Here is a 130151-nt window from a genome sequence, read left to right on the forward strand (position 1 = left end):
AATACAGCGTATAAGATGGGAGCATGCGCAGCAGGTGTACGAGCTTACGAGGACTGCCAACACAAGGTAGCTCTAGGCAGCTTAAACGATAGATGTTTATTTTCTCACAGTTCTGGCAGTAAAGTCCAAGATCAAAGTGTCATCGGGGTTGGCTTCCTTTGAGACCTCTCTCCTTGGCTTGTAGATGATGGCCTTCCTCCTATGTCTTCATATGGTCTTCTCTCGGTCTGGGTGATCCCTATGTCCCAATCGCCTTTTATTTTCTTTTTTTTGAGAGGGAAAGAGAGAGAAACATTGGTTGGTTGCCTCCTGTATATACTTAGACTGGCAACCTTTTGGTGTATGGGACCACACTTAATAAGCTGAGCACTAGGCCAGGGCCTACTCTCCTGTCCTTATAAGGACACCAGTCACATTGGAGTAGGGCCCATCCCTATGACCTCATTTTACCTTAATGCTCTTTTTAAAGGCCCTACCTTCAAATACAGTCATATTCTGACGTACTAAGGTTTAGAGTTTCAACATATGGATTTTGGTGGGACACATTTCAGTCCTTATCAGGGGACACAAAAGCTATTAAATAAGGCATACAGAAAATGTTTGGGAAGGTGAAAATGAAAGTATTCAACTTCACATTCAAGATTTGTGCATAAGAAATAAAATTAAGTGGAGTTCAAATAATGATAGTTCTGCACTGAAGGCCTGTTCATATTTTTAAAATTAGTTACATAGGGACATGAGCAAACTGGAATTTTTATTAAGCTCTAACAATGATATAATGAAGTAAGCACTGGTATAAAAATAATAAGCACCATGCTTTAAAGTGCATCAATATTTATAAATGTGTGCGGCAACAATCACAGCAATAAAAAACGGTAAGCTATAAAAAATTATTTCTTGAGGTCAAGGACAATTATAGAAACACACACTAACCCATCTGGCTAAAATTGGAAAAGGTAATATGAAGCTCAAAAGCACTTCTGGGGAAAAATGTGTAAATTCACAACTCGTTGTTATAAGAGGATGAGAGATCTTGTAGTGACAAGCCTTTAAAGATAAATATTTTCATATTTAGGTTAAGAGTAATTTGGACACATAGCATGAGGAAGTAGTAGAAACACTGTTTAGAAGTGATGTAATGAATCTAATAGTTTCTTAGTAAACACCCAGTTGGAGTAGACTGGTGGCCATTCCTTCCCCTGCTACTGTTCCCACCACCCAAAGGCCAACCCAAACACATACAAATTAGGAATCTATAAGCATCTGTAGTATCCGCAGAAAACAGATCAGGAGAGAAGGGCAACAAACAGAAGTCAATACTCAGTAAATTGTTTTATCCTTTGAAGATACTTTAATCTTACAGTTACTGATTAATTAAAAAACACAGTTGTTTTCAGCATTTCCTAGCTACAGTAGTGCATAGGAAATTCCATTCGAAACAAAGAAGTGAAGAAATAACAATACACCTTAACATTTTACATTGATAGGTTACAGGTTACAAGGTGCTTTCACATACATTATTTCATTTGATTCTTACACTAAGCAGAAAAAAAACAATCAGTAGGAAAGAAAAAATGATTTTTTCTTCAAGCTTATAATGAGTATTTCAGGCCAATGGGCAATCAATACATGAACATATCAAAAACATGATAGTGATACCCACAAGCCACAATATCTTTTTTTGTATAGGTTGACAGTTTGATATCAATTGGATATTTGGCATCAGTGAAGGAGGGAATCTGAATAGACACGAGGTTCTCAATATCAATAGACATGATATTCAAAGAGCTGTAAGAGATAAGAAGAAAGACGCCTGAAAAGATCACCTTAATGTCAGATTAATGTCAAACCATGCTATCCCTTCAAAATGTCCTAAGACGAATCTTACCACCTGTGAAAGTTAGAAGGGACCTTAGAAACTGCCTAATAGAACTCTTACATTTTAGAGATAAGAGAACTGAGGCCAAGGTCATGCTGATAGTGACAGACCGGGCCTGAAACTCAGATGTCATGACTTCCAGTCTAGGACTCACATGCCATCTTCTTATTCGTTACCGAATTAAAGCATAATTTCTTCTGTTTCAAATAATGTAATTTGAGGTTAAATACTGATTCATGCCACTTACTTCTTATTCAAATTTTTATATTGTTTTTGGCTAAATTGTGGCAGAAACTGAGAATTTTGTATAATTTTAAGATATTCTAATTCAGTGTACTTGATTGGTTGGAAATAGACTCCCTTGATATATTTAAAAGTTTGCTCATGTCCTTTAAATAGAGAGTAAAATGTAATGGCTAAATAGCTCTCAAACCAATAATGTATTGCCTATGGGTCAACTACCCAGATAGATTCTACAGCGAGTTGTGTTGGACAATACCAATTTCATTAAAAAAAAATATTTTTAGAATTCATAGAAATTTTTTGAATTATTGAAAACTAAAATGTAATAATCAAATTGTCATCCCCATGATTTATTAAAATAATTTTACAATAATATACAACAAAGCTACCAGAGAATTTGTAGCATCCATATAGAATACAATGATCAGCATGTTCTTGGGCCTAAATGAAATACAAAAACACTAATTAAAATATTTTATACAAACGATGTTTTATAAGTTTATTAACATGATGATATATTTTTGTTACAGCAAACTTGCTACAGCAAAGTAGTTCATATTTTTCTTGCACATTTTATATATAGGTGGACAGAAAGCTGAAATCAGGATCAGCCTGTAAATGACATAACCATGCAGAAACACTTGACAACCAAAAGATGTACAGACTGAGCCAGAGAACACCTCAGACAGGCTTTCCCAGTGCCTACAAAGGTCTCACAAGGGGGTGGCAGAGATGAAAAGAAGCAGAGTCAGTGACCTACCTGCACCGATAATGAAGCAAATAGAATGCTTATATACATTACGATCCGTTTGACTGAAAACAACTCTTATATGCACGTAAATTGATCACAAAAAATGAGCACAGTTTATTTTCAGCTATTTGGGTGTGTTGTTTTATGATAGGTCACTGACAGAGAGAAAACCAGATGGGAAATTTTAAAAGCAAACGAAAAAGCTATTTAAAAAACTGAGTTAAGCCATGAATTCTCAACAAACACTAAACTAAATGTGCAAAAGTGCTTGAAATTTCCACATGACCACAACATTGTTAAGTCGGTTGGCAAAAGAGTATATAAAAAAACTAAACTCCAACGCTAAAACTGTACCTGCATGATCACACATTCTCTTTACTGAAAGAAAACAGGCTGGAAATTATTACATATCTGAAAACATCACAACTCAAAATTAAAATACAATGGTTTCCATTTTATAAAGTTTGACCCTTTCCTCCTTGATGAAGCAGAGGATAAAAGCCAAAGTTGCCACAGTGCCTCTACTTCAGGCTGATAAATATAGTACACCAGAATAATACCCTGGACAACTTCCTTTCTTCTTCACTGTGGCAAAACATAGCAAAGCAAAAACAAATGAAAAACCGCATTTAAATAAAAGTGTGTCTATAGTGTTTACAAAAATTAAGCCATTTGTTTGATTTAGCAAAGTATCTGTTCCCATTAACGTCCTTTTTAGCTTCTTTTCCTTTAAAATTGTTTACAATGAGGACTTCTTTGAAAAACTCAAAGTTCTGTCACTTTCATTAGTCATGTTCTATTAAAATACTGGCTAAAACCCTTACGGAAGGGACAAGGTTTAGAAGTCCTAAAACTCTTCTCTAATACTACAGAAACGCTGATACCAAGGGAGAGAATCTGGGTGTCGATAATCCATGTCACTGGTTTTGCCTGTGAATGAGACACCTGTCACACTACACAGGCTGGACACTTAAGGGGAGGATGATAAAAAAGAGGTGAGGGGAAATAGATCTATAGGATTCCATATTTCTGGGTCTAGCTACTCTATATTAGTCTATCAAAATTTATTGCCAGAACAGTGCGTTTTAAGAAAGTTACTGTTTTAATTTGTACACATTTCCTTGGTGATAAAACATTCTGTCTTCAAAAATTGTCAAGAGCTCTGGCAAAACTGAGTCCGAGCTACTCAAAGTAAAATAATTATTGGACAGTATATGCTCGAGCCAGTGACCAACAAAAATACTGACAAGAACTACTAAAAGCAACACTTATCCTTCCCTTCCAAAATCACATAGCCATAACACTGCCCATTTGAAACACCGACAAAATAAAATGGAGCACTGTTTGGAGAAGGACTAATGAAAAGGAAAAGAGGAAAAATGGGTGTGTGTGTGTGTGGGGGGGGGTGGTGGGGGAGGAGAAAGACAAACCAAAGAGAAGCAGGAAAGTGTCTAGTTCTGTGTTATGGCACAGACAATGCTTGCTTAGCGGTGCCTGGTTACATAGGAGGACGCGGAGTGCACACACGGATGATGGCAATAAAGACCTCACTTAGTCGCTGGAATGAAGGAACTAGGTAACTGCTTCAACAAGGACGGTCTCAGCTCCACCTTTTCTCCCAACAGAGTGCAAAGACTGAGCGTGAGCTCTGCTGTCATCTCGTTGCTCATCTTTAAAATTCACTAAATTCTTTTCCACATTTTTCTGTTATAGAGACACGGATATCTTCTTCTTCATAGTCATCAAAGTTGCTGGTATCTCCAGAGCCTCTGAACTTTGGTATGAATGGCGCTTCAACCTACAATTGAGAGAGAGAGAAAGGAAAATAAGTGTGATATTGTAATTTATAATAAGAAATATAGTGGGTCTTCATCTTGATTTGTGACAGGGTTCCTAAAACCCTTGGAAATTCCAAAGTACAGAGAGTGGAAAAGGCATCTTTTGTTACATTAATGAGGTGACTCTAGGAAAGTCCCAGGGTTACCTAAGGATGGGGGCTGGTTGCCAAGGGAACCAACCAAGTGATCAGAGTGGTGATTTTCAACCAGGGAGCCACATGAATTTTTAAAACATGCAATACCTGACTATTTAATCAGGGGCACTGACCTCTTTTCCCTTAGATTGTCAAATAAAAAATGACAACAGCCAACACACTAGCCGTCAGGTGTGAATGACTGCCTTGAACCATAAATACATAGGTCGTATAATAGAGTTGCATCTTATGGGACACATTATATGATAAGGTTGCATCTGATTGGTTAATTATTGGTACCAGAAGTCCTTATATACAAGTATAGGCACCTGATTTTTTTTTTAATATATTTTTTATTGATTTTTTACAGAGAGGAAGGGAGAGAGATAGAGAGTTAGAAACATCGATGAGAGAGAAACATCGATCAGCTGCCTCCTGCACATCTCCTACTGGGGATATGCCCACAACCCAGGTACATGCCCTTGACCGGAATCAAACCCGGGACCCTTCAGTCCGCAGGCCGACGCTCTATCCACTGAGCCAAACCGGTTTCGGCAGGCACCTGATTTTTTTTAAAAGTCACTTTGGAGCAAAAAGGGTAGGTAACTACTATTTTTTTGGTAAATCAATCAAAATTATACCTATTTTTTTTGGTCAGATCAGCACACAATATATTTTTGGGTGTGCCCCAGAATTTTAGTAATTAGTTTATGTATGCCTTGAGATGAAAAAGTTTGAAAATCGCTGGATTAGGGGACTGGAACCTTCAGACCTCCAGGGGAGGGTGAAGATTGAGCTCAATCACCAAAGGCCCATGATGTAATCAATCATGCCTAGGAAATGAAGCCTCCATAAAACCCCAAAGGACGGGGCTGGAGAACTGGGTTGTTGAACACGTGGGGATTTGGGGGCAGTGGCACCCTGGGAGAGAGCAGGAGCTCCGAGCCCTTCCCATGTACCTTGCCCCTATGTACCTTTTCCATCTGGTGGTTCCTGAGTCATATCCTTTTATAATAAACTGGTAAGGTAGTAAGTAAAGTTTCTCAGTTTTGTGAGCTGCTCTAGCAAATGAATCAATCCCCAAGAGCTGGTTAGTCAGACGTACTGGTGATGAGCTGGACTTGAGATTAGTGGCTGAAATAGGAGGGCGGGGGGTTAGTTTTCCAGCACTGAGCCCTTACCAGTGGGATCTGACGCTATCTCCAGGTTGATAGTGTAAGAACTGAGTTAATTGCTTGTTGGTGTGGAAAAACACACACATTTCGGAATAACAGGAAAAACAAATGCTTGCCAGTTTCCAAACACTAAGGAAATAGATTCCCACTTAATACATGATGGTATCTTTAAATGCCTGTAAGTCCCTAAATGATAACAGCATTAGAAAAAAAAGCAAACAGTAGGTTTGCTATAATCTCAACATTTTCATTCAAGGAATAGTACAGGCCAACACACACTTTTAGAGACTTCTAAGATCACTAACTGGTGGCATCAAGTGCTGGCACTGAAGGTTATAGAACTCTCGTTTTTCTTTTATCAGTTCCTTATTTCTAAAGACTTTCTTTTCCATCCTCTTTTCCTTAATTTCTTTCTCCTGAAGTTACAGGCTAACTCTTAGACTTACTTTTAATCTCCTTCCTTTTTAAGTCCCCAAGGTTATTTTGTTTAAAATATCTGGCTATCAAAACTTTCTGAAAGTTGGGAAAAATAAATTTCTTTTAAAATGACAGAATTGTTAAATTCTGAACATTTTTCTCCTTAGACCCTAAGACTGTCTTTCCATTATTTAAATTGTGGTCTTTATAAAGATTATGTGATATACTGAAGATGTTTGAGGAAAAGATTTTAAATGCTGAGCTGAAAATATAATACAATTTACACAGCATTTATAGTGTTTACAAATAATCATACATATGGCTATATCATTTCTTCCTCAATACAACACTTAGAGAGAGGCAGGGCAGGTATCCGACAGATTATGAAACAAAAATTTGGCCAAATTCGCATGACTAATAAGTGGCTAAAGAAATCTCAAATTCATGCTTCTCTACTACTAGCCTAGAGTCCTTTCTAATAGCTACACCTGTGTTCTCCAAAGTATTTTGATTTATCTGACTTTTAATAAAACATAGAGCATATGCCACAAATATATGTATATTTGTTTAATTATAAATTACTTACATGCATGACTCTACTACTATAAGACATACATACAAATAAGACATTTTAAATAAGGTGAAAATAAGTAGGATTGGAACATCTAATATCATCTCTTTGCTTGCCAGCTGGTTGCCTTGCATGTCCTGCTTTGGGGAATGGATGCTATTTGCACCAGGCATAGGAGGAGCTAAGGAGACCATCGCCTTACGTCTGGTCAGGAAGCAATTTGGGATCACACCTATTGATACAATCATTTCTAGAGAATGATTGTACAGTTCGAGTTACCAAACTACTTCCTGGTTACTGGTCTTTCTGCTAGATTCTTTTAGCTATTTATGAACACTCTGTCAGAGAGTAAAAAATATAATACTATTAAGTTAACTACTATTTTTGTACTGCTGTGCATAGTTATAATTGAGAAAATATTAAAACAAAGAGCTATGTTAAAATACTGGATCATTTTTATTTGTAAATTATCCTGGGATCCCCAAATCCATTTTTTTTATAATCAAGATTTGCTGTCAATCCATTTGCCCAGTACTATAACCTGTTTGTTCTAGTGTATTACTTTTTTTGAAAAAATATATTTTTTATTGATTTCAGAGAGGAAGGAAGAGGGAGAGAGAGATAGAAACATCAATGATGAAAGAGAATCATTGATTGGCTGCCTCCTGAATGCCTCCTACTGGGGATCGAGCCCGCAACCCAGGCATGTGTCCTTGACTGGAATTGAACCTGAGACCCTTCAGTTAGAAAGCTGACATTCTATCCACTGAGCCACAAGAGCTAGGGCTAGTGTATTACTTTTTGGCAGATAAGCTATGTACTACCTGGGATAAGGCACGCCCTTTGGAAAACACATAAACTCTAAATGAGCAGTAGCAGTTCAGTTCTATACCATTTTAAAAATAATTTTTAAAAATACAATAATGATATGCATAGCTTAGCAAATGTTCGCTAAGCAACAGCAGAAATTTTTATATCTAACTATAAATATGAAAAGATTATGAATATGCCATAATCTTTAAAATAAGAATAAAATGACGAACCTCAAGCAAATTTAATGAATATATCTATATGTAGCATTAACAATAAATATAAGAATAAAGATAATATAAACAGTGATAATTACAAAGGGACATGATTAATTTTATTTAAAAATATACATTTCTAAAACTGACTCAAGAAAAGGCAAAAAATTGAAGACACTAATATCTAAAGAATTAGTTTGTTAAAACTTCCAAGGAATAAATACAAGATAATTTCTATGTTCCTTAAGTTTCCTAAAGAATAAAAAACAGAAAATTTCCAAACTCATTTTATGAATTCATGTAAGCTCAACTCCAGAAAAATAAAAGCTATAGGTCAATAAAACCTATGACTATGGAAGTGAAAATCCTAAATAAAATTTTAGCATACTGATTTCAGGCAGATATTGAAATAATCCCCCATGAATAAATGATGTTCACTCCAGGAACATGAGGATATCTCACCAATACACTTCATCACAGTTATATGTCAAAGATAAAATACAGTATACTAGGTAGGAATGAAGGATATATCCTGAACTTGATCAAGAATACTTATGCAATACCAATAGCTAATTTTGTATTTGATGATTGTAAAACAGGAAAGGCACTCCCATTCCAAAGAGGAACAAGACAAGTAGCTTAACAGCACTGCTGATTTAAAATATTATTCCAGATATTCTAGCATATTACTTTTGGAAATAAAAGTATAAATATTGAAAAGGAAGAGGCAAATGATACCTCTGCACCTGTCAATAAAGTCACTGCATCACTGAAAAAGTTATGGAAATCAATAACAGAATTTAGCAAGGTGGCCAATTACAATAAAAACAAGAAATCATATATTTCCCCTACAATCTATCCTATATAATAAAAGCCTCCTTGTGTGATGTCATCACAAGATGGCCGCCACAAGATGGCCGCCCGTACTGTGGAGGCAGGGTCCAGTGGCCGCTCTGCGTGGTGCAGAGGAGGCTGGTCCTGGCGTCTCCGCCGCTTCACGCAGAGGAGGGGGTTCCGATGGAGGAGGTGGGTCATGGCAGGGGAGGGCAGTTGTGGGAGATCAGGCCAGCAGGGGAGGGCCATTGGGGGGCAATTGGGCTGGCAAGGGATGGCCGTTGGGGGCGATTGGGCCAGCAGGGGAGGGCAGTTGTGGGAGATCAGGCCAGCAGGGGAGGGCAGTTGTGGGTAATCAGGCCAGAAGGGGAGGGCCATTGGGGGGCAATTGGGCTGGCAAGGGATGGCCGTTGGGGGCGATTGGGCCAGCAGGGGAGGGCAGTTGTGGGAGATCAGGCCAGCAGGGGAGGGCAGTTGTGGGTAATCAGGCCAGAAGGGGAGGGCCATTGGGGGGCAATTGGGCTGGCAAGGGATGGCCATTGGGGGCGATTGGGCCAGCAGGGGAGGGCAGTTATGGGTGATCGGGTTGGCAGGGGAGCAGTTAGGCGTCAATCAGGCCAGCAGGGGAGCGATTAGGGGGCAATCAGACTGTCAGGCAGAGTGGTTGGGGAAATGAGGCAAGCAGGCAGGAGAGAAATTGTGAGAGGGATGTCCCAGATTGGAGAGCGTTCAGGCCAGGTTGAGGGAAACCCCCCCCCCCCGCCCCCGGGCATGAATTTCATGCACTGGGCCTCTAGTCTACACTAATAAAAGAGAAACATGCAAATTAACCATCACCCCGCCACTCCGCCACACCCACAAGCCATGCCCACCAGCTAAGCAGGAGCGAGTATGCAAATTAACCCAACTAATATGGCGGCAGCCACGGAGCTGGAGTGAGCAGGAGGCTTGGATTACCCCTGGCGATGGAGGAAGCCAAGCTTCCCGCCTGCCCTGGCCGGCCCTGGGCTCTGCTCAAGGCTACAAAGTATCAATTACAGAAGATAAATAAAGCCCAGATACCTGCTTCCAGCCTGCCCTGGCCTCCGCTCAAGGAGGCGCTGAAAAAAGAAAAAGAAAAAAAGGAGAGGCTGGGAGCTTGGGTCGCCCAGGGGACATGGCCAGCCTGAAAATGGCCATCAGCCCCTCACCAGACTGACCAGGCACCCCAGTGGGGACCCCCACTGTGAAGTGGGTGTGGCCAGCCTGAAAATGGCCCTCAGCCATTCACCCAGGCTGGCCAGGCACCCCAGTAGGGACTGCCACCCTGAAGGGGGGTGTGGCCAGCCTGAAAACTTCCCTCAGCTCCTCACCCAGGCTGGCCACACCACCATGTGGTGAGGGTCCCTGTTGGGGTACCCTCTCCCGCCTCCTCAGCAGCGCTAAGGATGTCCAACTGCAGCTTAGGCCTGCTCCCCACTGGCAAGTGGACATTCTCCAAGGGCTCCTGGGCTGCCAGAGGGATGTCTGACTGCCAGCTTAGGCCCAATCCTCCAGGGAGCAGGCCTAAGCCAGCAGGTGGACATCCCCCGAGGGGTCCCAGACTGAGAGAGGGCACAGGCCGGGCTGAGGGACCCACCTGAGTGCACAAATTTTTGTGCACCAGGCCTCTAGTCTACACTAATAAAAGAAAAAGATGCTAATTGACTGTACCTTCGCTACACCCTAAGCCATGCCCACCAGCCAATTAGAGCGACTATATACAAATTAACCCAACCAAGACGGCAGCCGGCAGCCATGGAGCTGGAGCAAGCAGGAGGCTTGGTTGCCTGGGCGATGGAGGAAGCCAAGCTTCCCACCAGCCCTGAGCCGGCTGAGGCCTCCACTCATGGCAACAAAGTTTCAATTATAGAAGACAAATAAATCCAAGATATCTGCTTCCAGCCAGCCTCAATTGGGAGCTTGGGTGGCTGGGGGTTGTGGCCAGCCTGCAAACAGCCATCAGCCCCTCACCCAAGCTGGCCACATCCTCATGGGGTGAGGGTCCCCGCTGGGGGGCTTAGCCAGCCTGAAAACAGCCCTCAGCCCCTCACCCAGACTGGCCAGTCACCCCAGCAGGACCCTCCTCCCAGAAGGGGCTATGCCCAGCCTGCAAACGGCCCTCAGTCCTTCACCCAGGATGGCCCAGCACCCTAGTGGGGACCCCCACACTGTAGGGGCTGTGGCCAGCCTACAAACAGCCATCAGCCCCTCACCCAGGCACTCCTATATAATAAAAGGGTAATATGCAAATTGACCCTAACAGCAGAAAGACTGGGAATGACTGGTCACTATGACACACACTGACCACCAGGGGGCAGATGCTCAATGCAGGAGCTGCCCCCTGGTGGTGAGTGCGCTCCCACAGGGGGAGCTATGCTCAGCCACAAGCCAGGCTGATGGCTGCCAGCACAGTGGTGGTGGTGGGAGCCTCTCCCACCTCAGCAGCGCTAAGGATGTCTGAATGCAGCTTAGGCCTGCTCCCCACTGGCAAGTGGACATCCCCCGAGGGCTCCCGGGCTGCCATAGGGATGTCTGACTGCCAGCTTAGGCCCAATCCCCTGGGGAGCGGTCCTAAGCCAGCAGGTGGTCATCCCCCGAGGGGTCCCAGACTGCGAGAGGGCACAGGCTGGGCTGAGGGACCCCCACAAGTGCACAAATTTTCGTGCACCTGGCCTCTACTATATAAAAGCCTAAGCAACCATCCAACCATTCGACCATCCGACCGGTAGCTATGATGCACACTGACCATCAAGGGGCAGACGCTAAATGCAGGAGCTGCTAAGCTGCAGAGACTTGGAACCAGAGAGGAGGGAGCCCAATTCCGGGGTGCGAGAACCGCTCTCTCGCAATCTGGGACCCCTTGGTGGATGTCAGAGAGCTGGTTTCAGCCCGATCCCCACAGGCCAGGCCGAAGGAACCTACCGGTGCATGAATCTGAGCAACAGGCCTCTAGTCTACTATAATGGGAAAGCGAATACATTCATAATAGCAGGGGGGATAAAGGGTAACTAACGGAGACTTGACTTAGGGTGGTGAACACACAATACAGAGTATAGAAGATGTGTGTGGAATTGTGCACCTGAAACATATATAATTTTATTAACAGTGTCACCCCAATAAATTCAATAAAAAGGGGGGAACAGAAAATATTTCTATTACATATAACTTAAACATCAGCTTTAAAAAAGCTTTTAAATTGAAGAAGGGAAAGACTCACCTTCCTCTGGTAAATAGCAATCCAATCTGTTGTGGCAAACCACTTGTGAGTCTTGATGTCACTCACACCATTCTTCAGATTTCCAAACCGTTTCGTCAAATCCACCTGCAGCAGGTTCCGTAGAAGGTCCTTCAGGTCTGAACTGAAGTGCGATGGGAATCGAACCTGCACAAACATACCGTGGGATCAAATACACATCCCAAGACTCATGCTATTTCTCTTTGGATTTCAGAAAGTTTTTTCAAAAGATGATAGGTCATTATATGAACAAAAAATATGTGGTGATAACCTTCAAATACTTTTAACTACACATTTCAGTCCCCATAGTAGTCTTAGAGAAAAGAATTATTTGGGTGAATGAAATTATGCTTTCAGGCTCCTGTTTCAGTCATGAAGCCTCTTCAAGAACATAACTCCCCACCCCATCCAGAAGAACATGTATGACATATAGAACTTTTCCAGCAGCGTCAGAAGGTTTCCCATCTCTTGGATCCCATGTTACGAAGTTCTGTCTTAGAGTCATACAAATTTAAACTTGTAACTTAAATAGAAAAAGCAGAATATAAAGATATAAGTATGTGCATTTTGAAAGAGATGATAAAAAAAGAAGTCTAAAAATGATTATAAAAACCCACACTTCCGTTCACAGCACAGGAAACCGTTTTCCATGTATTTATTAGTGGGTGAGTTTTTAACATAATTCTGCTATTATGCAACAGTATAAAAATGATTTGGATTGGTTTACAAGCATTTCTTACTTCCCAAATTATTAAGATTTTACAATGAGTTGACTGACCTCCAGCCTTAAAACAAAACAACAAAAAACACCTAAAATAACAGAAGATGTTATTATATATTTGGCAATCAATAAAATAAAGTATTAGTCCTAGGAGACCTAGGGCTATTTTTGTTTTTGTTTTAACGAATTCTTCTCCTCTCTCTACTCCAACATAACTCCCAGTTCTCACCCTCTTATTAATATGTGTACTAAAAAACTAAAAGGTGATATTAGAAGGAATAGCTACATCTACATCTTTTACTCTTTTCTTTCATTACTGCCTCTTCTCCACTATCCTTTTCAACTTGTCCTCTTTCCCATCACACATGCAGGTATGTATGTGCAAATATCTATGCATGTCTGTGTGTGCTCACCTGCACTTTCATTCTAATCTCCGTTCTCTATTATGCATGCCAAGCCTTGGTCTCATTTCATATTCCCACGCCCCACAAAATACATACTCTATTTTCTGGATTATCATGGCAATGACTTCCAACTGACTATAGACCTCTGTAGAAAATGCTTTAAAGAGTTAACAGATCCATTTCTGAACTCCTTACATTCTTAATTTAGTTCTCTACAAGTACCACTATCACCTTATAACTTGCAAAGTGACTCATCACATTACCTCAGTTAATTTCCACAATGCATTCAATCAACTATACTGTAGTATTTGTGGATGTCTGTCTTTCATAGAGTAGGAGTTTCTAGAGGGAAGAAACTGGGCCATTTTTGTGTTTTGATTCTCAGAACTCATTAGATCATTTCAAATAATGTAGTTCATTGATTTTACAATTACTTATTGAGTATCTGCTATGTACCAGGCACTATTCTACCTGCTGGATATACAGCAGTGAGCAAAAATAAAGTCTCCAATTTCATGAGACTTACATCCTAGTTAGATAAGACATACTCAGTGGATATGGCATTAACTCTAGAGATGGAGAAATTAAGATTCAGAGATATTACATAACTTAACAAATCATCAGACTATAAAGTGGCTGAGCTGGGATTAGGCATCTAGTCTTATAATTCCTAACCTCATACATTCTGCTCTTTACACTGTCTTCAAACATACTGTATATAACTCCCATTTTCAAAAATCTCAACATACTTAATATATATTCTTATGTTCTCAAAATAGAAGTTAAGTCATGAGCATGCACAGCTCAATTCTATGGCAATGCCAGATTCATAACCAGTCTTCTGACTGCTACTCTCATGCCAAATGTTTCCCAAAGAGTGGTCATAGGACACACTTCTATTGGAATCAATTGGGAAAGAAGATAAAAAATGCAGATTCCTGGGGCTTACTTCAAATGATGGGGGGCTTTAAGCCTGGAACTTTGAGCTTCTATCTCGAAGCGACTCATATGTACAGACATGGAAATTTGAGGAGCACTATTTGCAACTCTATGGACTTCTTTATGCAGAAATTTTATTTTTTCTGCCAGTGACAGATAAAATTTTTAAAATGTAAATAATAAACTAACATTATCACCATACCAGAGAAAAACTAAATAATATTTGAGCCAAGTAACCGAAGACTATTCAAAGGTTGCATAGCTAGTAAATAACCATGATTTGGAGGTCAACTTATACAAATTAACAACCAGAAACTTCATTTTTTAAAAGTCCGAATTAACACAGATAATAAGTTTTATGTTAAAAAAAAAAAAGGGCATGTGAATTACCACCTTCCTTAGATTTTACTTTTCACACAATGGCTTATTACAAGTTAGGCACTGTGTTAAACAGTTTATATGCACTGGTTCATGAAATCCAAAACGTAGCACTGAAGTAAGTTCCGGTATTATTATTTTAAAGGTGATGTAGTTGAGAGCTAAAAAGATTAAGTAATTTGCCCAATACTGCAGAGCTAATATCTGGTAAAGCTGTAATTTCAAGCCAGGTACTCTGACTCTAGCATATATACTTTTAATTAGTCTATACTATTTCCATGACTCTATAACCTGGTGATAGTTATTGTCAGTAACTTTATAAAAGACTGAAATTTTCATCTTAAAAATATTTGCTATACATTTCTTTATCCTAGTTGGAAAAAAACTAGAGCATATGGGTATTCAAAAGGCACGCTACTTAAAAAATAACACAATTTATCTATATATGGTGGATATATTCTTTGTTTAGATTCCAAAGAAATAACTTATTTGAAGTAAAGCTATCTTTGTTGATGAATAGTTTGCATGAACTGTTCAATGTAATGTGTCAGTTATTCTCTCCGTTATGGTGTTCAGAATGGTGGACAGTATGCACTACATATAAATTATCTTCTGAATTCAGGTAATATGCAATGCAATGCATGAAGAATATATACACCTAAATAAAGTAGTAGTTCTTTATTTTGGAATGCAGATAAAATGATGGTCTTGAATTGGTTAATGTGTGTGTGCATCTGTTTAATCTTCAGAACCGTGACTTTCAAATGGGGAGTGGCAGTGGGGGGTGGTAATGGTAGATAACAGAATCATTTAGGAACCTTTTCAAGTTGTAGACACACCCTCCTCACCTCCATATCACACCCTCCTGCTCCCCAGAGTTTCTGATCAGTAGCCCACACTCTCATAGTAAGCCACGTTAATGATGAGAATCTGTCATAGCCTTAAAGCACACCGAGGGAGAAATAATGAGAATCCTTGTGAAAGAATCTTCCCCAGGATTGTTTTAAAATGTAATAAAAAATCCAGTTTCTTTTTGACGGAACATACACCCATGTTGATTCATCAAAGTGAAATTAGCAAAACAAAACAAACCCAAACAAAAACTCGCAAAACAAAACAGAAAATAACTTAAAGTTATGTTTTAATTGCAAAACCTTTATAGCATAGGGTGGGGTAAAAGTAGGTTTACAGTTGTTCGTATGGAAAATAATACAATAAACGGTGCTTTGCACACTCACAATTGTAAACCTACATTTTGCCACACCTGGAAACACTAAAGGTTTCTATAATGGGAAGAATGACTCATTTTTCCTTCAAAACTGTATCAGGAATGGCATTATTTCTATCACTATTATCAGTTATAACTGCTGTAGAAAGTGTAATCAGAATCTGGAATATCAGAGCTAGAGCGAGCTCAGTTTAATTTAGTCTAACCTTTGTTTTAAAGATAAGGAACCTCAGCTCCAGTGAAGCTACCAACTCAGTTTCACTGTTGGGAAAATAACTTAATCCTCCCGACTCTTCCATCTTCCTGCCAGGCCGTGCTAGGGCAAATAACGTGGAAGCAGCTGTAAAGAGCCAGATATGGAGAAGGGACAGTCTAGACCCATTAAACCATTAGATCTAAGAGATAAGATTATTGGAAACTGGCATTATTTAACATGAAAGAAGTATTTGTGCAATATAAACTTTTTAGAGTGTTTATTTGGTCTTTCCCCCCTAATATTTCCTATTTATGATTCTCCCCCCCACCCCACCCAACGTTCAGAGACCAAGTTACTTCTGAATTTCCTCATGGTATATTCTGTAGAACAAATATATTTCTATAGTGAAGTATAGGCAAACAAAATACATGGTGTGTATCAAAATTGTCTGTGATCATTTAAAAACACAATTGTGCAGAATACACAGAAGACCAAGTAAGTCAGTGTCCCTGACAGTGGGCATCTACTCATGAAAGCTTCTTGGAGGCAGGGACCACGCTGATTTGCTGTATCCAGCACTGGTATGGCATATATGACGAGCTCAAGAAATATTTCATGAATGCATATATTCAAATTTGACAAATACCAATTAGACACCTTGAATGGGCTGGGCACTGCTGTACTTTGTATATGGTGGCAAACAAAATAAGACAAAGATTCCTGTCTTCACAGAGTTTACATTCTTGTGAGGAAGACAGATAACTTAGTGATGAGGGATACTTTAAAAATGTTGTCATCATATCACCCCTCACAAAACCTTGCATTGCAAGGTCTTTATTTTTTATTCTGAAGAAAATGGAGAATAATTGCAAGGTTCTGGGCAGAATAACAGGATCTGATTCAATATTTTTAAAGACTCACTCTAGTGACTCAGAAGATAGCAGTGTCAGTGGAGGTGGTAAGAAGTGATTGAATTCTGCATATTTTCTAAAGATAGAGCCAAAATGGTTTTGCTGTGCATTGGTGAGGTCTCCAGGGTGATTTGGCCTGAGTAACTGAAAGGATGATGTTGTCATCAACTGAGATGGGAAAGGTGGTGGGAGAAATGCATTAGCTAAGAAAACAAAAATCCGTCAGTTTTAGAGAGGTTGAATTTGAGATGTTTATTAGGCATGGAGATCTCAGGTGGGAAGTTGAATACAAGAGTCTGTAACTCATGAGTCAGGTATGGACTAAAAAAATGAATTTAGAAATTGTTAGCTGGCATTCAAAGTCATGAAGGGGTATGAAGAAAGAAGAAAAGAGGACTAAGCCAAGGAGAATGAGAAGGAAAGATCAGTAATGCAAGAATACAACTAAGATGTGAAGAGTCACTACAGCCAAGTGAAGGAATAATGAAGCACTGCTCTTGAGTCTATTTCTTGCTTTGCCACAAAGTTCCTTTTGTCTTTGGGCAATTCTGAGTCTTGATTTACCTACATACAGGATGAGGGAGTTAAGCAAAATAAAACTAAACATTCTTGTCATCTCAGAAATTTACCAAACGATTTATTTAGTAGAAAGAATACCTGGCTTCCAACCACAACTCCAGTTACATAATATGCTCTATGCTTTGGAGAAAACCCCTTTACCTTTCTGAGTCTCAGTTAACTCTTCCATAAAATGATGAAAGTATATTTCATCTGACAGGTATGAAAAGAAACCAAATAACTTTTATGAAACTGCTTTGCATCATGTCTAGTATCCTGCAGGCACTAATTCAATACATTTTTCATTTTTTTTAAAAAAATATATTTTATTGATTTTTTCACAGAGAGGAAGGGAGATAGAGAATCAGAAACATCAATGAGAGAGAAACATCGATCAGCTGCCTCCTGCACATCCCCCACTGGGGATGTGCCCACAACCCAGGCACACGCCCTTGACCGGAATTGAACCTGGGACCCTTGAGTCTGCAGGCCGACGCTCTATCCACTGAGCCAAACCAGCTTCGACACATTTTTCATTTTTTTAACCTTTCCATTAAGATAACATTTAATGATCTGGAGCTGAATTTTTGAACCAAAGAAGGAACCTGGAGGACAACAATATTTATCATTATGTTTCTAGACAACCAAGGACAGTCTGTGCTCTAAGAATTATCTGGAAGGTGCAGGAAGTCCCTCCTTTCTTCTTGTCTCATGCTTCACCTGTTACTTTACAGAACACTTTCTTTTTTTCTTCTGTACTTAACATTTGATAGAGTGAGAGAGAAAACAGATAATTGTAACCGTTTTGTAAGGACAACATTGTGAATATAGCTGACATCCTAAACAACTGTCAAACTACATTATGTAATATGCTAAACCAACTTTGAAAATCAGTCCGAATTGAGCAAACTCAACGGAATATTTGTTCTGTTTTCAGCACCCATTATAAAGTCTTGTATATTTTGGTTTCAGGAATGACTATTATTTCCTAAAATTTAACAGGAAGTTACATCCAAAAAGCCAATCAGTTCACGTTGTTACTGTATCCACACTGGGTGGTTTAAACTAAATTCACTAACTGGTTTACTGACTGTTTTTTCTTTTAGAAATAAAATAAGGTCAAAATCAAATTTGTCTACATTCAGCTCAATCACAGAAATTACAAAGCTTATCTTTGAAGAAGAAGGGAAAATTTTACTGCTGTTCTTCAGGAACTGACAAAAGATCACTTAACTAGTTCATTATCCTTTATACATTCGGATAAAATTTTCTGGGCCAAAATGACCCAAAAGCGTTTGCACACAGCTCACAACAATAATCTGTTAACTTCTGTCCACAAATATGTTGGAATAAATTTAAAGATATTATCTCTTATAAATTAAGTACAGTCCTTAGAAATCTATAATCCCAATAAAGAATTTATGTAGCAAAAATTAGCATGTCTAATCATTTTTAAAAGGCATAACAACTTTTCATATATTAGGCTTTCCACAGATGTGGTGCCAGGTTCCACACTGCCTCGTAGGGCCAGGGGAAACTTTAATCAACCTGGATCCTATCTATAAACAGAAAGATCTAGGACAATGAAAAACACTTATTAATATTGATTCCAAAACTGTGGGCTCTCTGATCTGTCCTCTTACCTATGCAGAAACAGTGGTAGACAAAACAAACCCGGGTATCACCCACCCCATCCTCACTCCCTCCCCTGCCCAACAAGTTGCAAGCATTTGCCCATAGGCCCACTAGAGTAAAGGGCTGTCAAAGCAGGTATTAACAAGGATTTTCAATGATCTCAGAAAGGAGTTAAAAATGTCCCTGGGTTTTATGCAAATAGAAAAGAATGCTTTTGTATTTTATGAAAATGACTTCTGAGTAGTCTAAGTGTCTTTAACTATAGCCACAGTCAAGTAGAAAATGGCCTTTAATTTCCCCAAAAGCACATGTATACCTTCACCTTTTTCACACATCCCCCAACACCCCTCCCCATCTGGCAACCATCAAAATGTTTTCTGTTTCTATGAGTCTGCTTCTGTTCTGCTTATTCTTTTATTTTGTGTTTTAGATTCCACACATAAGTGAAAGCATATAGCGTTTATCTTTTTCTGTCTAACGTATTTCATTCAGCACAAAACCCTTTAGGAACACCCATGTTGTTGCAGATGTTAAGATTTCATTCTTTTTTATGGCTGAGTCATATTCCGTATATATTGGAATTTCTGTTGCCTTCATATCTTGGCTATTGTAAATAATGCTGCAATGAACCTATGAATGTGTATGTCTTTTGGGTTTCTTTGGATAAATACCCAGAGGTGGAATTTCTGGGTCCTTTTTTGTCTCTTGTTATAGCCTCTATTTTAAAGTCTATTTTTGTATAAGTATTGCTATCCCAGATTTTTGTTCGTTTCTATTTCATGAAGTTTCTTTTTCCATCCCTATACTTTTCAGTCTGTGTGTATCTTTCAACCTTAAGTGAGTCTCTTGGAGACAGCCTATGTAAGGGTCTTGTTATCCATTCAGCCACTGTAGTCTTTTGATTGGAGCATTTAATCTATTTGCATTTAAAGTAATTATTAACAGATATGTATTTATTGCTATTTTACTACTTATATTATTGATCTTTTCTTCTTCTTAAAGAAGACCCTTTAACAGGGGGAGAGGACTCTTTTAAAAATATATACTTTTATTGATTTCAGAGAGGAAGGGAGAGGGAGAGAAAGATAGAAACATTAATGATGCTAGAGAATCATTGATTGGTTGCCTCCTGCACGCCTCCTACTGGGGACCAAGCCCACAACCAGGGCATGTGCCCTGGCCTGGAATCGAACAGGGGACCTCCAGGTGCAGGGACCGACGCTCAACCACTGAGCCACACTGGTGGGGTGGAGAGCCGCTGCCCGGTTTCCTCTGGACTTTCCCCATGGGCCTTTTCCCTTTGCTGCTCTTGCTTTGTACTTTTCTTTGGAAGGCACCTTACAATGAAGGTGTGCGTTGTAACGTAAGGTATCGGTTCCTTGATTATCACTGTATGCTGAATTCTTTGAGTCCACCCAGTGAATCTCCTAACCTGGGAATGGTCTTAGAGACTCTGGACACACGAGGAATAGCCATTTGGCTGATAGTCAAGTTTCCTTCATGTGAATGTGAATTTTCCTCCAGAAAAAAATTAACTAACTCTTTGATCATTCTCTATATGCATCTGTTTACAACTTTATTTTTTATACAGTGTTTCCTTATACATTTTTGGTGCTCATTAAAAATGGAATAATATCTACTTAATATATAATGAAGTTAACAACTTTTATTAAATTACATAAGTCAAGGGCTCTAAAGTTATGGTTTCCCTAATGGCTGTTCCTTGACTGACTTATTTGCAAGTATTATTTTTGAACACAATATTAAGTTTCATATTTCCAAGAATAATGCAGCCAGATAGAGTTGCTATGGAAACCATAACTGATTCTTGTCATAAAGTATATGCTACTGAGCACGAAATTTAAAGACTGCAGAAACTCAGCACATATATTGTTAGGATGAGGCACAAAATGCAGGAATTATAAGACTTTTCTGTTCATGTGCATTTTAAAACTTGAACCTTAATGTTGCATGAATAATTTGACATTCAAATACCTCCTCTTTTGTTTTTTTTTTAAAGGCAAATATGTGTAGGAGAGAATCTCACAAGTTGATTGATCATCTTTCTGTATATTTAAAAATACCAGTTTGAGTTACAATATTGTAATAGAGACAGTACCTAACAATCTAATGTTCAAATATATGTACGTTAGTGAATTAATCACTTCATTAAATACAGTTTATTTTAACTTGTATAGGCCACTGATATCTATAATCTTTATAACCTGGTTTCAGAATGGAAAATATAATCAACATAAAATGTTGCTGCATAAAATAATAATATACATTTTTAAAAATTAGAAAAATTCTGGATGCAAGTATATTTTTAAGTGACATATTGCATCATCAAAACCATTAAAACATTGTATCTACAAATATAGCATTTACAAATAAAAGGCCATAATTGGATTTAAAAAATATATATTTTTATTTATTTCAGAGAGGAAGGGAGAGGGAGAGAGAGAGAGAGAAACATCAATGATTAGAGAGAATCATTGATTGGCTGCCTCCTGCATGCCCCCTACTGGGGATCGAGCCCACAACCCAGGCATGTATGTGCCCTTGACTGGAACCAAACCCAGGGATAACACTTTTGCATTATGGAGAGAGGTACATCTACTTTGGATTTCAGTGTTGAAACAGATGGTTTTATTGGGGAGTGATGAAGATGATTTTATATTCACATAATGCAGATCCTAGAGATCACTTAATGGCTATATTCTGCTTTCAGGAGTTCTATTTTAATTGAGGAAAGAGACCAAGGAATAAAAATAACCTTATAATATCCAATATGGGGAGAGACAATCTGGCATCTTCAGTCAAAAGCAAAACACCCTATCATATTTCTAAATAAATGAAGAAAAAAATAAAATATTGTCATATGACAAACTTTTATGTTGCTACTCTTCTAAGGCGATTAGGATGTAAACTGTTATGATTTTTAGAATATATGCAGATTTAAAGTTTAAGCTAATATTGAATCCTAAATGTTAAAATATGATATGAAATAAAAACATATTCATGAACAGCTGAAAAAAATGTTATGCAGTATAGAATGACTGGCAAACCAAGGCCAAGTCATACAGATGAAGATATATTTGTTTTCACTAAAACAATTTTTCAAAGTAAATGAAATTTACTTGTGACAGCATCCTTGTCGGATAGTTTTATTCCTTTTAGGAAGTTAAGCATAAATAAAAGCAATATAGTGAAGATTCAGGAACTTTGTAATTACCAGCAATTAAATTATGTGGAATTATTATAGTTCTGCATTCTTAGTCTTGGGATTGGCAAAATATGCTTCTTCCATTCAGTGATTTTTAAGTATCTTAGTTCTCGCATCATTCTTCAGATGACCTTTGGTTTTTATTCTCTCTTGGGAGTTTGCATAATTACTTTTCAAATTCTTAAAAAACAAATCACTTCCTCCTCTATGAATTTTTTTTGATGTTTTCTTTTGTTCATTTCAAAGGCTCTTTTACTGTGACTTTAACATTCTGCTTAGTGGAAACAATTACAAACATAAGAAATGTGAAGTCTAGAGTGCTACCAAAGTAACAAGGGCAGCACCGATACTTCATGACTTCAAATACTTCCCTCTGCCTTTCTGTAAAATTTTCACTGCCCATCTTTAGTTTATTTATCTGTAAAAGGTATTTCTTTCTCACAAAAATTTCCCCATAAAGTACATTTAAATATAACTGAAAAATCTTTTGGCCCCAGTACACTGCATATGCACTATGAGATAAATTTGGGTCTTGGTAAAAAAATTAAATTACTAGGTTATGGACATCTAGGTTGCCTTCTTAACACTGCAACTTTTAAGTGAATTTTACGTTCATTGATGCTGACTGCCAGCTTTCATACTAAATGTAGAGTGTGAACCTGGCTGGGCTACAAAGAAATATAGACTCTTCCTCTACCTCCTTCTAGATTCTTTAGGTTTATTAGGTCAATCTCTGTCTTAAAAGGTCACACAGTACAAAGAAGTCAACTACATCACATCTCAGGGTGATGTCATGTCAAGATTAATGCCCTATTCCTGGTCATATTCTAAATGGGGCTATGTAATCTAAAAAACAAAACAAAACAAAAATCCCCACAGATAAACAGAACATACTATGTGTAAAAATAGCAAAAGAGAAAAATAAAAAAATCCCTTTCCATAAACTTTATTGTAAATATAGAAGGCCTTCTTCTGGGGATTTTAAGTTACTCTTTCTTTGCTATATAGTAGAAAGACTCAGGCTCATCTCTATTAAAATTGACTGTAATATCTTTTAAAAAGGCCTGCAGTATGAGCCAAGGCAAGAGCGAATGACTAACTCTAAACAAATACTTTGGAAACAAAACTAGGGATTATAAATGTAAAAAAAAAAAATAAGATTTATGGAGTAATTACAAAATGTAAAATACTATGACAATAAATCTACTGATGGTCAAGAAAAATTAGTTTTTTCCATTTTTGCTAAAGATAAATGACAATTATAATCACAATGAACATGAATAATTATTTACATAAATTCTATGAATTTCTATGTTAAGAATATCTATTTTATATTTACTCTCAATTTTGTGGTGTATGACGTAATTCAAACAAGAAGTCTTTCCTGAAAAAGCAAGAGCATATTTTTTTTTTAAAATATATTTTATTGATTTTTAACAGAGAGGAAGGGAGAGAGATAGAGAGTTAGAAACATCGATGAGAGAGAAACATCGATCAGCTGCCTCCTGCACATCTCCTACCGGGGATGTGCCCGCAACCCAGGTACATGCCCTTGACCGGAATTGAACCTGGGACCTTTCAGTCTGCAGGCCGACGCTCCATCCACTGAGCCAAACCGGTTTCGGCTAGAGCATATTTTTAAAAAGCCCCTGAAACATCTCTCCACGGACACAGCACATGAAATGACTAACCATTTTTATTTATTTGAAGGAATACTCAGGATTAGGGCTATGATGCTGTGTTTTGCAAGTGATAAAATTACTAAAACTAGAAAATGTTTTATTATTTTGCTAATGTATTTATCAAAATGCCCTTTTTTCTTAAGAGACTTTGATAATTTAACATTTATGCTATTATCTTTAATGAATGCTAGATACAAGGGCAGCAACTCTGAACATTTCCATAGTTTTTGAAGTTAGGGATAATATGATATCAAATGGCTTCAATCTATAAAGCTTAAAATTCATGTACAGAAATAATGAATAACAGAGGAATAATAAAATGTATTTCTTACCTTTCCAGAAACAATCTTTTCATAAATCTGAATTGGTTGATCTGCAAAGAATGGGGGGTAGCCAGCTGCCATTTCATAGATTAACACCCCTAATGCCCACCAATCCACTGCCTTATTGTAGCCCTAAGAGAAATGAACACCAAATGTCAATTAGTATACACTCTGCAGAGAATGAAGTCATTGATGACTTCAAAATGACCTTCAAGCATGGGACATTTTTTTTCAAAAGCAGTTACTGAGTTATTCAGGATAGAATAAAAAAACGAAAAAAACTTATCAGGTCAGGTTTAAATTAAATATAGGAAACTTTCTAAATATTGAAATTGGATATTAGAAAATATTATTAAGTCTTCTTTCTAAAATCATTAAGAATATTACGGACAATAAAATATTCCCTATTCACTTGCAATACTGTAATTGTTGCGCAACAATAGGAAGGGAGTAGGACCAAATTACCCCTTGAAGTCCACTTTAGGCCTATGATCTTTTGAACCAGGTTTTCTAGAGAATGCTAGGAATGTCAAAAGTTTTGAAGCAAAATAGTAGATATTGCATTTCACAATAAGTAATGGAGTTGACTTCAGAATATGCTTATCGTTGGATTTTAGGAGAGTAAGTATACTAAGGAAAGTCTCATTCACTTCACAAGATCTTATTGTAGCTAAACACTTAATTTGGAACCCAATAAATATAAATGTTTAAGTAAACTTTATTGACTGTATTGCTTCTCATCTCTAAAAGGTATACAGAAAAGATAATTCATAGGGTGTTAGAGGACTGACTGTATCTAATGAAAGGAAACAACATATATAACAAGTGCCTTGAGTGTGCACAGCACATATCCTGAAAGGGCGCTGTGAACCAAATATACAATGCTAAGGTTATTTGTACATGGGTTGTTTATTCATTTTACATTTACTAAAATTAAGATATAGAAGTATTTACGAAGTTCAAATATTAGCATGTTTACATAACGTTTGTTATCAACAATGATGAGTGTCAACTGGCACAAAAGATTATGAAAGAATAACCTGATCATAGAGAGGAATGAGCTGAGTTCTTGCTAGATCTTTGGTTAAGTGTATCCTCTAATTATCTTCACCACTCCCCACATTTCAACCTTTTCTCAAAATTTTAGCTTTCCAAACTATTTAGTTTTCAAATTATGAGCTAAAATATAATACTATAAATAGAGATTTTTTTTCTTTTCATTTTTGTTCTGCTTCTGCATGTTTTTTAAAAGGGAGAGACTAGTATAATTGGAATAGCACTTTGTTTTGCTAATAGAAATAGGCATTAACTTTGTTTAACTCTTTTAATTTAACTCACTAATGCAGTCATTCATTACAATATTTTTATTATAATGAAAGCATGTATGTTGAACAAGATTCTTTTACTAAACTTTGATTTCTATGTTGTAGATTGTGTGCTAATGTTCATAATAAATGTGCCATGTTTTTAATGCCTTAGATATAGAGAATGAAAACAAATCAATAAGAAAAACTAAATTACAATAAATAGGCAAAGGACATGAAATAATAATTCATATACACACAAAGAAATACCAAATGGCTATAAGTATTAAAACAAATCTAATAAAAACATGAGGCTTAAAATATTATTTATTGCCTATTAAATTAGTAATGATTTAAAAAATAAGAATACACAATGCTGGAGAGAGTGTGGTGAAATAGGCACTCTCATATACAGCTGGCAAATGTTACCATCTTTTTGGAAAGCACTTTGGCAATATGTATCAAGAGGCTCAGGAATTTATCCTAAAAAACCATTTAAAATGCAGAAAAGCAATATACAAAGACCATTATCTCAGTTATTTATAAGAGGAAAAAAATGAAAAAGGAAACAACTTGAATATTCACTGATAGAAGAATGGTGAAATATTTCGTGGTTACATTTGCAAATAGCCATTAGAATGATACTTATCATTCAAGTGAAAAAAAGCTGAATACAAAATTATACATTCACTATATCTCAACTACGATAACATGCATTAAAAATTATATAAAAGTGTTTTTTTAAGGCTGCCTCTGGTGGAGAGATTATAGGTTTTTTTTAATTGTTTCTTTACATATTTATGTATTTTCTGAATTTTGTGCAGTGAACATTTATTACTTTTACAATATATATACATTTTAAAAGTTTTGGCACTTATTCTGTCATCGTATTACAGGATGGGGCAAAAGTAGATTTACAGTTGTGAGTACATGAAACAGAGTTTATTCCTGTATTATTATTATTTATTACTTATTATATTATTTTCCATATGAACACAACTGTAAACCTACTTTTGTCATACTCTGTATTTGTTAAGTATAGTTAAAAAAGAAATGAGTTAATAGCAATGATATTTTGATTATAAAAAACTAAAAGATCAAGTGCGAAAGATGCATATATGCCTAACCAATGGACACAGAAAATAGTGCTGTAGGCCTGGGGTAGGGGGCTGGGGTGCGGGGGTTGGAGGGGGAGAGACAGGGTGTCAATGCAGGGGAAAGGGGGACATTTGTAATACTTTAAACAATAAAGATAATTTAAAAAAAATAAAGTGTGAAAGATAATGAGAGAAAGCTAAAATAAATCTTTTTTATTCTAACACGACTATAGGTTAGCCATTCAATTATTCAGGGGTAGGTATTCAGTTTCTAAATATTGAGTATGTGGCTTATCCCTTCCTCTTTTCTTGTTCCTATTTGTGCCCAGTTATTGTTAATTTCTCCTTTCTAGCTTTCTCCACCAAAGAATGGCAGTGGAAAAGGGAAGTTAAACCGTTCTTTCAGATATGAGTACACGTTTCTCTCACCACATTTTCACTGTTTGGAGAAGTAGAACTGTCTTCAATAAGACTGTAATTATTCAATTGCTATGATATTTCTATGCTTAAACTGAAATTAAAACACAATGAGCGTACATTTCTTGTAAGTGGAAAAGTTGAAACAAAGAACTGATGACTAGCGCATATCATCTTTAGATCTGCCTCTTGTAACTGCTCTCCTGTGACTGGGAATGATTATGGAAAAGCTATGCTTCCAGCTTCAAAACATGGATCTAGAGGTCAGATTTATTAACACTGTTTCCATTAGATTCAGAGTTAAAATGGACAGTTTATGGGATTAGAGTTAGACTCTATTTTTTTTAGTAATTATGCCCAAATAGATTTAAATTTATAATTTAGATTAAATAAAAGTATAACATTAGGACTCAGGGGTCCTCAAACTTTTTAAACAGGGGGCCAGTTCACTGTCCCTCAGACCGTTGGAGGGCCGGACTATAGTTTAAAAAAAACTATGAACAGATTCCTATGCACACTGCACATATCTTATTTTGAAGTAAAAAAACAAAACGGGAACAAATACAATATTTGTATTTGCATGTGGCCCGCGGGCCGTAGTTTGAGGGCCCCTGCATTAGGTCAATAAACTGTTTTCATAAAAGTCCACACTGATGCATGCCTTCTGTCTCTACGTCTTGCATAATGACAGTGTAAGCATACCTTGCTGAGGATTATTTCTGGAGCCAAGTATTCTGGAGTGCCACACAATGTCCAAGTTCTGCCTTTAACTCTTTTGGCAAACCCAAAGTCTGTGACCTACAGAAGGAAAAAAAGCACAAAACTGTGAACATTATTACTTCACAATAAATGTATTTGTTGTACTGAAGTTGAAAGTTTAAAATCAGGGTGAAAAACAGAACCAGGTAAAACAAATTAATTAAATGGAACTGAGGCTAATCTATGAGGGCCACTATTTAGCGAATATAGTTGAAACAACCCAATGCTGAATAACATTTCCCATCTCTAACCAAGGAGCAAATGAACAACAACAACAACAACAACAAAAGTCTAATAAAAATGAAGGAGTGCTAGAAGTGTCCCTTAACTCCAATATGTCCTTTGCCATTAATTATCTCATCAGAAGTGCAGCAGCATCCCTGAGGAGACCTGGTAAGTGTGTAAAAAGGGACGCTCCCAATCCATCGATAGCAGAAACGGGAAGAAAACACTGTCACCAGTCCAGATTTGGCAGCTGCACTGTAGTATAAAAAGCATGGACGCTGGGGACAGACTGGATTCAATTCTGATTCCACCTGTGTGACCTTGCTCTGCCTTAGTTTCATCAGCCTTAAAATGAGGATAACAACCCTATTTGCACTTCATGGCATTATCAAAATTAAAAGAGAGGATACAGCCCTGCTGGTGTGGCTCAGCGGTTTAGCATCGACCCAGGAACCAAGAGGTCATGGTTCGTTTCCCAGTCAGGGCACATGCCCGGGTTATGGGCTCAATCTCCAGGAGGAGGCAGTGGATCGATGATGTTCTCTCTCATCAATATTTCTCTTTCTCTATCCCTCTCCCTTCTTCTATCTCTAAAACTCAATAAAAAAATAAAATAAAATAAAAAAACACACAAAAAACAATGATTCTCTAAAAAAAAAAAGAGAGAGACGATACATAAAAAAACATTTGGAATAATGCATGGCACTAAATGAGTGCTCACAAATTTAGCTATTACTAATTCTTTATGCAGGAGTCTGTGCTCAGTTCACAACCACAGATTACAGGAGATATAAACACAGTCTATCCTTGAGGGGACTGTTTGTTCTCTGTAATAGCACCAGAACCATAAGCTCTGTTTACGATATTGGGGAAAAGTTATAGTCTTCTCAAAGAAAAAAACATTCCAATATTGGCAGTTGTCAAATACATACAACTTGTCACCTAGTATTATCTCAAAGACATTATATATAGTATGTTCAGTTCATACCTGGATATAACCTTGGTGGTCAATTAGGAGATTTTCAGGTTTTAGATCTCGGTAGATGAGGTCCAGTGAGTGGAGGTACTCAAACGTTAGCACTATCTGAGCTGCATAGAACCGGGCATGGGGCTCACTACAAAGAAACAAAACATTGGATTTCTGTAAAATGGGTTAACACATAGTAATCAGTAGATTACACAAAAAATTAATATGGAGTTGAGATATATTGGGAGTAAAATGTATTTTTTTAAAACTGTGTAAATAATCTTGTTAATTTCCAAATATTTAGTAAGTCTCTAAATTGTCTTCAAATAATGCTTTGATATGATTAGTGACAATCATACATTGAAGAAAAATCTAACTTTCAAATTGTCATCACATGTTAAATTATTATTGGCTATCGTAGAAGATATTGATGTTTTTGTAATTATGTCTGACCTTAAGGATGACTGAAAAGCAAATGTGCCAATTAGATCGTCTGTCAAGGTCATCGCCACTGTTGATGGGTTCCATTTACATTTCTCATACATTTCATGTGCTTAAAGATTTTTGCTACATAGGAGAGTTCTTTACTTGAAATCATCTGCTGATCATTGCCATTTTTACCTAATCTGTTCTTATTACAAAATGATATATGCTCATTATAGAAAAAAATATAATATTAATGAAAAGCAAGACATCCATAATCCTATCCAGAAACCATAGATAAAATCCTGGAGTCTGAATTTCCAATCTTCTATGTATGTTTACACAGACACATAACCACAGGTATAAGCTGTATATTTGTGTAAATATGTACAATTCTTACAGACATAGATGAGATCAACTGATAGATCAATGTGACTACTCTGATGCCACATTCTGAGTATTATTCCAAAAAGATGTACTGACTTTTTAGTCTGAGTTTCTATTTCATCACCTAATGTATACACTGAATTCTGCTAATCTGCCTGACAAATTGCAATGACTTTCAGATTTGTGTCCTCAGTGAACAACGTTAACTAGGAATAGAATTTCCCTCAAGACCATTGGCATGAATTTGATCTAGTAGGACCAGAAATATAGATTAATTTCAAAAAAGGATTACGTATGCTGCTCTTTTTGCTTATCACTATATTTTCTAGGTAGTAGCCTCATACACATCAGGTGCTCAGTAAATATTTGTTGAATGAATAAATATGTAAAGAAAAATACATGTTGGGGGCAATAATTTATAACACCCTTCCAGTTTCAGCCCCATCTCATCAACACTGTCACAATCAACATATGTTGTATGATAAGGAATGAAATCCAAGTTTATCATCGTGTTTTTATGAACCTAATTACCATCATAAGTCCTGTTTGAACTCACACTTATATGTTAGTTACACCAATATATAATGTACTGAAAGAAGCTGGACCTATTCTTGGTTTCAGTTTCATTCTATTAGTGATTACTAATGAACAGTAGTAGCTTACAAACTATTACACACAGTAAAGATAGCAACCTAAAACTTATTTAAATAATTGTGTAGCCTTTATTTGTAATAACCTAATGAGGTACAGTACATATATATTATATATGTATTTTTAAACCTTAACATAGTAACAACATTAAGGAGAATTAAATTTGTGCAAAACTAACTCTCATAATTACATCACCGTGTTATCATCTTTTCTATATATTGCCTTTTTTTTTATCTTTATCCTTACACAAACCTCTTCCCTAGAATTGTGTAATATTTGTTCAATAAATACTGATATGTTTAAATTCAATTAATGTTTGCATTTCTGGAAATTATAATAATAGATTTCAAAGAATACTTACTAATGGTAAAATATTTACATTGGTATCACAGTAGTGCTTTTATTTGATTTTTAAAAGTCAGTATGTGGCCTCTTAGTAATATTGCCATGTAATTCTCCATACAGATAAAATATTACTAAATTGAATGAAATAAATTTTTACATTGATCATCACTTAAAAATTTGTGTTTTTTTTTTTTTTTTTTTTTTTTAAAACACACACAGCAAGATTTAAGGAGAGTAAAGTATTAGTTACCTGAACCTGCCAATTCTTCTTAGATGTGAAAACATTTCACCCCCAGGGACATATTCCATAACCATATATAAATTAGAATTATCCTATAAACAAATAGGAAGGATAAATAAAGCAAAATATTTTAAGGTAGCACCATGTTCAATTAGAAAAAGACACATAAAAGAAACCCACCTGGTGGATTACTAACATTGGGAACTAAAGATTAAATAAAAAATGTTCTAACTTTTCTCCCTTGGGGTACTCATATTTCCCCCCTAGTATTCTTCTACAATTTATTCTAGGATTTTTGCTGTTCTTGCTCTTGAAGGGAACACTTAACTTTTAAACAATTAAACAGCACAGTAATAACTTAATGTTATAGTGTATGCAGAGGAATAACTAGTGCAGAAAACAATTTGCAAAAGTTAGTAAGAACATTTACATTTATGTACTACATTAGGTCAGAGAAATTAAGGATTTTTAACATCATCAGGAATTCACAGGTCTTTATTTTACTTAAAGAATAAAGGAGGAAAAAGATTAAAATGCTTCATATGAATCAATGTTGCAGAGAGGTGCCAAGTATCAGTCTAAGGAACTGAAAATCTGCCAACTTAAAGAACAAATCTTTTGAAAGTTTGAGACACTAGAGCGGAGGGTCAAAGTCTGTTCTAACTCATATGAATGAAAAGACTAGAGCACAAATTACTAAATGAAAAAAGATGGTGAGATTGTGGCAGAAAAGGCTCTGGAGAAAAACAAGATATGTAGGTGTGCTGATTTGCCTCATTAAAATATCACTATGGATTTTGGTAAATTGAAATTTTTATTTTATACTACAGCCTCATGAAAAATTACACATTTTCCTTAACAAATTCCACAGGGAGAACCAAATCTTTTTTAAAAAACAAAACAAAACTCCATGTTTACCACCTAGTTTAGAATCCTATTATAGCTTTATATTTTTAAAAATTATGAGATGATAATATTTTATTTGGATATTAATGAAGTTTACCTTAAAAGAATACTCCAGTCGAACAAGAAAAGGAAAATTTACTGCCTGTAATATTCTTTTCTCATTCAAAGTATGCTCTATTTGCTTCAGTTTAACAACCTGTAATTGAGAGATAAATATATTACATGCATTTAAATGAAATTTAAGTTACTATAATTTTATAAAAAGAAAAGGAAATAAATGTTTTTCATAAATAATGAACTTGGATAAAACAAAATCACTAGAGTTGGACAAGGATGATAGTAATAATTACCAATGAGGTTTACTAGGTTTAAATCCTTACTGAGGATTTAAAACTTGGTCTTAAAATGGCAAACTATGATTTTCAGTAAAGAAGCAAGAGCTAAGAAGAATTAGAATTATAATACCTGAATAAATACAAGAACAAGTCCTGAAAATCCAATTTGCACAGCTATAAAAGAGGATACATACTAAATATTGGCAACAACAACAAAAAAAGTCTATGTCTTTTTTAAAAAAAATATATTTTATTGATTTTTTACAGAGAGGAAGGGAGAGAGATAGAGAGTTAGAAACATCGATGAGAGAGAAACATCGATCAGCCGCCTCCTGCACATCTCCTACTGGGGATTTGCCCGCAACCCAAGTACATGCCCTTGACCGGAATCGAACCTAGGACCTTTCAGTCCGTAGGCCGATGCTCTATCCACTGAGCCAAACCAGTTTCGGCAAAAAAAAGTCTATGTCTTTATAGCAAATAGATCATTTAGAATTAATCAAGCTTTCTCTGGGTTGTCTACTCAATCATGTACATAGCAGAGGACAGCAACTTATCCTAGCATCAAGAAGACTGATTCTACCCTACCTGTAATCTATTTTTAATTTAAGAAAAGGTATCTTTAGGGAGATAGAAATAATTATTTTGCATGTGTGTAAATCATGTGTGATAGAGGCTTATGTGGGATAATAATAGAATTTAAGAAGTTGAACATGGAAAGAAAGGCAATTAAAAAAAGAAACCCTCATGCACTGCTGGTGGGAATGCAGACTGGTGCAGCCATTGTGGAGAACAGTATGGAGTTTCCTTAAAAAACTAAAAATGGAACTCCCATTTGACCCAGTGATCCCACTTCTAGAAATATATCCCAAGAAACTAGAAACACCAATCAGAAAGGATATATGCACCCCTATGTTCATAGCAGCACAATTCACCATAGCTAAGATTTGGAAACAGCCTAAGTGCCCATCAGTAGATGAATGGATTAAAAAACTGTGGTACATCTACACAGTGGAATACTATGCTGCTGTAAAAAAGGAGTTCTTACCATTTGCAAGAGCATGGATGGAACTGGAGAGCATTATACTAAGCAAAATAAGCCAGTCAGAGAAAGATAGATATCACATGATCTCACTCATTTGTGGAATATCATGAACAATATAAACTGATAAACAAAAACAGATCCAGAGACAGAGAAGCATCGATCAGACTGTCAAACCTCAGAGTGAAGGTAGGGGAGGGTGGGGGTGAGAGGGAGAGATCAACCAAAGGACTTATATGCAAGCATATAAGCCTAACCAATGGACACAGACACCAGGGGGGTGAGGGCATGAGTGGGGGGATGGGGGGAAATGTGGGGATAAGGACACATATGTAATAACTTAATCAATAAAGAAATTTAAAATAAGAAAGGCAATTAAAGCTATCACCCAGTAATTAGTATATACAATTATAGTATAAAAATAATTAACTAAGAGCCAGAAGATTTGTGTCTAATCTAGGTCTGCTATTCAACCAGTTTTGTGACTTTGGAAATGTTACTTTAATTCTTAGAATATCAGGTTTTTTAAAAATCTGTAACATGAAGTGGTTGGATCACCACTGTCAACATTCTAACTAGTTACAGAACCAATCAGTCCATTTTATCACGATAAACTATTTAACACTACCTGGATAAGTAGTATTGCTTTGTGCTTACTATTTTTTAATATACTATTTTTCTTTTGCAATTTCAGGTTCACAGTAGAACTGAGTGGAGGGTACAGAGACTTCCCATATACCTCCTTCCTCCACACATGCATAGCCTCCCATGATCAACACTCCCCACCAGAATGGTAAACCTATTACACTCAGTGAACCTACAATGATGCATAGTAGTTTACATTAGGGTTCACCCTTGGCATTCTACATCTATGGATGTGGACAAATGTATAGTGACAGGTCTCCACCATTATAATATCAAACAGAGTAGTTTCACTGCCCTAAAAACCCTCTGTACGCCATCTACTCATCCTTCCCTCCCCACTAACCCTTGGCAACCACTGATCTTTTTATTGTCTCCAGAAAGTCATCTAGTTGGAATCATACAGTATGCAGCCTTTCAGATTGGCTCCTTTCACTAAGTTATATGCATTTCAGTTTCCTCCATGTCTTTTCACGGCTTGACAGTTCATTTCCTTTTAGCGCTGAATAATACTCCATTGCCTGAGTGTACCACAGTGTTTACTTTTGCATATTATGATATAGCAGGTTTTTTAGTTAGGCACAGACAATGTGCTGCCTTATGAAATAGGTAATAAAATCTGCAACAGAGAGGCTTTCTGAATTACAGTCCTAAGTCAACTATGCATATATGGGGCATAACAATTAAATAGACACAAAGACGAGAGAGTGTTTGCCTTCATGCTGCATAAAATCTGTCTGGAAGTAGGATGCATGAATACGTGAATAACAATACAGAACTGCCAAGTGAGAGTTATGTATAGTGTTCAGAAGGGAAAATATACAAAGGTAAGTCAGTCTGAGTGTTAGTCCACTGGGCTAGAGCTTAGGACAGTACCTCTCAAACTTTGGTAATGAAGTATCCCTAAAAGGTAGAGAAAAATTAACAAGTACCCCTAGGGGTTTTATCCATGTTTTATTTCAAAATTCATATATCATGTTTACTTCCTAATATTTCTGGTGGTTTAAATACATATATTTAAAAGCATTAAAAATGATGAACTGTCAGCGATTTTTTTTTTTAGCCAAGCACTTGAGGAGTTTTTAATAAGGAAGATAGGTCATATATCATCACGTACTCCCTTACCCGACCCAGCATGGCACCATATACTTCTGTGGGTCCGGTTTCCATCAGAGAACTAGACTCTAGAGGACACGTGGGGGAACAGTGTGCAGTAAGACTGGAATGGAGTTAGGGAGAACATTATGAAGGCTTTGAAAGTAGGCTGCAGAGTTCTGACTTCATGTAATGAACATTAGGAAGCCTTCTGAGTGAGATGATATGATACGATAAGAAATATTTGTTGACAATGCAGAAGGTCAATTAGTAGAAGGTGAAAACTGATACTGTGGAAGTTAAGACGTTATTGTGAAAGTCCAGGTACTATGAGTGAGGGACCAAGTCGGTGGTGGTAGAAGAGATTTCAGGGAAAAGAAATGCCTTCGAAAGGAAAAATTAACATGGAGTGTAAGAAAAGAAATCAGACAAACCCAGGTCAACTTCTTGGTTCCTCTCACTAGCTGTCTGACTTTGAAAAGATTACTTAAACAGAGAGGTTCTTGGCTTAAAGGGGAGATGAATGTTACACAATGCTGTGAAGATTCACTGATATAATAAATGTAAAGTGACTTGTAAAGCTTGACAGATAATACGGAATAAAGAAATGGGATTTCCTTAACCCATTGTACGCCATAAGCGTCTATAGACGTAAGCGGTGGACCTTCCCCACACGCCACGTGCATCTATAGCCGCAAACCTCGCGTATCAACTCTGATCGCCCAATTTTAAAATCAGACTTGTTAGTGACATCCCTGGGTTTGTAAAGAAAAGTATGGTAACTTAAATTCGTAAATATTCCAGCACGTATGGAAGAAATGGGGATGGTTTCCATTTAGGATGAGTGGCAGTTAACTGGTTAATTTCTGTGCTGATTTATTCCCCTCACCTCATATACCCTAAGATAGGAGAAGCCAAAAAGAATTAATTGAAAGACCTGAGACTTTATGAACAAAAAAGGTTATTATTTTGTTACTTAGTTTTAGAAAATTAAAGTAAATAAACTTGAAGAAAATCAGAATATAAAGTCTTTGTCCTAAGTCTGAATAGATCCAGAACAATGCCATAGAGCAACGGTTTTCAACCTCTCATGGCACACATAAACTAATTACTAAAATTCTGCGGCACACTAAAGAATATTTTTTGCCGATTTGACAAAAAATGTATAATTCTGAATCATTCACACTGGACAGCTATTGTTGTGTTGGCTGTGGTCATTATTTTATTTGACAATCTAAGGGAAAAGAGGTCAGCGCCCCTGACTAAAGAGTCAGGCACTGCACGTTTTAAAAATACGTGCAGCATGCACACCAGTTGAAAACCGCTGCTGCAGAGAAATGACTTAAAATGGCAGCTATTCTTCTGGGAAATACTCTCTCACCATGATTTATTCACAAAGTAGCTTTCTCAGTAACTCACTTGACAAGTTACTGTCTTACAAAATGTTTTACAGTGTAAAAATACGTTTTGTAATCCTTTTAATACTTTATGACTAAAGCACATCTTGTTAATTCCTTACGGAAGGTAACATAAAATATTAGGGGCTATACAGATAATAACATTTTAATGACAGATTTAATAAAAATACAAATTCGAAGCATTTTGTTGTTGTTGTGCTACCAACACAAGCATACAAATCACGTGCCCTCTCTGAGACCCAATTACGTCATCTAGAAAGTTAGGGGGAGCACTAGCTGCTCTCTAAGAGCTCCGTGTTCGGATTACACAAATTAGAGCACAGCGCCCAAGGATGAGCTGAAGCTTGGATGAGGGTGCACAGGGCGAGTGTACAGAACACGACACAGAGAAGGAATCATCCAAAGATTGGTAGACAGAAGGAAAAAAATAAACAGAAAAAGGCACATTAAAAAAAAAAGGAGGTCAAAGAGGCAGGAACATAATTAGAAGAGAAAGGGGATCCAGAAATCCAACGTCAAGACAGTTTCAAGGGAGTGGTCAACACGGTTGTTGTCACATAAGACAAGCAAAAAGAGTCCGCTGGACTTGGTGATTCGGACACTGGATTGGTGACCCGTGGCGGAGCCATTTTAGTGGAGTAGCACGAGGTAAGAGAGAAACCAGGAGGCAGCTAAATCATTGTGAGTTACAGAATTAACAGGAAGTGAGTTAGGGAGAGAGTGATTAAACTATTTTTTTCAAGAAGCATGGTTAGAAAAATTATGTGAAAAGGAAGTAGACAAAGATGCACAATCCTGCGTGTGTGTGTGTGTGTGTGTGGGCGGGGGGGGGGGGGGTGTATTTAATTATACAGAGAGACTCAATAAGCCTTTACTCCTTTCATGTTAGAGGTTAGCTTTGTTTTTTGATTTAAAGCAGAGATTGGATCAGAACCACAGACCAGTCTAGCGCTGTGCTGTCCAAAATGGTAGCCACTAGTCACATGTGGTTTTTTAACACTGGAAATGTGGTCACCTGAATGGAGATGTATTGTAAATGTAAAATATACACCAGAAATTGAAGACTGGTATGCCTCAAATATCTCAGTAATTTTTATATTAATTACGTATTGCAGTGATAATGTCATGGATACATTGCACTAAACAGAATCTATTATTAACATTAATTTCAACTATTGCTTTTTACTTTTTTAAAATGAAGCTACTAGAAAATTTTCTTATCTATATATTTCAGTAAGCCAAAATGTGATTACTAAGAAAATAGAAGCTTAATATTTAAAGCATGAAGAATTCAGATATCCTGATTATTTATATATACCAATACGTGATAAACACTTAAAAATTACTTTAAATTTTTAACTGAGATACAATTGACATAAGATGATATTAGTTTCAAGTGTAATGATTTGATTTTTAATAGTATGTAGGTTTTCAAGTTTTTACTGCTTTAATTGACATTTTTAATTAAGCAAACTCAATCATCTTAAACAAGAGGGCTTCTACTGTCAATTAAAATGTCATAAAATAAAATCACTAAATTTCTGTTACCTCAATCTAAGGATCAAATAATTTATTCCTGTATTTTTCCACAAGGCAGAATATAGTAGAGAAGCCTGTTCTTTACATGTTAAATTCAATATTTTGTTAGTAAACATACACATGCCTATTATGTATAAATAGTTATTTAAATAATGTTTCCCTATATACTAAAACTATAACTATGGTATCATACAGTCATAATAATAAGAATGACAACTAAATGCAACAATAAGATTCTTTGAAGGTGCCAATATTTAAGTCATTATATTGCACCTATTTAATAATGTAGCTTATAAAACTGAAGTTTACCCTTCAAGTAAATGACGACGCAAACACTAACCTTCTGCTTATCTAGGATCTTCATGGCATAATACTGCTCCGTGGCTTTGTGTTTCACCAGCATGACTCTTCCAAAGGAACCTGTTCCAAGGGTTTTTTTCCTTTCAAAATCCTCCAGCCCGGCATTATTCTACATATGCATAAAAAATAAAATAAGCTTTAAATTTAGAAATTCTCATAAGAATACGATGGCAATAGATTTAGTGATAATCAAAATAGATAATTTATTAACCATCCATTTAAAAATAACATGAAAGGCTACTGAAATTCCAAGTTATTGGTTCTATTTTTTCTTTTAAATAAAAAACTATTTAATATTTGAGAATTATATTGCAAAACAAAGCATAATAGTAATGGGAGGAAATAAGAGCTTCAGCGGAAATATTAAAGGCTATATTCCAATATATATTATTAGTATTGGACTTCTAACAAATTAGTTTCATATTTTAATAATTACAAACTGACCAGAGGTACACTGACCAAGACAATCATGAAAGCCACAGCCTTAGTGCACTTGCAAATAACTGCAATGACTAGATAAGCCGAGGGATCAGAGTCCTCTCACTAGAGTTACCTCTAAAGAAAGCACCATTTAATAACTTCATTTCTATCTTTACCGGAGCTTACAGAACTAGGGAATAACAGTGTGAGAGATTCTAATAGCTTTCTCTCTGATGTTATAATGACCCAGGATTACCTAAAACAGCAACAATAGGAAAGAAGAGTTCCTCATGCCCACAAAGATAACCAAGAGTCAGAGTCCCAGAACAATATAATCGGCCTCTTTTTCTCCTTGAATGGATGCTTTGTTACAAGCAAACATCTTTGTTTGGCTTTGACTATAGCATAGAAGCAAAGAATTGGAAGCATCAATCTATTGAATTTGTTGCTGTCACAACAAAATGAAAATTACTAGGAACAAATTATTTGCTAAATAGCAATAAGTAGTAATTGCTGACCCATTTTTTAATAGGTTTTCATTACAAAGATCTCCATGAAAATCTTAGAAAAATTATTTCCAGCCTGTACAGTGTTGAGCTTGAGAAAGTTGAGATGAAATAGGATTCTTGTATAAGCAACTGAATCCACTGTAGCTGGATTTTGTCTCCACTGAAAACCATATTTTCATTTTGAATTTATAATGATTTTAAATTGCCATGAGATTCTATGTCAATGCAAAGAATAAGTCCTTCCTATTCTGACTGAATTACTTAAATTTATGAATTAACTAGAGGACTAATGCACGAAATTCGTGCAAGGGGCTTGGTCCTCGCAGCTGCAGCAGCTTGCCTTGGCCCTCACAGCCCCGGCTTCATCCAGAAGGTATTCTGGAAGGTTGTTCGGCTATCCAGTCTAAATAGCATATTATATTTTTATTATTATAGATATTTAATGTTTTGTTTTACCAACATAGATGGATTGAAATGTTTAATATTAGCTCCCAACTAAACAATGAAAATAGACTTCATTAATAGACCACAGAACATCTCTTTTTGTTAGTCATTGCTTTTTATATAAAAATGCCATTTTCTTCACCTCCTTAATGTTTCATGTTAGATAATGTCTAACTTTCACCAGAGGGATTATGTTTTAAATTATAGGTCATGCTCTAAATCTTGATAATGATGGCATCTTCATAAAACATAACATTTATTTAATATTAAATATTTTTTAGTGAAAAACTTGAAAATATTTTTTTGTGCTAAGATAAAGGTTTTCAAAATTTAATCTACTATTAAAGTTCATTACTTATTTCATACCTTCAAGAGAGATTTTTTGACAAGTATAGATGACTTTTTATATAGTTTTAGATCTCAGTTAAAATCTACAGTACTTAGATTATATAAAATTTACTCCATCGAAATGTTTATGAAAGAATCCTTGTGTTTGGTATGTTATCAATAGCCAAATGTTTGGGATTAATAATTTGAAACTGTACAATAGGGTCCCTATTGTTGTAATTAATAAAAATAATAAATATGGTAGTATAGGCATAAATCAAAATTACTATATTCAAAAATATCAAGAGTTTGTAGTAGCTTAAAATTAGTATCAAAATTTATAATCAGGTAATATACTGAAAATTAGTTCCTTTTCCAATTTAAGTATACATAAAATTATTAATAAATCAGAACAATATTATGACAAAAATTCCCACATTAACCTTACATTTATTAATGCTATGTGAAAATTAAGATTTCTGGAAGCAGTAAATTATTTAGGCAAGAATCATGATTTTACTTAATAGAGAATTTTTAAATCATAGAAAAATTGAAATATTCCTTACCTGAGCAGGATTTTCCCATTTTTTTAAAAAGTCTTCTTTGGCTTTAGCTAGAAACTCTTTCACTAAAAAATTAGAAAAAAAATATTTTAAAAAATTTGTCTTGTAATAATTTCCATATTATATATAAATATCCGTGCTTTAAAAATACACACGTCAACTATGGTCACCATAAAACATGTATTTACAACATGATATACTAGAGAGCTATTCTGTTTCTCTAAATAAGAAACATTTTCTCAAATTTCTAAAAATCTCTAATATCTTGCTATATGGAGATCACTTTGATAATTTCAAATCTAATAATAAAAATCCTGTTCCTGAAGACATACCCAGAAGTAATGTAAAAAGGTTGGGACAATCTAGAACAAAATACTAGTAAATAAACCAGCAGTGATAGTTTAAAGGCCTTTATACATCAGAACTGAAAACATCTGGAGAATTGAAACTTGTTGATTTGTGGAGTTTCAAATGTAATCGATTTTGACAAAGGGCTATTTTCAGGTATTGGAATTTATGTTATTAGATTTGTTTTTTCTCTACCACAGACTAACACTTAAAAAAAGAATACCCACAAAGACTTAAAACAAAACAGAACAAACCACCACAAACAACCAAAAAAACCCAAAGAGCTTAAAAATCTCTTTCTAACTTTGGAGCAAAACTAAATGTCTGAACGACTAATTTCAAATGTACATGAAGTAAAGCAATTCAAAACAAGATGCTTATATAGTGATTAATAGCCACATTATTGTATAGAGCTGTGGTTTGAAGTTTTAGATTTGGTATATGACACATCATTTAAAAAGATTCCTCGTTTTCATTATCTTTCCACAAAGTTACTAGCAATGATGTCTGTTTACAACCAACTTCATGTGTTTAAAAATAAATAATAGAAAAAAATTCCAGAGAGGTAAAGTGGCATACACAATATGCATTCTTGTTCCTAGTTATGTATGCAAGCAAAACCTGACTATACAAGAAAAAATTATTTTAGTCTTTTGTTCAGAAAGCTTCCAATATTTCTCTGATACATGAATCTATAAAGGAGAAAATAGCAGAAAAAAGTATTTAAATAATGTTCAAATAGTAAAAGGCTATGCAAACTGAACAAAGAGTGGCACCCTGGCATTTATTTCAGACACACTACAGTGCTGATGAGATAGTGGTGGGTGATGATGATGATAATGAAAAGGCAGAATTGAGAGGCTCACAACTTCTTGAATAAGATAAGCCAATAATGCAGTAGTATTAAAATAAGGCACTTTAAGGTACACACTGTTATTGCCCCTTATCCCCAGCGTAGTACCTTTCCCAAAACGCTGCTACCAACCAAAAAGGCTATTGGCATTCTAAACCTTTTGAGATTTCAAAATGGGAAAACAGGGACCGAAAGCAGACATTATTTTACTAGTTTATATAAACTGTCATTTGTGTTTTGCTGTTAAAACACTTTCAAAATACCTATTTTAGAAAGCTTGAGAAAAATAATTTTTAAAATTAGAATTTTCTCATTGTATGAAAATCTCACCCACCAAAACAATGAATCAAACAAACTGAATGTAATTATGCAAATTGATCTAATTTCCCCCCCACCAAGGGGGTGGAAAATTACATTTTCTTTGAGTTTAGGATGGTTGGAGTCATCCTAATTCTAAAAGTTAATGTACTAGTTACACCTGGTTTTATAAGTAAGATTTGCGTGGGGGGGGGGGGGGGGAGGGCGCGGATGGAGCAGACATATCTGCACATGGCACTGACTTGGCAATGACAGCTATAAAATAAAGAAATAACATAATTTATTGCTAAATGCAACTGTAGCTCGTAAGAAACAACTTGTGATTCCCCAAAATATAACTGATTATTTTCTTGAAAAATATTTTTAGTTATCTTCTATTTATAGAACTTGCACATCAAGTTTCAGTACAAGCTCTCTAGATGCCTGCCTGAGTGTAGATAGTTGGAAGACAAGGAAGAGAATCAGAGTAAGGAAAAAACAATCCCTCGCATCCTGTTCCAGCTTCTGCTAAGTGGACCTGGAGTTAAGGAAACCTAACTGGTCAAAGGAAAAGCAAAGCAGTATTGGCCAAAGGTGGTAAATTGAAAGAAAATTTCCTTCTCCCTGCTCGGTGAATGAGCTAGAGGAAAAACTTCTGCTGCCACTTTATTTTATTCACTAAGAGGGTATTCAGGAAATTCTTTGACATATTCCTAGTGTACTGTTAAGTAGTACTCCAGAAAGTGAATAATAGTTTTCATAAAAGTCTTAAAGTCATCAGGAATGGGTAAGAATCAAAGATATTAAATTTGGGGAATTATTTCAATAAATAGATTCCCTTTTAGAGTAAAGGATAAGCACTAACTATAAAGCCAGTAAAGAGTTCCATGAGGAAAACTCGGTTCCTGAAGCACTGTTGGTCAAATAAGTATATACATAAACACATGAAATCTCTAGTTTACATGTGCATTATTTACACACAAAGATGAACACAGTTAACTCTTTATAAAAATATCAGTAAACCAAACTACACATCTTATAAATACAGACACCAAACATAAAGTATTTCACAACATGCCGGATTATGGGATTATGAAAAACGCTAACACACTAGGCAGCCGAGAACCACATGTATTGGCTTGAATTTTATTCTTTTTAGACAGTGGTGAATTTAAATTTCTAAATGCTTTTCTCTGGTTAGTTTTAAAATTTATATCCACTGATATAAGGTAGTGACAGCTAATTAATAGATTAAATGGTGGAAGAGACAGCCCAATTCAAACCCCACAGCAGAGGTCCCTATAAAGCATTAACGTTCTAATGTTTTGGGTTTCTTGTTTCTAATATATAATCTATGCCTACATTTTACCATTTAAACCTCTGTGATATCCTGAATCAGACAACCAGCTTTGGAGCTTGGTGCATCTGAATGAAGATGTTGGCTCTAATACTTTTCAGCTACACGATCATGGGTACCTATCTACAAAGCATCGAACAATGATTAGGGAGAAAATATCTCGAGAAAGGATCTTTCTGCAAATATATTTTGTCCCATACTGATGGATAATGTAGCAAACTAGGTCCGTACTACAAACATAAGAAGGACTACTCTCCACATATTAACTTGATTTCTTCTCAGAAGTGTACATTTCAATTATATTTATTTTCCAAATAAACGTATTTTCTCCCCAGTTTGTGTTATTTCAAGAGTCTATCACATTGCATTCTGAAGAAATCAGCCTACCAAAGGAATCTTTCTGTCGCTCAGGACTGGTGTGTAGGAATGTTACCCACATTCGCGAGATGAAGCAACTAGAAACGAAGTGGCAGTTTTTATGCATTTCCACACGAGCATGAGCACGCTACATTCTGACCACCCTCAAAACATCTCTGAATATGCTCATACATAGGACACAGTATAAAAATTAGGTTACAAAGTTCATTTTAAACATTAGGAAATTTATTAAAAATTCAAGTACTGCATATCTTTATTGCATGATATTCAGATACATGACATTCATGTATATTCTTATACAATGAATAAGAGTGCTTTATTAATTACGCTTAGTAAACTTATTAGGTGTTTTGGGGTTCTGTGCTAAAGAAACTACATTACTGCTTATATAAAAAGAGCATGTTGCTAGTTATAGTATGCCATTCTTCAGTGCTTAGAAGAGATGTTTTATAAGAAGAGTTTAAAAATTACTATACAGATTACAACCACGCCAGATGTTGAGTTCTCCAGTCTCTTTGTAATAAGATAAATGCCACCTGCACCTTTACACCTCTTTATAATAAAAGCACGGCATTATTTAAATTATATAATGGATGTCAGAAAAATAGAAGGAACACAAACAGAAAACAGAACAAAATAGAATATAAACTTTCTAGGATAAATACCCAATTAAATGCCAGCTGTTTTTTTACTCAAAATTTATAACTTATAACTGTACATTCTTTCAAAAACCATTCATAACCTAAGTTATCTAATTTAAGTGGTGTGTATTAATCTGTATTCTGCGACACTGTCAACTCCCACTGCTACACAGTGCTGTATTTGTTGTTTCTGAAATACCACTAAAAAACTGCAATATAAATCATTTCTATAGATAAAACAACATAAAGCTAAATAAACCGTTTCCTACATCAACTGAAATGTTTTATTAACTCAATATGCTTTATAAAAATATAACTTTATGAGGAGCATAACATCTTGTAAACAAACATGTAAAAAGCTCTAAAGGTAACTTTATTATTATTATTATTAAAAAGTATTTAGTTGCCTACCAGATACTTCTGGAGAGGAGCAAGCTTGTATCCAAAAAAATAAATTAAACAATGATTAAATGACACACATAAAAACAACACAGTAGCACGAAATCATCTATACACATTTTCCCAGAATATTATTATACAGAAATAAAACAATAATGTAGGAACTCAATTATTTGGCTGAATACATTCAGATAGGACATTTTCAAAATAAATGGTAAAGAAGTAAAACCAATAATTACTGTTTAGTGCCCAAATCAATACTATTCTAACTACTAGCAAAACCTTTAACTCCTCATGGTAATGATGCTAATAATATTAAGTAACATATATCAAGATACATATCCTCTAACTATTGCAATACCATCTCTGGACTTTTGCTATTTATTCAAAACTTTACTGAGGAAAGATACTCTGAAATTTAACACTTTAACTCCCTTCTGAAAGGCATTAGTGTCATTCAGGCATTTTACTTCTTTGGTGCTGGTTTAACAATCTTTTCAGCAACATGTATTGAGCACTGATTAGTGGTGCCAGAAACTGAGCTAGACTCTGGGAACACTAAAAATAATAAATACATCTCCATTATTTAAGGAGACGAGAAGCTGATGGGGAGATAGAACCATTATACTGGAATGTGACAAGGACAACTAAGAAAATTCTAAGATTCTATATGCAAACTTGAAAGAGGAAATTCCTGGGTAGTAAAGGAAAGGCAAAATAGAGGACACAGCATTTGTGCTAAATCCTGAAGGACAGTTTCTTTGGCACCTGAGTTGACGAAGAAGACATTCCAGGCTGGGATGCTCTTGTATAAAAGGCTTGGAGGAAGAAGCATGGTTTATCCAGTAAATGGCAACCGACGTGTAATAGGTGCAGCCCAGGGTGTAAGGCTACAGCGGCAGTGGGAGGTGAAGTGTGTAGGCAAGCAGGTGTCCAATCATGGAGGTAATTGTTTGCCATGGTGATGCTTGTCAATGTGTGGGAAGGACCTGGAGTAAATGGAGTTATTCATAGTCGCTAGGCTCTATTTCTTCTGGGAAACAGGAGGCAAGATCACTTGCTAAGGAATAAGGGAGCCAGAATAAGGAGGGATAACTGGGGAGTAGAGACCTGAATATTTTAAACCTTGATGACTATCTACCAGTATGTAGTGAATAAAGGAGGGGGCTATTGCTGTAAATTTTTCTATTAAGGAAAGAGCAAGTGTTAGGTATTAAAGCAATTATATTTCTTAATAGTATGTTTTTTGTAATCATAGTTTAAAGTTTTTACTGAACAGATTATAATTCATGGGCTCTCTAATCACTTTATAATTAAATTATTTCATCCTTTACTTATCAGAAAGCACAGAACAGGATGGAAGCTGAGATAAATTACCTATAAAAATACCAAGTTCTATCAACAGAGAACAGTACAATCCCTTCCAAAACCTCTGCACAGTGAAATCATTTGTTTTCTGTACCCCTACTTCAAACACCCACCTCTTTAGAGTTCTGTATTTGTTATTTCTAAGAATACCCTCCCACACGCATGCTACAATACAAATATTTTCAGTAAACTAAATATAAAACATTCTAGTTGTCACAACATTCCTCATAAAAAACAAACATATAGCAATCAAAGTAACAGAATTATTCTGTAAAAGGTGGTTTCCTACCAGAGGCTTCTGATGATTTGCGTGCTTGATCGAAAAGAATAAATTAAACAGATAAATATCACATCCAATAACAGGCCCAAAAGAAGTTATCCATCCATATATGTCCATTAGTATATTTACACATAGAAATAGAATGGAAAATACCTGAGCATACAAATTCAAAAGTGTTTTATATAAGTATTACAACACATTCCTTGTATGTATATATATTAGTATGTTTGTATATACATATATATGTATATATTTTTTAACCAACAAAACCCAATTCTAGAAATGTGTTAATGAATTATCATATGCTACCTCTTTAATCTGAAGAGTAATTCTATTCACTTTGCTGAAGGGGCACTTTATTTGCTCCACCATATTCAAACATGTTCACTTAAAGCAAATTCACTGTAGCCTTAAAAATGATATTGGGTACAAAGACCTTTAATTGCTGTAAATGAATTTGTGCAGTCAAGTGGATGGGACCATGCCCACTTTTGCAGTTGAAGATATCAAGAAGTCCTGCACCAAACCACACATAAATGCTTGGAAATGTAACAGGCAATAAAAGCTACAATTCCTATTTTGACGTTTCTCTTACTTTACTTTCCTCTTCTTATGCTCTTTTTAATTGATTCTCTATCAAATCTTATTTACAAGTGAAGAATATAACTGACTTTCAGTAAAAAAATATAAAAACTTTTGGTGAAACATCTATTTAAATGATCAAATTTTAAAAAGAAACCACATTAACCTGACTAGTGTCTACAAGGACAGATGGATATACTAGGAATCCACAATGTCCTATGCACAACTAATCACATGTACTTGCTCTCTCTCCCAACTCGCTCTCTATTAGAGATGCTGTGGGTTTTTTAGGCCATCCAAGCCACGTTTGATTGGAGATGTTCCCTATAGGATTTTGTAATAAAAACTTAAACTAAAAAGACAGTCATAAAATTAATGACCCAGGCAATCTTTGAAATTTTCTTTGAAATGCACTTTACTTCCATAATTGTTCACTGTGGCTTTTTCTCAGAGGATTATCACATGTGCTAAAGATTTTCCCTTTGGTTCTAAATTCAAATATTCTGTCTTGTTGGCAGGCTGTATAGAACTAGGAGTGGATCCCGACATGATAGGGTATTTACATTTTCCACTGAACTAGATGGCAATTGCCACCATATCCTTGATGCTCCATATCCTCAAAACATGTCAGACTCTCTAATGTTTGCTAATCTAATGGGTGTTAAATCATAGCTTTTTGTTAAAGATTAGGTAAATATCTTTTTTTAAAGTTTTCTTTTTAAAATAGATTTTTATTCATTTCAGAGAAGAAGGGAGAGAGAGAGAGAGAGAGATTGAAACATCAATGATGAGAATCATTGATTGGCTGCCTCCTGCACGCACCCTCCTGGGATCTAGCCTGCAACCCAGGCATGTGCTCTGACCAGGAAACAAACCATGACCTCTTGGATCATAGGTTGAGGCTCAACCACTGAGCCACACTGTCTGGGAGTAAATATCTTTTAGAATCTTTTTTGTTTTGAAATCTTACCCAAGGATATTTTTTTCCATTCATATTTTTTAGAGAGAGTTGAGGGGAGGGAAAAGGGGGGAGAGAGAAAGAGAAACATTGATATGAGAGAGACACATTGACTGGCGTCTCCATACGACCAAGGTCAGGGATTGGGCCTGCACCCAAGGAATCTGATAGCCTTCAGTTCATGGGCCAATGCTCTAACCCAGCGGTTCTCAACCTGTGGGTCGCGACCCCTTTGGGGGTCGAACGACCCTTTCACAGGGGTCGCCTAAGACCATCGGAAAACACATATATAATTACATATTGTTATTGTGATTAATCACAATGCTTTAATTATGTTCAATTTGTAACAATGAAAATACATCCTGCATATCAGATATTTACATTACGATTCATAACAGTAGCAAAATTACAGTTATGAAGTAGCAACGAAAATAATTTTATGGTTGGGGGTCACCACAACATGAGGAACTGTATTAAAGGGTCGCGGCATTAGGAAGGTTGAGAACCACTGCTTTAACCACTGAGAAAAAACGGCCAGGTATAGAATCTTATAATTTTCCCTTAAAAGTCTTATTATTCTTTTAGTGGATTTATGATTTATTCGTAGGTTCTTAGAGCTTTGGTTGATATTGTAAAAGGGGGATTTTAAAAAAATTACTGTTTCTGTTTGTTGCTGATGTATAGTACACTGTTGATTTTATATATTGATCTTATGTCTGATAATGCTATCAGATTATTAATTATAAAATAACATTCATAAATTCTCTTTAATTTTCTAATTAGACAATCACATATCACTTGTAAGTAATGACAATTTTGTTCCCTCCTGTCTTTTTCTTGTCTTAATGTACAGGTTATGGCTATCACTACAGAAACAGACAATGAGCGTTCTTTTCCTATTTCTAAATTCAGAGAAAATGTTTCTAATGTTCTTTTTCCACACTTTACTTGTAAAGCTATATTAGAGTCAAATAAATTTAAGAATATCTTCTTGTTTTCAATTTTTTGGAAGATTTTGTACAAGATTGAAATTTTTGTTCTTTGGATATTTCCCAGAATTTGATTGAAAAACAGTCCAGTCCTGATTTTAATAAGCCTGAGTAAGGCTTTTAACTGATTACATCTTAAATGGGTGTAATTCTAATCAGTTATTTTAAGTCTTTTCCATGAATTGATCGTTGGTTCTCATGTATCTTTATTTCCTATTACACTGATTTTTGCTAATGCCTTTATTAAATAGTTTTCTTCTTTTGATTAACCACACTGTGCTTTTTACTCTTTGTTTACTTGAATATTTACATTGCATCATGAATATCTTTCTCCTTTAAAATTTTTCACTCAAAAAAAATTTTGGCTCTACATTCATTTTAGCTGCACCCTAAAAGTTTTGATGCATAGTTGAATTTTAAATTTATATTGAGTTAATTCTTGGCCTGTGAGTTATTTGAACTTTTAAAATTCAGAGATATAATATTTGTGTGTTTATTTGATTAATTAGTCTTTTATTATTCATTAAACTTAATTACTTTATGATCAGATACCATAGCCTATATATCTATTCTGTAAAATATTTTTAATACATTTTTTAGTTGTACTATCAATTTTGTAAGTGTTCAATATATTTCTGTGTATTCTCCAATTACTGGATGAGAATTCTCTCTACATATATCTATAAATCTTATAGTTATAATTTCTTCCTCTAAATGGGTCCATTTGTGTTATATATTTTGAATCTCTGTTAAGAGGTGCATACAATTTTTTCTCTTAATTTATATTTCTTTTTTATGTGATTATTCATTTTAAAGGGTAAGCTGTTTGTTAACAGTTCTACTCTCTGATATTCCTGAGAGGGTCCGATCTTGTTGAATCTGCTGAATATAATTTGTGTGTGTGTGTGTGTGTGTGTGTGTGTGTGTGTGTGTTGATTTGGGATTGTGAACTCAAAGTCCAGGGGGTCTTCCCCCCCACCCCCAAATATATCTTTATTGATTTCATAGAGGAAGGGAGAAGGAAAAAGAGACAGAAATATCAAGGATGAAAGAGAATCACTGATCAGTTGCCTCCTGCACGTCCCACACTGGGGATGGAGCCCACAACCCGGGCAGGTGCCCTACCAGGAATCGAACCGTGATCTCCTGGTTCATAGGTCAACGCTCAACCACTGAGCCACGCTGGCCGGGCTCCTGGGGGGCTTTTATCTGAGAACCTGCAGGGCTTGACTAGAAGATGTTTTGTATTAGCTTCTGCCTGGCATCCAGTGAATGTTACTAGCCTGGGACTCTTGTAATAACGTATTTTATCTCAGCAATTTTCAACTGCTGTTGTGTGTGTGCTGTAAGAATTTTTAAATCATGCAATACATGACTATTTATTAGTAGTTAGGGGCAACAACCTCTTTTCCTTTAGATTGTCAAATTAAAAAATGGCCATAGCCAATACAACAATAGCCACCTGGTGTGAATGAATCAAAATTATACCTTTTTTTCTTTTTGTCAGATCAGCAAAAAATATTTTTTGGTGTGCTGAAGATTGTAATAATTAGTTTAAGTGTACCACTGGATGAAAAAGGTTGAAAAATCACTGCTTTATATTATTGGCAATTCTGGACCACACAATTAATACAGATTAAAACCCTAAATCTACTGGAGGAGAGGCAATTGATCCCAAACTCTCAGGGCAGGCATCCCACACACATGAATGCACACCCCGCCCCTGTCCTTTGGAAGCCAAGCCAAGAAATACAAGCTTCCTCATTTTCTTCCAGGGTCAGCAGAGAGGTTTAATTTCTAATCTATTCTCCTACTGAGGCTGTAATCCTTTGAGGATCCTAGCTTTATATAGGGGTCTAAGAAATCCCACGTCGCATGGAGCAAAGAAGTTGTTCTCTGTCTTTGTGAGGCCATCTAACACCAAAGCCCTTTGGTTACCAAGGTACGAAAATCTCCTTGGAGCAGTCAGGTATGCTCCCTCTTACAGTTCTGGTTTCCACCTACATTTCACTTTTTGCACACTGGGGTTTTTTATTATATTCTTGTAAATTCGAGTATTCATTTAGAGCAGTGGTTCTCAACCTTGGCTGCACATTAGAATCACCTGGGAATCTATTTAAAATCCTGATTTCTGGGCCTCATCCTCCGGAAATACTGTTTCTTTGTTACTAATGTTGTGGCCTCACCCCATAGCAAAGAAACAGAATTTCCGGAGGATGAGGCCTAGAAATCAGGATTTTGAAAAGATTCCCAGGTGATTCTAATGTGCAGCCAAAGTTGAGAACCACTGATTCAGAGGGATGCTTGCTAGATTTTATTAAGCATTTCTAGGTGCTGTTGGATCTATTAATCTTTGCTCTAGAAGGATTTTCTAATTATCAAGTCTCCAATTTTTGGATTTCTTTTTCTGTATAAGAGAAACTTTGTGTGAAGTATACGAGGCAAAGAGACTTGAGAGTTTGTGACATTCATTTTTTTTATTCTTGAAGTTCAAAACTTCCATCAGGATATATTTAGCTGTTGGGTTTTTGCTATTAATCTTTGTCAAAACTCAATGAGTTCTTTCAATCTGCAAATGTAGGTTTTTCTTCAACTAAGAAGTTTCCCTAATCATATACATATGGTTTATCATTGCTTCTGTTTTATTAGTCAATACCTGTTCTTTGGGAATGCTATTCACTCAATTTGTAGAGTTTCCTATTTTTATCCAACTTGACTTTCACCTCAAAAATTCTATCCTGTCCATTTCCCCTACATTCTGGTAGGTTTTGTCAAGCTAGTTCTTCACATCATACATTTCCTTTCCTGCAGTGATTATTTCAATCTTTGCTGCCTCTAATGCAGCTTTAGACGGGTTCATTTTGTTATAACCTTACTTTGTATCATTATTGCTTCTTTTCTATTCCTGCCTCCTAACCAGCTCTCTTTTCATTCTAGTTACTTGTGTTATATTCCATGTTCACTTAAAAATTTCAAGAATTCAACACAGATGCTAGCTATAATTTCTTATTTTTAAATCCCCCCACCCCCAATATTTTCTAAACATAACTTCAGTCTCTTCCTACGAAGGCTGTGACGCACAATCTCTTTTCATAGGCTCCATGTTGTTGCTTTTCTTGTTTATTCATTCATAAAAATGAGAAGCCTTTCAGAACGTTCAAATGTCCCCCAAGTAAGGTGGATCCTCTCATCTCCTATTCAGGTGTGTCAGAAGCAACTTCTCACATCTGCTAGTTGATACATATTTACATTATCAGTTAAATAATCCAGTGACTTTCCAAAGTGGGGATGAAGGCAGGACTATAGGGTTTCTTACTAGGGGTGACATCCACCACACTTCACAGAAGAGCCCTGTCACATCTGGAAGAAGAAAAGCCACTTTTTCCAAATGGAATAGGTAACGAATTTTTGGTTGTCCCACTATAACTGTTTTACATGAAAGTAATCAGTATATTGGACCTGCCACTTATCTCCCTAACAGTCTTTCTTATAAGCCTCATCCCTCCCAGTTCATGAGGTGAAACTACTATTTATTTCTTTTCCATGAAACAAGCTACTCAAAGTAAAACTGCTAGTTAAACTTTGGTGTCTGCGCGTCAATCTGATACTGTACACTCCGTTTCAGTTTCCTTCCTTAATTTCAGAACTGATGCACTGTTTGCCCCATTTTTGTGTTCTTTCATAGTCAATAAAGATCTAGACAGGGGAATTAATTAAGTGCCTGTGCTCAAGTCTATAATTTTCTGTAAGTCATAAAGGTCAATGCCTTCTTTGGAGATTTGTTTTAACTACAGGTGGACCAATCAGAGTTTTCATTTGGAATGTTGCTATAATGATGATATGTATGTTATGATAAGTATATGAACCAAAAAAAATTTAAATGGCTGATATTTTTATTGATAATGATAAGAATTGTTCAAATATGTAAAACTTGGTAATTTTTAGTCACTCATCTCTTCTACGAGAATGTATGAGTTCATCACTGTGCTTGGGGCTTTGGGGTAACTACTGGAAATACACCGATGAGTATGGCACTCTTAAGAAGTTCAAAGGTTGGAGATTAGAAACTGACATGCTAATATATGATTTCATTACAATATAAAGAATTATTACAGTTTATAAGCTTACTTTGGGAGTGCAGGGGTATCACCTAACTCTATAAAGTCGATGACAGAGGCACTAAAAAGCACATGTGGTTTTTAGAATTTTTATGATATGATATAAATATAGAAAGGTAGCAAGAAATAATATGTGATGGAGTGTAGTATGACCAGATCAGAATTTTATGAGATGCAAATAAAGCCAGTTTAATTTTTATCTGAGAGACAACAGGAGTAACTAAAAGTTTCATGTTGGGTTAAAAAATGGCAGCAGGGAAAATGGTCGGAAGGGCTATAAAACTAAAGGCTGAGAGACAGTGAAGTAGTTCCTGCAGTAGAATTGAAAGGCACAGAATCCTGATCTGAAAGCATGCCCAGTGTCAGTGAGACTAGAGAAAGTGGATTTCCAAGCCCATTTCTGATGTAGATTCAGTAGAAATTAATGACCGTGTGCATGTTTGGGGGGAAAGAAACAAGGTAGGAATGACTATCAGGCTCCTGTTTTAAGCTCCTGCATAGACAGTGGGATCATTAAGAAACATCAGAATCAATGAAAAGGGAGCGGATTTGGGATAAAGAGAATTCAGCTTTGAATTCAATGTTCAGGTAACGAATGAAAATGTGAGTATGGATGAAATCATTCAGAGAGACCGTAGCATTAAAAGAGGGACAAAGATAGAGTCCTAAGAAAACTAACACTTCGTAGGCAGGAAGGGGAAAAGGGATAGCTTTTTAAATAAAAAAGAGTACCACATGTACACAAGTACCACCTGTACAGCTCTAGACTTAGCATTTGCTTATTTCTACAAAGAAAACTACATTCCATTTGTAATTTTTCACATTTTGAAATAGCTAAACATTTATCCACTTATAACATGAGTAAAAATTGAACAATCCTGGAAAAATCAGAATGTCTATTTGTGATTGCTCTGATTCCTGTAGTATCATTCCATGGCTATATGATCAAGTCTATCAAACATTATCTGACTAATCGATAGCTTTCTTGAAGGAGAACTAAAGTAGCAAAGAAGCAGCAACAATTTTCTTCAGCTAAAACCAACACTTTCAATTATAAAACCTCTACAACACCACAGTGGTTATCTAAAGATTCTGTTATATTCTGAACTTTCAAAGAGAAAACACACATTGGCTGGATTCGGAGAAATCTAATGTTTTAAGTATGAAAACCAAGTATATTCAGTTTTGATATCCATAGAAAGCCTAAGGAATGTTAACATGTTGATTTTATAATATTAGCCCAAATTTAAAACACTAGACCAGAATTATCTAGCTACTAACAGGAAAATAACAGAATAACAATTCTTAATATTTTGCATGTAAAATTTTCCTTTAATGTCTAATATCATTCCATAAACAAATGCATAACAGTGAGGATGCAGTTTATGTTATATTATAGCAGGATAAAAATATTTATAGGCAATAATGTGGTAATCTTCAGTTATGGAAGAAAGGTCCATCTATTTTGACTTATATCATCATACAGCAAAAATTTTACTCTCTCGGTTCTAAATTCCAATTCCAAATATTTCAAGTGTAAATTATAGACTGTTTTAAGAAAAACCATATAACACTGCCTTTAAAAAATAGGATTCAAAGGTTAACTTATAAATATCCTCTTTTTTTTAGTGAATACAAAAGATACTAATGAATTCTGCTCTAAGCAAGTATTTCTCACACTAACAACAGGATATCTATTTTTAGCTGCAGGTTTGGCTTAAAGTGAATGGCGTTCACTCTATGATAAACTGTAGTATATACTATAGTATATTTTCTCAAAAACCATTTTTAGAATATTTAAAAATATGCCATATTATAAAAACAAAATGAAAACAATTATCACAAGAGTACTTATTCTAACAAATTATTTTCCCCAAAACCTTATTTCTGAAAAATTTTAACAAAGCTTCCAAAACCAAAATGTACCTACTTGTTTCATCATTAAATCTCTGTTCCTCAATGAACTATACAAAAAAGCAACCAATAAGTCAATAAAATGTTAACAACATTTTATTCAAGATTAGTATTTTTTATGTAATTAAAAAGGAGCTAACCAAAAATATTAGAATGACATCGCTAATAAAAAGAAAGTTTATCTTCAGATCAGATACAAAAACATTCCTCTTATGATGGTAGGTCTTGTCACTCACTAATTTATAACACAATAGCAACAGTACCTAATAAATATAACAAATTGAAACTAAACCAATCTAGGAACTGATTATTTACATTGACTATTAACAGCATTCATTTTTACAGTTCTTAATGGATTTTATAGCAAATTAGTATAATGCCTAAATGTAAAAGCATCGCAGAAATTTTAATTCACTGTAGCTCTGGCTTTACAACTGCTCCTTTAAAATACACGTTTCCTCTTATAATTAAATGTTTTTTAAAAAATACATAGCTGCAGAGTCTCAGAGAGCATACTTACCACTCATGATGAAAACCAACCTTTCCAAAACATATTGCTCAAAACAACAATCCAGCAGCAAAGGGAGCTATGCTAATCTCTAGAGGTGGGAGCCGATGGTGTAAACACACACGCTGGAACATGCAGCACACACAGAAAAGGAAAAGAGCTGCCTATTGTTTTAGAAAGAAAAGCCCCTAGAAGCGAAGCATCACTGCACAGCACGAGATAGATACCACTAGCAAACATCAAATTAATGCCAAAGATGCGTCCAACTAGATTTCATTTCTTCCCAGCTAGTTCTCCTAGCCTCTTTCATATACCACTAGAACAACTCAAAATGGCAGGGAGAAATATTCGAACCAGGATGTATAAGATGTTCTCAATTATATCAGCATGAGTTGTTACCACGGCAACATTAGACCAGAATTATCGGTTCACATGTAACCAAGGAGTCGCTTTCCTAAAGCTTTAATCAACCGAGACAAATACAATACTGTTTTATTTTAGAGCCATATGATTTTCAAATTACCACGTTTCTTAGATTTAAGCACGTATTTACCCTTCTTACATGTTTCAAAGATATAAAAGAAAACCCTGCTGTTTTCTTCAAATACTCACACAATCCCATGTTGAACCTGGCAAGGAACAAACAGCAGAATGATTGCACCTAAACGCCTTTCAATCACACCAGCTCTTACTGCTGGCTGCAGACCTCGCTGATATTAAAATGCTGTGTGCAATTGCTAGTGACTATTGGCGATGAATCTCATTGCCCAGATCGCGGATAGCTTTCATTTTTCATGAGCCACAGAGCTATACTGCAGCACAAATGTGAACCATTTAAACATTCTGTATGACGGATAAGACAAAATATGATTCTTTATATATCTTTATTTGTAAAGGAGATCAGGAAATAACTTGTTTGTAAACTTCTATTAAATTCAACATTACAGTGTCAGATGCCACTTAGGTGCTTTTCAAAAAGAGGGGGATGCACACTAAAGTTACTGGCAACCACTGCTGAAGTGTACGATTCCTTACATCAAACAGGATTACGATGACAGATTGTACAGCAAGGTGGACAGACTGGAGAGAATGGTCAACAGACTTTTCTGACGCCCAGAGACCCAAAGTTTGTACCAACATGGTACCAATGATCCACAGAATGGTGCCGTAAGTGGAACTTCAGCAAGTGAACCTGCCATTTTAAAAGTCGCCAGGTGAGACAGGAGTTCCAGTGATGGGGGAATAAGTAACTCAGCAAGTCTTATCCCCAAGAAGCAACTATGAAACTGGACAAAATTGTCAAAAACAACTTCGTGGCTCTGAAAATTCAGCAATCACAAGCAAACTGAGAAGCTTTTATTCATGAAAAACTGCTGGAGTCTGCGTGAGAACAGTGGGACTCTCGGGGGGTCTTGCTTGGTGCTGCCCCTGTTCCCCCACAGCTCAGTTAGTACACCAGTTCTGTCTGTCAGGGTGGGGGTGGCCATGACAACGAGCCGCTTTGCCACCAGAGAGGGCTGCCTTGATTTGAAGGGGAGGCCAAAACCCCCAAACAAGTGATGTTATTTAAAAAAAAAAAAAAGCAAATTATAGGAAAAGAACAGAGAAGTGTCCAGCTTTGGTAATCTGAAGTGTGGCCTTGGTAGGGGTAAGCAGCAGACTAGTGGTCTAGCAGGAAATTTAAAGGAAACTGGACACTAGAGAGACAGAGGGCCTAGAGAATCTCCGCATACACCTGGCTGACTAGGAAGCTATCCCACTGGGGAGACCCACGTGGGCCCAGCAGAAAGTTGAAACTGGTACAGACTTTAACATGTCCTGAACCCCGAATTGTTCCCCCACCCACAAACCACTCCATCAGCACAGACAGGCTCAAAGTGTGCGAGTACAACGTTTGATCAATCACTGACTAACAACAAAGTTATGCAGACACAGGGTAAACCCTAGCAGAGAAATCAGCAGGCAGACACCATGGGAGATGCAGTCTATAGACTAAAACAAAACATAAATAAAAACACCCTTCAGGGAAGAAAAAAATAATCAGAATCCAGAGCTGCTACAAAAATATTATTTTTTTAAAGTCTATATTTTGACACAAACATTCTATAATCCATAATGAGGAAAAACACAGTCAATAGAAAATGTCTCTGAATGGGCTCACATATAGGATTTAGCAAACAAAATACTTCAAGACAACTATTTAAATGTGTCAAAAGAATAAAAGAAAATTGTGCCTAGAGAATTAAAGCAAAATATGATGTCAATGGTACAACAAATAAATATTTAATATAGAAAGAAAAATAATTTAGGACAAAAAATACAGACTTGGAAAATACAATAACCAAATTTTAAAACTTACTACACAGACCCAACAGCAGATTTGAGAAGGGCAAAAGACTAAATCAGTGAACTTGAAGATACATCAATAGAAACCATCCAGTCTGAAGAATACAGAGAACAAATGACAGAAGAAAAATGAAAAGAGCTTCAGGTTACCAACAAATACATAATGGGAATCATAGAAGGAGAGGATCGAGACAAAGGTGAAAGAAACCACATTTAAAGAAGTAATGGCTGAAATGCCCGAGTTTGATGGAAAATATTAACCTGCAAGAAGTTTAAGTAACAGCAAGTAGGATAAACAGAAAGAGTTGCATTCCTGCACACATCATATCCAAATAATTGAAAGACAAAGACAGAGAACAATTTGAAAGAGGAAAAGGAGTAATCGAGTACAGAGAAAAAGCAACACAATTAATCATGACTTTAACAGAAATAAAAGAGACCGGAAGGCAATGGAATGATACATTCAAGGTGCTGAAAGAAAACAGAAACGAACTAGTTTACAATTCTCCATCTGGAAACACTAGCCTCTGAAAACTAAGGAAAAAATACAGAATTCCAAGATAAACAACTCAACAATTTCTGTTGCAAGCAGAAATACTTAAGGGAGTCCTTCAAGCTAAAAGAAAATGACAAGACACTAGCCAAAGGGGATATAGCTGACATCAAATTCATGGGTAGGCAAAAGTAGGTCTACATTTGTAATACACAATAATACACTAATTAATAAATAATAACAAAAGAATAAACTCTGTATTTTGCATGCTTAACCATAAACCTACTCCCCGCCCACCCCCCCAGCTCCCGTATAATGGTGAAAGATAGGATCTTTTCCCTAAAGACTGGGAAAAAGGCAGGATATCTGCACTCACGACTTTTAAGCAACTTTGTACTGGAGGTCCTAGTCAGTGCAATGAGGTTACATAAAAAAAAAAAAAAAAAAAAAAGATATTGAAGGCATAAAGACTGATAAAAAAAAAAGAAATAAAACTTTATTTGTGTACAACATGAGCCTATATGTGGAAAATTCTATGGAATGTACAAAGGAACTACTAGAGCTAATAAGTAACTTTATCAATATCATAGGGTATAAGATCAACATACAAGAATCAATAACATCTCAATATATTAGGAACAAATAATCCAAAAGTGAAATTAAGAAACAACTTCATTCACAATAGTATTAACAGGAATTTTAAGTAATACTTAGGAATCAATTTAACAAGACTTGTTCCCTAAAAATAGAAAACACTAAATAGAAATTAAAGAACATTCAAATAAATAGAGAGGCATTTTATGTTTATGTAATATTGTTAATATGGCAATTCTCCACATATTATCTAATTTCAATATAATCTCTATTAAAATCCTAGTAAGCTTTCCTTCAGAAACTGACAAGTTGATGCTAAAATTTATATGGAAATGAAAAGGGCTAGTGTAGCCAAAACAACTTTGGAAAAGAACAAAGTTGGAGACGACAATAATTGATTTTAAAACTTATTTTAAAGTTACAGTAATCAAGACAGTGTATTACTGGCATAAAGATAGACATATATAGATCCCTGGGATAAAACTTAGAATTCAGCAGTGAACCCTTACATTTATGGCCAATTGATTTCTGACAAAGGTGCCAAGACAATTCAATAGAAAAAGGAAAGTCTTTTCAACAAACGGTGCAGTAAAAATCAGATATACATAAGAGGGGAAAAAGATCTTCACTCCATACCTCACATTATATTCACAAAATTTAATTCAAATGAAGGATTTCTAGATGAAATTGTAGAATAAAAATCTTTATTACCTTGGTTTTAAACAAAGATTTCTTAAGATTTAGCACCAAAGGTGCAATCCATAAAAACAGAAAGATCAGTTGGACTTCATTAAAATTACAATCTTTTGCTCTTCAAGGACATCACTTAAGAAAATGAGACAAGTCACAGACTATAAAAAAAAAATTACAAATTATGTATTTGGCAGATAATTTGTGTTCAGAATATATAAAGAACTTTTAAGACTTGATAATAAGACAAAAAAAAAATCACTCAATTCTGAAAGTGGGCAAAATATTTGAAAATACATTTCTCCAAAGTAAATACAGGAATAGCTTATAAGAACATGAAAAATATGCTCATCATCAATCATTACAAAATACAAAATGAAAACCACAATGAAATATGAGAATAACTATACACACACCTGAATAGCTATAATAAAAAATACTGATGGTAACAAGGATCTGAAGAATCTGTAACCTTAGCAACAGGAATGTAAAATGGTAAATCCATTTAGGGAAAAAACAAAACTGAAAGTTAAAAAGATAAACATAATTTACCATATGACCCAGCAATTTTACTCCTAGACTAGAGGACCATGCACGAAATAAATTCATACATGGGGGTGGGGGGATGTCCTGCAGCCCGGCCTGCACCCTCTAGGAATCCAGGACCCCTCGGGGGATGCCCTACTGCCGGTTTAGGCCTGATCCCGCACATCCCTCCCGCAATCCGGGACTGCTGGCTCCTAACCACTTGCCTGCCTGCCTGCCGGATCGCCCCTAACCACTCTGCATGCCTGCCTGATTGCCCCCAACCACCTCTGCCTGCCTGATTGCCCCCAACCACCTCTGCCTGCCTGCTTGATTGCCCACAACCACCTCTGCCTGCCTGATCTCCCCTAACCACTCTGCCTGCCTGCCTGACCACCCCTAACCACTTGCCTGCCTGCCTGATCTCCCCTAACCACTCTGCCAGCCTGCCTGATCAGCCCTAACTGCTCGACTGCCTGCCTGATTGCCCCTAACAGCCTCTGCTTCAGCCCCTGCCACAGAGGCTTAATATGGAATGATGTCTGGAGGGTTGTTCGGCTGTCTGGTCTAATTAACATATTACACTTTTATTATTATAGATAACTACTACTGAAGAGTTATGAAAGCACATGTACATCCAGGCTTGTATACAAATGTTTATAGCAACATTATCCAAATAACCCCAAACTAGAAACAATCCTAATGTTCATCAATTGCTAAGTTGATAAACAGAAGATGTTATATCCAAACAGCATAGTACAATCCAGCAATAAAAAGGAACCAACTATTGATGTGTTCTATAACATGGGTGAATCTCAAAGGGCAATTCTAAGTAAAAGGAGGCAGAAACAATGGATTGTATATTGCCTAATTCCATTTATACAAAGTATCCAGAAAAGGAAATCTGTAGGAACAGAAAACCAACCAGAGTTTGTCTGAGACTGAAATGAAAGTGGGAATTGATTGCAAGACTACAAAATAAATTTGGGGGTGATGAAAAATGTTCCAAAACTGAATTATGGTACTGCACAACTCTATCAATTTATTGTAATTGTACAATAAATCAGTAATTGTACAATTTATCAGTAATTGTACACTTATAATGAGTGAGTTTTATGGTATGTAAATTATACTTCTATTTAAAGAACGTTATCAAGTGCTTCTCTATGTAAGTGGAGCAGTTGGCTTGAAGCAGATCTTTGCTGTGGGAAGAATAACTTCAGTGGACAACTTAATTATGTAAATGTAAGGTTGCTAGGCATCCATTACCTTGGGGGAATTAGGTAACAAAATCTTCTGAAGCTTGGTCAAGGATGTTCCTTCTCAATACCCCGTGGTATTGAGATCAGATCCACAGCCTGCTTTTCCAGACAATATCTTATTATATCTTCAAGTAAATCCTAAATTTTCATATTTTCACATATTTATGTATCGTCCTATATAATAAAAGCCTAATATGCAAATTGTCCCCTCCACCAGGATTTTGACAGGGAGTTCTACTGCTTGCTATGACGTAGACTGACCACCAGAGGGTGGTGCGGAACACAGCGCTGGCAGCAGACAGCAATGGAGGTGCCGCTGGCCCCAATGGGCCCCAACAGGAGTGGGACTACAGTGGGATGGTGGAGCAGGTGAAAAGGCGGCACCAGGCCAAGGTGGGTGTGAGCGGGGGCCCAATCGTCCTGCCAGTCACCCCGCTGACGGTGACCAGCGGCAGTGGCAGAGGTGCCTGACCCTGATCCATCAATCCGTAGGTGGATGGTGGAACAGGTGAGGGGGCAGTGCCAGGCAAGGGCAGGGCTAAGGGGCTGTGAGGCTGGGGGAGTGAGCTGGGGCCCAATCTCCACAGGACACCCCGAGGGACCTCACGCATGCACAAATTCATGCACCAGGCCTATAGTATATAATAATAAAAGTATAAATATGCTAATTAGACCAGATGACCTTCTGGACGTCATTCCTTCTGAATAAAGTCGCAGCAGGTGGGGGCTGCGGCGGTGGCAGCAGGGGAGCCGGGGCCAAGGCCCTTGCATGAATTTCGTGCATCGGGCTTCTAGTTGTCTTATAATAAAATAACCTTTTCCCCCTTTGAGACTGAAAATTTAATTCATTCTGTAAAAGGAAAATTCTATTCATTCTTCAGTATTCTCTAAGGCCCCATCTTCTCTTTAGTGTTAATTTCTTCTTACATTAAACGCCCACAGCAAGCTACTTATACACTTTTAAGCAACCATTTCACTATGCCTTGAATTGTTGTTTTGTGTTTGCTTTTCCTACTCTTGTTTTTGAGGGTAAAAACTGGATCATTTTCTTCCCAGACTTGTTTATAGACTGATGTAGTAAATACTCAAAATTTGAGTTTGCCAAATGAATAAAAACTGACTATTATATCCATAAGCTTATGGAATAGTTGCAGGTGGAAAAAATAGATAAAAAGGTAATGTGGAAGGCCTTCTAGCTTAGAAGTTAAAATGATACAGATTCAATGGACTAAGAAATAAGCATGGAAGTGAATTGTCTTAAAGACTGTGAGCTTTGGAGAGGTAAAACTGACTCATAAAATGTTCTGCTACAACCATTTTAGCTATCTGATTCTACCTGAAGAATTGTATATAAAATTGTTCATTTGTTCAATACAGTATTTATTTATTTACTAGAGGCCCGGTGCATGGATTTGTGCACATTGAAAGGAAATTAATTAGAAGAAATATTTTAATATCACCATTTGCCCTTTCTCTATAATAGAAGTTTCAACCAAATTCACGATCAACAATGACAGATCGAAACACATGCATGTGATTGATGCCAGTGAGAGCTTTATATGTATCGCACATGCATGAGTCAATGCTTATTTATTTACTTATTTTCAAATATCTTTATTGGTTTCAGAGAGGAAGGGAGAGGGGGAGAGAGAGAAACATCAATGATGAGAGAGAATCATTGATTGGCTGCCTCCACAATGGGGGTTGAGCCTATAACCTGGGCATGTGCCTCAACCAGGAATCGAACCGTGACCTAATGACTCATAGGTCAATGCTCAACCACTGAGCCACGCCTGCCTGGCTGAACATTTATTTTTAAATTGCCAGTGCGTGTCATATGTACCAGTCAGTTGGATGGTCAGTCACTTAGCCTTTTATATAGATTTATTTATTTATTTATTTATTTATTTAACTTAAATTCTTTATTGTTTAAAGTATTACATATGTCTGCTTTTCCCCACATTGATCTCTCCCCAGGTACTCCCAACCCCCAGCACATGCCTTCACCCCCCGACTGTCTGTGTCCATTGGTTATGCTTATATGCATGCATATAAGTCCTTCAGTTGATCTCTTATCCCCTTCCCTCTCCCCTGCCTTCCCTCTGAGGTTTGACAGTCTGTTTGATATTTCTCTGTCTCTGGATCTATTTTTGTTCATTAGTTTATGTTGTTCATTATATTCTACATATGAGTGCGCTCATATGATATTTATCTTTCTCTGACTGGCTTATTTTGCTTAGCATAATGCTCTCCAGGTCCATCCATGCTGCTGCAAATAGTAATAGTTCTTTCTTTTTTACAGCAGTGTAGTATTCCATCATGTAGATGTACCACAGTTTTCTAATCCACTAAGTGCTGATGGGCACTTAGGCTGTTTCCAAATCTTAGCTATTGTAAATTGTGCCGCTTTGAACACGGGGAAGCATATATCCTTTCTGATTGGTGTTTCTGATTGCTTGGGATATATTCCTAGAAGTGGGATTACTGGGTCAAATGGCAGTTCCATTTTCAATTTTTTGAGGAAACTCCATAATGTTTCCACAGTGGCTACACCAGTCTGCATTCCCACCAGCAGTGCAAGAGGGTTCCTTTTTCTCCACATCCTCACCAGCACTTGTCATTTGTTAATCAGATACATGCAAAAAACTGAAATTAGACCACCAACTTACACTATACACAACAATAAACTCAAAATGCATAAAGGACTTAAATGTGAGATGAGAAAACATAAAAATCTTACAAGAATCCATAGGCAGCAAAATATCAGACATATGTTGTAGCAATATCTCTACAAAAAAAGCTCCTAGGACAATGGAGACCTAGGATAAAATAAACAAATGGGACTACATAAAAATAAAAAGCTTCTGCACCACAAAAGAAACCATCAACAAAACAACAAGAGAGCCCATTGCATGGGAGAATATATTTGCCAATGTTACTTTTGATAAGGGCTTAATCTCCAAAATTTACCGGGAACTCACACAACTTAACAAAAGGAAGATAAACAATCCAATCAAAAAGTGGGCAAAGGTCCTAAATAGACATGTTTAGAAAATGGACATACAGAAGGCTGAGAGTCATATGAAAACATGCTCAGTCACTAATCATCCGAGAGATGCAAATCAAATGACAATGAGGTACCATCTCACACCTGTCAGAATGGCTATCAATACAGTATTTAAATCTAAGATTCACTAGTATGGACTTGTCTCTGCCAGAAAAACAGGCTGCCAATTCACAGGAAAGGATAGGTAACGTATTTGACGATATTCACCTATTCAGTTCTTAAAATGTTGTAATTGCATAGTCATTAAGTGTATAAAGTCCAATATTTAAAATGTGCAAAACTTCTTCAAATTCATCACTATATAACTTAATACACCATTTACAATCTATTTTGAAGGAATTATTAAAAGTTAACTATAATAAATCTGCTAGAAAGAGAACTCAATGAATGTTAATATTCCTATTCATTTTGAGTCACAATGAAAAGCAGAATTCCTCCATGTTTTTCTTTTGAACTTCATGTACTTATATGTGCATGGAATCAGCTGTTAAATATTTATGTTATCAAATAGGAACTCCTGTTATTTAATTTAGTAGTAAAGGATGAAACATATGTAAGCCACCTGGAAACCACTATATGGCCTTTATTCTGCATTTCTTTCTATACTTAATGTCACTGAAGAAGAAAGTTGGATTAAAACTTGCTATATTTCAAACATGTCTAAATTGGTAATTAATCTTTACTCCATAGTTTATGAACCTACTTTTTAAAAAATTACTTGTAGCTTCTGTGCTTAGTTGATTTCTTAAAATAGCACCTTTGGAACAATCACATTCCAAGTATTTATTATCGAAAGATATTACATTCCTTTTTCTTGTCAAACAAGTCCTGCAAGTAAGCTGCTTTGACTAGCTTTGAAGAATGTGGTTTGTATAAAATCTTCATATAGTCGAAACTCCTTCTATAACTTATTCTATAGATGAATAAAATTTTGTGTTTTCGCCACAAAAATAAACCTTGGAATTCTGCACTGAAAGGATTCCTCTGTTTCTGTTGCAACAGAGTTTTCTCCTCCAAAACAGATTCTATAATCAGTGGTTCTCAACCTGTGGGTCGCGACCCCTTTGGTGGTCGAACGACCCTTTCACAGGGGGGTCGCCTAAGACCATCCTGCATATCAGATATTTACATTATGATTCATAACAGTAGCAACATTACAGTTATGAAGTAGCAACGAAAATAATTTTATGGTTGGGGTCACAACATGAGGAACTGTATTAAAAGGGCCAGAAGGTTGAGAACCACTGCATAATAGGAAACAAGAGCTGTAAGCTCACTATGCTCATTATTACATAGATAAAATTATTGTGTATATTTGATATTTTGGGGATATGAAAGACGGAAGAGTTAAAGAATACTTGATTAATGAACACTCAGTTACTATTTTAGTATTTCCTATATCATGCCTATCATTTGAAGGTTACAAGGTTCTCCTAATTTTACTTGTACATAATCCTATTTTTTACTTTGTGACATTGCAATAAAAGAAGATAACAGCATTTTATTAGTGTGTTTTCTAAAAAAAAAAATCAAAAATCATGGTTCATGATATTATCTTCCACAGCTTGTGTCTCAAAAGGCCCCATACACTTTTAAAATGGTGAAAGTATAGTTCAAACATAACCTTTAGTCATTACAAACCCATGACACTCATTCAAGATATTTATTAAATACCCACTATTTTGAGGGACAGGTATTAGTGAAACAAAAACAAGTTTAGTATTGTATTCATTCCTCATTGAACTTTTAATTAAAAGATCTTTGAAATGCATAAAAAAGATTTCCAAAAGGCTTTAAGTCTAAGAGAAGGCAATTTAACAGAAGAGAGCAAAGAATGAGTAATAAACTTTTGTTGCATGGGAAATTTTAATAATATACTATTATTTCAATATTCAATAGTTCATTAACTTGAAGATATTTGAAATTTTCATCTATTAACTTGCTATGAAGTAAAAATTAATTATAAGTAATGAAAACCTTTAGAGTAAAAAAAACATTGTACAAATTCTTTACTTTCTTCCTCAAATATCATAATGGTAAAAAAAGTTCAGATGGAGTAAAAAAAAAAAAAAATAACTCAATAAGCTTCTATAGAACTATAAAGGTACTGTATAAACCAGGGAGTAACTTTTGTAAACCAGTCTTGTTTCTGTTAAAAATGAGTTTTTTCCCCCTTAGCTGCTATGGAATATATAAACAAAACGAGGCAAAACCTATGCTTTTTGATGATCAAACAAACATACCACAAAGGCAAGAGCACTAACGGTAAGTCTACTGTTCCTTTAACCAGAGTGACAAAAATACCTTGGGGAGGACTCACAGCGTAGTGCGGAGTGGAATACTGGTGTTGTTCATGTGTGAGATACATCTCTTAAAGTTCATGTCACCAAATATGGTTACATATCACTCCTTTAGCAGAGCAAGCAATAAATCCAAACATTTTTAACATGCCTGGGAAGAATGTGATGCATGCATAAACAACTCCCCCCTTTAACCATAATTATAAGTAACATAAAATATAATTATGAATGCTTTTGGTTTTTAAGATGTTATAAATATAAGAAAGATTTCACATAGATTAATCATACATACTATGCTTTGATATTAGAAATCCTACTTGCAAAACTAAAGTAACTTCCACACATGTGTTTAAAAACAAAAGTTGGCAAATAAACGAGAAATTTAATTAAAAATTCAAGAATCTTCTGTGTCCTTTCAAATTTTAAGGCTTATACAGCCAAGAAATTTAAAAAAATGAACTATTCCTTGTTTCTAAAATTTAGACATTTCACTTTTATATAAGAACAACAACAACAACAACAAAAGCAAAACAGCCGGAAGCATACACTAGAAATGATGTAAACATTCTGTAGAGGTTTCCCACTGGTATCCAAAAGTTGTAGATAAAACAAATAATGAACTACATGGTTCGGCTCAACTTCTAATCGAGTTTTTGTGGAACTCTTTCAACTTCAACTCGCAAAATGTCCTTGTGCAAATCATAAAAAGACAAACAAAACATAGCTCTTTATGTTTGATTCTAAAACTCCAGTTAGCATTTTAGCTTCTAGTTATAATGTATTATTTAAAAACAAAACTTACTTGATCTGTCCCATAAAGCAGTATGTTCAGAGAAATGAAGGCTGTCATTTTCCAGAGCTGTTTTCTGATCATGTGCAGTACCTTTAGAGTGTCTATGAAACAATCGGCTAGCAAAACCTTCCAATTTCTGAAGAGCAGTTGTACCTGAATACTGGCTACCGGAGAGTTCTCTATAAGCTGCCATTCATGTGTATTTACACTTTACTTAAAGTAGCTGAAAATTCTTCCAGAAGGAGCTCAACAAGTTCTTACACAGAAGCTAAGAGCTATGCATGTGTCAAACTTCCTGTTTGCAGGGTATTCAAACCACTACTGCTGTTCTGTTTCCTGTTAATATAAAACAGCACATTACTGAGCCTTTCTTAGCAAAACTCTTTATCTCAACCAGGGATGAGGATTTTAAAGATTTGAAATATAGATCTAAAAGGCTTTATGTTTAAGAGTGTTTTAATATTAATATACAGGTTAACTAGAGCACTAAATAAAATGTTTCATATATAGCAGGCTAATTTTTTAAAAAAAGGAAAAGTAGTTAAATATGTATTACTACCCTATGCAAACAAGTAAAGGTTCATATAAAAAAAAACACTCTCAAAATAAAATGTTAAAATGGTCGTGTGTGTTTTCTAGCAATTCAGCTAATGTACAGACTTTAAGACTCCTTGTAAACAGTTAACTTTTCATCAAAAACTGGTATGGGACAGATATTGCAAAACTTGTAAAACAAATTTATAACATATTTTAACTAAGAAAAAATCTGAACTAGCACTTAAGAAACCTCATTGACTTAAGTCTAATACATACAGAAACGTCAAAAACGCAGTATGCTAGTATTGCTTATCGAACTTATAATCTGCTGACAAGTACCTATGAGCAGTACATTTTAAAACGTTTAAAAATTTAAAAACACACACACAATATAAGACTTAAAATTACATAAAATCAGCCATAGCAAGAAATTTCAATTGAAAGGAAAAAATTCCTTTTAGTTGACTGAGGTTAACTTTTAAACTTAACACAGAGAACTATAGCTTACCTGACCCCTGATTTACAGGTCTCACTTAGCGTGCCTTCAATTAAAAGTAAATAAAATTTGCCACTGTCCATTTGCAGGAAAAAAGTAACCTGTGCCATATAATGATGATTTTTGAGTACTTGTCTTTTTACACTAATTAAACAATGAAAAGTTTGTGTGGTTTTCTCTTTAGAAGCTCTAAATGAGGGAGGGAGGGAGCGGAGGAAGGGAGGGAAGAAGAAAAGAAGGAAGGAGAGAGGGAGAGGGAGAGGGAAAGAAAGAGAGAGAGAGAAGAGGGAGAAAGAACCTTTTAAAATAATCCATCTGAAAAATATCTAAGCCCATACTTCCTTCCAACTACTTGACAGATAGAATAAATAGGAATAATGAAAAATAGAAAACATAGGAACAAAAATGTAATCAAAGACAACACATAACACACACACACACACACACACACACATACATACACACGAGACTAAAGAAGTTTGCCAAATAACAGCTTATGTATGTACAATTTGTTTGTTGTAATAAAATTAATATCAATCTAAACAAATAAATAACAGTCTCTGGAAGACTACACTTAAATTTGTAGCTTTTTTTACGAATGTGCATTTAATAATAGATCTTTTGTTTTAACGCCTGACAGTGCTTTAACACAAAACAGACACCGAACAAGGGTCTGCACTCTTCAGTATACGTCTGCAGAGCCAGAGTGACTGTATGGGCAGAAGCAGATAAAATTCCCCAATTCTTTGACTTGCTCTCTTGAGAAAAATTTACTCACTTCAAAGCTCACCACAAATGTCACCTCCTCACTGAAGTTTCCTACATACTTCCTAGAAAAATAAACTGCTCTCTTCTGTTTCCTTGATCTAAAAAATTTGCTCTTTATAAATGTATGCCTCAAATTGTGAATTGTTTGAATTCATAAATGCAATGTATGTATTGCATACTCAATAAATAGATGTTAAAGTATCCATTCATTTTTAACAAATTAAAGGTCTAAGTAGAATTATCAAACACTTGAATACATTTTAATTTTATTTGATAGGACCACAGTTGTAAATTATCCAACAAGCACAAAGTTGTTCATATATAAAAATAACAGTCATAGAAGTAATGTCATTTAACTCCTTATTCTCTATATTCAATTTAGTCAGTTACTAAATTTTATTCATTCTTTGAGTTTGTTTTTATTAGTGAAAATGTGGATTTCTAAAATAACTTCTTGTTTTCTCTGTGTCTAGTTATTCCTTCCAATCACTCATCTCTGACATATTAACTTCCTCAAAATATTACACTCACAGTGTTCCCCTTGTCAATGCACAAACATCCTACCATTTCAGCCTCACCATATTCATTTTTAACACAACATGTCTAGCCAAACTTATAGTCATTGTTGCTTGAGTTTAGTACAGATATTTCAGATTCCTTATTAGAACACTAAGAATAATTCACTTTGAAAAATGCATAAACCTTAAAACAAAATTTCTACAGGGAAAAGAGAGAGAAAGAAAGTAAGCCTCACTGGATGAATGTCTAGCAAACCCTGCATTTGAAATCTGTACCTTTTTTAAATTTAATTAAAGTGTTTCCATTTGTTGTAAAATCCTTACAGAAAATAGAATCTTTAGTCCTCAGAGCAATGTTCCTATATATGGTAATGTGACCAGGAAGCTGTTGCTATGGAGGTACTCAGGCATTCGATTTTTATTAAAAGAACTCTACTGACATCTACTGCTAGAAAGAAACAACTGCAGTTTTAACTAAAATTGAATTCCTTCATAATTCAAATTAATCTAAAGAGGTATATTGCTTGTTATTCTTCCTGATGGTTTTTTTCAGAACTTCAATTTGTACTAAGATGTCTAGTCATGTACCTAAAAATTGCTGTAATGCTATATCTTATACTTTATTAATAGTTTAAATAATGTATGATAAACTAAAGAGTAATCAACTTTAGGTTATAAAGTCCTTATTACTCATTCTGCATTAATTTTATAAATTATAACAATTTTCAGAGTGAATTGCTTTTGCTTGCCATAAGGTATCACAAAATACTGGTTTCTTATAGTTAATAAAACTCTTTGAATTTCCTCCTACATCCCTTTGATATACAATTGTGTGTGTGTGTGTGTGTGTGTGTACACGCGCGCACGCGGTTGAGCACTTACTTTCTAGCACTATAAAATGCCCCGTGCTCATTCTCTATGCTTCCTGCCTTAGTTCTAGAATCAGCCAAGGAACCCTCACTCTGCTTATTGGAGAAGGGTATTAGAAACCAAGACTCGGGAACCAGGTGTGCTTGCAGCTACTGGTGTGTTGTTGCAACTGGGCTCTTTTAGCTTACAAAGAAACATATGTACACACGACGTGTATATATACTGATATATGTGAAGTATTTCTATATGTGACCATCTTTGTCTACAATAAGGTAATAATAAGTTCTTGGTGTTTTCAGCTTTAATTCATTATTGCATGGTTCACTTTAGCTTTGTCCTCTTGCTTATCTGAAAATGCCCACTCCAGAGAGTAACCTGGCCTCCACCATCCATTTACTTACTTGTTCAATTACCGTATACAAACGTAGCAATATCAGAATTGTTAACCTGGTACAGTTGTAACACCTTCATTCTCATGGGAAACACCTTTATCAACCAGACTACATTACTATGTACAGTTTCTTTTGTGTCTAGTCTTACAGGCTTCCACATATTTCCAAATTTACTTAGGTCAGCACCTTTAGCCTCATGTTGGGTGATGGTGATACATTTGTAATACAGTTAAGATTGTTTTTTTCACATCGGATTTCAGTTTGGGATTCCCCCAACCTTCTAAATAATGTTTTTGAAATTCTGCATACATTAAGGTTTACCCCGGGTAATGTAAGTGCGATGGGTTTGGACAAATGCATGCCATGTATCCCCAATTATATATCATAGAGCATATATTACCAGCTTAGCAATCTCCTGTGTTTCCCTGATCTTTGGCACCTACCAACATTTTTACCTATGCTAGAATTCTTCCTTTTCCAAAATGGCATATAACTGAAACCATACCTTATACACACTTTCAGACTCTTCTATCACTTAGCAATGTGCATTTAAAATTCATGCATGCCTTCATGCCTTTTTGTGGCTTTATTGCTCATTTTTTTTAACTGCTGAATAACACTGCATTGCATGGAATACCACAGTTTGTTTATCCTTCACCTACTGAAGACATCTTGGTTGCCTCCAGTTTGAGGCACTTATGAGAAAAGCTGCTATAATTTTCATGTGCAGGTTTTGTGTGAACACTTTTTAAATCAGTGGAGTAAATTCCTAGGCTGGATTGTATGCTCAGACTATGTTTAGTTTTGCAAAAAACAGCCACTTTCGTGTTTTCATTACCACCAGTAATGAAGAGTTTCTGTGCTCTGCATCCTTGTCATCAATCGAAGTTAGTTGTGTGTGTCCTAATTTTAGCCATTTTAAAAGATACATAGTGTTTCTCATTGTTGCTTTAATTTGCAATTCCTTAATGACAAATGATGTTGAGCAACTTTTCATATGCTTATTTGTCACCAGTATCTTCAGTGAGATATCTGCTCAGGCATTTTGCCCACTTTTTAATGGAATTGTTTGTTATCTTATTAATTTTTGTTTGGTTAGAATTCACCAGTGAATCCATGTGTTCCTGATGCTTTGTTGTTGCTTCTTTTAAACTGTTTAATTATAATTTCAAATTTTATTTAATTTTAATAGATATAGACGTATTCAGATGATCTATTTCTACTTGTGTGAGTTTTGATTGTTTAAAAGTCTTTCAAGAAATTGATCCATTTAATCTAAATTACCAAATTTGTGGGCATAGTGTTTCATAGCATACCTTTATTACTTTTTAATCCCCATAGAGGTTATAGTGATAAGCTAGCTTTCATTTCTGATATTGGTAATGTGTGTCTTCTATCTTTTTGCCCCTTGATTAGTCTGGCTAAATAACAAGTTTATCTTATCGTAGAACAAAATTTTGTTTTTAAAATTTTCTTGTTTATTTTTTCCAATTTCATTGATTTCTTCTCTAATTTGTATTTTTTCTTTCTTTTTTCTTTTCTGTTTTCTTGCATTGGGCTTAAATTGTTCTTCTTCTCTAGTTTCCTAAGGTGGAACCTTACATTACAAATTTTAGGTATTTCTTCTTTCCTAGTTATGTATTTATAAATTGCCCTCTATGCACTGCCTTTCTAAATCCCCCAAATTGTGATAAGTTGTATTTTCATTATCACTTGGAAATATTTCAAAATTTATCTTGACACTACTTCTTAGACCAATGTGTTATTTAGAAGTGTGTTTTAAATTAATTTCCACACACTGGGGGATTTTCCAGCTTACTTTCTATTATCAATTTCTCGTTTAATTCCACTGTGGTTTGTAAAATACACTTTGCATAAGTATTATTTTTTAAAAACTTGTCAAGGTGTGGTTCATGGCCCAGAATGTGATTTATCTTGCTGGATGTTCCATGTAAGCTGAAGGAGAATGTATATCCTGCTGTTTTTGAATGGTATATTCTATAAATATTAATTAGATCAAGTTGATTGATAGTGTTTTCCAGGGCATCTATATACTGATTTTTCTGCCTGCCTGATCCATTAATTATTGAAAGAGGGATGTTGAAGTTTCCAACTATAATGGGTTTGTCTATTTCTCCTTTCAATGCTATCAATTTTTGCCTCATGTGTTTTGGACACTCTGTTAAGTGCATATGTTTAGGATTGTTAAATTTTCTTAAATGATTGATTCCAACTCATTATGTACTGTCCCTTTGTAGCTATCATCATTTGCATGGTCTTGAAATCTGTTTTGTCTGAAATTAACACAGCTACTCCAGATTCCTTCTGGTTAGTGACAGCATGGTTTATGTCTCATGATCCCTTTTCTTTTTACCTGGTTCTTTAAAGTGATTTAAAGAGAACACATATCTGGGTGTTCTCTTTAAATAAAGCTTTGTTGTTTTTAAATCCTCTTTGACAATCTTTGTCTCTTAGTTGGTATATTTACGTTATTTACATTTAAAGTGACTATGGCATAGATTAGCATCTATTACATTGTAATTGTTTTCTACTCATTGCATTTATTCTATTTTTCCCCATTTTTCCTGTCTGAATTATTCTGATTTTAATTGACATTTTATAGGACTCTATTTAATATCCTCCCTGAACAATCAATTATACATTTTTTCTGGAAATTTTTTTAGTGGTTGTCATAGTGACTGCAATATGCATTTTTAACTGATCTAAACCCACCTTTAAATGGCACTATACTGCTTCACTTGTAGTGCCGGTACCTTATATCAGAGTATTCCCAAATCCTTTCTCATAACCCTTATGACATGTCGTCATTCATCTCACTTATCCACATTCTATAAACTTCTAGTATACATTGTTATTATTATAACTTTAAACAATTACTTTTAGATCAATGGTGAATAAGAAAAATATTTCATTCTTCATTTTCTTATTTAATGCTTTTTCTTTCTTTATGTACATTCAAATTTTTAACCTATATTGTTTCCTTCTCCTTGAAAAACTTCTTTTATCATTTCTTACAAGACAGGTCTGCTAGCAATAAATACCTTTAGTTTTTATATGTCTGAGAAAGCATCTATCTTTCACTATCTATAATAATAAAAGCATAATATGCAAATTGACCGAACGGCTGAACAGTGGAATGACCATCCGGACAACCACGCTATGACACCCACTGGCGTCAGGCCAGCTAAGGTGGGTGTGGTGTGATTGGTCAGGGGCCCCACCATCACCCCATGATCACCCTGCAGAGGGAGGCCCAGGCCACTGGCTGGCAGGGCGATCAATTGGGGGGCTCCACAATTGCCCCAAAGAGGGCGGCCCAGACTACCTTGCGGCAGTGCTGTGGTGTGTGGGCATGGCCTCCCTCTGCAGGGGGCGATCCATCACGGAGCCCTGGCCAGGTGGGTGGGGCCTACATCTTTGGGGTGATAAATCATGGGGTTCCCGAACTGCAAGAGGGCGTAGTCCGGGCTGAGGGACCCACCCCACCACCAGTGCACAAATTTCGTGCACTGGGCCTCTAGTTGAAATATAATTTCACTGGATATAGAATTATCAGTTAGCATTTTTTTCTTTCAACATTTAAATATTTTATTCCACTCTCTTCCGCCCCCCCCCCCCCCCACCACCTCTGCTCTTAACAAATCTTTCAAGATTTTCTTAGTTTCTGGTTTTCTTCAGTTTGAATATGATGTGCCCAGATTATTTTTACATTTATTTTGCTTGGTACTAAACTTTCTGGGCCTGTATTTGGTGTCTGTCATTAACTTTGTAATATTCTCTGCAATTATTCAAATATTCCTTCTGCTCCTTTTCCTCCTCCTCTGGTATTCCAATTATGCATATGTTACAGTTTTGGAAGTTATCCCATAGCTCTTGGATTTGGGGGTTTTTCATCCAATATTTTTTCTCTCTGCATTTTACTTCAGGCAGTTCTTATAGATCTATCTTTAATCTCACTGATTCTTTACTCAGCTGTATCCATTCTATTGATGAGCCCATCAAAAGTATTTATTTCTATTTCAGTGTTTTTTACTAATAGCATTTCCTGTTGATTCTTTCTTAGAGTTTTTCTTTGCTTACATTACTCATGTAGTCTTGACTATTGCCTACTATTTCCATTAGAGTCTTTAACACATTAATCAATCATTATAAATTCCCTACCTGATAAGTCAAACATCTGTAATATCTGAGTCTGGTTCTGATGCTTGCTTTAGTTCTTCAGACTTTTCTTGCATTTAAACATGCTATCTAATTTTTTGTTGCAAGTTCACCATGTAGCACTGGGCAATAGTAAAAGATCTAAATAGACACTTACTGGGTAACTTGTTAATTTGAACAGGAGGTAGGCTGTGTGTAACGTTCGCTATAGGTATCAGGAGCTTCAAGTTCCTCTGGTGTCCTCCTTTGGTTTCCTTTACTGACTCTTCTCTGTACTCTCGCTCAGTGAGAGCCTACGCCTTGCAGCTCTTTCAGCTGTAACTCCTTGTTATTATACTGGAGCCCTGTTACATATCTGCATTTTCTACAGTTTTTTCTTTTTTGTGTGTTGATATGAGGATGAGGTGTGCAACAGGAAGAAGATTCTATAATTTTAAGATTAAATCTCAATTTTTCAATTGGCCTATTCCTCTGAGGTGTAGCTTCACAATTTTTTCTCTGGTGGTATAGCTTTTTTCCTACCTTAACTTGAGTTAGGATGGATAGAGGGGACTGCAGTAGAAAGGATGACCTCCCCAAATGGAGACAGTTCTCTGGTAAAAATGTCCCTGAAAGAGCAGACCTTTGTCAGGAAATGCTCTAGGTATCTATCTATATAAAACCCTAATATGCAAATAGACCGAACAGTGGAACAACCGAACAAACAACTGGCCACTATGACGTGTGCTGACCCCCAGAGGGTGCATGCGGAACATGGCAGGCATTGGCCGCAGCGGGATGTGAAGCAGGTGAGTGGGGGCACCGGTCCCTGTCATCGGGGCGAGCCTCTGGTGAATTCTGAATATTCTTTTGCTCCCGTGCCCTGCGGTCCTGCCTGGTGCTCACACCTGCTGCTGGTGCCAGTCCTGCTTGTACCCATTGCTGACACCAGAGCCACTGCTCGCACTTGCTGCTGGCACTCGGCCCCGGCCCCGATTGCTCAGTGCTGTCAGCGGGTGCAAGTAGGGCTGGCTCCATCAGCACGTGGGAGCAGCAGCGGTGGGAGTGGGGCTGCAAGCAGACAGGGGACAGGGGGCCATGGCAGGAGGGGCATGGAGGATGGGCTGAGACCTGCCCATGTGCTCACCGCAGCCTCACGGCCCACGGTTCCTTTCAAGGTGCACGATTTCGTGCACTGGGCCCCTAGTATTTCATATAATTACTCTTCCCTCCTCTTGTGACAGTGGCAAGTGGACCTTTCTTGGGATCTTCATCTTATGAATGCAGTTCCTAGATTTTTAAATACTGATACAGTTGAGTATACCTCCTGCAGAATTTCATAGAACAGCATTTTTGTTTTCAGTTTTTATTCTTCCTTCCAACAAGTAAAGGCTTTAGAATACAAGTTCTATGTCTTATAGGTATTTTTAAGGGACAGGAGAAAATTAGCATGCTTACTAATTATATGTTTAAACCACGGATGCACCTGTTTTTCATATTTTGATAGATCACTATTTTCTAACTGTTAAACTTAGCAACTTATTCTATTCTTTGGTTTTCCTTCCTTACACATCTTCACCCGATGTGCAAACATACATGTTCTAAATTGTATTTCAGGTAACATGCACAGTGAAATTTATTCAATTTGTCTAATTCACTCAAATAGGACACATTGGCCATGTCTTGAATCAAATTCTACTAGTGAATATTTTATTCCATGGAAGGATGGCATATGTTTCCCAAAATGAATCAGTGTTATTATCTTTTCTGAAAAGTGTTGTTGGTATTGGTATAATGCACTCATTTAGAAGCTTGAATTAAGAAGGTGACATATTCCAATGGACCGGGCTTTTTTTTTTTACACAATCAACAAAGAAATAAAGAATATACAACCACCGGCCTAGCCAATTTGGCGCAGTAGATAGAGCGTCGGCCTGGGGACTGAAAGGTCCCAGGTTCAGTTCCGGCCAAGGGCACATGCCCGGGCTGCGGGCTTGGTCCCCAGTGGGGGCCGTGCAGAAGGCAGCCAATCAATGACTCTCTCATCAGTGATGTTTCTATCTCTTCTTCCCTCTCCCTTCCTCTCTTAAATCAATAAAGAAATATATATTTTTTTTTAAAAAAGAATATACAACCACCCACAAATGTGTACTGAACATCTAATACTGTCTAAGCATTGCATTATAGAGAACAGAAAGTAATTATGTAAATGTAACTACCCAAGGAATTTAAAAGTCAAGTAAAAGCCAGTAATATTTATCATATGTAATAACTCAAGATTTATGATAAAATTAAATACATAACTATAGAAGAGAGACAAATTTCTCTATGGAGTTAAACTTTTGTGGCTTGAGATAACAATTGCTTAACAAAATAACCCTTTTGATACACTAACTCACACGTTTGTGAATATGTGGAGGAACTTCGGCCACTTGATCTACGTGGAAGGCAGCACAGCGAATATAAAATTAAAACTTTGACCATTTTAGAATTCTAACCTCCCTGACTATTGGTACTTCTTTCTTAAGGGTTTTAAAGAGCTAAAGAAATTTAAAAGACCATAAAGTGTAGAAAGGGGAGATCAGTGTATACTAGGTATTGAGGGAAATAAAATGGAATATATTAAATTCAAGTACGATAGGTAGAAATTTGAAAGATAGGTAGAATTTAGATAGGCCAGGAAAAGTAAAAAGGGCAATTTAATAAGATAAAACGATATGAATGAAGGCTTAGAGGTACGAATAAATATGACATGTTCTATCATCACCGCCCCCCCATCCCCCCATCCCCCTCGTGCCCCCCCCCCCCCCGCCCCCGTTCACTCTCCTTTTCAGGAAATGTGAATGAAATAGAAGATACTACAGAAAGTAATCTGCAGGGAGAGAACTATTTTATATAGGATGATCTAAAAGAGTGATTCTCAACCTGTGGGTCACAACCTCTTTGGCGGTCGAATGACCCTTTCACAGGGGTCGCCTAAGACCATCCTGCATATCAGATATTTACATTATGATTCATAACAGTAGCAACATTACAGTTATGAAGTAGCAACGAAAATAATTTTATGGTTGGGTCACAACATGAGGCACTGTATTTAAAGGGCCAGAAGGTTGAGAATCACTGATCTAAAAGTATCTGAGAAATGTGACTTTCGAGTCATCAAGACCTGAAATACAAAGAAAAGGAACAAGTCAGGAATGACGGAAGAAGTTACCAGGCAGAAGAAATAATGACCTTGAGAGAGGAATTAGGCAGAAACAACATGACTACTGGTCAGAGAATGAGTTGGGAAATGGTCTGTGACGTTTGGAGGTAGCATCAGAAGCAAGGAAAACAGCTGAGACTACTGGCAACAGTCCAGGTGAGAGATAGTGGCCTCTTGAACTGAGAGGGAGAGAGACTGGACAAATTTCACACATACATTGGAGAAACAAAGACTGAACCCAGAAATAAATAAAAGGACGTTATCAAAAATAATGCTCACATTTTTTTGCCTCAGCATCTGGGTAAATAGTGATGCCAATTACTAAGAAGAGGAAGAGTTAAGAAGGAAAAAGTTGGAAGAAAGTTATAATAAAGAAAGATTTTGTGGGACATATTCATTAGACATCAAATTGGAGATTTCAAAAAGAAAGTTGGATATGAGTTTGGAACACATCACTGCATACTAAATTCTATCTTAATCACATGCATATCTGTTATCAACTGTTTTATATTTCTGCTTGTCCAGGAGAAGAAAGAATGGCTTAAATTTACTTTAAATAGTAAGTTAATCCCCTCTCAATGCTGACCCCGAGAGTCTGATATGAATACCAAGAGCACAGTCACTCTGTAATCCTTCTTCTCTCCAAACTTCCAGTGTCTTAGTTCCCACTCTCATCGTATTTGTCATATTGCTAAAACACAATCGCTTTTCTAAAACACAATCCTGTGCCATCCCAAAGAAAAACAAACTCAAGTGACTTCCCATGGCCGACAAAGCCCAAACCTTTAGCACAGTAATCAAGGACCTTGCCAACCTTAAACAGGCCTCCATTTAGCTCCATTTCATCAACTTGTATCACAAACAATAATAATAATAACTTCCATATCTTGAGTACAACATCCCCTTCTTAACTCTATGCCTTTGCACATACAATCTCCGGCTTTGGTTCAAAACCCTATTTGAGAGGTAAACAAGGGACCTGTGATAGGCAGAATGATCCCTCCCCGCCCTCATTGGTCCCATCTATTCCCCAAAACCCGTAAACGTATTACAACACACAGCAAGGGGACTTCGCAGATGTAATTAGGTTACCAACTAACAACTTTAAAATAGAGTCTTGTGGACTATCTAGGTGAGCCCACTCCATTTACATTACATCTTAAAAACAGAAAACTTTCTCCAGCTAGAGCAGAAGAGAACCAGGACAGGAAACTGTCAGATTTCAAGCATGAAAAGGTTTCAGCACACTGCTGCTGGCTCGGGGGTACTCGTCCATGTGCAAGGACCAGAGAAGGGCCTGAGGGCTTAGGCAGCCCCCAGATGACAGCCAGCAGGACACAGAAACCTCAGTCCTATAACAAAGAACTAGTTTCTGTCATAATATGAATGAGGGTGGAAGTAGATTCTTCCCCAGAAATGACAGATAAGACCCTCCCAGAATTCTAACCTACAGAACTGTGAGCTAATAAAGGACGTGTTGTTTCAAACCACTAAGTGTATGGTTACTTGTTACAGCAGTAAAAGAAAACTAGTATATGTCTTAAACATAATAAGACGACAGGAGTGAGAACTGTGGGATTCTATTTCCAGAGTATTGAAACTTATGAAATATGAAAATATGAAACTTCTAATCATGGATGATGCAGGCACTCTCGCCCTATAGACCTTACAAGCCTTTATGTTGAAACACTACCCTTTATGTTGAAACACTACTGACGCACTAGCCAAGATCATGGCCAGGCAGCCCAATATCTAACTCTCCATGGAGGGTTCTAAATACCTGACACAGAAGGGAAGAAGGTGAAACATATTCCTCCGGCCCCCATTACCAATACACAGAAGGAGCCACTCTGCATTCACAGGAGTCCTCCTCAGCATAGATAAGGCCAAGCGCCAGGCCTCAGGAATCTGACTGCAGTGAGGTAGACAGGGTTCCACTGAATAGGGAGATGAACATAGGGGACTGTAGGCTCAGACCGCAGCGTTGCAAAAGCCCACCCAGAAAAATACAGTTGACCTTTTTCCAGAATTACCATGCTGGAAGACTGCTCTTCCTCACCAAACACAAATGCTTGAAAACTCATTCTTCAGGTGACATATGACAAAGCATTCTGGATATGAAAGGCAGTACCACAGTAGTACTAATATGAAATGTGAGAATGTGCAGTAAACCAGGGTCAAAAATGAAGCACAGAAGTCCCATTTATGTGTGAAAAATAATATCCATGGCATTGGTGCTGCCATCTCAGAGGAAGTGCCAGGCATGTCTTATTCCTCAAACCTGGGGGATGTCTGAACTGGGCTAAATAACTAATGGGCTGGGCCAAAGCAACAGTGTATGTGTTTCAAACTACTGTTTGCAAAGCTAACAGGAAAGCAGACATTTTGACTGTGGGACTGAAAAAAGACATTCTTTAGAATTAGCACCACCTTGTATAGCTATAGAAGTTTCTTCCTTAACTTATTACACTAATAGAAATCCCTTCCTTTTATTCATGGAATTATTTCCATTCCCTTTCTTATAAAATATATTAACACCCACATTATTGTACTGATCACACTGTATAATAATTACATATTTATACTCCTAACTCTTCTAGTGTGCTCCTGCCATAACTGTCTACTTCTAGAATCCCACACAATGGTGATCACATAGTAAGCATTCAATAAATGTTTTGAGCTGATTAGTTTTTTAAGAAACACCGTAACTCTTTCATGAGGTAATTCTAGGTTTCCTTAAGCGAAGGATGAGTCAGGGACAGAAACACAGGCCTTTGTTAGGCCCCAGTGTATCACACACAGTTCTACTTTAGAAGGCTATGCACTTCGACTACCTTCAATTTCTCTATTTTAATTTCACATTAGATATAAAACTATAAAAATATCAAACTTATTGTCTAGGATATTTTGGAAACTATATACTTATATAAAATATGTAATATATTCTAAATGTTGGAAGGTTGATAACACCAACTAATTATATGTCCAGCATTATTCTAAGCATTCTACATGAGGTAAATAAGGTAATTTATTCTTCAACAACCTACCTTGAGTATTATTATCTCATTTTCCAGAGGCACAGAGAGGTAAAGTATGTTGAAAAGGTCACAAAATTGCAATATTCTATATTCTGCTTTAATTCCTTTCCCTACCTCCCCCCAAGAAGTATATCATACTTATTTTAAATGAATTGTATTTTCCAGTTTTAAACCTCTACCCAAATGTTTTGGGGTTTTTCTGTTAATCCTCACCCAAGGATATTTTTTCCATTGATTTTTTTAGAGAGTGGAAGGAAAGGAGGGAGGGGGAGAGGGGAAAGAATAGGAAAAGGGAGAGACAGAGAGAGAGAGACAGAGAGATTGGCTGCTTCCTGTGCTCATCCCTATGGGTGGGTGGGGGATCAAATCTGCAATGCAGGTACAGTGGGGCCTTGACTTACGAGTGTCCCAACTGACGAGTTTTTCGAGATACGAGCCGTCTCTTGGCCAATTTTTTGCTTTGAGTTGCGAGCTAAAATTTGGGTTACGAGCCAGCTTCAAATACCCCACGGCTAGTTGGCGCAGCGAACGTCACAGTGAACGCCACAACATCAGCCCAGCATCACGTGTCTCACTTGTTCACTTTATGATTTGACATACGAGTAATTTGAGTTACGGGCTCCGTCACAGAACGAATTAAACTCATAAGTCAAGGCCCCACTGTATGTGCCCTTGACCTTGACCAGGAATTGAACCCATGACTCTTCATTGCACAGACTGACGCTCTAACCACTGAGCACACCAGCCAGGGTTCTACCAAAATGTTTTTTAATGAAAATACACCGAAGAGTCACAAATCCAAGGACCTAAAACACTAAGATTTCACTAACATTCATACGGTTTCTACTTTTAGAGTTCTAATGTTGAATACAATATTAGTTTCTCTGTAAGAACTTACCAGTAATTTAAATAATTTTCATTTACACATCACTCTCCAAATAATTTTGTTATTGTGACTGTGATAACTAAAACCCTTGATATAGTTTTAACATCATATAATGTCAGAAGAAACTTTAATATTCTGGAAAAGCCAAAAGTAGTTGTAACTGCATACTAATAGAAGAAACAGCCTCACACATCATCATGTGGTACCCTATTCTATAAACTCGAACACATTTTAGAACTGAGAAATGAATATGAGCCTAAGTCATTAGAACCACATTATAACTTAAACTGACCATTTCTGAAATCTCCCAGACCCCCAAATAAATGATCCGGTGCCAACCAGGCAGGGACAGGTAGATGACACTTAGTTCTGAGCAATATGAGCCGGAGTCAGCCAGAAGGTGGCAGGATGGGGCCATTTAGGCTTCACATACAAATTCAGGAAAATACGTTACTGTCATTACCTTGGGTTTTAGCAGTATACAAAATGCACAATTTTAGATACTTATACAAGTAAGAATTTTATGTACTAGAGCTAGGTTAGAATAGTATTTCATGTATATAAGTGAAACTTAAAATACCCCATAGACTACCACAGTAGAAAATAATCCCCATTCTGTCTCAAAAACACCTTCCCTACTTACAGAACCACATGAAAAAACAAAGTCCTCCAAAGTTCCCCATATCATTCCAATATTCCATTTGAATTCACTAACAATTCAATGAAGACTTATTGTAAATGTTGTATCATATAATATATTTTATTCCCTAAATTCAATCATAGTTACTATATTCTAATGAAAAGTGAAATTTTTTAAAATATATTTTTATTGATTTCAGAGAAGAAGAGAGAGGGAGAGAGAGACAGAAACATCAGTGATGAGAGAAAATAATTGATCAGCTGCCTCCTGCACACCCCCTATTGGAGATGGGATCCGCAACCCGGGCATGTGCCCTGACTGGGAATTGAACCATGACCTCCTGGTTCACACTCGACACTCAATCACTGAACCACACCATCCAGGTCAAAGTGAAATTTTGGTAAAAACTCCTATAACTTTAAAAACAAAAGTTGTTTTCACACCGGGTATTTAAAATGGGGTGTAGACACTGGTTTAATATGTGGCAGATTAATCATATTATTCTTCATATTATATATGACATGTTTGCAAGAATCTGTTTACTTTTGTATTCCTAGTACCTATCATAGGACCCTGAACACATAAGCCCCTCAAACACATTTGCTCAACTGAGTACAGGATTTCAAGAAGACAACTAAGGGCTGAAAGCAATTAAGCACATACTTGAACCACCAACCTGCATTAAAAAGGGTTTTCTTTACTTTTCATCAGGTGACCAGCCCCTCCAACCTGAACACAAAACATTAGGAGCTAATTATCACCAAGAAGGGACTAGGCCATCTATAGAGACAAAGGAAGGGATTGTTAGCCGATTTACATCAGAGGTAGAGGTGGTAGCATCCTCGTATAGAGCAAATTGAGAGGTGGGAACACCATTTAGGGGAGGAGGTGTTTCACCTTCACCTCAAATCAAATGTAGAGCTTTAGGGAAACAGTCAGAGATTTGACAGGTATCCTATCCTCTAGTGTCCACAGAGCTACAAGCAGTTTGTGGGGATTCACCAAACGTACCACATGTAGATACTAAATGGCACCTGAAGCCACCAAGCCCAGGGTCAGTCAAAAATTGTATTGGGAGGGAGCCCCACTTTCGATGACAGGAAAATACGTCCATGTCCCATGGGCCCCAGGAAAAGGAGTGTGGGCAAGGGGGTCTAAAATGTCCAGCCAGAGACACATTCTCTCATAAAGAGAACCAAAACCCAAGTCCACAGCAGATTTACTGTGAAGCTAAAATTTCAGCACCCTCAGGTGTGGGGGCAGGGGACAGTCCCTAGCACCTTAGGACAGACTCTAACATTGTGTGCACAAGGATATACGTTTTTGTAAGATTTGCAAAAGTAAGATATTTTAACTACAATTAGTTAAAACATCTGTCTCTCTTCATTCCAACTTCCCCTCCTTCACACTTCCCATTATTTCAGGAGTTAAAGATTGGCTGCAGATATTTTAAGAGACTCTGCTAAGGGGAAATTGAGGTGGGAATATGCCATTTTGGCTACAATTGGGAAGCTGTTTCAGATTTCCCAATATAAAAGAAATTACAGACTCATGATTTGAACATATGTGAGGAGAACTTAATTTTTCATCTCAAATTTGTGTTTTTTTAAAAAAAGGTAAAATTTAGATAAAACCATAATGGAATATAAAACAAAATGAAAAAGAGCCATGAAATCAATAAATGTTAATCTTATTTAGAAAAGCGAATAACAGCAAAAAATTTTCTTGATCACACAAAAGCACTAAATTAAAAGGAAAAAATTCTAAATAAAAATAATGAAGGCACATTGTTTCATAATTAGGTTAATGAAAAGAAAATGCACGTTAGGAAAAAAATTAAATCTCTTGCTGATTTGACACAAAATACTAACATTGACAGAAATACATCAAATTCCTAACAGCCACTACAATGAAGACACTGAAGACAAAATGATTACTGAATACTGTTATTCAAAATTATTTAAGATTAATTATTGCCTAAAAAACCTGAAATGTCCTGGAACCTTAAAGCTCACATATGAAATTTATCAGCCACCAGTATATGGTGGTGTTTCTCCAACCACAGAAAATACAGATGTGAGAACCAGAAGATAGAACATTGTATTTAAGACCATGAATTGTAAGAACGATCATTATTTTATGTACCACTTACAAAGAAAAAAGTACAGCAATTAAACTAAAAGATAATGCTTTATTAGTTAGTTATAATTTTATTTTTAAGATAACTATTTTATACCTATTTAGTCATAACTTTCTATCTTATATCACTTGTGCACACATAAGATGAAAAAAATATGTAAACAAAAATATTGGTGCCCTAACCGGTTTGGCTCAGTGGATAGAGCGTCGGCCTGCAGACTGAAAGGTCCCAGGTTCGATTCCGGTCAAGGGCATGTACCTTGGTTGCGGGCACATCCCCAGTAGGAGGTGTGCAGGAGGCAGCTGATCGATGTTTCTCTCTCATCGATGTTTCTATCTCTCTATCTCTCTCCCTTCCTCTCTGTAAAAAATCAATAAAATATATATTTTTTAAAAATTGGTTAAGAAATTCCTAAAACTCCTTCACATTCAGAGTCTGACTCTTAGGAATTATTTTTGAGTCACAATTAGTGTATTTTTACACAATTCTTGTCCTTTATGATTATCAAGAATTTGTTGATGCCCTATCTCTTGGTTTTCTACTATCATCTCCTAGATTTTCTCCCAAGTGGCAGATACCCATTTTAATGGCAGATACCCATTTAACGTTTGTGCATGTGGAGACAATGACAAGTATGTCACAAGCACTGCCTGACTGACAGTAACTACAAGATGCCACCAAGTTGAGGAAGCATCCTAATTTCAGAGACACTAAAATGTGAAAAAAGTATGAATTACCCATTTGAAAAATGTTTGCTTCCTTTCCCTGTGACTTTGGACTCTGATGATTTAGAATTCTTAGTACCCTTGCAAGGGATACTTCTACCAAGGGGACATAACAATGAATGCCTTGAAATGGAAGTTAAGAGTACCACCTAGGTATTCTGGTCACTTCATTGCACTGGAATAACAGGCCAGAAGGGGGTGTTATTTTAACTTGGGTAATTAATCTAGTTATCAGTGAGACATAGGTTCTTGTTATAAAATAAAGCAGGAAGAACAAGACTGAAACCTAGGAGATCTTGTGGGGTATCTTCTTGTAATTTCCATATTGAGTATTTTGTTTTATTTGTTGTTTTAATCTTTATTGTTGAGAGTATTACAGATGTCCTCCTTTTGCTCCCTACTGCCCACCTCCACCTGGCTCCCAACCCACCCGAGACCTTCACCCTCCTACTGTCTGTGTTCATAGGTAAGATCTTTGGTTAATCTTTTCCCACGCCCTGCCCAGTCCCCACTTCCCTCTGAGATTCATCAGTCTGTTCCATGCTTCCATTCCTGATTCTATTTTATTCACCAGTTTATTTTGTTCATTAGATTTGTCTATTTAGACTTTTAGATTCAATCATTGATAGGTATGCATTTGTTGCCATTTTATTGTTCACATTTTTTATCATCTCCTCCTCCTCCTTCTCTTCCTCCTCCTCCTCTTTCTCCAAAAATACCCTTCAACATTTCATGTAATACTGGTTTGGTAGTGATGAACTCCTTTAGCTTTTCCTTATTTGTGAAGCTCTTTATCTGACCTTCAATTTTAAATGAGAGCTTTGCTGGGTAGAGTATTCTTGGTTGTAGGTCTTTGCTATCCATCATTTTGAATATTTCTTGCTAATCCCTTTTGGCCTGCAAAGTTTCTGTTGAGAAATCAGCTGATAGTCATATAGGTGCAGTTAGCTGGTAACTAACTGCTTTTTTCTTGTGGCTTTTAAGTTTCTATCTTTGTCTTTAGCCCTTGGCATTTTAATTATGATGTGTCTTGGTGTGGTCCTCTTTGGGTTCCTCTTATTTGGGACTCTCTGCGCTTCCTGGATATGTAAGTCTATTTCTTTCACAGTTAGGGGAAGTTTTCTGTCATTATTTCTTCAAATAGTTTTTCAGTGTTTTGCTCTCTCCATCTCCTCCTGGCACCACCATAATGCAAATGTTGGTATGTTTGACGTTGTCCCAGAGGCTCCTTACACTATTTTCATATTTTTGGATTCTTTTCTCTTCTTGCTCTTCTGATTAGGTGTCTTATGCTTCCTCATATTCCACATCATTGATTTGATTCTTGGACTCCTCTACTGTTGAATCCCTGTAAGTTATTCTTTATTTCAGTTAGTGTATGCATAATTTCTGACTAGTTCTTTTTCATGTCTTTCATTTTCTCACTAAGATCCTTGCAAGTCTTATGAAGATTCTTGAGTAACCTTATAACCATGGTTTTGAACTCTATATCCAAAAGTTTGCTTGTTTCCATTTCTTTCATTTGTGGCATGTTTTTTTCTCTCCCCATTTCGGCCGCTTTCTTGTGTTTGTTTCTATGTACTAGGTAGAGCTGCTAGTCTCCTTGAGTTGGTAGAGTGGCCTTGTGTGGTAGGTGTCCTATAGGGCCCAGTGGCTCAGCCTCCCCAGTTCCCTGAGCTGGGCACTCTAAGTGCACCCCTGTGTGGGCTGTGTACACCGTCTTATAGTTGAGCCTTGATTGCTGTTGGCATTACTGGGAGGAATTGATCTCTAGGCTAATTGGCTGTGAGGACCAACTGCAGCTACAGTGGGAGGGCTGCTGTGCAGGAAGCACCCGTATGAGTAGGGCTTGCTTTGGCGGGGCTTTGGTGCTCACTGAGTCTGCCCCTTGCATGTGTCGCTTATGGATGTGTAGAGATGTAATCTACTGTGTTCTGAAGCTGTCCACCAGGTGCACTGGATCTAGGGGCTCCATGGAGGTGCAAAGTCAGCCACTACCTGGAGTCACCCTGCAGGAACTATTTGTATCGAGTTTGGAAGTGCCCAGTCCAAGCCCAGCTGTGAAGCAAGGCAGGTTTGTACTAGTGCAGGGTCTTTAATTGATAGGTTTGGGGCTCCCTGACCCAGCTGCAGCTTGTTTGAGAGATGTTAGCAAAGTCTGAAGCCTGAGCAATGATAGGCCATTCATATGCAAAAGGGGCCGCAAACAGGTTGAGTGGGGCTGCAAATTGGATAGAAAAGAGTCTCAGAGAATCACCAGGGAGGAGCAAACAGATACGGCTGCTAATCAGCCCTGCAACTGGGGAGGTCCCAGCTCAGAAACAATCACCCCTGCAAGCACCCCCAGTTCCTGCCCTGATGCCAGACAATCTAGTTCCTCCTCCTATGTGTCTGGGTTCCCAGAACCTTGCCCTGGAGCTGGAGCTCAGAGGAAGCGGGACCTTGTAAGTTCAGTTCATGTGCTCGCCCCTTTAAAAGGAACACCTGGATCTCTAGCAGCCTCCTATCACTGAGCCCCAATACCTGCTGGTTTTTAGTCAGCTTTCAGGCAGTTCTGAATGATGTTTGATCTGTAGTTTAGTTGTAATTTTGATGTGGTTGTGGGAGGCAGTAAGTACAGGCATTTACCTACACTGCCCTCCACATTGAATGTTAAAAAATAGATAGGTTACTTCAGCAACCCAATATAAGAAACACTACCAAGGTCTCAATAATTCAAGAATGATGGTCTGAACTATGATCCTGAACTAGAATCTCTTCTAAGTTATATGGTGGCAGAGGGAACAACAGATTACCACTACATGTTTATAAGTCTCTGAATTTGTGAAATGTCAGTAGAAGGGTATATAAAGGTGAAGAACAGCCAAAGGAGTGGACCATATTGGATGTTGCAAATTGGCTCATTTGATATCCTTTCTATTCTGTAAGAGAGGCTTGAAAGCTATAAAGTGTATTTCCTGAACTCTCTATTCCTAAAGTTTAAGATGCAAATAAAGTTCTTGCCATTAGATGCACTTCTACAATTTTTGGAAGGTAGAAATGGGGCCCTTTTATTGGATAATTTTTATGGCAAGCATGGTCATGGAAATAAGGTCTCTCAGAAGCACTATTTCAGTGACTGTTGGCTCTAGCTTCTGACCATGAAAGAAATCATATCCATAATATAAGACAGAAAAAGAAAGAAAGACACAGAAAAAGAGAGAGACAGATGAATTTAATAACATCATTTGAGGTCCTGGATAACTCAATGCCTAAAGTCAGTTTCATCACCTGAACGTTCAAGTTACTTTAGAAAATTCTCTGTGTTTCTGTCAGGTTGAATTGGGTTTCTGCCTCTTGCAACGGAAACATTTAATACATATATTCAAGACAACTATAATTGTTTGGATTATCCCACTTTTTGCAAAAGTCAGCTATTTTCTAAATGTAAACCCATTGTAAGAGCTAAGTAATGAGAGAAGTGAATTCCCACACTCTTCTACTGAAGAAGTGAATAATGTAGTTTGAAAGACATTGCCAAATTTCATAAGCAAGGTTATTGTTGAATGAGAAGTAGAAGAGCATGGCAAGTGTGTCTCATGAGGCTGGAAGATGTTCCAAGTATTATAATCTGGAAAGCTCACTTACAACATTATGGCCCCTGCCAATAAAATACATAATCCCTAAGACTGTTTCCAGGCAGAGCCCCGGGTTTTCCTGCTGCAGTCACTGATGCTCCTTTCCAAAGGCCAGTGAACTTGAGGGCCAGCTGTTCTGCTCTTGCACTGTCTTCAGGTCTGCTTTGGCTCACAGGGTTATCACTGACATTTTGGGGACTTTTTTTTCAGTTTTACATTTTCTTTTTTATATATATAGCTCTACACTAGGTAATCAAAGAGAAGGGTGGCTCTTCTATATTTGTTTCTTGCATTTTGTGTTTTCTCATCCTTATTCCCACCATCTAGAAATACCAGTACTGATATTTTAAAATATTTGCTTCAAGTTGATTTTTCTGCTCATATTCTTTAAAATTACATGATGTGGAATATAGAATCTATTTAAAAATTAAAACATTACATACAATACTAAAGGCCCTCCTGATTTCCACCCGCATCCTGATTCCTCTGCCCTGCTCCTTAGAAGCACTATTCTAAATTTGCTTGTAGCCTTCCAATCTCTTTTTACATAATTCCACAGAAAGCAAACATACTATTTTTTAAAATATACCTGAATGGTATCATGCATTATATATTTATCCTCTTGCCAGTTACTTTTACGAATGCACCATATTTTACTTAGCTGTTTCTCTATTAATGGGTTTTAAGGCTATTTGTTTCCATTATTACAAAGAATGTGATAATGAACATCTGTATTTCTCCTTCTCCCCACCTGCATATCTACCCCTCCCTCAGTGTGTGTGTGTGTGTGTGTGTGTGTGTATTCCATTACCTTTATTTGTTCTGAAAGTCATGATGTCTCTGGTCATAAATCCTTAGTTATCCCTCATACAAGGTTTGACCTTACCATCTCATGCTACAGTGTTTATAAAGTCTCTAACAACCTTTTCTTTTTAACACTTTTATAGATATACAATTTATATACCATAAAATTAATCAGTTTTAAGTGCTCAATTCAGTGGTGTTCTTAAAGTAAATTTATAGAATTGTGCAATCATCACTATCACTTAATTTTAGACCAGTTCCCATCACCCCAAAAGGAACACCATGCCCATGTGGAGTCAGACTCCAATCTTACCACTGTTCATGGGCAAAAATGAAACCATACAATATGCATTCTTTTATGTCTCATTTCTTCCAGTTAGCATGTTTTTGAGGTTCATCCATGTCATAGCATGTCCCAATGCTTTGTTACATTTTATTGCTTAATAGTATTCCATTGTATGGATATGGCACCTCTGTTTCTCCATTTGAGTTGTTTCCAATTTATGGATATCCTATATAATAAAAGCCTAATATGCAAATTGACCGAACGGTAGAACAACCGGTGGAATGACCAGTTGCTATGATGCGCACTGACCATCAGGGGGCAGATACTCAGCGCAGGAGCTGCCCCCAGCTCGCAGGCCCCAGGCCAGCCAAGACGGGACCCAGCAGAGGTCCCCCAGATTGCCCCGCTGGTCACCTCCCACAGAGGCAACAAGGGGCGGGGCCAGCGAGCGGGCAGTTCCAGGCCAGCCAAGGCGGATGCCAGTGGGGGCAACCTGGTCACCCTGCTGGGCACCCCATAGATCAGCCCTATCACCGGCCAGGCCTAGGGACCTTACCCACGCACAAATTTCGTGCACCAGCCCTTAGTTATAAATACTAGTAATGCTGCTATGAATATTCATGTGTAAATGCTTGTGTCGACATGTTTTTATTTCTCTTAGATAAATTTCTAGGAGTAAAACTGCTTAGTATGGTAATTTAATGCTTAACATTCCGACAAATTGCCAAATGTTTCCAAAGTGGTTGCACCACTTCACATTTCCACCAGCAATGTATGAGAATTTCAATTTCTTTACATCCTCAACAATGTTTGCCTTTTCCTTCTTCTTTTTCTTAATACTTAATTTTTTACACATATATGTGTTTCTATTCAGAACATACCTAACAAGTGAGTTTTTGGGTGACAGTTTATAGCCATTATCAGTTTAATAGATACAATCAAATCATCTCAGGAGTGGCTACCCCAATTTACATGTAACATGCTTATCATACACGATACTGTGTGACTTATTCATCTTTGCTAACATAGTGAATGAAAACAGATAAACAAACAAAAAAACTCAATATCTCATTTAAAGTCACATTTCATTGGTATTAGTGAACTAAAATATATTTTCTATTGACCATCTAAATTTTATCTATAGTAATTTACCTACTCATAACCTTTATTATATTTCTTCCTCATTTTTTGCATTTTTTAGAAATTGATTTTAGAGAGAGAAAGGAAGAGAGGGGAGAGGGAAGGAGAGAGAGAAAGGGAGAGGGGGAGAGGGAGGAAAAGAGGGGGGGGAGAGAGAGAGAGAGAGAGAGAGAGAGAGAGATATCACATGATCAGTTGCCTCCCACATGTGCCCTGACCAGGAATTGAGCCCGCCACCTTTTGGTGCATGGGACGGTGCTCCAACCACCTGAGCCACACAGGCCAGGGCTTCTTCCTCATTTTTAATATTTTTGTTGAATTATAAAATGTGTTTTTTAAATTCTAGATATTAATCCTGTCAGTTTTATACATTGAAAATATTTTCTGTCAACCTCTTTCCTTAAGAAATTTGGAGTTCTGTCAGAGTTCTGAGTGAAAACCTTTCTGTAAACATACTCCTTGGCATACCCCATGCCTAAGAGCTGAACGATCCATCTTACGAGTATTTTTCGTTGGTTTCCTGGGAGCCCTATGAAACATGCATACAAACAAGGCCTCTAGCTGCCTTTCCTAGGAGGACATATGAATTAAATGAGTATATTACAGAATGGTTAACGCAGGAACCAAAGGAGGCAACCCAAGTTGCAAAGCATCCCATTTAGGACATTTTCTATTGTGAAATGGACACTCACCTCCAATGCTGAGAGCAATGCTGACAGTGGATATTCATTGCTACACCAACACATTCTCATTTCTCCATCTGATCTTGTGTCTTTGAGCCAAGTTCACAAAACTTCCTTGCAATATTAGTTTCTCATTAGGACACTGTCCTTAGCCCTGGCCAGTGTAGCTCAGTTGGCTGGGGACTGAGAGGTCACCAGTTTGATTCCCAATCAGGGCACATGCCCAGGTTGCAGGCTCAAACCCCAATAGGGGGCTGCAGGAGGCAGCCTATCAATGTTTCTCTCTCTCATTGATGTTTGTCTCTCTCCCCCTTTCCTTTCCTCTCTCTCTAAAAAATCAATAAAAATATTTAAATAAAAAAGACACTGCTGCTAATATAACAAGTAAACCCTGGCCTAAGTACACACTTGTAATTATCTCCAGGGGAATAATTAATCTTCTCTACTACCAAGCATAGTATTTTAATGGCAATCTTCCCAATCTCATATTAGAAGTAAATGCAAAATAAAAATTCTAAGCACCAGTTGGCATATTAATCCATAGGTTCAGTAGAGATTTTTCTTCAGTAACATTTAGATATGTTTAAATTTTATGACTATATTTTTAAAAAGCATCTCTCTGAAAAACAGTCCAGGTCCTCTTTTGCCTACCAAGAAACTGTATTTATTTACCTGTCCAGTATTTCCTGAGTGCCTATTTCATGATGAGCAAAAACAGACATAACAGTTCAGTTGGAAAGAATGTACTACAAAAAAAAAAATGGCATGATTCTATGAAAACATGCAAGAGGGGACCCTTAATATAGTGTGGGAAAATCAGACAGCACCTTCCTGGAAGTACAGTGATTGAAATGAAATGTGAAGGATATAATGAAGAGTTAAGCAGACAAAGAAAGAAGAGATATAGAGACTTCCAGACAGCAGTGTGGCCTGATGAAAGAAAAGTATGAGGGTGAATTTCAGAAATCATAGCTTAAAAAAAAAGCCTACTTACCAAGTGAAATATAATAAAGAAATTAGTATATGTAAGTGTACTATTTATATCCTTGGTTAATTCCTCTGAGATGTTTCTATAATGTCAATAATGGAAGATCAGTTACATTAAATCTTCAATAATCCATATTAATGGAAACAGCAGACAAATCATTTTTAGTTTTAAATTAACCCCCTATTTTTTTTTCAATAGTAGATTGATTTATTTTACTCAAATCAATAAAAATATTTGATTGGTATTATCTTTTTTTAATGTTTATTTTTATTTATTTCAGAGAGGAAGGGAGAGGGAGAGATATTTAGAACCATCAGTGATGAGAATCATTGATCGGCTGCCTCCTGCACACACCCTAATGGGGATCAAGCCTACAACCCAGGCATGTGCCCTCACTGGGAATGGAACCGTGACCTCCTGGTTCATAGGTTGATCCTCAATCACTGAGTCACACCAGCCAGGCAATTTGTAATGTCTTAATAAGCACTAGCTAGCAGTACAGAAAGAATCATTTTGTGTTTGGGGCACACTTCTGAACACAACTTTCGGTCTTAAAAATCAACAACAATGCCAATGCAATGATAGTAATAATGTTTTATTGTGTCTAACAAAGCACTATAAGGAGTAGAAAGGAAGGAAGTCAAACAAGAGAAAGGGGCCAAATCATGACAGGCCCTTATATGTCAGGCTAAGAATAATCCCCTCCTATATGCAATGGAGCACAGTAACAATAACTTTAAGCAGGGAGTAACCAGATCAGATTTGAGAGATGGCTAAGATAATTGAAGGTAGGGAGGCCGGTTAAGCAGCTATTTTCTTTTATTTATTTATTTAAATTTTATCTTTATTATTGAAAGTATTACAGATGTCCCCTTTTGTCCCTATTGACCCCTATGCTGTAACCCTTCCCCAGGCCTGTTGTCTGTGTCCATGGGTTATGCATATATGCATATAAATGTTTTGGTTAATATCTGCCTACCCCCACCCTCCCTTCCTTCCCTCTCAGATTCCTCAGTCTGTCATCAACAAGTGCTGGTGAAGATAAGGAGAAAAAGGAACCCTAGTACACTGCTGTTGGGAATGCAGACTGGCGCAGCCACTATGGGAAACAGTATGACCCTAGCCGGTTTGGCTCAGTGGATAGAGCGTCGGCCTGCAGACTCAAGGGTCCCAGGTTCGATTCCGGTCAGGGGCATGTACCTTGGTTGCGGGCACATCCCCAGTGGGGAGTGTGCAGGAGGCAGCTGATCAATGTTTCTCTCTCATCGATGTTTCTAACTCTCTATCCCTCTCCCTTCCTCTCTGTAAAAAAATCAATCAAATATATTTAAAAAAAGAAAAAAAACAGTATGGAGTTTCCTCAAAGAATTAAAATGGAACTGCCATTTGACCCAGAGACCCCACTTGTAGGAATATATCCTAAGAAACCCAGAACACCAATCAGAAAGAATATATGCACCCAGCAAGTGAAGATCAAGAAATAGCCCAAGTGCCCATCAGTAGATGAGTGATTAAAAAACTATGGTACATTTACACCATGGAATACTATGCAGCTGTTAAAAAAAAAAAAAGAAGAAGAAGGATCTCTTAACCTTTGGGACAGCATGAAGTGACCTGGAGAGTATTATGCTAAGTGAAATAAGCCAGTCAAAGAAAGACAAGAATCACATGATCTCACTCATATGTAGAATCTAATGAACAAAATAAACTGATAGACAAAATAGATCCAGAAACATGGAAACATGGAACAGACTGATGAAGCAACTATTTAGATATTCTTAAAAGTGGTAAATATCTGAACAAAGCAAAAAAAAGTAAAATTGGAAATGATGGAATAAATCACTGATAAGATCCAATCACCAATGAGAGGTAGGGATAAGGAAAATGAAAGAATCTAGAATGACTTCCAGATTTCTGACTTATATGACTGGTAAGTCTCCATTTTTAACAAAAAAAAATATAGGGGGTATAAATTTAGGAAAAGATAACTTTCTCAATTTGATTTTCCAAGGAGCACATCCAGTAAAAATCAGATATGCCTAGAGTACAGAATCAATATATGTGTTGATCACAAAGTAGAGAAATACAGCAACAAGAAGTAGCGGTAGTTGAAATATTTGAGTGGATGACTCATTTGGGGAAACTTTATTATAGAGTAAAGAAAACAGCTCATAAACAGTATCAATGCTAGAAATCATTAATGATGCTTGCCAGAGCAGGTAGAATAAAAGTCAAACTAAGAGGATTTAGAGTATAAACAGAAAGTAAGAAAGTAGAAAGTGTGAATTAGCCTAGTAATTAAGAAGTTTGGCCCTGCATCAAAAGGTCGCTGGTTCAATTACTAGTCAGGTTGTGGTTCTGTCTCAGTTGGGGCATGTATGGAAGGCAACTGATCGATGTTTCTCTTTCTCTCTCTCCCTCTCCCTCCTCTATCTTTAAAACCAAATCAATAAAAACATATTTTTTTAAAAAGTTTGGTTGTGAAAGGAATTTAAGAAAAAGAAAATGATACGGCATAGAGAGAGTAAGTTTATATTTTCATTACATTTTTCAAATGAGAAAAAGTTGGAATATACATATAATGTGTGTATATGTACATACACATACATACATACAAACATAAATGGGGAGAACGAAATGGAAGAGTTGAAAATATGAGCAGGCCTTTTAAAGTATGATATCAAAGACAAAAACTGTAAAATATAAACTTGATTACATAAAAACTTAAAATTTGATAATATTTAAGGATAAATAGGAAAAGTTTTACATATATGGCCAGAAAGGGTTAATAATGCTAACAAATTACTACATTCACAAATATTTCAACAGAAATATAAGCACAGGATGAGAACAAGTTATTTATTAAAAATACAAAATTACCAATAAACACAATGTTCAACTTTTGCTGGAAATAGAATTAATTTAAATTTAAAATACAAGATGCTATCTTATACCAAGTAACTAAAGTTGTAAAAGTTATAACTCATTCTTGTAATATTTCAGTCAAACACTCATATTATTTGTACAACTAGAGGCCTGGTGCACGAAATTCGTACATGGGTAGGGTCCCTAGGCCTGGCCAGCAATCAGGGCCAATCTGTGAGGCGACCAGTGGGCGATTGGGGGCCCCCCCGCTGACACCCGCCTTGGCCGGCCTGGCACTGCCTGCTCGCTGGCTGGCCCCAACCCCTGCTGCCGGTCACCTCCCTCTGCGGGGCGACCAGTGGGGCGATCAGGCAGCACCTGCCTTGGCTTGCCTGGAGACTGTGGGCTGGGGGCAACTTCTGTGTTGAGTGTCTGCCCCCTGGTGGTCAATGCACGTCATAGCGGCCGATCATTCCACCAGTCTTTCTGCTGGTCGTTCTGTCATTCGGTTGATTTGCATATTAGGCTTTTATTATATAGGATTATGTGCATGTGAAACATATCAGAAATTTTAAAAAACCAATCTACAAGAATATTAATCTCAACACTGTTCATATTTTTTTCAAAAAAGAATGGAAACAAAAGTCCAACAATAAGATCTGCCTTTTAAGAAAGACAGTACATATCTATACAATGAAACACTATGTAGTTCTAAAAATGTTATTGTAACACCCATCAGAGTGACTGAGGCAAAAAAGAAAGAAAAGTCAAAAGTTGGTGAGAACGTGGAACAACAAGAACTCTCACACAATACTGGTAGTAATGCAAACTGGCACAACCACTTTAGAAAACTATTTGATCGTATCTATTAAAACTGAATGTCCACAACTAAATGCATATGTATAGTCACCAAAATACATGTACCAGAATGTTTATAGCAGCACCGTTTATAATAGCTCCAAAGTGGAAACTTATCACATTCCACAACAGAACTGATAAATTGTGGCATACCCAAATAACAGACTACTATACAGCAAAGAAAATGGACAATTTCCAACTACACTCAATAATAGGGATGAATTCTACAAACTGTCAAGCAAAAGAAACCAGACATAAAAGAATATATACTGTATGACTATACTTATTAAACAAGCAAAATTTAATGCAGAGAGAATGGCTACTATTGAAGTTAAAAAATTTGTTCTACACATGTTATTTTAGTAATGTTGAAATGGAGTTAAAAATTTGTTCTATGCATATTATGTTAATAAATTTAACATACGGAATGTTAAAAAAAATCCTACAGAATAATATCTAACTGAATGGAAAAATTCATAACATAAAAGTAAAAACAAAACAAAATAAAACCCAAAGTATAAGTCAGTGTTTCAATATGGATGTCAGGTTAGGTTAATGGTTAAAAGTGCAGGCTTAAATTCAAGGCTCCCTGGAGTTGAATCCCAGTCATGTGAGCTTGGGCAAATTACTTAACTGTTTCAGTTTCATCTGCAAAAGGGGTTAACAAATTATAGACCTCACTGGATAACAAAACAGATTAAAGCATTTATAATAATGCCTCACACATAATAAGCACTATACTATTATCATTATAATCCCAATTTTGTTAAAACTCACTCATATATTTCTTAAATGGATACAGAGTAGTTCCCCCTTATCCATGGGTGATAAAATCCAAGAATTCCAGTGGATGCCTGCAACCATGGATAGTATTGAACCCTACATATAATAAGGTTTTTCTATCCATACTTTTCACTTAAGGGAAGTACTTTATGGAGTCTCCTTAGCATACGCAAATTGCCAGCATCATTACTTTTGTGCTTTGGGTTCTTTATTAATGAAAATGAGGGTTATTTGAATACAAGCACCGTGATACTGCAACAGTCTATGATAACTGAGATGGCTACCGAGTGACTAATTGGAGGGAGTATATACAGAGTGAATACACTGGACATAGGGATGATTCAAGTCCTGGGAAGGAAATGAGATTTCACCACGCTACTCAGAATGGTGCATGATTTAAAACGTATGAATTGTTTATTTCTGGAATTTTCCATTTAATATTTTTTGGAATGTTATTTACTGAGGGTAACTGAAACCATGCAGATAAAGGGAGACTACTGCATTGAAGAAAAAATGCCAACAGTGGTTGTCTGCAAATGGTGGGATTCTGGTTGAGATTTTTGTAATCTTTTTCTAACATATGAGTAATGATAATTGGAAATTTTCACTTTCTTTATAGTTATTATGAAAATTGGTTTGTTGAGAAAATGGTTTGGTAAACCCACTCTAAGTTAAATAAAAAAAAAAAAGGCCAAGTATAAGTGCTTTGATGTCAGATTGGTTTTTCTATGAGAAGTTTATATGCATGTTAAGAAGGTGGGAAGGAACTGGAGTTCCAGAAGAAAACATCTGGAAGGGAGAGTGACCAGGGTAGAATTCCCTTCTGGGTCCGGAAGGACCTTATTACTAGTGCAATCAGAGGGACATTTAAGAAAAACCGCAATGCCTTATGAGGACTAAGTTGTTTATTTTTTGAAATATTATATAAATTATTCTGAATTTCCTCTAAGAACTTTAAGTCAGTTGTACTTTGTTAGCTAAATGCTTTTGTGTGAGGGATTTGTTTTACAAAATGCCGAGAGGGCAAGGTCCTACTTGAGATTGTTTAAAATAATCCCCAGGCGTTTGTCAGGTTATATCATTACTCTATAGCTAAGTTATATTAACCATAACTGCCCAATTATTAAATGTAAGGTGCAAGGGAATAAACCTCCATTACAAGAAAGCCTGTAGGTACTGATAGGTTTGCTAATGATGGAAAATGGGTTCCAGAGGGTCCTCTGGGAAGAACAGGGACACAGGCAGTTAAACATGAGATTGAAGATGATGGTTCTTACTGTCTCTGGGCAGGTGATAGAATTTTCTGTATTTCAGTTCCTTCATTTGTGCTTCAGTTGTCTACTGCTATGTAACAAATACAAAAACTCGGTGTTAAGCAAATAACTACATTTTGCTCACGATTCTGTAGTTCAAGAATTTGGACAAGGTACTGTAGGAACTGCTCATCTCTCTCTGGGGTCTGGGATCCAAACTGGGTGGCTCACACAGCTGAAGTATGGCTGGAACAGCCCCACTGAGGTCACACATCTAGTACCTCAATTCTCACTGCCGGCTGTGTCACTCACTGAAGCCAGATGAAGTTTGGGCTGACTGAAAGGTCTAAGAAAGCTTTGTTCACCTGTCTAGTGCCAGGTGCTACTATAACATGTAGCCAATTCTCATTCTCTCTCTCTGTCTCTCTGTCTCTATGTCTCTCTCTCTCACTCACTCTCTTCCCCCTACCCCAAGTGGCTAGTTGGACTTCTAACAGCAGGCTAGCCTCAGAACAGTCAAACATCTTACATAGCAACCAGCTTCTACGAGAGCAGAGGCTGTGAGTCCTCTAAAAGGATTAAGCCTAGAACTGATCGAGCAGCACATCCACTATATTTTATTAGATAATCATAGACCACGCCCAAATTCAAAGGGGTAAAGAAATCAACAAAGGCTCTGAATGGAAAGGGTGGTTAAAAATTTGCAGGCCTCCCTACTCAGTCTACCCTTTATACACATATTATTTACACGCCTCCATTTTCAAAATATATTCAACCCCTCCCAAGACCTCCAAAGGCTCATCCCATCACAGCATTGGCTCAACGTCCAGGACCTAATCTAAATCAGGTGCACATGTAGACAAGGCTCCTCAGATCCAGATGCTTGGATGCAGCTCCTCGGTTATAATTCTTCTAATCTGTAGACCTGGGAACTAAAGATTCCAGTTATCTGCCCAACACATACCCAATGGACAACAGTGAGACGAGCAAAAACAGCAATGAGAGAAATTCAAAAAGGGAGGGAACAAGAGGCACATACTAGTCATGGTCAACAGCCATTCTGATACCCAGTTGGGTACACATCATCAGTTCCTTGATTAGTACCAGGAGTGGACCCCATGTCTCTTAGCTCTATTCTGTGGCGCTTAGACTGTATCCGCCAAGTCGTGCTTCATTTTCCGTAAGAAATGGCCTATACTCAGAGCTGAATAGCTTTTCGGCCTCTTTACTGTCCACGGAAGGCTGAGGGCCAAGAAGCTTTTTTCATTATGGACTTTGTGCTCTTTCCACCTAAGTGATCCAATTCCTTTTAAAACTCTGTGGGTTTCTTATTACCAAATTATAATAAACTCCAGTAGTCAAAAGCCATATTCACTTTTTTTTCTGAGAAGCCCTTCTGTATCTTGAACCTCAGGTGAGGCTGCTGCTATGGGACAATGTCCTCCTTTCTCGAAACCCCAACTGTCTGATTGAGAGGGTCTGTGAGCAACACACTTAAGAATCTTACAAGCTTTTTAGTCTAATTGAAAGTCTATGACGCATCACTTTAAGTCTTCTGTTTTAGTAAAGAATCTTACAGCATTTAAAATTGTATTTACCAAAAGGGGATAAAAAGGTATAATATATATATATATATATATATATATATATATATATATATATATATATCCTAGCTAATCAGGGCGATATGCAAATTAACTGCCAGCCAAGACGGCGGCCCGCAGCCAGGCAGCTTGAAACTAACATGAGGCTTGCTTGCTTCAGTGACAGAGGACTCCAACATTCCCCGCCTGCCTTGCCGGCCTCTGAGCCTGCAGTTTGAAACATTGTAACAAATATAGAAGCTAAACAAAACCCCAGAAACCTGCTTTCAGCGAGCCCGGGATCTCAGAGCTGGAGTTATACATTGTTTCGATTGTAGAACCGAAAAAAACCTGCTTTCAGCAGCGGAGGCCTAAGAGCTGGAGCCTCAGAGCTAAACCTGGCCCAGAATAAAAAAAGAAAAAAGAAAAAAAGGAGCGGTTGGGAGCTTCAGCCCTCAGCCCCTCACCCAGACTGGCCAGGCACCCCAATGGGGACCCCACCCTGAAGGGTGTGTGACCAGCTGCAAACAGCATTCATCCCCTCATCCAGGCTGGCCAGGCACCCCAGTGGGGACCCCCACCCTGAAGGGTGTGTGACCAGCTGCAAACAGTGACCAGCTGCAAACAGCCATCATCCCCTCACCCAGACTGGCCAGGCACCCCAGTGGTGACCCCCACCCTGATCCAGGACACCCTTCAGGGCAAACCAGCCGGCCCCAACCATGCACCAGGCCTCTATCCTATATAGTAAAAGGGTAATATGCCTCCCAGCATGACAGGGGGCAGCGCCCAAACCCCCTGATTGCCCTGTGGCTCTGTGTGTGACAGGGGGCGGGGCCACAACCACCCTATCGGCCCTGCTCTGTTCCTGACAGGGGAAGGTGCCCCAACCTCCTGATCAGCCCTGCTCTGTGCCTGATACGGGGGAGCTCCCCAACCCCCTGATCGCCCTGCGGCTCTGTGTGTGACAGGGTGCGGCACCCCAACCGCCTGATTGGCCCTGCTCTGTGTGTGACAGGGTGCGGCGCCCCAACCCCCTGATTGGCCCTGCTCTGTGTGTGACAGGGTGCGGCGCCCCAACCCCTCACCCCCCCGCCACAGGCCCTGCTCTGTGTGTGGCAGGGAAGAGCCATAACCTCCTCATCGGCCCTGCCCTGAGTGTGAAAGTGGCGGTGCCCCAACCCTCTGATTGGCCCTGCTCTGTGGGTGATAGAGGGCGGCGCCCCAACCCCCTGATCCGCCCTGCTCTGTGTGTGACAGGGGGCGGTGCCCCAACTCCCCTACTGGCCCTACTCTGCGAGTGACAGGGGGGAGCTCCCCAACCCCCTGATGGGCCCTGCTCTGTGCATGACAGGGGGGAGCTCCCCAACCCCCTGATCGACCCTGCTCTGTGCATGACAGGGTAAGGAGCCCTAACCCCCCTAATGGGCCCTGCTCTGTGAGTGACAGGGGGCAGCGCCCCAACCCCGATTGGCCCTGCTCTGTGCGTGACAGGGTGGTGGCGCCGCAACCTCCCCATCAGCCCTGCCTTGAGTGTGACAGGGGGCGGTGCCCCAACCCCCCAATCGGCCCTACCCTGAGCGTGACTGAGGGTGGCATCGCAACCTCCCAATCCGCCCTGTTCTGTGCATGACAGGGGGAGGTGCCCCAACTCCCCAATCAGCTCTACTCTGAGCCCGAACAGGGGCTGCACCTAGGGATTGGGCCTGCCCTCTGCCACCCGGGAGCAGGCCTAAGCCAGCAGGTCGTTATCTCCCGAGGGGTCCCAGACTGCAAGAGGGCACAGGCCAGGCTAAGGGACCCCCTTTCCCCCCGAGTGCACAAATTTTTGTGCAACGGGCCTCCAGTATAAATACACACACACACACACACACACACACACACACACACACACACACTGAGTGGCCAGATTATTATGACCACCCCATCAGTACTTCGTTGAGCCACCTTTTGCCTTCAATACTGAGGCGATTCTTCTTGGCATTGACTCCATGAGATGTTGAAAGGTGATGCGAGGAATCTGACACCATGCCTGATGAATAGCACTGTCCAGTTCTGTGAGATTTGATGGTTGTGGAACCAGCTGCCTTGATGGCTCTTTTAACTTCGTCCCACAAATGCTCAATTGGATTGAGATCTGGTGATTTTGGGGCCACCTAAGCAAGGTAAAGTCTCCCTCATGTTCTTGAAACCACTCCTGCACAATATGAGCACCGTGGCATGGAGCATTGTCTTGTTGGAAGAAGCCATCTCCATTGGGATACGCCATTAACATGATAGGATGAACTTGATCAGCACCGATACTTAGGTATGTTGTGCTATTCAGATGTTGTTCCACACGAATTAAAGGGCCCACATCATGCCAGAAAACATGCCCCAAACCATAACACTGCCCCCACCAGCTTGAAGGGTTGTACTCATGCATGTGGGGTGCATGCTTTCATGCTGTTTCCGTCAAATTCTCACTCTGCCATCTGCATGATGCAACTGGAAACGTGATTTATCAGACCACATGACTTTTTTCCAATGCTCGACTGTCCAATCCTTGTGTTCCCGTGTGAATTGGAGATGTTTTATCTTGATAACTGCAGACAGCAAAGGTGTTTGAACAGTCAAACAGGCCTTTGGCTTCCATATACCATACGATGCAGTGTACAGCTAATTTGCCTACAAACGTCAAGTGGTCATAATAATCTGGCCACTCAGTATGTGTGTGTGTGTGTGTGTGTGTGTGTGTGTGTGTGTGTGTATAAAACTTTTCCTATTTATCCTTCTTGCACCTAAGAATAGAGAGAGAATTCTCTTTTATGAACACTAATTATCTCATCAATTATGTAGGCCAATGCTTCTTGTATTTAACAGATCAAATTCCTGTTAGAATTTCAGTGAATTTGGAAAGAGATTCTATACTGCTATAACTCCCTTGCTGAGACATCATAAGGACTTGGGCCAGGAAGCCAAGTTAAGACCAGGTGGTAAGAAGGAACTCGGGATAAGCTGACCTCAAATATGTCACCACCCCTCCAATCTACTCAAGCTGATTTTATCTCCCTTCTAACTGCCTGCCTAAACTACTGACCCGCATGCACAGCTGATCAAGGATTGACCACCTTCCTAGGTGGTTGGTAATGAGCAGTCGTCATCTGATAAAGTCACCTGACTCTGAAATGGAAAATTCCACAAGCCTGCCCTCTTCTCACAAGCCCACTATGCCCCCATCTTATAAAAGCAGCCAAGTGGCGCCAGCCTCCAAGTCAGTTCAGAGGACCCCTTCACTCTGTGCTGCCTCCCTGTGCTCAAGCATAAGCTCAACAAAATCTGCCTGGAAATTTCTTTGGTGTTTCCTCTAAATTTCTATCTTCTTGGGGGGAATCTAAGAACCCCAACACCAGTAACACTGCCTTGTAAACAGTGCTAAATTTTATGCTCAAACACAGTCTAGCCTCAGCATAGGTTTTCTGGTTCAGTCATTTCGGTACCTTTTATTTTGAGGCTTGTGTTTATTTTTAAAGATAATATGGCTTATGTACATTGCGGGGGTGACTGTGGAATTGAAGAGTGATCAATAAATAAATGAGGGTTAAAAGGGAAATAGAAGGTTCCATTCTGGGCTTGGGAAAATGAACACTCTCTCCTCCCTCCCCCACCCCCCCCCCACACACACATATTCTGGGGTAAAAAAAAAAGATGTCTGTGATGGTCAGTTTTAATGTCCACTTGGATAAGATATAGTCTCCAGTTACTCAATCAAACACTAACCTAGATTGTGATGTGAAGGTATTTTGTAGATGTGATTAAAGTTCACAATCAGTTCACTTCAAGTAAAGATTATCTATACTAATAAAAGGGTAATATGCTAATTAGACCAGGTTGACCAGATATCTTCCAGATGTCCGACTTCCTTCCAGACAAAGCCACAGTGGCAGGGGCCAAGGCAAAGGCATTTAGGGGCAATAAGGCCAGCAAGGGAGCAGTTAGGGGGCGGCCAGGCCGGCAGGGGAGCAGTTAGGGGGTGACTAGGCCAGCGGGTGAACAGTTAGGGGATGACCAGGCCAGCAGGGGGCAGCTAGTGGGTGACCAGGCTGGCAGGGGAGCAGTTAGGGGGTGACCAGGCTGGCAGGGGAGCAGTTAGGGGGTGACTAGGCTGGCAGGGGACCAGTTAGGGGTGACCAGCCTAGCAGGGGACCAGTTAGGGGGCAAGCAGGCCAGCAGGGGACCAGTTAGGGGGCAATCAGGCCAGCAGGGGGGCACTTAGGGGGTGTCCAGGCCGGGAGGCGACCAGTTAGAGGGAGATCAGGCCGGCAAGCAGAGGCAGTTAGGGGCGATCAGGCAGGCAGGTAGAGTGGTTAGGGGCAATCAAGCAGGCAAGTGGTTAGACGCCAGTGGTCCCAGATTGTGAGAGGGATGGGGCCTAAACCGGCAATTGGACACCCCCCGAGGGGTCCCGGATTGGAGAGGGTGCAGGCGGGCTGAGGAACCCCTGCCCCATGCACAAATTTTGTGCACCCAGCCTCTAGTCCTAGATAATCTGGGTGGGTCCATAAGAAACTCAGCTGTGGACTGCAGCTTCAGCCTGCACCCCAGAGTGCCAGCTTGCCCTTCCTGACAGCCTGCTCTGTGAGTTCTGGACTTGCCTAGCCAGAGCCCACGATCAGTAAGTCAATTCTTTGCATGCATCTGTTATTATATCCTAGTGATACTGTTTCTCTGGTGTAAACCTGACTGATACATGCCTTATAGAATAATGAGTTGACCATCAATGGAAAGATTATGAAAGAAATAAGTAAATGAAGTAAAAAATTTACAAATTTTTAGAGAAGTAGCCAATATGGCATGTGGTTAAGAACACAGACTCTAGAGTCAAAATGCCTTGGTTCAAATCCCCACTTTACCGTTTACTAACCATGTAGCTTTGGACAAGTTACTTAACCTCTCTGTGCTTAAATTTTTTCTTGTATTAATAAAAACAAAGTTTCTATCTCAAAGGATTATGAAGTCAAATCAGGTATTATATATGTATCACTGACAACAGTGCCTAGCACATAGGGAAAGCTAAGTAACATTCTAAAAAGATGATGGGTAGGTAGACAGATCTTCTAAGAGCCCTTTGGATTCTAGAACAGTTTAAAATGCACAATTTTTAAGTATATATATTTTTTATTGATTTTTACAGAGAGGAAGGGAGAGGGATAGAGAGTTAGAAACATAGATGAGAAAGAAACATCAATCAGCTGCCTCCTGCATGGCCCCTACTGGGGATCAAGCCTGTAACCAAGGTACATGCTCTTGACCGGAATTGAATCCAGGACCCTACAGTAGGTGGGCCGATGCTCTATCCACTGAGCCAAAATGGTAAAGGTTCAAATGCACACATTTTAAAAGAAAATTATCATCTTCATGTTAGAGGAGCAATGTAACATAGTTATTATGAGTAGAGGGCCTAAAATCAGACAGACTAAGCTCTGTAACTTTGTTTAACTTTTCTAATTCTTAGTTTTACTAGAAAAAATGATGATGATAATAATAATAATAGTATCTACTACATAGGGTTCCTGTGAGAAATAAATAATATTTTATGTAATTTTTAAAAATATATTTTTATTGATTTCAGAGAGGAAGGGAAAGGAAGAGAGGGATAGGAACATCAATGATGAGAGAGAATCATTGATTGGCTGCCTCCTGCACAGGAGCTCACAATCTGGGCATGTGCACTGATCAAGAATTGAACAGTGTTGGACGAAACCATTTACTCAATAATGGCGCCTTACATTTATAAATTGTAATGGTTGTCTAATTACATTTAATTTAAATATGTTACAGAGCTAATAAATGAGATGACTAAGACTTTAAAAAAAAAAAAAAAAAGAAAAAAGAATTGAACAGTGACCTCTGGGTTCATAGGTCGAACTCAACCACTTAGCCCAGCCGTGGGCAAACTACGGCCCGCGGGCGGGATCCGGCCCATTTGAAATGAATAAAACTAAAAAAAAAAAAGACCGTACCCTTTTATGTAATGATGTTTACTTTGAATTTATATTAGTTCACACAAACACTCCATCCATGCTTTTGTTCCGGCCCTCCGGTCCAGTTTAAGAACCCATTGTGGCCCTCGAGTCAAAAAGTTTGCCCACCCCTGACTTAGCCACACTAGCCAAGCCAATTTATGTAATTTTTAAAGTTTTGATGGATAACTCTAAAATTTCTCCCTGAATCTTTTTATTCTGGGTGGTCCTGAGATTATGAATATAAATCACCTCCTATAATCTATAATTACTCCAGTAGATTAATTTATTATTTCTAGTTGTCCGCTGACTGGCAATTCAGATTTGTTAAAAACATGTGCCCAATCTATATAAACAGTGGCTAAGGATTTCCCTTAAAACATTTATTGATCATCATCTAGGTGCTAAGAGAAGCACATCATATACCTAAATCTCACAGCTCAGCACTATCTCCATTTTGCAGATTAGGAAACAATTTTAAAGTAACTGTATGACTGTATGAGCTTATATAAATATACTGCAACATCCATTACAATATATTATTTTCTGAATTGCAGTGTGATCCAGATACCAGGTTAATAATATTAAGTACCCAGGCCAGTCACTTCTGATCACCTAAGTAGCTAGGTTCTAAATTCTCAAAGGACAGTCAGTTAATTTATTTTAAAAAAGGGGAGGGGAGGGCCAATTCAATTCCCTTCTCAATTAGATAAATTAATATTTGCTGTTAATAAAAGCTACATTTCCACAGAGAGTAAGAATACCTACCCATTTAAATACGCAGCCATGTATATTTTTAAGTTCAAGTAAAGATACTTATTTTAAACTCAAGTATATGCTCATCTGCAAGAGACTGGTAAATGACAACAGGACGGGGGCGGGGCATGTAGCAGTGCAGTGGGATCGTGTAGGCCCGTCTGTCCAGGCTGCTCTAACAACATGCCATAGGCTGGCTGGCTTATAAACTACAGAGATGTATTTCGGACAGTTCTGAAGAGGTGGGAGTTCAAGATCACGGGGCTGGCAGGTATGGGGGTGGTGAAAGCCCACTTCCTCACCGACAGTCACCTTCTCAGTGTAAACTCACATGGCGGAAGGGCAAGGGAGCTCTCAGGCCTCTTTTTTTTAAAAAATATATTTTATTGATTTCTTACAGAGAGGAAGGGAGAGGGATAGAGAGTTAGAAACACTGACCAGCTGCCTCCTGCACACTTCCCACCGGGGATGTGCCTGCAACCAAGGTACATGCCCTTGACCGGAATCGAACCCGGGACCCTTGAGTCTGCATGCTGACGCTCTATCCACTGAGCCAAACCGGTTAGGGCTCAGGCCTCTTTTATAAGGACACGGATTCCCCTCAGGAAGGCAGAGTCCTCATGACTTCATCACCTCTTGGAGGCCCCACCTTCTAATACTATCACCTTGAGGGTTAGGATTTCAACACATGAATTTCAGGGAAACACAAACGTTCAAACCACAGCAGGCCTCAAATGAGAAGAATTTTTCCAAGAGGTTGCCAAGTCACAGTCTCCCTAATCCAATGTCTTCCTACCTGAAGCCTGAGACCAATCTCTCCCTAATGATGAAAAGAGATATAAATGTCAAATAAACTATGTGCTAAGAAGAGAGGGAAAGAGGTATCCTCTGATCAAGCAAATGGACTAACATACCCAAATTGTCACTCTATTACAGAGACAGTACCTGCCGACCGAGGAGGGAGGGCTAAACAATTCTAAAATAGGCTTGAATTTTTTTATCCATTTAACTATCCATGATTTTAGCTTCCACTATGAGCTAGGAATTGTGCCAAATTCTAGGGATTAAAACACTAAACGATGTAGATACTGTCTCTGCCCTTACAGATGACAACGTGTAGTGGGAGAAACAGCTGAGAAATCAATGTTGGTGTAAGCACTACAATTACAGATGTAAACATCTCCAAAATGGACTCAAAGCTAGTTTCTATTCCAGTAAGTTAGTCAGAAATTCTATACTTATTTCTGTAGAAACTACTGTTTTATTTTTAGCCAAGTAATCATCTCAGGCACCTGTATATCATTGTAAATTTTATCATAAATATCTGTATGTATCTGTTCCCCAGCTTAAGAAACTAAGTCTTACTTTTATTTAAATTTATGGACAAGGGACTGTGCTTGGTACAAAGCAGGCCCTCAGTAAGTACTGATTGAGAATAATTAGATGATTGAATGACTCACAAAGAAAAGACTTCTATTTCTCTGTCATTCTATCAGTTGAACTATGGTTTATCTAGTAACCTCAAGCCTACAGCCTAAAGAGGAATTCATATTCTTCCCCAGTTCAAATATTTTTATGGCTCCTACTCATCTAGAGAGCTGAGCAAAGATTGAATGGGAGGGGCTAAATTATCAATAGAATTGGCTCCTACAAAGAAGCTAAGTAATCCTATATAGTAAAAGGCTAATATGCAAATTGTCCCCCCAGGAGTTCGACCGACCAGGAGTTCGACCAACCAGGAATTCAACTGCCCACTATGATGTGCGCTGACCACCAGGGGGTGGCATGGCATGAAGGAAGGCCCCAGTCAGCCCTGATTGCCAGCCAGGCCTGGGGCCCCTATCCGTGCACACATTTTGTGGCCTGGGCCTCTAGATCTGTATAAACATGTTCTCTCAAGTTTGTGGCCTACATACCACAATGGTCTGCTGATGCTATATAATCAACTACTTAAAAATACTTTCCCACCCTAGCCAGTTTGGCTCAGTGGATAAAGCATCGGCCTGCGGACTGAAGGATCCTGGGTTCGATTCCAATAAAGGGCACATGCCTCAGTTGTGATCTCAATCCCCAGTGAGGGGTGTGCAGGAGGCAGCCAATCAATGATTCTCTCTCATCATTGATGTTTCTATCTCTCTTTCCCTCTCCCTTCCTCTCTTTGAAATATATATATACTTTCCCTACCCAGTATGGCTCACTGGATAGAGTGTCAGCCCACAGACTAAAGGGACTGAAGGGTTGCTGGTTTGATTCTGGTCAAGGGCATGACCTTGATTGCAGGCTTGGGGCACATGCCTGTGGGAGGCAACTAATTGATATGTCTCTCTTACATGGATGTTTCTCTCTGTCTCTCCCTCTCCCTTCCATCTTCTCTAAAAAAAAAAAAAAAGATAAAAAATAATCCTTGGGTGAGGATTAAAACAAATTTTATAAAAATACTAATGTGGTATAGAAATTAAATATTTATTTTGTTACTTAAGACCCTAAAATAATGAGAGCTCAAGACAGTATCTTTAATTTTTTGGAGGACAAAGTCAAGATGGAGAATACAGATTTGCCAAAGACTTAAAGGTTTAGATTCAACAATTGCTTTATAGGAAAAGAAAAGTTTCAAAAATCATTAAAAAGTGAACGTATGAATAGTAGGCAATAGGGAATAAAACATTAAACCATGAGCATAAAGCCTGTGACTTAATACCTTATTATAGTAAGTCAGATAAAGATAACATCTACATTAGAAGGCAGTCCTGTTGTCAGGTATGCTAGTGTATTATTCATCATTGTGAATGATCAATTAGTGAATATTTCTTTTTATGAGTCCCAAGTTTGATTCAGAAAATCATTTGCATATATACAGAGTATTACTGAATATAATATATGTTACAACCAAAAAGTGAACAACCAAATTATTACTGCAGGAAACATTCTATACAATGCTTCCCACAAAATTCTCATTTACTAATCTAGATCTTCCAATAGACTGTGATCTACATGGAAACAACTCTTTAGCTCCCATCCTCTGTAAATTAAAAAAATAATAATTAAATGGGTGAAATATAACAGATTAAAATATAAAACTTTATGCTACACCCCCACATCAAGGGAAATAATTTATTATTTACATGATAGTAATAAACTTCATTAGAAAAAGGGATGGTATATTTATTAATAGTGGTGATTCTTTTGGTAGGTGTAAAAGCTGAAGGGGTAACAAAACCTATAAAAAGAGAAAAAAACTGAATTTTTCTAGCAATTGCTAAAAATATTATCTGCATTTATAAGCATAAATGTTTTACCTTTAACATAAATGATTGCAAATCAGTTAAATATATTTATTCTCTAAGCCTAGTTCATTAATGTTTTACTGTACTTCCTTTTATTTGCTCTACAATTAGCTTTTATACATTTTGAGGACTAGCCCATGGTTCTAGTGTTTCAAATTTAGGTGAACAATCCCAGGTTTTCTGTTTACACTACTTGATTTATATACTTCAGTGAACTTTCTAGATTGAAGAGTTGTGTTGTTTTTTTAGTTTATCCTCATACAATAGGCCTAACCTTTCTCTTACTCCTATTAGTTACCCCTGATCTTAACTTTTTCTGGATCTGCTATAAACAAAACATCACAACCACACATTGTATGCTAAAGGTTTCACAGTAAGTAGAATGAATAAGCCAGTCAGAGAAAGACAAATATCACATAATCTCACTTATATGCGGAATCTAATGAATAAAATAAAATGACGAATAAAATAGAACCAGAGGCATGGAAACATGGAACAGACTGATAAACTTTAGAGGGAAGGGGAGAGGAGGGGCAGGAAGAGATTAACCAAAGAACTTACATGCATTGCCCATGGACACAGACAATAGGGTGGTGAAGACCTGGGGCAGGGCAGGAACGGGTGAAGGGGGGCAATGGGGGAAAAGGGAACATTTGTAATACTCCTAACAATAAAAATAAAAAAAAAGAGTACAATGTTCTATGTTTTATTTCCAATATATTCTCCTGATGACCAACATTCAGACAGTCCCTTTATCTGTGGAATATGAGAGTACCTTCAAAGATCAACAGTTATTCATAAATTTCTTAAATCAAAATTTAGAGACTATCATTCTTTAAGTATTAAAAATTTTTCCCTAATTACCTTATATTTGCTCACACTGAGGCTCATTTACCACTTCCCTACCCGCATTATTTTGTGAGAACCTTCTATAATTTATTCCCAAATCTTATTTCTTTTAAAATGTACATTCTTTCTTTTAATAAATACATTGGAATGATCCTATATAATAAAAGGCCAGCCACCATAAGTGCAATGATGGGAACGACCAGAGACAAGAACCACAACGGCTCCTCACCAAGCTGGCCCTGTCCCCAAGCAAGCAGTTACGAGCAATCAGGCAGGCAGAGTGGTTAGGGATGATCAGGTAGGCAGACCAGCAGTTAGGGGTGATCATGTAGGCAGGCAAGTGTTAGGGCAGATCAGGTAGGCAAGCCAGCCGTTAGGGGCAATCAGGTAGGCAGATGGCCCCTTGCTGGGCTGGCTCCACCCCCAAGTAAGTGGTTAGGGGTGATCAGGCAGGCAGACCAGTGGTTAGGGGTGATCAGGTAGGCAGGACAGTGGTTAGGGGAAATCAGGTAGGCAGATGGCCTCTTTCTGGGCTGGCCCTGCCCCCAAGGAAGCGGTTAGGGTTGATCAGGTAGGCAGACAGCCCCTTATAGGGTTGGCCCTGCCCCCCAGCAAGCAGTTAGGGGCAATCAAGTAGGCAGACCAGCGGTTAGGGGTGATCATGTAGGCAGGCAAGTGGTTAGGGGTGATCAGGTAGGCAGACGGCTCCTCGCAGGGCTGGCCCAGCCCCCCAGCAAAGAAAGAGGGAGGCCTAGGCCACCAGCAGCGACTCTGTGGCAGGTGTGTAGCTGGCCAGCAATCGCCCCCCAGAGAGAGGCCCAGGCCAGCCAAGCCATCACACCCCACACATGTCGGTGGCAATGGAGGGGGGATAGCACTGCACAGATGGCAGCAGTGGCAGTGGTGGGGGTGGGGCCAGCTGCCTGCAGCCAGGGGAAGGAAAGCCCCGGTAGGCCTTGATCGCAGGCCAGGCCTAGGGACCCTACCCGAGGGGTCTCGGATTGTGAGAGGGTGCAGGCCAGGCTGAGGGACCCCCCAAGTGCATGAATTTTCGTGCACCAGGCCTCTAGTTGGATTATAAAGCTGGAAGAGTTCACAGTCTCATTATCAAACCCATCTTTCTTAATTTTATATTATAGCTTGGAGACATTAAAACACTTGTCCAGAGTGAAGTAACAGAATGTATTAGGAAACAGAATTTGATTTTCTTATTTGAAGTTCATGTTCTTATTATTAAATTATATCTTAACTTTTAAAAAATATATTGTTATTGATTTCAGAGAGGAAGGGAGAGGGGGAGAGAGACAGAAACATCAATGACGAGAGAGAATCATTGATTGCTGCCTTCTACACTCCCCTACTGGGGATCAAGCCCGAAACCCAGGCATATGCTCTGACTAGGAATTGAACCATGATTGTCTGGCTCATAGGCTGATGCTCAACCACTGAGCCACTCCAGCTGGGCTATATCTTAACTTTTTAGTATCTATTTTAAAAGAATCTTGGGGAAGAAAACTAATATTTACTTAACATAATATGTGTTTGTACTATATTTTACATGTTCTGTCCAATATTCCACATGACTCTACAATGTTCAAAAACTTACAGGATGCATACTTTAATTATAAAAGTAATATTGTATCTGACTTTACATTAATTTGTGTCTTTAAAAGTTACACTGTTCTCATCAGTGATTTGGCTTTTACTCCTTTCAAAACATAAAAGTTAAACTTTTAGTAGCTACAGTTGTTTTTTTTTTTTTTTAATATATCTTTATTGATCTCAGGGAGGAAGGGAGCCGGAGAAAGAGACAGAAACATCAATGATGAGAGAGAATCACTGATTGGCTGCCTTCTGCATGCCCCCCCCCCCCACACTGGGGATCAAGCACACAACTAGGGCATGTACCCTTGACTGGAATCGAACCTGGGACCCTTCAGTCCGCAGGCCAATGCTCTATCCACTGAGCCAAACCAGGGAGGGCAGTAGCTTATAGAAGTTATATCAGATATTATAGTTCTACTAGAGGCCTGGTGCACAAAATTCCTAGACAGGTGCAGTCCCTAGGCCTGGCCGGCAATGGAAGCACGAGCATCTGGCATGGAAGGGCAGGTCCCAGCTGAGCTCTGGGCCCTGTGCAGCACATGGGCCCTCAGGCCACCACGTGCGCCCCCTGCCTGAGTCATGACGCCCAAGTCCCCACACGGAGATTTGGTGAGCGCAGCTGGACGCCGTGGGCTGGGCCAAAGCATGGGCCTCTGGGCCGCCCAGTGGCACTGCATGGAAGCCGGGTGGGCAGCACACTCTTTCCTGGCTGGCCTCATAGACAGCTTCTGTGTGAACCCACAGGGAGCCTGACCAGCCCCTGCGGTCCCGGCGGCTGCGGTCCCGGCGGCTGCAGTCCAGCTCACCCAGAAGACAATGTGCAGGTGCAGGGCAGACTCCTCACGGGCACCTGGCACCTGAGTGCAGGGGCTTCCCAGGTGCACAAGCCCTGGTGTCCCCAGGGAGGGTAGCAAGGGGAGTGAGAGCAAGCTCGGCGTACACCCTGCATTCTCAGCGCACCTCTGTCCCCATCACCCCTGGCCCCAGGTAGCCGGCAAGAGGTTGCAGCACGTTGCCAATGCCTGCCATGTTTCACGTCGCCCCCTGGTGACGTCAACCACACGTCATAGCGAGTGGTTGAACACCCGGTCTCCCAGTTGAATGACTGCTTGAGGGGACAATTTGCATATTAGGCTTTTATTATATAGGGCAGTTTCTAAACAGATGGTCTTAAAAGGGGGAGCAAAACGAGGATGAAATGTAGAAAAGATCCCTTGACCATCCAAGATCATCCCCACTCCCATAGCTGGGAAAATAAAATAATATCCATATATAAAACAACCAATCAGATATAATTTCTCAAAGATGCCATAGGCACCACCCAGAGTTCAATATGCCCCTCAAACCTGCTCTTTCCCTTATATTCATTTCTAACTCCATTATAGGCATCGCAACCCATCCACCAAGAAACAGAAGCTAAAAACTTGGGAGTTATTTCTAATTCCTCCTTTTCCTCACTTCCCAGATGCTATCAGTTAAGTACATTCCTTCTTCTTTTCAAATTCCCCACATTTCAAGTCCTTTCCTGCACCCCTATCGCTAGCACCTTGATTCAGACCCTAAAGGCCCCTCATTTGAGTGAGGAAGTCTGCTAATTGATCTTCCTGCCTCCACCCCACTTGTTCCAGGGTGACTCATTGTCACATCACCATCAAAGTAATCTCTCTAAAACCCAAATTGTGTGTCTCTCCCTTATTTCAAAGTCTGTAATAGCTCCATAATGTCTATGGCATAAAATTCAAACTCTTTCCATTATATGGCCTCTGTCCATATCCACAATCTCATCTTTTATTATACAGTTTCCCCTCTCTCCTACCACTCACCCTACCCTCCATCACTCAGTCTAATGGACAGCTTGCTTCCTTTTCCCGAATATGCCATGCTGCTTCACTCCTCTGCATCTTTGCTCACTCTGTACCCCTTCTATAATCCTGGCTGCTGAACGCTCACCTCAGGGTTCACCTCCTCTTTGAAGTCCTTTTTGAACCTTACCCTCCCTACCCTCATGTAAATGGCCATACTTTCAGTTAGTTCCCCCGCTGAACTTCTATGAAAGCACTGTAACAGCCGTGTGTGTATGTGTGTGTGTGTGTAAGTTAATTTGCTGACATGTCTGTCTCCCCTTCTGGAATACAGGCACTCTGGAGAGGTACGGTGTCTTGTTCAATCTTTATTTTCATAGTCCCCCTTATAATCTGTCATATATTGAAAGCTCGATTATCTGGAATGAATGAATGAACAAAGAAAAGAACTATATAGGATACTCTTGAAGGAATATTTTTAAAAATTAAAATACTAAAAATTATATGACACTGTCCTGGGTATATTTACCTCCCATAAATTCCACATTTTTCTATTTAACATAATTTTTTTTCATTAATAACTTAAGATTTATTTCCTGAGGAAATCTGGTCACATGCGTGAACTGACATTTATTATCACCGACTTATATAGATAATTTTGTAAATTATACTAGTTGTTTTATTTTATCAATTTAATGGGATACCAAAATGATTTGTGGTCAATCCTGACTGTGATAGGATCTTAATAGCTATCCTGGCTTACCTAGGATCTTTTCATGTACTGCTTCTGCCACTCAGCCATGGCCTGCTTGTTTTCTGAGCTGGCTTTCCCACCTCTAATTAGCCTGCTGCTGGCAAGGAAGAACAACAATCTGTCCGCATCTAAGTGGAGGACACTGACCAGGAGAATGGGAAAAATGGTTCCTGAACATGAGGTAATTTGATAAAGTCGATAAGCTGCACAAAATGCATCGCAGAATCACAAAACTGGATGAGCTCATATGTATTTATCATCCAAATCGTGTTACTGTTTGTTTTGACTTTTTAATTCTTTTTCTTATTTTTTAGCCCAAGGAAGACTATTCCTAAGTACTTCTGCTAATCCAGTGAATTGCAAGAAATATCTTCTACTGATTTTGAAAACATATGTATTACTTGATGACTGAGGGATGCAGAATGAAGTCAGGGCACCAGACCCTCTTCCTTAAGCTGCTGTCACTGAGGGTGTGGCTCAGCCCCAGCTTCTTCAGAAGTCAGGCTCTCAGGCTCTGAAATGGAATGACTGCATAGGCTGATCTCTAAAATCACTTATATTTCTAAAACTTTATGCTTTTATGTATCCACTGAAGTTTAAATAAGTACAATTCAAACTTTGAAAGGTATATATTTTCAAGAGTATATTTTAAAGAAAAACACAGAAGAGTTAGATATATGTGGTAAAGTTGTTCTGTTATCAAGTGTTAAGATATATCAATAACATTTCTTTGTCCACTACAGTAGGACAGCAGCAACATGTGCCTGATAACATTGCTCCAAATAAAAATTACAAACTGACCAACCCATTCGTTACATTTCAAATAATTGTCCCAATGAGAATAATTTGATAGCTTCTTTTATCACTTCACAAGATTTATTCCAACTGCCATAATGACCTTCAGTTTCCATTAATAAACTTACATAAAAAGCAGTAACAGTTAAAGCTTAGGAAAGAATTATTCTTTGGAACAATTTAAACATATTTAGATAAATATTTAAAGTTTCCATCCTGTTTTCTGTAAATATTCCAAGATTATTCCAAACTATGAGCTTCAAATTATTATTGTCCAGAGGGAGAACAGTTTGATAACTTAATAAAAGAAATACAGTAGTTCCCCTAACCATGGGGGATACATTCTCAAGACCCCCAATGGATGCCCAAAACTGTGGATTGTGCTGAACCTTATGTATACAATTTTTTCCCTATACGCATGTACTTATGATAAAGTTTAATTGATAAAGTAGATATAGTAAGTGCTTAACAATAGCAATAATGAAAAAATACAACAATATACTATAATAACAGTTATGTGAATGTGGTCTCTCTCTCTCTCAAAATATCTTACTGTACTATATTTACCCTTCTTGTGATGATGGGAGATGATACAATGCCTATGTGATGAGATGAAGTGAGGTGAATGACAGGCATTGTGGCGTAGTTTAGGCCACAGTAATGATTACTTGAACACAAGCACTGTGATATAATAGTCAATCTAATAACCAAGAGGGCTACTAAGGGACTAACAGCAGGTAGTGAGTACACTGAACAAAGGGGATGGTTCATGTTCTGGGCAGAAGGGAGTGGGATGGTGCAGAATTCCATCATGTTACCCAGAAAGGCGCAAATTTAAAACATACAAATTTTTTCTGGACGTTTTCATTTAATATTTTTGGCATACGACTAACCACAGGTAACTGAAACCTCAAAGAGCAAAATTGTGGATAAAGTAAGACCACTGTATTAGATGATAGAAGAGGTTACTATCATTATGAAAAACATAAGCACTATACAGGCCAGTACTTGCTAATAAAAATCACTGATATGATTCAATTACCAAGCACACTTTTTGTTATGCAATTAGCACATGATTTAGCTTAAATTAATACAGCTTTAAGAGGGAAAAATGACAATACGTCAGGCACAAATAATTCTTTACACTTTCCATATTCTTTATACTTTTTATTATAGTACAGTTAGTTATTACATTTGTGCAATAAAAAAGATAATAAAAGCTCTACCTCTACATTTGCTTTTTAAAATCTTCATGTCACCTTGGTTGTAGAGGACATTTTATGAATTGGACCCCAAAGGCAAGATAAGTAAAGGCAAAAATAAATGAATGGGGCTATAGCAAACTAAAAAGTTTCTGCACAGCAAAAGAAACTGACAACAAAACAAAAAGGCTAACAACTGAATGGGAGATGATATTTGCAAACAACAGCTCTGACAAGAGGTTAATATACAAAATATATAAAGAACTCATACAACTCAACACTAAACAAACAAACAATTCAATTTACAAAGTTGGCAGAGGACCCGAACAGACACCTCTCCCAAGAAGACATATAAATTACTAATAAATATATGGAAAGATGCTCAACTGCACTAGCTATTATGAAAATGCAAACCATAACTAAAATGAGATACTACCTCACACTTGTCAAAATGGCTATTAACAACAATACAGGTAATAACAGTGTTGGAGAGGTTGTGGACAAAAAGGAACCATCATTCACTGCTGGTGGGAATGTAAACTGGTACAGCCACTATGGGAAACATTATGGAAGTTCCTAAAAAAATGAAGAACAGAGTTGCCATATGACCCAGCAATCTCTCTTCTGAGTATCTACCCGAAAAAAACTCTAAAACATTTATTTGAAAGATATATGCACCCCAATGTTCATTGCAGCATTATTCACAGTGGCCAAGACATGGAGACAACCAGTGTCCTTTGATAGGTGATTGGATAAAGAAGATGTGGCACATATATAGTAGGGAATACTACTCAGTCATCAGAAAAAAATGAAGTACTGCCATTTGCCACAACATGGATGGACCTTGAGAATATCATGCTAAGTGAAATAAGTCAGTTAAAGCTAAGAACCGTAAGACTTCACTCATATGTGGGATATAGAACTGAAACTCATAGACACAGACAACAGTATGGTGGTTACCAGAGGGGAAGGGGCTGAAGAGGGAGTAAAGGGTAAAGGGGACCAAATATATGGTGAAGGAAGATGAAAGTGTGTGCATTGATAATTTGGATGATAGTACATCCAACTTTCTAGAGCTCCTGAAAATTAACACAAAACCTTATTGGTGAAACATACACCATATAATCCGATACCAATATTCATATTAAACAAAATGAACAACTAAATCTTTCCAAATCAGTTTTGCTTTACTGATACAGGAAAAAACACATACACAACTTTGTACTTCATGCTCAATTACAAAATTAGCTATTTGAAGGACAAAATATGTTACAAACATAGAAACATTAAAAAATACACAACATTAAAAAATATTCCAGTTTACACAACTGGAATAAATCATCAGGCCTTCCCTCAAATGCTGAGATGTAATTTACTCAAGGTGATTTAACAAATACCTTTTGTTATTCGTTCATTCAGAATTATAAAATCTGAGATGAATCTGGCAAAGGCAAATAAATATTTTTTTACACAACAATCCTGCTATAGTATATATTGAGGGGGACCAAAGTTTTGCCACCCCAAAATGTGCCTTTTGGGATATAAATTTTTAGCTGGTTTTTAAGAAACAAAGGACTCAGAAAGAACATTTGACCCTCTCCCTTTACCTGCCTACAGGAATTCAGAGAGAAAAATGTGCTTAATGGAAAAAGAGCATCACCTTAGCATCATAATATAAACTAAAAGTGTCAGGGAGAAATGTAGCAAAGCCTGTTAGACTCCTCTCTATGACCACACTGTTCCTGAGTGGCCCAACAAGAATTTGTTTAGCACGTGTTTGTTTGCTCTTTTCATCTACCTGCAAATTGCCTACTTTTTCTTTGGAATCCCAGACTCCTGATCTCTTCTCCTTGGTCCAAAGGGCTGTATAGACCTCAACTGCCCAATGTCTTCAGGTTTCCTATCTCGTGCTACCTCCAAATGCCTATCAGCATGAATTCTGGAGATTTTCTCCTGTTGCTCTGCCTCATGTTAACTTATTAGCCCAGTTAGAAAAACTTAGAAGGTGGGAGCAAAATCATTCTTTTTTTCGCCTTCACTATATATCCTTATAGCCACACAGACATTCCATGTTCATAATTTTTGCCTGCTTGGTGTGAAGTGTGGCCTGCCTGCACTTCGAGTGCTCAGAAGAAATCCACCATATTCTGGAAGCTCTTCAGCTCCGAGTGCCCTTTAAGTTTCACATGGCAGTAGCAGATTCCTGAATGTCCTAAGAAAAGGCAAGCCTGCATTGCTTTTTTCGTCTAGTGGATAAAGTTGCTGTTCAGTATTATCATATTTTCCATTCCTAATCTGAAGAGGGAGGATCTCTACAACGTAGTTTCCCACTCAGGATTAACGTCACCTGCGGGGAGCAAGCCTAGCAGCCCCTCGCCTTGTGGAAAGGCTTGGTTGCAACGGTGATGGAAGGAGAAGAGCCAATTCCGCCCACAGCACTACCTGTGGCTCCAAAGAAGGGGGTCGGGGGAGACAAGCGAAGGTTGGGATGATACAAGGGCCTTCTTTGTCCGAACCACATTTGGGGAAGTGTTTCAGAATGTGTGAATCCCCTCGCTCTAGTGAGAAGGGGGAATCGCGGGGACTTCTCCCCTCCCTCCCCCCACCCTCCCTCCTCCCTCCTCCCTCCTCCCTCCTCCCTCCATCCGGCCCAACGCGCGCAGCCCTCACGCCGGACCGGGGGGGAGGGAGGGAGGGGAGGAAGGCAGCTGGTCCCCAGGGTCCCCTCCAGCAGCTCCCGATAGCTGCTGCAAGGCCTGGACCATGCCCGCGGCCTCAGGGCACCGACCCGGAGGAGCGCCCGCTGCCCTCCCAGCCGCCCGGAGGGGCCCCGGCCCCGGCCCCGGACTCACCGCTCTCCACCTCGCTGCCTTTCTTGGCGGTCGCCGCGTTCCCCATGCCTGGGGCGAGGGGAAGAAGGGGTCAGGGAGGGGAATGGGGGCTGGGGCCGCCCCGCCGCTCCACGGGCAGAGGCGACTCCCACTTCTGCACGGGTCAGAGCGGCGAGCGCTCCCGGCGCGGATGCCCTGAGCACCGGCGGGAAGTCGGGGCCGGTTCCGAGCGCGGGGACCCAGCGAACTCCTCTACCGGGGCGACGGCAGCGCGAGCGGCGGCGGCGGCCCGGCTGCCACGAGCAGACACTCCCCCTTCCCCGCCCCGCCCTCCCTGCGCGCTCCGGGCAGCCGCGCGCCCCGGCGGTCCCGGCCCCTCTCCTTTCCGCGGACGGGCGCGCGCCCCGGATGTGACGCACCCGCCCGGGACGCGGCGGCCCGGCCGAGGGGGGTCGGTCCGGCGGAGGTGCACCCGGGGGGCCGGGACTGGCTGGCTGGCGGCCCGCCGAGGCCGGATGTCGTCGTCCGGGCTGGTGTCCCGACGAGCCGGGCGTCTCCCGTGCCCTGGAGCGGGGCCTGGAAGCCGCGCAGGGGCTGGGGTTGCTTTGTGTCCCGCATCGCCGCGGCCTCTCACTCCAAGGCCGCCTTCTACCCGCAGCCCCTGCCGGAGAGAATCGCACCGTCGGGTAGGAGATACTTGCGAGGGGACCTCCCTCTGGGTCCTTAGAACTGATGGCTTCAGCCGCAGAAACGATCGTGGTTTGGCGCCTCCAGCCTCGCAGATGCCGGTATTCGCGGAGCCCACGTGGTCCTCCGAGTTCTTGGGCACCAGCACAAGCCCTTTGGTGTTTCCAGTGAAGTTTTCACTCCCCGGTTTGGCGGATCGCTGTCACAGGTTTTCTCAGACATCCCAGGCGGAGACCAAGGAAAACATTACTGTTTCTGCAGAATGCCTCTTGATGTGCGGCGCTGTCTGCAGCAGCTTTCTGTGTAGATGTCAAAATAAACGCATTTCCAAGTGTAGCTGTGTTTTTATTAATATACACTCGTGGACCAGTGCTCCTATTCATGCACATTGAAAGGAAAATAATTAGAAGAAATACTTCAATTTTTCTGCAGTGGAAGTATCAGAGCTGCCACTGGTCGCCCTCTGCGGGTGATTGGTGGGGGCAGTTGCCCCCTTTGCTCTGGCCTTGGTCTGGCCTTGGCCTTGGCCTGGAGCCACACGCTCACCTGCTCACCTGTTGCACCATGGGGGGGGGGGGGGAGTAGGGGAGGGGGGTCCCAGTCTTATCAGGGCCCATCGGAGTCAGCAGCACCTCCATTGCCACTGGCTGCCAGCACCAGGTCCCCAAAGCCTGCCATGTTCCATGCTGCCCCGGGTGGTCAGCACATGTCATAGCAAGAAGGAACTCCCCTTGAGGGGACAATTTGCATATTAGGCTTTTATTATATAGGATCTTAGAGCGCTTAAATTTTCAAATAGCTTTACTTAACGGGTGATTTCTGTGGCACTATAGTACTTTTTTGTTGCATGTTTCTTTGAACTTGGCCCTGTGAGCATTTATTCCATACTCAGTATAGAAATACTGCCTTCCAGAGGGGCAGAGACCACATACATTATTTCATGTTCCCAAGGCAGTAGGTGTTTAGTGGATACCTGTTGATTTGAAAGTAAGCCAGGTATTTTCTCAGAATTTTTTAAAAATATTTTTCATTACTGACAAAAACGCAGTGGTAACTGTAGAAGTTTGTCAGTAAGCTCTTCCTGCTATTTGTTATTACCGAGTCTGTTAAATCAATTTAACAGACGTATCACAGATACTGTATTTTAAGTACTATACAAATGGCAACTCAAGAGCCCTATAAGATGTGTTGCTTTACTATCATGATTTTCCTTGTGAGCAAACTGAGACACAGAGAAGTTGAGCAACTTAGCCTAAGTTACATAGCTATTTGGTGGGAGCAGGATTTGAACCTAAGTAGTTGGGCCAAAATCTGACCTCTTATTATTATGTTGATCAGGGATCTATTGATGCTGTGCTAAATTGCTTTCTCTCCATTTGAAATCCCACTGACTTGAAAAGATACATGCACAATGACTTTACTACTTGGGGAAATTACATCTTTTCTAGGTTTCCATTAAACACAAGTAACATAAAATAGAACAAAGGATTTAGACAGGATGTTTTAATATTTTTGTCAGCATGCAACAGTGTTGCAACAGTATCATATCTTTTCCATCACATTTAGTTTTGTGTTGTGGATGTAACATTTTTTCCTACATGCATATACCCAAAAGACAACTTTTTGAAATACTTTATTCTGGATAGTATCTTTCCGGACTCCTATAATTCTCATACTGGCCTCATTGGGGTGAGTTTTGAAATGCATGCCTTTATAGAAACCAGATCTATACTAATAAAAGGGTAATATGCTAATTAGACAGGGTCAACCGGCCGCCTTCCGGACATTCGACTTCCTTCCAGACAAAGCCATGGTGGTAGGGGCTGAAGCAGAGAGGGCAGTTGGGGGTGAGATCAGGCTGGCAGGGGAGGGCAGTTGGGGACAACCAGGCAGCAGGGGAGGGCAATTGGGGGCAAGATCAGCCTGGCAGGGGAGGGCAGTTGAGGTCAGGATCAGGCCAGCAGGCAGAGAGGTTAGGGACAATCAGGCAGGCAGAGGGGTTAGGGGCAGGCAGGCATGCAGAGGTAGTTAGGGTTGATCAGGCAGGCAGGCAGGTGAGTGGTTAGGAGCCAGCGGTCCCAGTTGCGAGAGGGATGTCCGACTGCCGGTTTAGGGCCTAAAGAGGCAGTCGGACATCCCCCACAGGGGTCCCCAATTGGAGAGGGTGCAGGCTGGGCTGAGGGAATGCTCCCCTGCACAAATTTCGTGCACTGAGCCACTAGTTTAATAATAAAAGAGTGAGCAATGCATAATTTGTCCCTTAACATAATTTTGAATTCTAGACCTCTAATAAGAAGGCCATCTGTTTAGTAAATCATTAATTTGCAAAGGAGACAGTTGACAGTGACTACAGAGTTAGGTACATCATAACTACATCCTGGAAAATTAATAAGCAAAAAATTCAGATTTACACAATGTCTCCCTTTTTCTCTCAATTTAACATTATCATTTATTTAAAAAGCAAATTAATTGTTAATAAAGAAAAAAATGATGAACAATTGGAAATATTTTTTCCTTATACTATTGTTTCCTATATTAGCTTGCACTAATTAAGTAAAATTATACTTTAACAGTATAGTTTCATATACAGTTTTTAATTAGTTAACTTTCACAATAATTTAATTGTAGTTAGGTACAAGTTGCATTTTCTTTATTAGAAAAGAGTGCTCTGAGAATTGTTTATGTAGCATCTAAAATACTATGTTTCAATAATTTACTTACTTATTTATTTATTTTTACATTTTAGAAGGGGCAGAAATTTCATTAACTGTCTAGTTCTTGAATCATTGGAGACCTGAGCTAGTTTGAGGAAACGCTATTCTTTGCCGTGAATGACTTGGCTATAACCTAGACACGTATAGCTCATTTCCCTAGGAAAGCAGATACAGTAAGAAGAGAGTCATATAAAGGAAGGACTTTGAGTCCCCTTTCATATAATATTTTATCTAAGAACATTCAGCACTATGTGGCAGGGAAAATTGTACCAGTGGTAGTTACTTTGGACATAATATTCTTATATTTCCTAGTACTTTACAAAAGCATTTTCACATGCCATTTTTAAAATGTGATCTCCACAGTAACCCTACATAAGCAAAACATATTAGTCCCATTTACAAATGAGTAAAACAAAAGTTTAAAGAGTAATGAGGCCAAGGTCATTCAAACAGTAAGTGGCAGAGCATTATATTATACTAGACGCCCCGTGCTCAAAATTTGTGCACTCGGGGGGGGAGGAGGGTCCCTCAGCCCGGCCTGTGCCCTCTCGTAGTCTGGGACCCCTTGGGAGGTAACGACCTGCTGGCGTAAGCCTGCTCCTGGGTGGCAGAGGGCAGGCCCAATCCCTAGGTGCAGCCCCTGGTCAGGCTCAGAGCAGGGCCGATTGGGGAGTTGGGGCGCTGCCCCCTGTCATGCACAGAGCAGGGAGGATTGGGAGGTTGTGATGCCACCCTCAGTCACGCTCAGGGTAGGGCCGATTGGGGGGTTGGGCACCGCCCCCTGTCACACTCAAGGCAGGGTCGATGGGGAGGTTGCGGTGCCACCCCCTGTCACGCACAGAGCAGGGCCAATCAGGGGGTTGGGGAGCTCCCCCCTGTCATGCACAGAGCAGGGCAGAACTGAGGGTTGGGGCACCGCCCTCTATCACCCACAGAGCAGGGCCGATCAGGGGGTTGGGGTGCCGCCACTCTCACACTCAGGGCAGGGCCAATGGAGAGTTTATGGCTCTACCCTGTCACACACAGAGCAGGGCCCGTGGGGGGTGGGAGGGTTGGGGCACCGCACCCTGTCATACACACAGCAGGGCCGATCAGGGGGTTGGGGAGCTCCCCCCTATCAGGCACAGAGCAGGGCTGATCAGGGGGTTGGGGTGCCTTCCCCTGTCATGAACAGAGCAAGGTGGATAGGGAGGTTGTGGCCCCACCCCCTGTCATACACAAAGCCTTAGGGTGATCAGGGGGTTTGGGCGTTCCCCCCTGTCACACTGATCCCGGTGCTGGGAGGGATATTACCCTTTTACTATATAGGATAGAGGCCTGGTGCACGGGTGGGGGCCGGCTGGTTTGCCCTGAAGGGTGTCCTGGATCAGGGTGAGGGTCCCCACTGGGATGCCATTTAAAAAATGTAGGCTGTGTTCACTATGCAATAGAAAACCATTGAAGATATTTAAAGGAAGGAGTAATACCATCCCACATTTTATTAGTAAGCCAATTTTGATACCAGTGTGATGGATATATTGGATGCATGTGAGACATTTGACTATAAGATCAATAGGATTTACTAATTATGAGGGTTCTTTTGCAAAATACAAGTGATAGAAGCCCAATTTAAACTAAATTGAAAAAATAAGCTGAATGTATTGGGTTAAAGAACTGGCAAGCCTTATGGAACCTGATATTTGGCATTTTCAGCATTCTAATTCTTTCTTTTTCTTGAGTTTTAATACTCCTTTTCTCAATATTTGATAAATGTTAAATTTTCTTTATTCCCGCACACTATCAGTTACATGTATAATAAGAGGAAAATAATTTTCTATGAATTTTTCCTATGATATGAGTTGTGGCTCTCAAAAAGAAATGAAATAAATTAATCATGCACTGTTAAAAAAAAAAAAAAGAACTGGCAAGTCTAGATAGAACATGACATTAGACTTAGATGGACCCAAGAGTTCAAGGCAATGTATCTCCACCTATCCACCCTCATTCTGTTTATACATGGACTGCGTTGTGCTAAACAGGCTCTTTCCACATGGGAGATTTACACCCTCCCAGCTTAGCAACTTAAAGAACAACGTTTTCTCTTTCCAAATATTTATATGTTATAAATATATTATACATATTGGTTCCGTATGGGTCACATGACCATTCCTGTGGAAGCAGGGTACTGTGCTTGACATGGAATAAGAGAAGTGCAATTTTCTAGAAGGAATTGTCCTATAGAATAGACAGAATAGATACTTAATACAGTGAAAATAAGAAAGACTTAAAGCTCTCAATCAATTCTCCATCCTGCATGACTGGATAACAAAGGTTAGAAATGAAGGAGAGAAAACTTGTTTGTTTTTAATTAATGGGAGATGTGTGACTTGGTATCTTACAGGATTTGAGTTATTTGAGTTGGTAGTTTAACATCTATATAAGGATGAAGAATAGCAGGCAAATGGAGAGTTCGATCAATATAGAAGTTGTGAATACAGTGCACAGATGAGAGTCAAAGCCAGAGCTCTGAGTGGACTCTCACAAAGATAAAATGTAAAGAAAAAAGGCAGCTAACAATGGTCAGTTATGGAACAAAAACAAGGAGTCCTAAAAGTAGCCTGGAGTCCTTAGACAAGTTGAAAGAGAACCAGGAAAATCAGTCGCAGATGCCAAGAAAGAAAGAGGGGTATCAACTTTATTAACTGCCTTCTAGAAATTGACTCTAAATACTGTAAGCAACACAGAAATCTACTGACAGAATACACAGATGCTTGTGGAAAGGAAAAGAGCGCGAAAAACTAGGTTTGGCACACTCAGGAACTAGGCAGCTCCAAAGAGTCAAAATAGTGATTGCTGCATGATATTTTCCCTGGAAAGAGCCAACGGAACAACAAGAAAACATATACTGTTTTCAGCCTTTTGCCTTTTCCCACAAATCTGCTTCTAAGGAGAGGATTTAATTGGCCTTGGGTTAACTTTTTGCTTCTTACCCAGAACAAGGCAACTGATTAGCAAGCTCATGAGACTCCTCAATAGGGAAGCAGAAATTTCCCAGTTACACAAAAAGTTGGAATAGAAGTTGAACTCTCAGCAAGATAACATTTACCACTACAAAGCATTTATTTTACAGAATTAGTAAAGGCAGGTAATTTTCCACCGTGGAGCTGTAATAGACTACCCTTTCTCCCCTCTAAAAAATGTGGTAGACTTATCATAAAATCACAGATTTTTTGGAGGGGAGTTAAATGTGCCAGACATATTTACCCGATATGGTAGACAGAATAATGAGTTTAGCAAGGTGGCATGATACCAGGTCACTATTTATAATCACTTGTATTTTTATATTTTAGTAATAAACAATTAGAAATTGAAATTTTAAAAATACAATTTACAATAGCATAAAATAGATGAAATACTTACAAATAAGCCTGACAAAAGATATGCATGACCTATAAAGCATTGCTGCAAGAAGTTAAAGAAGAACTAAATAAATTGAGATACATACCATGTTCATGGATCAAAATACTCACTTTTGTTAAGATGTCAATTCTTCCAATATTATCTATAGAGTCAATGCAATTCCAAGCAAACTTATAGCAAGTTTTTTATAAAATTAACAAGCTGATTCTAAAATTCATATGAAAACACAAAGATCTTGAAATAGCTAAAACAACTTTGAAAAAGAAGAACCAAGTTGAGGGACTTTTCCTGACTTAAAGACTTATAAAACTACAGGATGTTAGGTTTCTCCAGATAAACAAAACTGTAAGCTTGAGAAACCAGGAAAGCTGGTGGTAGAATTTAATCTGAGTCTGAAGGCCTGAGAACCAATGGAGCCAATGTGTTACAAGTCCCAGAACTCCAAGGCCTGAGAACCAGGAGCTTTGTCTGAGGGCAGGAGAAAATGGATATTCCAACTGAAGAAAAGAGAATTCACCCTTCTTCCACTCTTTTGCTTTATGCAGACCTTAACAGATTGGGTGATGCCCACTCGCATAGGTGAGAGTGAGTGGATATTCTTTACTCAGTCAATTGCCTCAAATGCTAATCTCTTCTAGAAACACCCTAATAGACACACCCAGAAATAACATTTTACCAGCTATCTGGGCATCCCTTAGCCCAGTAAAGTTGCAACATAAAATTAACAATCACATACAGTAATCAACATAATGTGCTATTGGTATAAATATAGACAAGTAGATCAATGAAACAGAAGAGAGGATCCAGAAAGAGAACTACAGAAATATTTTCAATTGATTCTTGACAAAGGCACAAAAAGGTTAAGTTATATACTCAGTGGAGAAAGATAGTCATTAAACAATTGGTTCCACAATTAGGTATCCATATTTAAAAGTAACTTTGATCCATGTGTCACACTACATAGAAAAATTATCTCAAAATGTATCATATACATAAATGTAAAACCTGCAACTATAAGATTTTTCTAGTTAGATTTTGTTATTAATTTCTAGTGTTATTACATTGTTGTCAAAGTACAGTCTCTATATTATTTCACTCTTTCAATTTATTTAGAGGGAGTTTATGGCCAGTTATGGTCAAATTTTGTTTATGCCACAATTCTGCATGAAAAGAACTCGTCCACTAATACGTAGGAAAACAGTTCCATGACAATGTCTCCTACTGGCAGCCCGGAGCTATTGAGCTCCCTCATTCATGGGGATTCCCCACTGCCTTAGTGAGTAAAGTATCCTCTGTGCTCTCCCAGGAAATAAAGTCAAGTGGGGTTCTCCAGTATCACATTAAGCATCTATCAAAATTCACATACTTGGAGCCAGCTGAGCTTTCCATGAATACTATTCCAGTGCATTTCTAGTATTCCAGTCTCATTAATTAGTCATCATTATGTCCAGGCTTCAATATGCCATCTCAAACCATATTAGAACTGGCCCCAGAAGTCATTGTCAGAATGTTGAATCACAAAGCATGGGAGAACATTGCCTCTATCCAGTCATATTTTCCCACCTCTGTTACTACCAATCTACTCCCACAGGTGTTCCCCTAGTTCCTGAAAGTACTCTTTAGCCTGGACCCCAAACTTCCTTTTGTGTATACGGTACAGCCAATTCTTGTTATTTGAGACTAGAGGCCTGGTGCACAGATTCTCTTGGCCTGGCCTGCGCCTTCTTGCAATCTGGGACCCCTCGGGGGATGTCGAATAGCCGGTTTCGGCCTGATCCTTGCAGGCCCAATCCAGATAGGAGGGAGCCCGATCCTGTGCATTGAGTGTCTGTCCCCTGGTGGTCAGCGCATGTCATAGTGACTGGTTGCTCGGTTGTTCGGTCACTTAGGCTTTTATATATATAAACAGTTATGTTCTATAAAGTCACTGACCCATTATTCTTAGTTTAAATACAAGGTTAGATTTCTGGTTGCCTTGGTTCACAACATTTTCCTTAACTGACCAATACATAACCTTGTTTTATATGTGTTGCTATTAATAACACCATATATATGGTTGATTCATTAATGTTGTATAACTCATGACTGAATGAAGCTAATCTAACACACATATTTTCTCCATAAGGCACATCACATTTTTCTTCCACTTTAGAAACATTAGACAGCATTTCAGAACTACATTTGGAGGCTATTTTAAGTAGCAAAATCACCAACAAAAAATCAGAAAATGTGAAAAAAAATGGCATTATACAGACTGGAAAAAGGACATTTGTTTAAAGTGTAAGAGCTGAAACAAGATAGAGTGTGGCCTTGTTCATCATTTGAGTATCTGCCACAAGCAGCTCAAATTTTTGGCAATGCATATGACCACAAATGGCCACAAAGGTGCTGTATTAATTTGGAGGTTACAAATAAATTTTAGTAAGTAGGTAGATTTT

General features: G+C 38.2%; 1 protein-coding gene across 12 annotated transcripts; it reads right to left on the reverse strand.

The window, feature by feature from the left end:
- Positions 1-2154: 2154 nt before the first annotated feature.
- PRKACB (protein kinase cAMP-activated catalytic subunit beta) lies at positions 2155-121238 on the reverse strand (the record flags this gene model as incomplete). 12 transcript variants are annotated; one of them, XM_081087873.1, is made up of 13 exons in its annotated part: positions 2155-4671; positions 12106-12270; positions 24334-24456; positions 27845-27940; positions 29115-29241; positions 31150-31232; positions 32144-32242; positions 38458-38586; positions 40744-40805; positions 43983-44050; positions 45026-45049; positions 46671-46694; positions 55743-56066. In XM_081087873.1, 10 exons carry the CDS (start codon positions 44032-44034, stop codon positions 4546-4548), a joined length of 1062 nt encoding a protein of 353 aa, XP_080943999.1. In that variant the 3' UTR covers positions 2155-4545. The 12 variants fall into 12 exon arrangements, 10 of the variants coding, with proteins under 10 accessions (XP_080943999.1, XP_080943998.1, XP_080943991.1 ...); XM_081087872.1 differs by lacking the exon at positions 55743-56066 and adding an exon at positions 55239-55272; XR_013995782.1 differs by lacking the exon at positions 55743-56066 and having other exon boundaries at positions 2447-2563; positions 4420-4671; positions 45782-46908.
- Between the last annotated feature and the right edge of the window lie 8913 nt (positions 121239-130151).

The sequence above is a fragment of the Myotis nattereri genome (assembly GCF_964212035.1).
Source record: "Myotis nattereri genome assembly, chromosome: 3".
NCBI lineage: Eukaryota > Metazoa > Chordata > Mammalia > Chiroptera > Vespertilionidae > Myotis > Myotis nattereri.